The sequence below is a fragment of the Hoplias malabaricus genome, chromosome 1 (genome assembly GCF_029633855.1).
Source record: "Hoplias malabaricus isolate fHopMal1 chromosome 1, fHopMal1.hap1, whole genome shotgun sequence".
In the NCBI taxonomy this organism is placed as follows: Eukaryota; Metazoa; Chordata; class Actinopteri; order Characiformes; family Erythrinidae; genus Hoplias; species Hoplias malabaricus.
In genome coordinates this window covers 5,367,078-5,510,511 of record NC_089800.1, presented here as the reverse complement: position 1 = coordinate 5,510,511, position 143,434 = coordinate 5,367,078, and the positions used below count along the sequence as shown (strand labels likewise).

General features: G+C 44.3%; 8 protein-coding genes across 12 annotated transcripts in view; 5 read left to right on the top strand and 3 right to left on the bottom strand.

The window, feature by feature from the left end:
- Nucleotides 1-35,295, top strand: part of thsd7ab (thrombospondin, type I, domain containing 7Ab) — a 144,626-nt gene extending 109,331 nt beyond the window's left edge. The window contains exons 15-28 of the mRNA XM_066676647.1: nt 4,514-4,692; nt 5,862-5,995; nt 6,682-6,835; nt 15,401-15,542; nt 17,624-17,739; nt 18,591-18,708; nt 25,582-25,727; nt 25,999-26,173; nt 26,393-26,566; nt 26,952-27,032; nt 27,493-27,575; nt 28,223-28,436; nt 29,943-30,030; nt 33,601-35,295. Of these exons, the coding sequence (XP_066532744.1) occupies nt 4,514-4,692; nt 5,862-5,995; nt 6,682-6,835; nt 15,401-15,542; nt 17,624-17,739; nt 18,591-18,708; nt 25,582-25,727; nt 25,999-26,173; nt 26,393-26,566; nt 26,952-27,032; nt 27,493-27,575; nt 28,223-28,436; nt 29,943-30,030; nt 33,601-33,691 (1,895 nt within the window). The 3' untranslated portion in view covers nt 33,692-35,295. The remainder of the gene's footprint in view (nt 1-4,513; nt 4,693-5,861; nt 5,996-6,681; nt 6,836-15,400; nt 15,543-17,623; nt 17,740-18,590; nt 18,709-25,581; nt 25,728-25,998; nt 26,174-26,392; nt 26,567-26,951; nt 27,033-27,492; nt 27,576-28,222; nt 28,437-29,942; nt 30,031-33,600) is intronic.
- A 4,279-nt stretch (nt 35,296-39,574) lies between these two features.
- On the top strand, nt 39,575-46,299 carry LOC136707563 (neurexophilin-1). The gene is made up of 2 exons (XM_066681711.1): nt 39,575-39,628; nt 45,020-46,299. The coding sequence occupies exons 1-2, from the start codon at nt 39,575-39,577 to the stop codon at nt 45,713-45,715; spliced, it is 750 nt and encodes a 249-aa protein (XP_066537808.1). The 3' UTR covers nt 45,716-46,299.
- Nucleotides 46,300-53,334: 7,035 nt separating this feature from the next.
- LOC136710559 (sterile alpha motif domain-containing protein 3-like) lies at nt 53,335-59,706 on the top strand. Of its 4 annotated transcripts, none has more exons than XM_066686197.1 (9): nt 53,335-53,379; nt 56,303-56,432; nt 56,593-56,775; nt 56,900-56,987; nt 57,084-57,251; nt 57,349-57,564; nt 57,650-57,815; nt 58,298-58,377; nt 58,441-58,614. In XM_066686197.1, exons 1-9 carry the CDS (start codon nt 53,376-53,378, stop codon nt 58,510-58,512), a joined length of 1,107 nt encoding a protein of 368 aa, XP_066542294.1. In that variant the 5' UTR covers nt 53,335-53,375; the 3' UTR covers nt 58,513-58,614. The 4 variants fall into 4 exon arrangements, with proteins under 4 accessions (XP_066542294.1, XP_066542303.1, XP_066542277.1 ...); XM_066686206.1 differs by having other exon boundaries at nt 53,338-53,379; nt 58,467-58,609; XM_066686180.1 differs by having other exon boundaries at nt 53,343-53,379; nt 58,463-59,706.
- Nucleotides 59,707-61,874: 2,168 nt separating this feature from the next.
- Nucleotides 61,875-75,385, top strand: ica1 (islet cell autoantigen 1). The gene is made up of 13 exons (XM_066644946.1): nt 61,875-62,006; nt 63,156-63,185; nt 64,236-64,407; nt 65,777-65,849; nt 65,993-66,116; nt 67,412-67,610; nt 68,669-68,794; nt 69,290-69,388; nt 69,483-69,586; nt 69,679-69,728; nt 70,957-71,208; nt 72,845-72,934; nt 73,364-75,385. Exons 2-13 carry the CDS (start codon nt 63,169-63,171, stop codon nt 73,483-73,485), a joined length of 1,428 nt encoding a protein of 475 aa, XP_066501043.1. The 5' UTR covers nt 61,875-62,006; nt 63,156-63,168; the 3' UTR covers nt 73,486-75,385.
- A 389-nt stretch (nt 75,386-75,774) lies between these two features.
- On the bottom strand, nt 75,775-99,802 carry LOC136666640 (glucocorticoid-induced transcript 1 protein). Its single transcript, XM_066644958.1, has 8 exons — nt 99,336-99,802; nt 88,174-88,349; nt 82,737-82,823; nt 81,153-81,245; nt 78,047-78,187; nt 77,380-77,569; nt 76,953-77,073; nt 75,775-76,622 (listed from the first exon to the last, which is right to left on the bottom strand). Exons 1-8 carry the CDS (start codon nt 99,604-99,606, stop codon nt 76,385-76,387), a joined length of 1,317 nt encoding a protein of 438 aa, XP_066501055.1. The 5' UTR covers nt 99,607-99,802; the 3' UTR covers nt 75,775-76,384.
- Nucleotides 99,803-99,998: 196 nt separating this feature from the next.
- On the bottom strand, nt 99,999-113,669 carry mios (missing oocyte, meiosis regulator, homolog (Drosophila)). Of its 2 annotated transcripts, XM_066645047.1 has the most exons (12): nt 113,571-113,669; nt 110,792-111,389; nt 110,049-110,673; nt 109,754-109,852; nt 108,691-108,945; nt 107,418-107,587; nt 105,782-105,847; nt 105,528-105,686; nt 104,966-105,118; nt 103,318-103,522; nt 102,686-102,815; nt 99,999-101,739 (listed from the first exon to the last, which is right to left on the bottom strand). In XM_066645047.1, exons 2-12 carry the CDS (start codon nt 111,278-111,280, stop codon nt 101,649-101,651), a joined length of 2,442 nt encoding a protein of 813 aa, XP_066501144.1. In that variant the 5' UTR covers nt 111,281-111,389; nt 113,571-113,669; the 3' UTR covers nt 99,999-101,648. The 2 variants fall into 2 exon arrangements, with proteins under 2 accessions (XP_066501144.1, XP_066501143.1); XM_066645046.1 differs by lacking the exon at nt 113,571-113,669 and having other exon boundaries at nt 110,792-112,038.
- Nucleotides 113,670-114,616: 947 nt separating this feature from the next.
- col28a1b (collagen, type XXVIII, alpha 1b) lies at nt 114,617-134,459 on the top strand. Its single transcript, XM_066686555.1, has 34 exons — nt 114,617-114,743; nt 116,749-117,314; nt 118,640-118,660; nt 118,785-118,844; nt 118,931-118,984; nt 120,056-120,100; nt 120,183-120,209; nt 121,095-121,139; nt 121,216-121,260; nt 122,124-122,177; nt 123,145-123,213; nt 123,754-123,822; nt 123,917-123,985; nt 124,403-124,471; nt 124,866-124,934; nt 125,024-125,092; nt 125,172-125,240; nt 125,331-125,402; nt 125,508-125,576; nt 125,703-125,774; nt 125,909-125,977; nt 126,630-126,698; nt 126,934-127,002; nt 127,179-127,247; nt 127,562-127,630; nt 129,126-129,194; nt 129,439-129,507; nt 129,590-129,670; nt 130,310-130,345; nt 130,441-130,477; nt 130,672-131,226; nt 131,709-131,875; nt 133,368-133,587; nt 134,189-134,459. The coding sequence occupies exons 1-34, from the start codon at nt 114,617-114,619 to the stop codon at nt 134,359-134,361; spliced, it is 3,492 nt and encodes a 1,163-aa protein (XP_066542652.1). The 3' UTR covers nt 134,362-134,459.
- A 2,835-nt stretch (nt 134,460-137,294) lies between these two features.
- c1galt1b (core 1 synthase, glycoprotein-N-acetylgalactosamine 3-beta-galactosyltransferase 1b) lies at nt 137,295-142,458 on the bottom strand. Its single transcript, XM_066643685.1, has 4 exons — nt 142,138-142,458; nt 139,737-140,094; nt 139,276-139,567; nt 137,295-137,558 (listed from the first exon to the last, which is right to left on the bottom strand). The coding sequence occupies exons 1-4, from the start codon at nt 142,355-142,357 to the stop codon at nt 137,427-137,429; spliced, it is 1,002 nt and encodes a 333-aa protein (XP_066499782.1). The 5' UTR covers nt 142,358-142,458; the 3' UTR covers nt 137,295-137,426.
- Between the last annotated feature and the right edge of the window lie 976 nt (nt 142,459-143,434).

Below are 143,434 nucleotides of genomic sequence, written 5' to 3'. Positions count from 1 at the left end.
GGCCAGGAGGATGAAAGAATGAGGTCAGTTCTGTGATGTGCCAGCCAGTGATGGACAGCAGGGGGGCGTGCTAGTAAAGACCAATGAAGTCAAAGCTGCCTTCTGTCTGGACATGGCTATAGGGGTCAGCAGCATCACAGCTCAGCAGGGGTCAGAGATTTGACAGTTTTGGGGTGGGGGGTGGAATATGTTTGTTCCGGGGGCTTGTATTCACTGCAGAAAGTTAATGCTTATAGGCAGTTGTTGAAATATAGGGCGATAAAACAGATGCACTGGTTACTCATTGTGTATTGTGCTGGTACAAGTGGATCAGACACAGCAGTGCTGCTGGAGTTTTTAAACATTATGTCCGCTCACTGTCCACTCTGTTAGACACCAGGGACCTTCTTTCTGCCTCTGTCACGTCTCGTAACCAGGTTGATCATATTAGCAGAGTAGAGTGCCAGGAATGCTGGGAAACACTTTCTTCTCGGCAGTCGTCGCTTACGGTAATTGCTTGTGTCTTTTTCCATTACAGCTATCATGCAGGGCTTCATAAAGATGTATGTCTTGCTACTGTGCTCTTACTGGCCAGGCAAATCATATCACAGAATGGCTATTGATGCTTCTGACCCCTGAATTACAGACTCTGCTGCTGCAGGAGAGTTATTTCTCCACACACTTGCATTGCTTTCATTCAGATAACCGTCAGGTCTGCTCCAGTGTTCAAAAGCTCAAAGCTTTGCCAAAGCTCTGTTGTTACTGCACCACAGTAAATTGATTATTCAAGCCTAGAAGTCAGTATATTTTCTAAAAAATGATGCTTTGTGTCTGTGAGTGTTGCTGTTATTAAAATAAAATGGCAGTAGAAAAAATAGAGTAGTCACAACTGGTCAACATGCTATGTTCAGCTTGCTCAATACCATTAGTCGGCTAGAGGGGTACAAACCTTGAGTTGTGGAGAGTTTGCATGAGTTGGAGTAGCATTTGCCGTTTGGATCTAATCATCCAACATCAGTAAATGACCTCACTAATGACACTTTTCCGGGCGGCACGGTGGCGCAGCAGGTAGTGTCGCAGTCACACAGCTCCAGGGACCTGGAGGTTGTGGGTTCGATTCCCGCTCCGGGTGACTGTCTGTGAGGAGTGTGGTGTGTTCTCCCTGTGTCTGTGTGGGTTTCCTCCAGGTGACTGTCTGTGAGGAGTGTGGTGTGTTCTCCCTGTGTCTGCGTGGGTTTCCTCCAGGTGACTGTCTGTGAGGAGTTGGTGTGTTCTCCCTGTGTCTGCGTGGGTTTCCTCTGGGTGACTGTCTGTGAGGAGTGTGGTGTGTTCTCCCTGTGTCTGCGTGGGTTTCCTCCAGGTGACTGTCTGTGAGGAGTGTGGTGTGTTATCTCTGTGTCTGTGTGGGTTTCCTCCAGGTGACTGTCTGTGAGGAGTTGGTGTTTTCTGCGTGGGTTTCCTCCAGGTGACTGTCTGTGAGGAGTGTGGTGTGTTCTCCCTGTGTCTGCGTGGGTTTCCTCCAGGTGACTGTCTGTGAGGAGTGTGGTGTGTTCTCCCTGTGTCTGCGTGGGTTTCCTCCAGGTGACTGTCTGTGAGGAGTGTGGTGTGTTATCTCTGTGTCTGCGTGGGTTTCCTCCAGGTGACTGTCTGTGAGGAGTTGGTGTTTTCTCCCTGTGTCTGCGTGGGTTTCCTCCAGGTGACTGTCTGTGAGGAGTGTGGTGTGTTCTCCCTGTGTCTGCGTGGGTTTCCTCCAGGTGACTGTCTGTGAGGAGTGTGGTGTGTTATCTCTGTGTCTGCGTGGGTTTCCTCCAGGTGACTGTCTGTGAGGAGTTGGTGTTTTCTCCCTGTGTCTGCGTGGGTTTCCTCCAGGTGACTGTCTGTGAGGAGTGTGGTGTGTTCTCCCTGTGTCTGCGTGGGTTTCCTCCAGGTGACTGTCTGTGAGGAGTTGGTGTGTTCTCTCTGTGTCTGCGTGGGTTTACTCTGGGTGCTCCGGTTTCCTCCCACAGTCCAAAAACACACATTGGTAGGTGGATTGGCGACTCAAAATTATCATACACCCTCCAGGGTGTATTCCCGCCTTGCGCCCAATGATTCCAGGTAGGCTCTGGACCCACCGCGACCCTGAACTGGATAAGCGCTTACAGATAATGAATGAATGCATGAATGAATGACACTTTTCCTCTGCATGGTGCCTACTCAACTATGCTAGGGTCAGCTCTACATGCTTTTTGGGACCTGGTCCCTGTTTGCGTTTCCATTACTACAGCCATATGATTCTGATGGCTGAATGCAGTCAAATCCTCATACATCGACACTTATATATGAACGTCCATCTCAATAGAAAAGCATGACATTAAATGGGACACACCGGAGCAGCTGCATATGAGCTGAAGGTCAGCCTACCACCAATGCCAAGAGTCAGCTAGAGGGGTTTAAAGCCTACTGTGCTGGCATGAGTTGAAATGAACCTTATCATCCATAAAAACGAAAGAGTACCTGACTTCAAAAAGTTGCATTCAGATCGTCACAGCAATGTTCCAAGGCATACGAGGCAGAGCTTTGCAGTCATTGCCAGGTAAAGTAGCAGACACCATAAGCAATTAGGTTTTCCTCCATTCTGCTCTGGTATTCCCTGCTGATGCGAGCATATGCCTTTGAAACCACGTACATATGTGTGAAATAGTAATGTGAACATTACGTAAACATATCTATTTTGAGTCCAGTTCCAGTTTCTCAGGTTTTTAGGCAAAGCCTGCAGCCTGAGCCAAGCGTGAAGATCCTGAGCTTGCAGCTTGCACTGAGTAATCAGGCTTAGACTCTCGCAGCATGCAGACCCATGCTCCGCCATCACACGCTGTGTAATAAGTTAGTGCTGGCGGAGGCTGTTTGAGGCTGTGACACTGGCTAAGCAGTATCCTGACCCAACACCTGGCCAAACCTCAGTCCAGACATCTTATATTTGGTAGTGGGTAAAGAACCTGACACACATATTCAAGCACAATTATTGTTAATTGGGTAAAATAATAAATCAAAGAGAAGTAAGGGTATGGCTGTTCTTACAGTGTAGTGGGTACACTAGTGGAGTTTGATCCCCAGCTCAGACAGGAACACACTGCTGCAATAACAGTGCTAAAAGTCCTTGGGCAAGACTTGTGACGTTGCATCAGTTAACCGTGAAAGTATAAGGTCAAAAACTACTAATAGTTACTAATCGATCGGCAGTGGAACTTGTGGAACTTTTCCACTGCATGGTACCTACACCACTTGACTCCACTCAGCTTTATTGCTTTTCCATTAGGCATATCTGGTACCTGGAACCAGTTCTTCTGCTGTGTTTGGTCCCAAACAACAAAAACAACATGTGAATACATGATTAATAAGCAACGCTGCTGTTGCTATGGTTTCCAAATCCCACTGTACCCATTAGAGATGTCTTCAGCTATATTTTGAGGGCGGATCTCTGGAAGTAGAAAACGAATCAGGTACTAAGTACCAAACAACAAGTCGAGTTGAGTAGTGTACGTACCATGGAGTGGAAAAGCACCGTTATACACAAATTATGATGTCAGTATTTAAGTACTGGCCCCTTGATATCTTACTGAGTCCTCGACCATCCGTACAGACTACATTGACCACTGCAGTGTGTGCAGTCCTCTTAGCATCAGCATCATCAACAGATCAAATGTCAGCCATCTTACCGTATTAACATATCTTTGCTTAAAGAGTGTCATTTAATGAGATGTTTTGCATGAGTGCTTCTCATGAGTGGACTACTTGCGGTGTATTATTTCATGTTTGTGCTCAGGCACAGTGATATGTACTAGCCTTGGGCTTTTTACTCATGCTAGCCTTGAGCTCAGACTTGCGTTTATGTATGTCATCTTGTTGGCTTACGGTGAATTCCACCATTTGCAGAATTCGAGAACTAGAAGCTGTGCTGTGAGCTATGACATAGTTGTGTCATTATTTAAATGAATGCTATACAGTCTTCTGGAGAGAGTCTTTGTTTTTCTGCAGAAAGCCTATATATGCTCTGAAGTCATGGGTTTACGAGGTTTGTGTTGATCCTAATTAGCATCAGGAAGCCCAGGCAAATGGAAGAAGCCCTTGATTCAAAAAAGCTAAGCTGTGCATATGGCTATGGTCACAATGCTCAATGCCAAGTGTTGGCTAGATGGGTATAAATCACTGCAGCCTTGGGCTGTGCAGCTGTGCAGCTGCAGTCTGTGTACTGATCAGTTTGAGTGCTGTTTGCCGCCCAGAACAAATGACCGAACATCGGTACCTGACCTCACTAATGCTCTCGTGGCTGACTGCCATCAAATCCTTTCAGCAAAGCTCCAATGCGTCATGTAAAGCATTCCAAGAAGGTCAGAGAATGTCACTGCTGCAGAAGTTGAGGACAAAGCCACATATTTGTACCCTTGATTTCAGAAGGAATGCTGGACAAGCTGGTGTTGGCGATATATGAACTCCCACATAGAGGCTTGGTCTAGCCCAAGGTCTCAAACATTCAGCCTTATGTCTGTTTCAGGGTACATCGAGGAGGCCTGCATCATCCCCTGCCCGTCCGACTGCAAGCTCAGTGAGTGGTCAAACTGGTCACGCTGCAGCAAGTCCTGTGGCAGTGGGGTGAAAGTGCGATCCAAATGGCTCCGGGAGAAACCCTACAATGGTGGGAGACCCTGCCCCAAACTGGACCACATCAATCAGGTAAGGGACATATTTTTAAGCAAACTTTTGCAGTGTCAAGATCATTATGATGCTTCACTGAGCTGTAAAAGGAAGAATTAGAGCCTCTGTCATTGCTACTCCAGGCTCAGCACTACAGAAACTTTACTATGTAACTTTTGGAAGAGTCCAAACACACACATTTGTAGGTGGATTGACTGAAGTCGTCCATAGAGTGACTGGGTAAGTGTGTGATGCCCTTTGATGGCCTGGCGCCTCATGGATTTTATGTTGTCTCTGGATCCACCACAACCCTGGGCAGGATGAAGCAGTTACAGAAGATAAATGATTGAACTAAGGAAGCATTTTGAGACACAACCTTATCTTTGCCATGTTATGGCCCCTTCAGACTCTCCAGAAAAACACAGTTGCAGTTCATTATCAGGACCGGCGTTACTTCTGGAGGTTGAAAAACTATCGTTTGAAGTAGTTATGGAAATAGTTAGGGAAGTGCCGACATGTCTGAGCCAGCCAAAAAGCAGTGAGTCAGCATTTCTTATCATCCCTATTTTTATTTCCTCCTCATCAGACCTGAGCTCCTCTGAACCGCCCACCAGCGCCACACTCATCCGCACACACCATTTCTCCTCGCGAAACCCAACACTCCCCCTTCTGTTTCTAAACAGATTATCACTGCTGGATCGAGGTCATGATGATTTGAATTTGAGATGTTTGTTTTTCCCCCCCCAGCTCTGTACCTTCTTAGACGGCTTCTAACTTACATTTTGAGTGGAGAAAAATAAATGTGTGGATCTGTTTATTGTAGCATCTAGGCTGTTAAATGATGCCATTTATTATAGTGTATCCTTGTTCATGCCTGTGTATGTGATTATGATAAGTTCTTGGAAAATGTTCTGGTCCATTTTCTCATGCCTTCTTTCTCCACTTCTCTTTAAACGCTGCTTGAATTCAGGCTCAGGTAAGTGCTCTCACTGATATTTACACTGCTAGAGAAATAATGCATGTGTGTGAAATGTTCAAAAGTTTAGACACTCCTTATAATGAGTGAGATCTGGTACTTTAATGTGCCTCCATTCAAACCATGTGTAATCTGCAGTAAAGTAGGGACAATTTATGGTCATATAGTGTAACTAGATAACTTTTTTAGCTGATCCATACATTGTGTGTGTGTTTGTTTATACCAACTGAAGGTGTACGAGGTGGTCCCCTGTGTGAGCGACTGCAGTCAGTATGTGTGGGTGGCTGAGCCCTGGAGCATGTGGAAGGTCAGCAATGTGGACCTGAAGGAAAACTGTGGTGAAGGAGTGCAGACCAGGAAAGTCAGGTGTGTAACTGTTTCCTTTTCAGCAAGAAAGGACACTTTATATTGCTCAATGACTATTCGCTAGGTGTAGGAACAAAAATAAACATTTACAATCATGCAAAAACCTTGTATGTCCATTATATATAATTTTTTACTTACTTAAGAGTTTTAAAATTTCTGGTTACTCTTTGCAGTGACCAAAGAATTGCCCATTGGAAAAGGCTCTCCAGCGATCAACTTTTGGATATTAAGATGTAGACTATTTTGTCTGCAAATGTTTTTATCAATTTCTAAAACTTATAGTTAAGCTGTATTTAATTGTTATTTATGTACGTTAGAGCAGGAATAAGTATCTATACAATACAGGGAAACTAAAAAGGGAGACTAGTGACCATCAGCATGGAAATCGATTGTGGATAGAGGAGACCCGCCATGGACACGTTCATGCTGCGCAGAGTGTAATAAATGTGATTAGAATTAATTAAAATAGTGTTTTTAGGCAAGCAAGGAGGTAAGACTGAAGTGCAGATGTGGTTTGTTAAAGCAGGCAAGCAGGAACCAAACACAAACAAAACATTGCGTTCTATCCACTTGGAGGCGCTGTGTTTGTTTCTGAGTACTTATTCAGAGCTTAAACCTCAGAATGAAAGACTAATTTGACCCTTCCCACTGGACAAGCCCTGTTAAGTCCTGTCCTCCTGATGCAGGTGTATGCTGAACACAGTAGACGGTCCAACCGATGCTGTGGAGGATTACCTGTGTGACCCAGAAGAGATGCCCGCTGGGACCCGGGAGAGTCGACTGCCCTGTCCAGAGGACTGCGTCCTTTCCGACTGGAGCCCCTGGACCCCTTGTGAGCTGGTGAGACCTTGACTCCACACACTGTCCATGAGGGGCAAAACAAGAAAAAATCTGTGATATGATTAGATCTCCTGCTTAAAGAATAATTATGTTTATATAATTAAATAGACCCAAAGTACCAATATCAATAAGCACTGACAAGGGTTATACTCTCAGTAAAGTCAGCGTAAGCATCAGTGCCCCCCCCCAGTCCACAGCAGTCTGGTGACATCACTCGCATGAACTCAGTGGGGTTATATTTAGCTCTGTCCAGCTGCAGCAGATCCAAGTTAATCACTCTGCAAATGACAGGTGGGTTTCTTTACCTTTTATGGCAGTGACAGTAGAGATGCGCTGTTTGACATTGGCTCTGATTAGTGAGTAAACTGTCCTCATGTGACATCACTTCACGTGATGTCATCATCTCCCAATCCTCTTAACGTCCATCAGAAATCCTGACTGTGTCGTGTCCTTCCGTACCTGCCAGATGGGGGTCTTCTAGAACAGGTAATGAGTATCTGAGCCAGTCTTAGGGCAGCTATGACTATTCATGTCCATGCTTTTGATCAAGTCCCCTTTTTAAAGAAGTCATATCAAGTGCTATTTAGGATTTGATGTACACTCATTGACAAAAAAATAATGCACCCAGACTGCTGCAAAATTCGGCATGCAGTTATGTCTCAGGCAGATATGTAATATGTGATTACAGGTGTGGTCTGGTTAGACAAGGTTATGTAAACATTCTTTCCCTGCCCTTTGAAATGACTCTCAGATACTGAGATACAGTACTTTTGGTAGTGTACCTCATGGTGAGAGATCGGTGACAGCTAGATGCCTCAATGATGCACTTCGTAGACATTTTGCCCAGTTGACAAACTTTGATAGTGGGCGCATCTCTGAACTGAGAGAAGCAGAATGGCCATTTAGATCAACTGCCCACCATCTAGGCCCTTCTGACTAGACTGTTAGGTGTTGTGGTGTCATAAACAAGAAGCACTGACTGCTATGGACCAAAACCGTATTGTCTTTAGCAATGAATCCAAGTTCTGTTTGGGATCTGACAACGGTTGGATTTGAGTATGTAGGCTTTGAGTTGGGCACTTCAATCCTGCCTTCCAACTGGCATTTGCAGTGGGATAATGGTCACCCACACACAGCTTGTGTTTCCCAGAAATGCCTCCACCAGATTTCAACATTTCCTTTGCCTGCCCAGTCGCCAGATTTATAGCCAATTGGGCGTTTATGGAACCATCTGAGACATCAGCTTCTTCAGCAACCTAGGAGGGTGCAGGATCTACAGTCCCAGCTGCAACATCTGCCACAGGATGCCAAAACGGAACCTCTCCTTCTCTTTAATCAACCTTTTTCTCATATTGTGTCCAGGATAGATGTAGCCCAACAGGGGACTAGAGCCTCCTTTCAACTGTGGTTTCCCCCATTAAACTAATATTGTAATTACTTACATATATCATCATTGCATTCACACATGTAAAGTTTAATTTGATTCAAACCACAATTTCTTGGAGCACTGTTATTCCACAGACCCATTCTGGGAGAGGCCGGGGCTTTATACAACTTCCAGCTGGTTCTTTACATGGGGCATACTGACCTTAGGCTCAGTCTATGGACGTTGCTACAAATTTTAGGAGCTTTTCTTCATCATTAGTTTTCTTAGTGGAATTAGTTCCCATTCCCTGAAAGAGAACCTGGAAGAAGCTGGAACTGCCAGGGAATAATAGGAAAGGTTCTCTTTTAGAAAGCTCACACTCCTGGTTCTTTCCCCCAGCCCTGAGATGTTGTTAATCACGCACTATTCACTTTAAAGACCTGATATTACGCTGCCCCTGCAATCTCACTGTGAGTGGAGTCTGGAGCCCACGCCCCATGTGTTATTCATGATACGAGTGAGAAATTATTCCAGCGGCGTTTCCCTCTGGACGTGGAGCTGGGGCCAGCGGCCGGGCAAAGGCAAACATTTGCATTACAGCAGCCCTGCTGCTTCGAGCCTTGCTCGCCCTCTCCACTCTCTCTCACACTCTGCTGCACTGTGTCATGCTCTCTCACCCTTTCTCCCGTCTCCATTTCCTCTCGCTACAACTCTCATACTATCTCTCTCCTCACTTCCTCTCTCTCTCTCTCTCTCTCTCATGCATGGTGTCATTCTTTCTTGCTAGCTGTCTTGTGCTCTCTCTCTCTCTGTACCGCTCTGACTCTCCTGTACTCTTCCATGGTCTCTCACCCTTTCTGTCCATTCCTCTCAGTAGCTCTCACATGTTCTCTCTCTCTCTCTCTCTCTCTCTCTCTCTCTCTCTCTGCGCATGCGTGGGCGTCTGAGTGAGCGGAGTGCGGTTTGTGAGAGCGACCGGATCTTTTTCGGTTTATTTACGGTTTCTAACTCTTTTTTCAATAGTTTTTTGTCTTTAGTGTGTTTGTTTGTTGTTTGGGCACAGAGGGGTGAGGGGATTAGGGGCAACGGGGTGAGGGGTTTTTCTCTAAGCCTCGGCCGGGTGTAGGGGGTGTAGGGGGGGTATGGGGTGGTTCGACATTGAAGAGCTTTCTCGCCGGCATGGCGTCAAAGTGCCGGTTGGAGTGGATTGCTCGGTGGAGGAGTGTAGTTTAGCGGCGGGGGCGGTGGTGGGAAATGGAGCTGTTCAGACGGCCTCTAGAATGAATGGGGCCGTCGTTTTGTTTTTGGATGAGTTTGAAAAGGTGAACACACTGGTAGAAAAGGGTATTGTTTTGAATGGTACACACACAGCGGTGTTTCCCCTCGTTAATCCGGCGAGGAAAGTTATCATTAGCAACGTCCCCCCGTTTGTTAAAGACGAGATGTTACTGCGCGAGCTTTCCAGACACGGACAGATTGTTTCTACGGTTTATAAAATCCCTTTGGGCTGTAAATCTCCACTGCTGCAGCATGTCATCTCGTTCAGGAGGAGGGTGTTTATGGTTTTAAAGAATAATGATGAGGATTTAAATTTGGCCATAAAGTTTAGGATTGATAACTATGATTATGTAGTTTATGCCACGACTGCTACTATGAAGTGTTTTGGATGTGGTTTAGAAGGACATTTGGTGAGATCTTGTCCGAATAAGGCCGCAGAGCCTCAGCCCGGACCGAGTCACGCCGAAACAGCTCCCGCCGGCGGAATCAGCCGGAGGCCTCGGCTGACGGAGAGGCGGGAAACGCGGCCGGGCTCGGGGCGAATGATGGAGAAGGACACAGTGGTCGTGAGGGTGAAGGGAATGGGGATCAGGTGCAGGCGGACAGTCAGGAGGTCACTGAGGAACAGGGGGATGTAGGAGCAGAGCAGGTGACTGAAATGGAGGTGGAGGAACAGGTGCTGAGTGAGGAGACAAAGGGGAAAGAGCCTGTGTTTAAGAGGCCGGCAAACAAGGCTAAGTCCAACAAACGCGCCAAAAAATCTAAACCAACTAAACCCCCAGCGTCTCCTTCTCAGTCACAGTCACCGTCTCCGTCTCAGTCACAGTCTCAGTCTCAGGCGACAGGCAGTGAGTCCGAGAATTCGGCCTCGGAATACGAGTGCGACTCCTCGGACTCCTCTCTCACCGAGAAGAAGGCGGGTAAAGCGGGGGTGTACAGCGTGGAGCAGGTGCGCAGGTTCCTCGATGACACCAAAGGTAAACGGAACGTCAAAGTTGAAGATTATTTTCCAAATCTGGAGCTGTTTATTACGTCTGTGAAGGGTTTTATGAGAAATGAAGGGGACGGGGGGATAGGGGAGCCCGAGATACATCGGCTCAAAAAATTACTGTTGAAAGTCCGCATGAAACTAGAACGCGATGATGACGCGAAGACCTGAGCTCTGTCTCGTGGCTCTCGCGCTGAGTTGTTTGATAGCCACTTTTCTTTTAGAGATGTGTGACGTAAAAATCTTGACACTGAATGTGAACGGGGCGAGGGACGTGAAGAAAAGAGCGGCGCTGTTTGAGCTGCTAAGGGTTAAACGGGTGGACGTTGCTATGGTACAGGAGACACACAGCGACAGGCGGAATGAGGCGGACTGGCACAGGGAGTGGGGGGGCACGGTGGTGATGGGACACGGGAGTTCCACCACTGCTGGAGTAGCTGTGCTCTTCTCGAAAGGTTTTTTACCGCAGTCGTATGTTTACGAGGAAGTGGTGGAGGGACGGCTTTTAAAAATCACAGCTAGTTTTGAGAAGGTTCACCTGGTTTTACTGTGTGTTTACGCGCCTGTGCTGCCGAGGGAGAGGTGTGCTTTTCTGGAGAAGCTTTCTGAGACATTAGAAAAGTGTGACACTGATCATTACCTGGTGGTAGGGGGTGATTTTAACTGCACTTCCTCGGTTTTAGACAGGAATCATATTGAACCTGATCCTGCGTCCAGACGTGTTTTAAATGATTTGATTGAGAAACATGATCTGAATGATGTGTGGAGAAATAAACATGGCACGGTTCGACAATACACATGGGCACACACTCGGGAGGGGTTTATTTCTCTGGCCAGATTAGACAGGTTTTATTGTTTTAAACACCAGTCACAGGTTTTTAAAAACTGCAGTATTTTACCTGTGGGGTTCACTGATCACTCTCTGGTGATCAGTAGTGTTTATATAAACTCTGTCAAGTCTAAAAGTGCGTACTGGCATTTTAACACGACCCTAGTGGATGATCTTCATTTTAAAATTTGTTTTAGTTTTTTTTGGGACACGTGGAGGTTGAACAGAGACAGGTTTGAGTCTCTGCAGCGGTGGTGGGACATCGGCAAAGTGCAGATCCAGCTGTTTTGTAAACAATACACTCTCAATGTCACCAACAGCATCAAACACTCTGTCACTGAGCTTGAGAAGGAGATAGTGTTTCTTCAGAATTTGGTGGAGTCCAGTGGGGAACAGGGTCACATCCAGACACTTCAAAATAAAAGAACGTCTTTGGCAGATCTGCTGGGGGTGAGAGCGCAGGGAGCATTGATCAGATCTCGTTTCCAACATATTTCTGAGATGGATGCCCCATCAAAGTTTTTCTTCAGTCTGGAGAAAAAGAACGGACAGAGCAGGTTCATTCACTGCCTCCGCTCCGCTGACGGCCGGGAGCTGACGGACCCAGCGGAGATCAGAAGGCGGGCTGTGGGCTTTTTTTCGGAGCTGTACTTTAGTGAGTATAGAGAGGACAGGTTAATCTCACAGCAGTTCTATGACGGACTACCGCAGGTATCACCCGAACAGAACGAGGAGCTAGAGCGGGTGATAACCATGCAGGAACTACAGAGAGCGTTACAGGGCATGGCAACAGGGAAGGCTCCGGGCATCGATGGCCTCCCGGTTGAGTTTTATAAGTCTTTCTGGGACGTGGTGGGGGGGGATTTGCTGGCTGTGCTCAATGACAGCCTGGTCGGAGGACGACTGCCGTTGAGCTGCAGGAGAGCGGTCCTCGCCCTGCTGCCCAAGAAAGGCGACCTCAGCGAGGTTAAAAACTGGAGGCCTGTGAGTTTGCTGTGCGTTGATTATAAAGTCCTCTCTAAATTCCTGGCGAATCGCCTAAAGGAGGTGATGGGGCAGGTCACACACACGGATCAGGCTTACTGCGTCCCTGGCAGATCGATCCATGATAACATCTCGCTTATTAGAGACATTTTGGAAGTGTCTGGGTCGGGGCCCCCTTTTGGGCTCCTCTCCTTAGATCAGGAAAAAGCCTTTGACAGAGTGGAGCATAAGTATTTGTGGAATACTTTTGATGCTTTTGGTTTCTCACCAGGGTTTATTTCCATGATAAAGGTGCTTTACGAGGACATTGAGAGTGTATTGAAGGTCAATGGTGGTTTGTGTGCCCCTTTCACCGTGCAGAGGGGAGTCAGACAGGGCTGTTCATTGTCGGGGATGCTGTACGCTCTGGCCATTGAACCAATGCTCCACTATGTGAGGAAAAACCTCAGTGGAGTTGTAATGGCTGAGAACATCCCACGGTTTTATTTAGCTGCGTATGCAGACGATGTGGTAGTAGGAGTCACTGGAGCCAGAGACGTTTCTGTTTTACACAACACTTTTAATGACTTTTCTCTGATCTCCTCTGCGAGAGTGAACTGGCGGAAGAGTGTGGGTTTGCTGGTGGGGGACTGGGACGGTGGAGAGCCAGCTTTGCCAGAGGGACTAAATTGGTCCAAGGGTGGTTTTAAATATTTGGGGGTGTTTTTAGGAAATCAAAATACTGAAAAGAAAAATTGGGAAGGATTGTTACAAAACGTACAGAACAGACTGAGTAAATGGAAATGGATTTTACCGAACATGTCTTTTAGGGGTAGAACACTCATAGTCAATAATTTAATAGCGTCGTCCCTCTGGCATCGTTTGGCCGTCCTGGAACCTCCACAGGGCGTTTTAAAGGGGATTCAAGCTTTTATTGTTGATTTTATTTGGGATAAACTCCACTGGGTCAAAAGAAGTGTCCTGTATTTATCTAGAGACGAGGGGGGTCAGGGTGTCATACACCTCGAGAGCAGAAGGGCAACTTTTAGGCTTCAGTTTTTACAAAAAGTTTTATACGGTCCTGCGCAGGCCCTGTGGAGGAACGTGGCGAAAGCCATTTTGCGCAAGGCTGGTGGACTGGGCCTGGAGGAGAGCGTCTTTTTAGTGCACCCTGATCAACTGTCTTTTTATGGACTCCCTCTCTTTTACAGCAGTGTTTTTAAAACATGGACTTTATACGAGGTGGAAAAACAGACACCAGCAAACTCTGTCTACTGGCTTCTGAAGGAACCAGTTCTCCACGGGGCTCGACTCTCCTTGACAGATGGGAGTAACCATGGACAGTCTGAGAGGATGAGGAGTGCAGGTCTGATCACAGTGAAGGACCTAATAACATCTGCTGGAGTGGACTGTGACAAACCTGATGCTCTGGCACAGAGACTGGGGATGAGGTCCTGCAGAGTCGCTCTGCAGATGCTCTGCAGGTTTCAACGGGCTCTCACCGAAGACGAAAAGAGACTGCTAAAGAACTGGGACTGTCTACAAACAGGTCAGGAAACAGAGGAGCCCTTCCCCTGTCTGTGGATCAGCCCCAGACTCCCGGCTCCTGACTCTGGGAGCCCCCTGCTGAACTCTGGGGGTTTGAGCGAACTGCGTTTTGACGGTCTTTCTGCGCGCGTGTTGTATAAAGGGTGTGTGAAAATATTAAATCAGACTGAACTGACCAGCCAGGTGGATACACCCTGGAGAGCTCATTTTCGCCTCGCCAGTGACGTGAAGCCTGCCTGGAGGGCACTCTATAAACCACCATTGACCAAGTCAGCTGGGGATCTGCAGTGGAGAATTTTACATGGTATTGTCGCTGTCAATGCGTTTGTGTCCATTTTAAACCCCACTGTGTCTTCGGAGTGTCCTTTTTGCTCTTTAAGAGAAACAGTGTTCCATTGTTTTACACAGTGTTTTAGACTGAACACCTTATTTAAGACTTTAACTTCACTTTTTCAAAATTTTGGTGAATGTTTTAATCTTCATGTTTTTATCTGTGGTGTTCAGTACTCTCAGAAGAGAAGGAAAAAGTGTCAGTTGTTGAACTTCATTGTGGGTCAAGCCAAAAATGCCATTTATTTTACCAGGAAGAAAAAACTGGACTCTGGGTTGAATAGTGATGTCTGTCTGATTTTTAAAGGGCTGGTGAAATCCAGAATCAAAGTGGATTTTTTGTTTTATAAAATGATGAAGAACTTGGACAGTTTTATGAATGTATGGGACTACGATGGGGCTCTGTGCACCACAGAGTGTGGTGTTTTATTTTTTTCTGACCTTTTAAAATAAGAACTGGATTTAATTCCTGATTTTTTCTTTTTGTAAAAAAAGTGATTAAAGTTTGTTTAAAAACTCAAACTCTCTCTCTCTTTCTCTCTCTGTGTACCACTCTGACTCTCCTGTACTCTTCCATGGTCTCTCACCCTTTCTGTCCGTTCCTCTCAGTAGCTCTCACATGTTTCTCTCTCTCTCTCTCTCTCTCTCTCTCTCCTTCCTGCACTTTGTCAAGCTCTCTTACCCTTTCTCCCTTCTCACTTTCCTCTCACTGCATTTCACATATTCTCTCTTGTACTCTCCTGCACTGGGTCAAGCTCTCTCCCGCCCTTTCTCTTATCACCCTTTTCTCTCCTGCTGCCTCTCTATCACTCTCTCTCCTGCTCTCCTGGACTGGGTCAAGCGCTCTCTCGCTCTGCCACTTTTCTCCCTTCCCTCTCACTGCCTATCTCGCACACTCTCTCCCTCATCCGGGTTATGACAAGTGGGACCTCGTTATTTTCAGGGCTGTAAATGGCTCCGTCGAGATCTACGGTCCACTGGGGTTGACCAAAACAGCGCCGTGTACAAATCACAGTGACCCGCTCTGATGCTCCTTCCCCGACAACACTCGGCTGGCTCTGGGAGGACAGGAAATAGAGCAGTTTATATTTTATTTCTTGGATTTGCCCACCCCCAGAAACTCTTATCATCAGCTGCTAAGCACATTTAAGTGATTGCCACAAGTGGGCATAAGCTGTGCTCTGTGTGGGCCTGCTAATGATGTCTGGATGTGTTTTTTTGCATGTGTGTGTGTGTGTGTGTGTGTGTGTGTGTGCTCTGAAGCCCTGTAGTGGACGAGGTGATCGGCAAAGGACGGCCTACGCCCTGAGGCTGCCTAAAGAGGGCAGAGAATGTCCCAAAAGTATGGAGACGGAGCCTTGCCTTCTCAACAGGAACTGCTACCACTACAGCTACAACATCACAGGTACAGTTAAAGTAACAGTGCTGAGGATTATCAATATCATACCAACCAGCCTTAAGGAGATTTCTGAGAACCCAACTGGCCTCGCTCTCCCTGGGTGGGTAGGATGTCCTTTGAGGTTGCAATGATATTCCAGGTGATTGCTAGGGAGCTGTTAGGTGATAGTATAGGACTCAAGCTTCAATTCAGAGGGGTCTTTGGAACAACCCATATTTACACTTGATGCCGGTCCTCAGTTGCTTACACTAGCCGTACGTTGCGTTGTATTACAAGGCACAGAGGGGCTGTGTCCCAATAAAATGAAGTCCACAAACACACAAATAGAAATACACACACACGTACACCAACATAAATCTCCTAGCTTTGAATTGTGGGTATATAACATAGACTTTCATCCATTTTGTGGGGACATACCATTAACTTTTCCAGAAGTACTACTCATATATATATACCTGGTTCATATGCTCCCAAAGCTATTATTATTCTGTAACTGTCACCCTCCTTCCTGTAGTGGAAAGACTCGTAGTGTTCCTGCGTTGCTTTTAATGAGTCTAAGTCTGACTTAATGCAGGAGTCATTAGGGATGAGTACCAAGTCATCCAATGGCCTGGACACATTCTGTACTAAACCTCTTTAAACATGGCTGCTCCCATGTGGGGGACCCACTCTTTGGAGCATTAACTAGTTTGTTCAGGGAGTACAAAGAAATGTGCCCCTTAAAGGATCAATATGTAATATTTTTACCTTAAAATTGCTACTCTGGTCTGAGCACAGCAGAAAGAGCCCTATGTAACGATTGGAGGAGGGTAGGAAACCACCACCGCTAAAAGCGCTTATCCAGGTCAGGGTCGCGGTGGGTCCGGAGTCTACCCGGAATCACTGGGCTCTGGGAGGGAACACCAGTCCTTTGCATGGAGACACACACTTGATTTCGGTACAGTGCTGTGAAAATGAATTACACTAGGGGAAGTAAAAGAAATATAGAAATAAATAAACGTACCTAGTGTTTCTTTAATCTCATGTGATTTGAGAATACATAATAAAAGTCAAATAATAATTAATCACTTTCACAAATATTGTTTGCTTGTTTTGGGGCTGAAAATAACCCTCTCTTTTTTTTTAAGTGGCTAGTAATTCTGTTTTTTTTATATCACATGCCGGCTCAAGACGTGAAAGCAAACGAGAAACACAACAGTTCTGCATTTCCCTCCCTGAGGATCAGTGTTCGCACTTCTTCTCTCCCATTCTCCCGTTGTTCTTGTCCCAGAAGCACGTGGTGGTTCTGAGCCTCACTGTACGAGCATTATGCCTGAGATCATTACTGGAAAAGCCTTTTACTGTTCTCCTCCTTCCCAGGAGACACTCAGCGCAGATCCACTGAATAATGGAAACCGCATTCCAGACTTTCTCTGAGTCGGTTTTACGGTCTACTGCCACTGATGGCATTCGGTAGTCAGTGCCCACCCCCTCATTTGGTCCAGTAATTGTGAATGGCTGAAGTGTCCAGTTTGACTTTAAAGGATCATTAAGTCGTTCTTGACACTGAAAGGTAGCAAGCAACATTTATGGAAGCGTTCTTTCTATTAAGTGCTACTCGCATGAGATGAAGTGACACACTGCTTTATAGTCCCTGAATGAACCTGTTTCTGCTCCATAGAGTGGGTCTCCCACATGGGGGCAGCCATGTTTTCAATTGAAACAGGTTTAGTGCAGAATGTCACATACTTTCAGGCCACTAGGAGTCAGTAGAACGACGATGGCATTTATGAATGTGGGGACGGAGGTTATCATTTTGTAACATTTTGTCCAATTTAAAAACACGTATCTCCCAAAATAGTAACATTACAGAAAAGGGAAAAAAAAATGCTTCTTATCGTTCAATAGAAGTCAATGTAAAAAGATTTTATTCCAAGTATTCCAAGTTTCTATTGGTCCATTGGGCACCAAGGACAGCTACTGTGTTCAAATAACACGTGATTTTAATTGGACATCGACAATTTCTATGTTGCAGTGCGTCCAGCAGGTTTAATGAGCGTGGCATTTGCTCTGTGTGTGTGTGTGTGTGTGTGTGTGTTCTCCCTCAGACTGGAGCACATGCCAGTTAAGTGCCAACGCTGTGTGTGGTGTCGGCCTGAAGACTCGCATGTTAGACTGTGTGAGAAGTGACGGCAAGTCTGTAGACCTCAGGTTCTGCGAGGAGGTTTGTGTGTATTTCATATGTGAACTTCATTTACACAATGAGCATGTTTAAAAAAGTTTTTACATATAACGGACAGCAAGGTGGCGCTGCAGGTTGCTCTGTGTCCGTGTGGGTTTCCTCCGGGTGCCTCCCACTTCCTCCCACAGGCCAAACATACATAATATAAGAACCACAGTAACTGTTAGACCATCAGAACTGTTCCTAAACACTAGATCTATCTCTTATAGGTCTCATCTTTGAGAGACTGAGAACTCAATAACTTGGGTCTGAAAGGATGGGAAAACATTGTAAATAGAGTATTTTTAGTGAAGAACTCCAGCAGCACTGCTGTGTCTGATCCACTCGTACCAGCACAACACACCTAAAACTAACACACCACCACCACCACGAACATACTTGCTCTGTAGGGGTCATTGACAAACAGGGTGAAATGGGGATAACAATGTATGCAGAGCTACAGGTGGACCAAAGTCTGAGAGAAAGGACAATGAGTGTAGATACCAGGAGGTGTTCTTAGTGTTATGGCCTTCAGCTGGCTGCCGATGGTGAACTGAGGGGGCTATTTTGGGAGGCTGTTAAAGTGCTGGGGTGGCATGGTCCGGGGACAGGGCTCTGGTGGAAGATCAGTGGAAGGCGTCACTTTAATTGGACCCCGTGGGTGACGGGAGAGACATTCGCAGCTTTTGGCTGCATTTTGGCCGTAACCGACTTTGCCGCGGCTCAGCGGTGTGACGAGGGTCCGTGAACGCTGGCTGGAGATCTGAGGCTGAGGGCCCAGTTTCTCAGGGAAAGGAGGCAAACTGACTCTTCCGGATGATGCTCTTTAGAAAGTGTGTTTGTGTGTTTTGCAGCTGGGGTTGGACAGGAGGTGGCAGATGAACGCGTCCTGCACGGTGGAGTGTCCGGTGAACTGCCAGCTCTCGGAGTGGTCGACGTGGACGGAGTGCTCTCAGACCTGCGGCCTGGAAGGTGAGGCCTCGGACACATCCGAAAGTTGTTTGTATGACTCCATCCCGGTTTTGGTGGTGGAGATGGACCTTACACTCATGTGCAGCTGCTCCAAAGAAGTGTCCCCAATAGTGTAAGGTGAACCTTCTGGGTGGAGAGGGACGGAGAACCACTGATATCTGATCTCCAGTGTGGATCTTCTAAGGCTGAGACTAGGGAGGCAAGGAGAGGACAGGAGCAAGTTAAAGACAAAGGCAGTGTTTTGGTACGAATGATCCACACTCCTCCCCATCTGTTGCATTTCTGAGGGGAGGAGGTGAAGATGTTTGTCCTGTCGCTGCCGAGATACGGCTGAACGACGCAAAACAAAAGCTGAGAGCCGTCAGGAAGAAGCGGGAGCAGAGGATAAGGGTGCGCCTTTTTAAGTGGGAGCACTAATCCTGTGTATATCTCTCTCTTTCTCCCTCTCTCTTTCTCTCTCTGACCGAGGGAAAGCCAGCATAATGAATACAAATGCAGTGAGAGAGAGAGAGAGGAGAGAGAATGACAGGCTGCTGGGAAGTCAAAAGACAGCGATGGAGATGAAGGGAGAGAAAGAGAGCGTCAGACAGATGAAAAAAAAGAGACTCTATTGTGCCGAGTGCAAACGTTGGCGGGACGTTCCTTATCTGAGTCTTCCTCGCCCGAGTTGGAGGCTGGAGAATGGGAGCGAGTAAAGTGTGTTTCCGGAGATACCAGAGTGTGTGTAGGCACTCATTGTGCATCTGGAGTTGCGGGAAACACATCTGCAACTTAAGTGTATTTAACATTATAAGCCGCAGGGCCACTTGCATGATTACAGCCTTTAATGTTTTATTTTATTAGGTGTACAATTGAAGCATTTTTGCGTAACAAAGAATTGTAATTCAAAATAAAAACATTCTTCTGCTCTTTTGTTATGTCACTGTAACTGTTGCATATTAATAAGAATGACAATTGTTTTATTAAAAATAAATAAACAAATAAAAATACCCCAGTAAACATTTAGCCATTGATTCAACGTTGAAATAACGTAATGACTGCCGTCTAATCAACGTTCTCTGAAGGTTGAAAATAAAAGTTGAAAAGACGTCCAAACACAGACAGTGAAAAGACGACTATTAGACGTATTTTGGACGTCCATTGACGTTATTAATTGGTCCCGAAATAAATTACTTGTATAAAACACGTTTTGGACGTCCACTGACGTTATCGACTGGTCACCACTTAACTAACTTATTAAGATGGATTTTGGACGTCCATTGACGTTTAAAATATGTCCCTGACGGACAGACTACTTTTAGACCTATTTTTAACATCCAGGGACGTCCCTTGTTTACTGGGATGTTGACCCTATTTTGACCCTAGCATCGACATTTTTAAATCGTCAAACCCAAAATTCACATGTACTTTTTGATACAATATTATCTCCAAGGACAGAACAAATCCATCGCAGTTAATTTTTCCTGATGGAGCTCATAATAAAAAAACGCAGCACCCAAAAAATTCTTCACTTGACATTTTCAAACTAATTTAATTTTAGGGTTTTTTTAATACAATGATAATTGTCATTTTTAATATTATGCAACAGTCACCAAAAACTGACAAACGAGTGGGAAATGTTTGAACTTAAAATGACAAACTTTTATTATTATTACCCAAAGTCAAACTTATTTCTCCCTCTAATATATCACATTATGACTTTTATTTTGTAAAGTGCTCTGTAAAAATCTATTTTTCCTGCATCAGATGTTAATCAGGTCACCAGGACTTGTGCAGTTTTCCTTGCAGTTGTTTCCATTTACAGAACTAATGTAGCTACACTATGTAAAATTAAGCTAAGTTGTACCCACTGTGAATACATAGTTTGTATTATCCCCATACAGCGCTGGGCAAAAGCATAAATAAAAATGGCACACACTGGAGCAGCTGCATATGAGCCTATGATCACCAAGCCCAACACTAAGTGTTGGCAAGAGGGCTATAAATTACACCCAGCACTGGGCTGTGGTGAAGCGTAACAGTGATAGAGTTTCAAGTGTGTTTGGGATGTGCTGGAGTCATCTGACATCGGCAAATAATCTCACTAATGCTCTCATAGCTGAACGCCAACAAATCCTCACGGATATGTTCCCATTAATATCAATGCATAAACTATCATTAACAACAAAGTAACACACCAAGAAGGAGTTGTGGGAATGGAATAAAAATGTGTGTGTGTGAATGTTATGATGATATAAAAGTTTTTACAATATTACAATACTACAGTGAAAAGATTTATTGGGGTAACTGTACAATTGAAGCGAGTCTCTAGTCCCCTGTTGGGACATATCTAACCTGGATATGATGAGATAAAGTTAATCATTGAGGCGTACAAATTCCATACGTCATCTTGCATTACAGGGCGGCATGGTGGCGCAGCAGGTAGTGTCACAGTCACACAGCTCCAGGGGCTTGCAGGTTGTGGGTTCGATGACTGTCTGTGAGGAGTTGGTGTGTTCTCCCTGTGTCTGCGTGGGTTTCCTCCGGTTGACTGTCTGTGAGGAGTTGGTGTGTTCTCCCTGTGTCTGCGTGGGTTTCCTCCGGTTGACTGTCTGTGAGGAGTTGGTGTGTTCTCCCTGTGTCTGTGTGGGTTTCCTCCGGGTGACTGTCTGTGAGGAGTGTGGTGTGTTCTCTCTGTGTCTGCGTGGGTTTCCTCCGGGTGACTGTCTGTGAGGAGTGTGGTGTTTTCTCTCTGTCTCTGCGTGGGTTTCCTCCGGGTGACTGTCTGTGAGGAGTGTGGTGTGTTCTCCCTGTGTCTGCGTGTGTTTCCTCCAGGTGACTGTCTGTGAGGAGTTGGTGTGTTCTCCCTGTGTCTGAGTGGGTTTCCTCCGGGTGACTGTCTGTGAGGAGTGTGGTGTGTTCTCCCTGTGTCTCAGTGGGTTTCCTCCGGGTGACTGTCTGTGAGGAGTGTGGTGTGTTCTCCCGGTGTCTATGTGGGTTTCCTCCGGGTGCTCAGGTTTCCTCCCACAGTCCAAAAACACACGTTGGTAGGTGGATTGGCGACTCAAAAGTGTCCGTAGGTGTGAGTGAATGTGTGAGTGTGTGTGTTGCCCTGTGAAGGACTGGCGCCCCCTCCAGGGTGTATTCCCGCCTTGCGCCCAATGATTCCAGGTAGGCTCTGGACCCACCGCTACCCTGAACTGGATAAGCGCTTACAGATAATGAATGAATGAATGAATGAATGAATGATTCTTGCATTACATTAGCCCACAGATGTTGCAGCTGGGCCTGTAGATCCTGCACACTCCTAGGTTGCAGGTGCTAGGGCTGACCGACTCATAAACAGTGGCTCCCTAAACCCCTAGATTTGTTACTAAATATGATATGGTTCCAGTCCTTAACAGCCCAGGTTTTTTGTTCATGACACTGTAGTTCCCAACACTTCCTAACAGCTACGTCAGAATGACCTACAAGACACAAGACATCCTCAAAACATTCGATGATGCGCCCAATGTTGCGCCGTCTCTTAAAGTCTGTCAACTGGGCAAATTGTCTTTGAGTACAACATAGAGGCATCTAGCGGTCAGCAACCTCTCTCCAAGACGTACGCATCTGAGAGCCTTTTTAACATGCTCTTGTGGCAAGACCCAGTGTCTAATCAGACCACACCTGTAGTTCCAGTTTTTCTGTCAGTGAGTGTAGGATGAGCAGGTGTCCACAAACCTTTGGTTGTGTGGTGTAGCTGAGTCTGTGGTGACTGTTCTCCTGCTACCTCCATTAGATCACTGCTTGAATGCAGTTTGTGGCAGTAATACAGTGTGTGTTGTCTGAAATTGAAACACTGCTGGTGCGTGTGTTGTGTAAATAAAAGGACGAGCGAGTTCATAAAGGACGTTGTAACCAATAAAGTTACCGAGATCTGAAATCAGCGGCACGCTCCTAGGCAGTAAACACGAGTCGTTTCTTTTTTGTTTTGCTTTGTGCAGCTCCTTTAATTATGCGCCAAGCTGTTACATATTCAGCTGAGAGAAATGCTGTCTCATCTCCCTTTCTCAGTACACCAGGCTTTTCAGCATCCCAGTTCCCCATCACACATACACACCCCTCATATACATCCACATAGCCACACTCTCACACACTCTTACAAAACCTGCATCCTGATGGGTGAAGATACAAAAATAGAGAGCTGCTCTCTCATAGCTGTTAGAGGCTTATTGTAATCTCCACTCGATCCTGAACTGTTCTATATTTCCAGTGGCACTGCCTAAGCTTGCACTTATATATTTACAGATTATTCCACAGCTTTAAAGGGGACTTCATATTTAAAATAAATGAATAGATACATTTTATAAATAAATCGATGAAAAAAATAATTTAGCATTTTTTAGCATTTAGCAATTAGCATTTCCCCTACCAACGCACACACTGCGAAATGAATACACAGTTTTTTGGGGATCCGCCTCACTCAAAACACAGGATAAAACGAGTTGTTCCAGCTCTGCTCTGCTTCTTACTTAGAGTGCAGAGACTTAAGAATTGTCCCGCCCCCTCGTCTGAGTCTGTCCAATCACAGCGCTGGACCTGCCTTTTCGTGAGAGCGCAAAGACAAAGTTAAACGCAGCAAAACAGACACAACGAGAGCCCTGAGTAGAAACAGAGACAACGAGAATGGAGAAGAAAGAGATTTACGAGAAAATGGCGCTCGGGGTCAGGGTGAACAGCGAGCAGCTCATTATCATTTAAAGGAACAGGGCTGTTTAGATAGAGGGAGAACGCTGTTGTCGGTGTTGATATATATTTTATTTAATGAGTTACAGTGCTGTGTGTAACTGTATAGAGCAGTAGTTCTCAAACTTTTTATGTACGCTCCTGGTTCTCTGTCGGTTCTAGGGTCATAAAGCAAAATCTTGCGTGAATTTTTGCTTGTTTTTGTTGCTTTTTATTTACGTGAAATTTGTATGCTTTTTAACGATCCAAAATAAATTACTAAAAGTTATAGAGAGAGGGCGGCACGGTGGCGCAGCAGGTAGGTGTCGCAGTCACACAGCTCCAGGGACCTGGAGGTTGAGGGTTCGATTCCCGCTCAGGGTGACTCTCTGTGAGGAGTTGGTGTGTTCTCCCTGTGTCTGCATGGGTTTCCTCCGGGTGACTGTCTGTGAGGAGTGTTGTGTGTTCTCCCTGTGTCTGCATGGGTTTCCTCCGGGTGCTCCGGTTTCCTCCCACAGTCCAAAAACACATGTTGGTAGGTGGATTGGCGACTCAAAAGTGTCTGTAGGTGTGAGTGAGTGAGTGAATGTGTGAGTGTGTGTGTTGCCCTGTGAAGGATTGGCGCCCCCTCCAGGGTGTATTCCCGTCTTGCGCCCAATGATTCCAGGTAGGCTCTGGATCCACCGCGACCCTGAACTGGATAAGGGTTACAGATAAAGAATGAATGAATGAAGTTATAGAGAGAATACAAATAACTATAGGCCTAAACTGAATGTTTTAAACGCAATTACACATTTACGAGAACATATAAAATTTATGGGCAATAAGGACACTGAAAGAAATAAAAAATGAGAATCAATTTAATATCAGTTATGTGCTTTAACAGGTCACAGGTGAAAACAGCGTGGCGCTGGGTGTGGGTCACGGCGACTCTCAGCGCTTGTAGCAGTAGGTGAAGGAGGTGATAAACCTTGCTTTAGGGCTGTAATGATGCGAAGTGTTTTCTTCTATTTTGTCTTCACGTGTAGAGAATTCTCGCTTCGTTTTTTTAGTTGCTTGTTTTTCTCGTTTCTGCTTTGCCATTTTTATAATAGCATCCAAAATGCTCACGTCTGTCTCTAGCCTTTGCTTACGTCCAGTAAACAACTGAAACTGGGCTTTCTTTACATGGGTTTCTCAAAAAAATGGGGGATCGCGTTCCCTCCCTGGGAAAAAATAGTGGAGGAACACTGCCCCCCCCACCCGCCGTTCCCTTACAGACGTAATCAACTACAGTGTATGTGTAGCACGTTGTTTTTTTCCGAATTATGAAAACTGTGAGACTTTATGTAATTTACAGATAAAAACTTTAGATTTTCAGCTATGAATAAATTCCTTAAATAAGTAGTCAATTTTTCTAGGTCAACTGGTGTACCACCTCTTGCTGCTTCACGTGCCACTAGCGGTAAGCGTACCACAGTTTGAGAACCACTGGTATAGAGAATACACAGATTAGGTTCAAAACACTGAAGCTTTCCTTCCCAATGTTTCAGTCTTCTGCTCTTCCAGGATTAACTCTTTCTATCACCGCCTCTGCCAACACTCCAACTACTCCTACAGGATCTCAGCTCCAGCCAGACACTGCAGAGAGTCTGAAGCAGCACAAGCTGCTGCTCCTGTTTCTCTGCGCTGAGCACGTTTACAGAGAAATGACCGTTCAGACATGACCAGATGGTCAAGCAAGATTTAGCTTCAGCTTTAACCCAAACCACAGAACATGATGTGTGTGGGGAGGCATATGTCTGAGTGTGAAGACATCCTTTTCATCTTTTGTTGATACGCAGTGCTGCCACACAGCTCCAGGATCCTGGGGACCTCAAATCACACTCTGTAAAGAGGGTGGTGTGTTCTCCCAGTGTCTGTGTGGGTTTCCTCCTCCCACAGTCCACACCATGGGGTGCTTTTCCACTGTATGGTACCTACTCTACTCAACTGTACTCAGCTCTATTCTACTGGAAGCTGTACTGTTCCACCTTAACCACCTACCCCCCAACACACACACACCCCAACCCAAAATGTAGCTGGTGTGGTAGGGACCATTCAGTGGAAAAGCACCAGTGTTGTTAGGTGCATTGACTGAAATTCTCCAGTGTGTGTGAGGGACTGGGTGAGTGTGTGATGCCCTGTGATTCGACTTTCCTGCTGCAGGGAGGATGACCCGCAGTCGCTCAGTGGTGCAGGCGTCTCGGGGCGATGGCCGGCCTTGTCCAGTTCAGATGGAGCAGTGGAAGCCCTGCCCCGTCCGGCCCTGCTACAGCTGGAACTACGGCCAATGGTCCGAGTGCAGAGTGGAGGTACCAACACACTCCTACATCACTCTTCTTCATGATTATTATTTATTTACTTGTTTGTTTTATGGCGCCCTCTCGCAATCATTTTTTATCTTATCTCATCTTCTAACTGATCTCTCACTCTCTCTTTTAAATAAAATTAAAACAAAAGGAGAATATTAAAAAATAGTTATGTGTTTGGAGCAAAAGCAGGGAAATCTACACTGATGTGATGTTCCCAGAATGTTCCTGGTTAAGATCTAAACACATGTGTGTAATTGTGTGTGTGTTTTAGGAGGTGGTGTGCGGTGAAGGCCGGCGCTTTCGGAACCTGTCCTGCTTCGTGTCCGACGGCTCCAGAGAGGTTCTGGGCAGCCTGGTGGATGAGGAGCTGTGTTCTGCACTGGAGCCGGCCGTGGACGGAGATAAGAACATCGTTCTGGAAGAGGCCTGTACTTTACCCTGTCCAGGTAACACCGGGTAGTTTCCTGTCCTTCTCCATAGTGCAGTTTCTGCAGTGCTGGGCCCGGAGTAGCAACAACAAAGGCTCTATTCTCCCTGTTACAGCTCAGTGGAGCATCGCAATGATTTTGAAGCTGTAATTCTAAGGTTCACATATTACCTAGTGTTGCTTTAAAGACTCGAGGAGGAACTACAGTCTCTAATGGTCCATCTCTGCCCTCTCCCAGGTGACTGCTATCTGATGGAGTGGTCGGACTGGAGCCCGTGTCAGAGTGTGTGTGTGAAGGGTCAGCGGCTGGACTTCAGCGCGGTGCAGGTCCGCTCTCGTGCCGTCGTGGCCCAGGAGCCGGAGAACATCGCCCAGTGTCCAGAACAGGAGTGGCAGTCCCGTCCCTGTCCAGGTCAGCACTCAAATACTGCGTTGTGATTGGTCAAAAGTGATCCATTTAGCTCCCAAGTGGTCTAAACATTATCCCTACCATCAGATCGCCATTCGGTCCCTGGTGCTGCCTCAATCACCCGAGGCTGGGAGTCTAAGAGTTATCTTCTGATTTTGAGTTTGAAAAGAAGCAGTGGTTGGGTTCTTCATGTCCTGAAGCATGGGCTTCTCTCTCACCCATTGTGTGTGACTGGGGGAGTCCTAACTAACAGGGGGATGAGTGATGCCCACAACAACTAGATACAGAGCTGGGGCTATTACCTCTGTCTGAGGGCTTATGTATGTGTTTTTATGGCAGTATGAAAGGGATTACATCACTAACTTGTCCTGGTTTGTTGTCTCTTCAGACGGCGAGTGTTTCGATTATAAGTGGGTGAGCACCCCTCGTCTGGTGTGGTGCGAGCGCTCGGATGGAATAAACGTCACAGGTAAAGGTCTGAGGAATCCAGGTCAATGAATAAAAGACGTATAATTCAAAAGTTTGGGCATACAATATTGCGAAAATTCAAGGGCCAATATTCTCCTTTGTTTAATTTCCACGAGTAAGTAAGACTCTTCTGAACTCGTCCCCTGCTCTTAACACAAGAATGATGGCCCAATAGTATTGCTCCAAAATTACTTGCAATTAAAGTGCATCAAAATAAACATCGTCTTTTCATTCTCTCTGGTAAATGTACCATTTTGTAGATTTGAATTTGTTTTTAACACAGTACATTCATTATTGAGTCTACGCCCACACATTTGCAGAAATATAATCCCTTCCACAGGTCTGTCTTAGACGTCGATTTTTCGTATTCGTGCACTTAAAAACAATCTCAAATGCCACAGTAGATTATTCCAGATCTGAAAATGGCCACTGTGTTACAGTAGCTTCCTCTGTGTTTGTAGGTGGCTGCCCCCCCACCAGTTTGCCCGGGACAGAGGGGTCATGTGACCCGCCGTGTGACAAGCCACGTTCGTTCTGCTCTGAGGTGAGGCCAGGATTGGGAAAAATAAGATGTGATACTTGGGAAAATGAACCTCCTCCAGCAGTGAAAACAAACAAACAAACACACACACAATTGTCGGGACATTACATAGGACATAGACGCCCTTTCATTTTGTACAGACTTAGCATTAACTTTTTTACGTGAGTACTGATAGCTTAATCACAAACCTAACTTTAAAACATTCACCTTAAAAGACAAGGAAGACAAGTCCCCACATGTTGTGTTTTATCAGGTTGAGGTCCCCACAATGTCATATATTCCTGGTATACACAGCACTTGTGGGGACCCGTTAGGTCCATGCTCATGGGGATTTCAGATGTGGCTGCTGAGGGAGAAGGCCACTTTCTCAGCCCCCATTTTTTCCTGCTGGTTCAAAGGCTTGAACCAGAGACCTTTCAGGCCCAAGCTGTTGAACCTTTAGGCGACAGCTGCCTCAGTTTTAGAACAACCCCAAAATACTTTGGAAATTAACTGCAACATACTGATGTGATTTTTCACTGGAAACTTTGACGACACCAAAAATCTGTTAAGACACCCGTCTCACAGTTCAAGTTGCTGTGCAGAGAACAGTCCCTGAGTGTTTCAGGCTGCTGCTCTCATCTCCTGTGTATCTCTGCTGCCCCCTGCAGGAGGGAGTGTGTATGTGTGAGGAGGGCTACACTGAAGTGGTCTCTCCAGAGGGTCTCCTGGAGCAGTGTGCTCAGATCCCCGTGCTGGAGATTCCCACAGCGGGGGACAGGAACGGCGATGTGAAGACCAGCCGTGCCGTTGATCCCACTGCCGCCACCACCCAGCAGCCCGGGCCTCCCAGTCGGACATGGTACCTGCAGCCGTTCGGACCTGGTAATGCAACTCTAAGAGGAAATTTAAGATTAAAGAGTTTATTTTCACCAACAGAAAAAAAAAACATGATTACTCTGAAAAATACTGGGGAAAGTGGGGTGTTGAAGGGCAGATCCTAACAGACAGAGCTACATTTTATGGACAAAAGCATTTGGACAGAGCAAATAATCATTGAATTTGTGCGTTTCATTTAGTCCCTTTGCCACAGATAATAATAATAATAATAATAATAATAAATTTTATTTGAAAGCGCCTTTCAAGTGACCCAAGGACACTGTACAATAGATAATAAAAATAAAGAATAAAAAATAAAATAAAATAAAAATTAAAATAAAAATAAAAAAAGTTAAAAAAAAAAGAAGAAAGTCAATAAAAGGTAAATGCACATACAAACATAAAATGACCATAGAGACATATACATAGTATCATCCATATGCTAGTTTAAAAAGATGAGTTTTTAGTCTGATTTTAAAAACATCTACAGATGAACAAGCTCGCAGTTCATCGGGAAGACTATTCCACAGCTTTGGACCCGCAACACAAAATGCTCTATTTCCAGAGGTGCTTAGCTTAAAATGTGGGACCTCAAGCAAATGGAGGCTTGAGGACCGAAGAGTACGCACTGGAGAGTATGGTTTCAGTAGACTAATGTTTAATAATGTAAAGATGTTTAAAAATAAGCTCCTAAATATTCAGTCCACGTTTTACAAATATTTATGAAATAAAGACATGGTGCTGTTGATACAACAAGTCAGTTTGTGAAACGTCTTCCCTCCTAGATATTTCACGATCAACTGTGAGTGTTATTGTTGAAAAGTGGAAGTGTTTAGGAACCACAGCAAATCAGCCACAAAATGGCACAGCAGGTAAAGTTACAGAGCAGGGGTCACCGAGCACTGAGGCGCCCAGAGGGGAAAAGTTGACAACACACTGCTGATTCAGTAACTGAGTTCCAAACCCGCTGTTATAGCTGCAAATTGGGAACCAACTCCAAATTAATGCATGTGAATTAATACGGAATAGGGGGTTGGATCTTCCCCTCTCTCGCCATCACTGCTCATGGTGCTAGCACAAGTGCTGTCAGCTGATGTGACAGATCTCTGCAGTTTGCATTCCCCTCCGATGTCATAAACTGTTCAATGGTGTTGCGTCAGTGGTGGTTTGAAAAGATGCGGTGGGCTGGCTTTATGTGTCTTGAAGAAAACATGTGTTGGCCCCCACCCTTTTAAAGCCAGTGGCACTGTAGGATCTGGGAGAGGCCCTGAAAGAGTGGAACCGGAGAAGACTAATTATTAGGGGGAAAAATGGTAATTTAATTTATTGTTAACTATTTTTATAAAAAAAAAAAAAAAACATATATTTTTAGTGTGGCTTACTGATGTGTAATATATAAAAGTATGTAAAGTCATTAAACATGTTTTGTCTGAAAAAAAAAATCTATTCCAGGGTCAGTCCTTTACAAGATCTAAAAAGAAAACACTTGTTAACAGTTTGCTTTGTCCTCAGATGGTAAACTGAAGACGTGGGTGTATGGCGTGGCTGCAGGAGTCTTTGTGCTTCTGGTCTTTATAGTGTCTATGATCTACCTAGCTTGGTAAGAGCTTGTCTATTTATGTTGTGTCCATCATCATCATCATCGTTATTATTATCATCACGGTCCTCTTCAGTTGCGGTGTAACTCTCTGACCTTGATTCGATTTGATTATAATTAAGAAGTGATTCAGAAACTCAGTGAGTCATAAACTCACTCAATTTATCACAATTCAATGCAGTTTTGATTCAGATTCAAGGGAATGATTCTTCAGACCTTCAGAACCTTACTGAACATCAGATTGTAAACAACACAATACAGATACTGACCTGGTTCTGTGTGTTTTAAAAGAGAGAAACACATAGAAACTCAGAAAGACGTTTTACTCAAAAACACTAGATAAATACTCGGAAAGGTGGGGTTTAACAGAGGTGACCCAAACAGACACGAAGTTATGTGACACAGCTTGTTTTCACAGTTTTAGCTGAGTTCTCTTCTTTCTCCCCTCTGGTTTTTGCAGTTTTTGCTCAGTTCTCTTTCCTCTCTGCTCTTATTTCTGCAGTTTTAGCCCAGTTCTCTTTCCTCTCTGCTCTTATTTCTTCAGTTTTAGCTCAGTTCTCTTTCCTCTCTGTACTTATTTCTGCAGTTTTAGCTCATTTCTCTTTCCTCTCTGCTCTTATTTCTTCAGTTTTAGCTCAGTTCTCTTTCCTCTCTGTACTTATTTCTGCAGTTTTAGCCCAGTTCTCTTTCCTCTCTGCTCTTATTTCTTCAGTTTTAGCTCAGTTCTCTTTCCTCTCTGTACTTATTTCTTCAGTTTTAGCCCAGTTCTCTTTCCTCTCTGCTCTTATTTCTTCAGTTTTAGCTCAGTTCTCTTTCCTCTCTGCTCTTATTTCTTCAGTTTTAGCTCATTTCTCTTTCCTCTCTGCTCTTATTTCTTCAGTTTTAGCTCATTTCTCTTTCCTCTCTGCTCTTATTTCTGCAGTTTTAGCTCATTTCTCTTTCCTCTCTGCTCTTATTTCTTCAGTTTTAGCTCAGTTCTCTTTCCTCTCTGCTCTTATTTCTGCAGTTTTAGCTCAGTTCTCTTTCCTCTCTGTACTTATTTCTTCAGTTTTAGCTCATTTCTCTTTCCTCTCTGCTCTTATTTCTTCAGTTTTAGCTCAGTTCTCTTTCCTCTCTGTACTTATTTCTGCAGTTTTAGCTCAGTTCTCTTTCCTTTCTGCTCTTATTTCTTCAGTTTTAGCTCAGTTCTCTTTCCTCTCTGTACTTATTTCTGCAGTTTTAGCTCATTTCTCTTTCCTCTCTGCTCTTATTTCTTCAGTTTTAGCTCAGTTCTCTTTCCTCTCTGCTCTTATTTCTGCAGTTTTAGCCCAGTTCTCTTTCCTCTCTGTACTTATTTCTGCAGTTTTAGCTCAGTTCTCTTTCCTCTCTGCTCTTATTTCTGCAGTTTTAGCTCAGTTCTCTTTCCTCTCTGCTCTTATTTCTGCAGTTTTAGCTCAGTTCTCTTTCCTCTCTGTACTTATTTCTGCAGTTTTAGCTCATTTCTCTTTCCTCTCTGCTCTTATTTCTTCAGTTTTAGCCCAGTTCTCTTTCCTCTCTGCTCTTATTTCTGCAGTTTTAGCCCAGTTCTCTTTCCTCTCTGTACTTATTTCTGCAGTTTTAGCTCAGTTCTCTTTCCTCTCTGCTCTTATTTCTTCAGTTTTAGCTCAGTTCTCTTTCTTCTCTGCTCTTATTTCTGCAGTTTTAGCTCAGTTCTCTTTCCTCTCTGCTCTTATTTCTTCAGTTTTAGCTCAGTTCTCTTTCCTCTCTGTACTTATTTCTGCAGTTTTAGCTCAGTTCTCTTTCCTCTCTGTACTTATTTCTGCAGTTTTAGCTCATTTCTCTTTCCTCTCTGCTCTTATTTCTTCAGTTTTAGCTCAGTTCTCTTTCCTCTCTGCTCTTATTTCTTCAGTTTTAGCTCAGTTCTCTTTCCTCTCTGTACTTATTTCTGCAGTTTTAGCTCATTTCTCTTTCCTCTCTGCTCTTATTTCTTCAGTTTTAGCTCAGTTCTCTTTCCTCTCTGCTCTTATTTCTTCAGTTTTAGCTCAGTTCTCTTTCCTCTCTGTACTTATTTCTGCAGTTTTAGCTCATTTCTCTTTCCTCTCTGCTCTTATTTCTTCAGTTTTAGCTCAGTTCTCTTTCCTCTCTGCTCTTATTTCTTCAGTTTTAGCTCAGTTCTCTTTCCTCTCTGCTCTTATTTCTTCAGTTTTAGCTCATTTCTCTTTCCTCTCTGCTCTTATTTCTTCAGTTTTAGCTCATTTCTCTTTCCTCTCTGCTCTTATTTCTGCAGTTTTAGCTCATTTCTCTTTCCTCTCTGCTCTTATTTCTTCAGTTTTAGCTCAGTTCTCTTTCCTCTCTGCTCTTATTTCTTCAGTTTTAGCTCATTTCTCTTTCCTCTCTGCTCTTATTTCTGCAGTTTTAGCTCATTTCTCTTTCCTCTCTGCTCTTATTTCTGCAGTTTTAGCTCAGTTCTCTTTCCTCTCTGCTCTTATTTCTGCAGTTGTAGTTTGGTTCTATTCTTCTCCACTTTTTTTGCAGTTTTAGCTCGCTCCTGTTATCTTAGCTTTATCTTGGTTCTCTTCCTCTTCCACATCGTTTTTTTTTTTTTTTACTTTTTTAGTTTATCAGTTTTAACTTTTGTCTTCAGTTGCTTTGCGTGGTTCTCTCAGTTCTCTTCACTTGTTGTTGCTTAATTTTCTCTTTTCATTGCTCTTGTCTTGTCTGTTTAACCCCACCTCTGCTCACATTAATGTGTGTCTGGTGCTATGATTGGAGATGAGTAGATTGGGAACACTACAATAACTGCATTGAGCCAGCATCAAAATTCCTTAAACTGAAATATACCTTGAATCAAAACTCATATTGAACATGAAAATGTATGTATGGCTACACCTCTGCTGACCTTTACCATCATCATCACCATCATCATCTTCATTTTTCTCAGTTCTCATCTTGTCTTTTCATTTTCCCACCCTCCCTCACCATCCTGTTGATTTGTACGTTCCCTCTCTTCCTCATCTTCCTTCTCCACCTACCCCCTGCCCTCCCTTGTGAGCAGCAGTTACTGCACTATGCGCCGCTCTCTGGAGACGCCTGACTCCGCCCACTGCTCTGCGGTGTGGATGGGGCCGGACGCCTACGAGCTGACCTACACCTGCCCCGAGTGCCAGCAGTCAGAGTCCAGTGCCAGTTAGTGGTCACTCCGCTGACCTGCTGATCATTTGAGCCCCTCGCCGAGCCCCTGTGCCTGAGCCTGAGTGCCTGCCGCTCTTCAGGCCGCTGCTGGAGCAGGTGACCCTTGCAGAGCCACAGAACAGGAGTAAAGGGTTAAAAAAAAAAAAAAAAAAGTTGACAACGTAAGTATGTTACAGAAGCAGAGAGAAAGAAAGAGACTCTTGTTGTGAGAGACTGCCCTCTAGTGTCCATGTTTATAACTGAATTCACTCATTATGTGGGTGTCTGGATGTACATACTCGACCTTACTCTTCATTCATTTTCACTTCTCCATTTTACTCATATCATATCACAGTTTAACCCCGTGCCAGTGTTTGATAATCGAGTTTATAACGAAGTCTTCTTGTGGTTCTTCTTTTTCAGCAAAAAGCCAAAGAAACCACAGCGACGACAAAACAATAACAACAGGCTGAAACCTCTGACCCTGGCCTACGACGGTGACGCTGACATGTAGCCACGTTGGGGCAGAATACACACACACACACACACACACACACACACTCATGTCCAGCCGAATCCCTATTATTTTTACACTCCCGTTTTCTCTAACAGCAGAGCCTTCACATCTCCCACGCAATGGGAGCATGCCTTTTTTTCTATTTTGTTTTTTAAGTATTACCACATTTTCCTCAAGGTTTTTCCATTTTCCTCTAAGTGGCTCCGCCCCCACTTCCTTCGGATGTTCCATGGAGTCCTTAGTCTTTTCCAAAGGACCCCAAACAAAAAAAAATATGTAAACAATTTAAAACAAAAAAGATTTAAGAACAATATCCGTGAGTGAACTTTATGTGATGGACTTCGGATGGAATCTTTTTTTTTTGTCGTGGTGTTGTTTTTCGGCGGACTCTAAGGCAGCAGCCTTTCTGTGGAAGGTGAAATCGTAGAGGAATCACAATCGCTCTCCTGGAAGTACTGCCTCTCCTCGTCTTTCGGTTCCAGGCTCTATTGCACTATATTAGTGCAGCATGATATGCACTTAAGTCAGGGTTTTGCCACTGACCTTCGGCCGGCTGTGGAAAAACAACAAGGACGACCTGAGGGAAGCCAAAAAAAAAAACAAATCAAGCGAAGACGTTTGACCGCAGACGTTGCGGGGACTTTCTTTCCAAGCCGAAGGTCACATTTTGCTCGACATGTTTATTTCTCTGTTCGTTCTCCGTCATTCGTGCGCTGTGTTTGGTCGGACGTGTCTGTTTTTTTGACGCATCACACAAATACTTGTGTATTTTTTTAAACTGCACTCTTAAAAAGAAAGGTTCTTAAAGGGTTCCTGCTTTAGAGATTCCAACTCATTGTGATGTTTCACTGAGCTGTAATAGAGAGAATAGAGCCTCTGTCATTGTTAGTCCAGGCTCAGCACTGTAGAAACAGTGCTATGTAACTTTAAAAGGATAGGTTGGAAAGGGTAGTGTTTTTTTTTTTTTTTTAATAATCCAGGAAAGTGGGTGGCACGGTGTCGCAGCAGGTAGGTGTCGCAGTCACACAGCTCCAGGGGCCTGGAGGTTGTGGGTTCGGTTCCCGCTCCGGATGACTGTCTGTGAGGTCTGTGTGGTGTGTTCTCCCTGTGTCTGCGTGGGTTTCCTCCGGGTGACTGTCTGTGAGGAGTGTGGTGTGTTCTCCCTGTGTCTGTGTGGGTTTCCTCCGGGTGACTGTCTGTGAGGTGTGTGGTGTGTTTTCCCTGTGTCTGCGTGGGTTTCCTCCGGGTGACTGTCTGTGAGGAGTGTAGTGTGTTCTCCCTGTGTCTGCGTGGGTTTCCTCCGGGTGCTCCGGTTTCCTCCCACAGTCCAAAAACACACGTTGGTAGGTGAATTGGCGACTCAAAAGTGTCCGTAGTTGTGAGTGTGTGAGTGAATGTGTGTGTGTTGTCCTGTGAAGGACTGGCGCCCCCTCCAGGGTGTATTCCCGCCTTGCGCCCAATGATTCCGGGTAGGCTCTGGACCCACCACGACCCTGAATTGGATAAAGGTTACAGATAATGAATGAATGAATGAATCCAGGAAAGTAAGCAAGGGAGGAAACTTTTCAAGATGGGTGGGGACCGTGGCGGCCATTTTGATGTCAGCCATTTTGATCCAACTTTAGTTTTTTCAATGGGAAGAGGCTCATGTGACACATCAAACTTATTGGGAATTTCACAAGAAAAACAACGTTGTAATAAGTTTGATGTGTCACATGAGCCTCTTCCCATTGAAAAAACTAAAGTTGGATCCAAAACGGCCGACTTCAAAATGGCCGCCATGGTCACCACCCATCTTGAAAAGTTTTCCCCCTCCCATATACTAATGTGCCACAAACAGGAAGTTAATATCACCAACCATTCCCATTTTATTAAGGTGTATCCATATAAACGGCCCACTCTGTATTAGACCTGTCTATTTCCTCCTCTGACCAATTTGGGTTTCTTGTTTTCTTTTCTTCCAAAACTTCGTGAGCTGGTATAAGAGAGGCGATAAATGGTATCACAGCGAGTGCATGTAAACAATGGTTCCATGGAAACAATAGAATTTTAACCCCTTAAATACTGTTAGTGCAGGAGATCCCTTAAAACATTTTTTCTTATGTAAGGGAGTCTTTTAAGGGATTCGTCCCTCAGCTAAGCATCATACTGAAGGGGAAAACTGCAACCGGCCCCTGTTCTTTTAGCTGTTTTCACTCAGTTCTCTTTCTTCTCCATTCTCGTTTTCTCAGTTTTTACTCAGTGCACTTAATTCTCCGGTACTTGTTTCACAGTGTGGGGGTTGGTGGGCTCCGGGTCCCCACGTTATGTGCCCTTTTAAGGCTGTAAATACTGAAAACCTCATGTCTTTGAAGAGTGTGGTTCTCCTGAAAGAAACTTTTGTTTTTAAGAGTGTGTGAGTTTCCATTTTGTGTATTTCTCAGACTCTTCATCGAGACGCACGCGTGAGGAGAAAAATATCTAACAAATAAAAGGTTGTGATGGGGTGATGAGATTTTTTATTTATTTATTTTTTGTGGAAGACACCCCACGTACTGTTCATGGATGGGAAACGTTGGTTTACTTCTTTATTTAGGTGATGTTTCTGCCTTATTTTGAACTGCAAATGTGGAAAACATAAAAATAAAGTTTATATTAATTATAACTCAGTTGATTATGATTAATAGAGTAATTGCATTTGCCAATTATATAAACACAATAGATGACGTGCAGATGAGCAGTGCTTGCTGTTATCTGGCCTCATTTACGTGAATATTTCAGTGTTTTTTTAAAGTACAACAAGGCATCCCAAAGTTTATAGATTTATTAAGAATATTATTGTCATATTTTGGGAGTTTGGTCATGAAAAAAGCGATGATGATTATTAGGAAAAGGCTCAAAATAACCTTTTTTTAAACTGAAATAGCAATCAGTAGTTTTTTATGTAAATGATACGCAGATTGCATCTAATTGCTGTTTTAAAAACATGAAATCAGACATGGTATAAAACGTAATAATCGCTAATCATCATTAAAGAGCCAATTCAATGAGAAAGTCATGTAAACAGCTAGGTGTATTAAATATGTAAATCATGGAGAAAATGTTCTGGTTTTATTTATTTATTTATTTATTTATTTATTTATTTGGTTTATCCCAGTTGTGGAAGCCGTGGAGTTCTGTTCGACGCATTTGCAGCTGGAAAAATGAATGTTTACTTTTCATTATTTTTCTGTATATTTACAGTTTTTTTGATATCTCATGAAAGTGTGTACATTTCTTTTTTTTATTGCACAAAACTGTTTGTTAAAAAAAAAATTAGTACTAAAGAAAAAAAAATACGGACGGTTTGCTGATCTGTTCACGATGTTTAAGTTCATGTTGTAAGTAAGAAAAATCAAGGTTTAGTGCTTTTTTTTTGTACAGGTTGTTTATGGATCTGAGGAGTTACAGAGAATAAACCCCGACATACTGGTGTGTTAGAGCTGCATACTGTGTCTTGGTTCCGAAACTGGGTGACTGTCTGTGAGGAGTGTGGTGTGTTCTCCCTGTGTCTGTGTGGGTTTCCTCCGGGTGACTGTCTGTGAAGAGTGTGGTGTGTTCTCTGTGTGTCTTTGTGGGTTTCCTCCGGGTGACTGTCTGTAAGGAGTGTGGTGTGTTCTCCCTGTGTCTGTGTGGGTTTCCTCCGGGTGACTGTCTGTGAAGAGTGTGGTGTGTTCTCTGTGTGTCTGTGTGGGTTTCCTCCGGGTGACTGTCTGTGAGGAGTGTGGTGTGTTCTCCCTGTGTCTGTGTGGGTTTCCTCCGAGTGACTGTCTTTGAAGAGTGTGGTGTGTTCTCCCTGTGTCTGCGTGGGTTTCCTCCGGGTGACTGTCTGTGAGGAGTGTGGTGTGTTCTCCCTGTGTCTGTGTGGGTTTCCTCCGGGTGACTGTCTGTGAAGAGTGTGGTGCGTTCTCCCTGTGTCTGCGTGGGTTTCCTCCGGGTGACTGTCTGTGAGGAGTGAGGTGTGTTCTCTCTGTGTCTGCGTGGGTTTCCTCCGGGTGACTGTCTGTGAAGAGTGTGGTGTGTTCTCTGTGTGTCTGTGTGGGTTTCCTCCGGGTGACTGTCTGTGAAGAGTGTGGTGCGTTCTCCCTGTGTCTGCGTGGGTTTCCTCCGGGTGACTGTCTGTGAGGAGTGAGGTGTGTTCTCTCTGTGTCTGCGTGGGTTTCCTCCGGGTGACTGTCTGTGAGGAGTGAGGTGTGTTCTCTCTGTGTCTGTGTGGGTTTCCTCCGGGTGACTGTCTGTGAAGAGTGTGGTGTGTTCTCTGTGTGTCTGTGTGGGTTTCCTCCGGGTGACTGTCTGTAAGGAGTGTGGTGTGTTCTCTCTGTGTCTGCGTGGGTTTCCTCCGGGTGACTGTCTGTGACGAGTGTGGTGTGTTCTCTCTGTGTCTGTGTGAGTTTCCTCCGGGTGACTGTCTGTGAGGAGTGTGGTGTGTTCTCACTGTGTCTGCGTGGGCTTCCTCCGGGTGACTGTCTGTGAAGATTGTGGTGTGTTCTCCCTGTGTCTGCGTGGGTTTCCTCCGGGTGACTGTCTGTGAGGAGTGAGGTGTGTTCTCTCTGTGTCTGTGTGGGTTTCCTCCGGGTGACTGTCTGTGAGGAGTGTGGTGTGTTCTCACTGTGTCTGCGTGGGCTTCCTCCGGGTGACTGTCTGTGAAGATTGTGGTGTGTTCTCCCTGTGTCTGCGTGGGTTTCCTCCGGGTGACTGTCTGTGAGGAGTGAGGTGTGTTCTCTCTGTGTCTGTGTGGGTTTCCTCCGGGTGACTGTCTGTGAGGAGTGTGGCGTGTTCTCCTTGTGTCTGCGTGGGTTTCCTCCGGGTGACTGTCTGTGAGGAGTGTGGCGTGTTCTCCTTGTGTCTGCGTGGGTTTCCTCCGGGTGCTCCAGTTCCCTCCCTTGGTCCAAAAACACATGTTGGTACATGGATCGGCGACTCGAAAATTTCCAAATGTTTGAGTGTGTGTTGCCCTGTGAAAGACTGCCGCCCCCTCCAGGATGTGTCCCCACTTTATGCCCAGTGATTCCAGGTAGGCTCCGAACTCACCACGACTCTGAACTGGATAAACGCTTAAGATAATGAATGAATAAATGAAAGATGAGTAAAATTGTATTTCAAATTATAAGTAAATCTTAACTCATAACTACTTTAATCATAACTCAAACTGTTAGTCCATTCAAATTTCTCAGCCATTAAATTGTTAGAAAGTATCTTGTCGCTGCCATGTTAAAGTTTTCTTAACTTTATTTTACATTTTACACTCATTGACAGTGAGTGGATATTTCATTGCGGTTAGAAATGCTCCAGCTGTACTTTTCAAAACATGCTCCAAAATAACGCTTTAGTCCTAATTCAGTTGTAGACCATTCATAAAGGCACCAGACAAGTGCGAATTCACACTGGACACTCCACACTCCACAGTGATGTGAGGTCATTCATTCAGCGCCAGGAAACTCAGAGGTGTCTGACAGCTGAACTGCAGGATTGAGCGCTCATTACTAAGCCTCGAGTTTCAAGGGTTAATGGTTAGGACCGGCGTGCACCTGCAAACACTTCTTTGCTCATTAATTAATGTTAATGAGCTTCATCTAATTAGCATGCCCTTGCTCATTAAAAGGCGCGACTTTACGCAGTCTCGTGCCGCCCCTTTAACACCACACTTCGTTTAATGACCGACTACTCTTCCAGTGGCTTGTGATTCCTCGCGCGCGCCCCTTTTCCTCTCTCACAAAGAGTGCGCGAGCTTCATATTAAGACGTGACACCACTGCATTACGTTCGGGATGAGCAGGCGCACGCGGGCGCCCGTTTGAAACTCCCGTTCGGCCCCGTTTGCTGTAGCGCGTGCGTGCCGGGAGAAGTTAGTGGGACCGTAAGGATGCACTCCATGCTCGGACTGGCGTGCCTCGCGCTCCTGCCCGCCGTCTATGGGGTAAGATCCCTCATTATTTTTAATGCACTTTTATTGGATTGTTTGGGATGTGGCAGCTCCACTGCGCTTTAACCTGAGAGAGTACACCTCAGGGGAGATCTACAGCACCCTGCAGAGAGCTGAGCTCCAAACACCTGCTCCAGGGGAAGCGAAGGAGTTCAGGGGCATTTGAGTGTTCGAGCTGGGTGTGTTGGATCTGAGCTCTCCGGGGTGAGGGGACCGAGCACGCAGCAGATCTAACCCTGCGGTTAAAAACTGGCAGCTGTGGTTGCCAGAATTTCACTTTAAAATATACGGTCATGTTTTTGGCCAATCATAAATTTTACATTTAAGAACTCCCAGTAAACATTTAGTCGTTGATTCAACGTTGAAATAACGTAATGACTTCCGTCTAATCAACGTTCTCTTAAGGTTGAAAATGAAAGTTGAAAAGACGTCCAAACACAGACATTGAAAAGACGACTATTAGACGTATGTTGGACGTCCATTGACGTTATTGATTGGTCCCGAAATAAATTACTTGTATAAAACGCGTTTTGGACGTCCACTGACGTTATCGATTGGTCACCACTTAACTAACTTATTAAGATGGATTTTGGACGTCCATTGACGTTATTAATATGTCATTGACGGACAGACTACTTTTAGACCTATTTTGAACGTCCAGGGACGTCCCTTGTTTATGGGCTGTTTTGTTTACAGTAGTTTTCTGTTAAAAAACAGATATACACCATATAAATGTCATAGTATTTACATAAAAAAAACATAGAAACATTGTTTTGCCATAAATTTAATAAGTTAATTGTGTGAAAAATGAGAGAATAGAGACCGAGGTATAGCTGTATTTAAATGTAGCCAAACCGCATCCTACATTCAGCCCTTAAAAGGTGATACTACCGCATCTGATCGCCACACTCCAGCACTAGGAACACAGGCCGATGGTGAACTTTCCTGACCAACACAGGTCTCATTATAACACACACACACACACACACACAATAATCCCCCCAATGTAACCCAAAATCAAAAAGTCTCAAAGACAGAGAAAAACAAAGTAACAAAGTAAAAAAATATATTTTTTACAGTAAAAAGATGTAAAAAATTGTATTTTGGCTGATAAACGTATTTACAGCCACTGTTTTCAGCCTTTTTAGAGTTTACGGTCTTTTACTGTCATATTACAGTTTTCCAGCATAAAATTCACAGACATTTTTTACAATGTAGCGTTTACACGACTTACATTTATAACAATAAATCAGTAACAGCAGATTCCCTGAGAAAATACATTATTGTCACAAACCGTGTAATGTGTTGTTTTCCCTAAAGGTTCATTACATTCTCTTCTCCAGAAGAAGAGGGGGATATCTGTGATATTTCATTGTAGAACTTCGTCAAATAAAAGAACAGAATAAAAGGCCCTGAGGTAAAATTATAATTGAATATGTTACAAATACGTTCCCTGATGTAAGGTATAGTATATGAACCTTTGAGAGAATCACCGCATTGATATTTTTTTTTCTGACGGTCTACTCCACACTGCATGATGCTGAATTTACTCTGCGCTGGTGTTGGGTTTTAAAAAAAAGAAGAAATCACAGAGAGTATGAATTTAACACTATATTTTAATACGTAGGCGGCACGGTGGTGCAGCAGGTTAGTGTCGCAGTCACACAGCTCCAGGGGCCTGGATGTTGTGGGTTCGTTTCCCGCTCCGGGTGACTGACTGTGAGGAGTGTGGTGTGTTCTCCCTGTGTCTGCGTGGGTTTCCTCCGGGTGACTGTCTGTGAGGAGTTGGTGTGTTCTCCCTGTGTCTGCGTGGGTTTCCTCCGGGTGACTGTCTGTGAGGAGTGTGGTGTGTTCTCCCTGTGTCTGCGTGGGTTTCCTCCGGGTGACTGTCTGTGAGGAGTTGGTGTGTTCTCCCTGTGTCTGCGTGGGTTTCCTCCGGGTGACTGTCTGTGAGGAGTGTGGTGTGTTCTCCCTGTGTCTGCGTGGGTTTCCTCCGGGTGCTCCGGTTTCCTCCCACAGTCCAAAAACACACGTTGGTAGGTGGATTGGTGACTCAAAAGTGTCCGTAGGTGTGAGTGAATGTGTGTGTGTGTTGCCCGTGAAGGACTGGTGCCCCCTCCAGGGTGTATTCCCGCCTTGCGCCCAATGATTCCAGGTAGGCTCTGGACCCACCGCAACCCTGAACTGGATAAGGGTTACAGACAATGAATGAATTTTAATACGTTTGGGATTACTGCTGTAAAATTTGAACTCTTATTTTGACAGCCTCAGGAGTTAATATAAAAAAACTACACTAGAATAGAGTTTTAAAAAATATTTAAAAAATAAATAAATAAAATGAAAAAATAATCTCCACAATCTCCAATACATTTTAAGAACATTTAATTAAAACCACAGTTACACACTTCACCTTCCGTGTCCCGAACTGCGCTGAGCTCATGGCATTTCACATGACAAAGCTGTAGTAGAGTGCAATGTACAGTTTGTACATTGTTAGGTCATCCATCGTTCTATGGGGCTGTGCATGGAGTCTACACACATTTGGACACAGTGTGTTGTGTGACACTCTGGAGCAGCTACACATGAGCCTAAGGGTCCCCATCCCTAGTGCAGAGCATCGAGCATCAAATGTTGTTCTAGACTGCTATTTAAATTGAGATCTTTAAGGGAAAGTCCACCAGTGATGAGACAGTATTTCACAGATGGGGGAAAATGCCGTGATCCACTGTAATAGAGATGTAATTATAATGAGTGCACACACACACACACACACACACACACACACTGAGCCTTGCATTAATATCCTCAGCTTTAACAATCAAAACAAGTGCTGTTCTGTATTTTTTCATCTTTAAATGTAGATGTTAAGTAATAAATAATGCTCTTCTGTAATACAGCTGTTAGCCTTAATGCCGGCAGCTGTGTGCACATTCTGTAGGCTCAGTATGAGAAGACAGTGTAATATGGTTATTGTGTTATTGTGTGTGGGTGATCGCGAGGGGTCAGCACCATGGACAATTCCGAGACTATTGCCAAAGGCTTGTGGTGTAGATGGTTGCTTGTCCAACATTTCCTCTGAGATGAAGGGGGTCCCCATTTGCCACAGTAAATGCTCCTACTCTCCAGGGAAGGCTGTTGGAAAGCAGAATGCTGTTTTTGCGTCCACAAACTTTTGGCCACTGTCCTTTTCTCAGACGGTTCTCAAGCCGTCCAGTCGGTTGGCCCCAGAGGGGTTTTCCGGAAACCGATGGTTGCTTCTTTTGGGGCAGTCTTGAAGATGATGTACTACACGTTTAATCTTTGGATTTCGGATGGAATGTCCGGATGGAGTAAGTGCAAGTGACTGGGTGAGTGTGTTAGTGACTGAGTGACTGTGGGAGTGACCGTCCACAGGTGTGAGTGTGTAAGTGACTAGGTGTGTGAGTGATTGGGTGAGTGACAGTCCACAGTTGTGAGTGTGTGAGTGACTGGGTGAGTGTGTGAGTGACTAGGTGAGTGAGTGACTGGGTGAGTGTGTGAGTGAGTGACTGGGTGAGTGTGTGAGTGAGTGACTGGGTGAGTGTGTGAGTGATTGGGTGAGTGAGTGACAGTCCACAGGTGTGACTGGGTGAGTGTGTGAGTGACTGGGTGAGTGTGTGAGTGACTAGGTGAGTGACAGTCCAGAGGTGTGAGTGTGTGAGTGACTGGGTGAGTGTGTGAGTGACTGGGTGAGTGTGTGATGCCCTGTGATGGACTGGTGTCCTGTCCAGGGTAGGTCCCTCTCTTGTCCAGACCCTGATCATAATGCAGCTGTTACAGGAAATGAATGAAAGAATGACAAAATGGATGAATGAATGAATACATATTCATTTGCTTTGATTAGTCTTTTTGTTTTGTTCTTTTATTTTTCTCTATCGATTAATAAATATATATTATTCAACACAGTTTAATTTTCATGCTTCAGAAGATGACTTTGGGCTTTAACCGTCCGAGTTTCTGTCAAAGAAACGGTTCTGGAGTCCATTTTAACCACCAAAGATTTGAATAGTGAGTAAAAGTGACACACTTGTGCGAATATGAACTCTCTCTTCAAAGCCAGAGAGAGAGAGAGAGTGTGAGAGAGAGAGAGATGAAGGTGTTTCCGCCCAGAGGTAATCACCAGCGCACAATGAAAGTAATTTTTCATCCGTGCTTATGGGGCTCCGATTCTAAATGAGTGTGAATAGGACGGAGGATCGAATGTGAAAGGGATTCATGAGCTATGAACTAATGGTCACACCCTTCATCCCCTGGAACTAAGTCAATAATGAAGCTATAGCCACGATTTACCGTTCAAAAGGCCTCCTGAGAAGAATTTAATTAAGGACGCTTCCATTAGACGCCGGGTTCCCGTCCGCTAAGTCGTCCTCCTCGTGTTTTTTGACTATAACATCATTATAACATAATTAAACACACAGCCGGCTTTGAAATCCATGACTATAATCTGCTTAAGTCGCTCCATGGTCCAGCGAAAGACTAGACTTGGACAGGTATCATCGTCTCAGGGCGTTCTTAAATGTGGGATATGGCATTTCTACCACCAGGAAGTGGCGAAAATACCTTGAGTGTAGAAATAATCCATACAGTCCACTTGGTGTTGTGATTCATATGTCGCTAATCATTAGTTATAGTCATTACTCAGATGATACTTTACTAATTAGTGATGCACATACGTCTGGTTACCTTAAATATCACTGAGGTTCTGAGACGCACCGGAGTACAGCAGCTTCATCAGATAAACTCTCTGCATTGTCCTCCGTTCTTTTAAACACTGACCTTGCACTGACTTTCCACGTTGCAGCTGAAGAGCTTTTCTGCCAGTGACATGTTGTAATATTTGGAAGTATTGATCTGTGGATGAATTTATAAGTCGTCTCGCTCTCACAAGACAGATGTGCTGTCAGTCCTTCTCAGCCCGGTCCGAGTCTGAGTCAATGTCCCGTCTCAGCTCTGGACGTCCTGCTAGAACGGCCACTTAGACACCGGCAAGAAAGCACTCCTCCGTTTAACCTCCCTGGACTGCACAGGGTGGATAGAAATCAGAAGAAAATAGGGTTGACGTGGTCATGTGTACAATAACAGTCTTAAAAATAAGGTGCACCATTATTGCCGTGTTACAAACATGGTAGAATCCTTATTACCTTGTTGTTTTCAAGTTAGTATCCTTATTAGTGTTATAAACAGGTTAGGATGCTTATTACAATGTTACAAACATTGTAGCATTCTTATGACCTTGTTATTGGCATGTTATCATTTTTATTACCATGTTAGTAACATGATAACTTTCTAATTACCTTTGCTTTATGAGGTTATTATTGTGTATTACACGTATTATCATAATTTAACTTTAGACATTGTTTTTAACAGACTATCCTTGGTGAAGGATGCCCACCAGAGACCCTTGAACTTCATCAAAGACCAAGGGAAGGGTTTGCCCTGAAGAAGGTCAGTGTTGACCAGGCCGGTTTGAAGAATTCGAAGACTTTTAACCTCAGAACTGGTCAGCACCATGGACAGCAACTCCACGATGCAACCGTCCATCCACTGGGTCAACGAGCTCAGAGGCGGCCCCCGATAAAAACAGGGAAGCTGAGGAAAATGTTTGGCTGGGGCGACTTCCACTGTAACGTAAGAACCACGTTCCTAGACCTCCTGATCAAGGGCAAGATCGTAGATCACGGAAACGGGACCTTCAGCGTCCACTTCCTTTGCAACGCAACAGGTCTAGGGAATGTTTCTGTTGGACTAGCCCCTCCCACAAAGGTAGTAGAGTTCGGTTTAACGCAGGAAACCGCTGGGGAATCGGTGGAGTCCAAGTTGTTCAACTGCAGGATTGAGTCGGAGAAGGTGGAGCAGAGCAGCAGGAGCACCTGGTGCAGGAACAACCCGTCTAAGAGCTGCAATCTGCAGCAAACCCAGAGCCATGTCTCCTGGCTCTGCGCCAAGCCCTTCAAGGTCATCTGCGTCTACGTCTCCTTCTACAGTCTGGACTACAAGCTGCAGCAGAAAGTCTGTCCGGACTACAACTACCACAGTGACACTCCTTACGCTCCTTCTGGGTGATGCCACACTATGCCACATGTACACACTATAACATTATAACCCTAACCCTAGCAAATCTGGGCCTTAAATCCAGGTATCAGGCGGGGATTTTACAATGGCCAATTGGTATGACACTATACACAGCCTGTCAGTTGCAACTAGTGTCATACCAGCCATCTATTTTAAAATCAGGGCCTGGAACTTTGATCAAAGTTCCAGATTTGATGTCCTCTGCACTATACACATGACTCCCCAGTTTTATTTGTTGACATTTCTACTTGTTCGTTAGCCAGAACTCCACCAATCATGCCATCAACCCAGGAGGGTGAGGAGAACATGTTACCTTCAAGACATGAAGCCAGCCACTGCATCTTTTCAAACCATCACCCACAATGCCACTGGACAGCTCAACGCGCTTGCAGGAGAACACTAATTCTCAGATCTGTTGTGCCAGCTAACAAGCATCCATTTTGCCTACCATTACACTGACTGATTGTTGAGGAGTGTTGAGGGAGGGCCAACTAATCCACCCAGGGAGCACGGCCTATACACAGCAGACCCGTTATCGCATTTAAAAAGCATGAAATGAACTGCACATGAGCTAAAGCCCCTCTGCAGGAGTCTTAAGACAATGGAGGACTGTTGGATCATCCCAGCCAACACACCCTTATAGGGGGCCCATATAGGTTACCCTCCAGGGTCAGTGATGGGGCCAGGATGAGTTTAGCATCAGGTCCATCTGGGCAGCTCACCTGGAAAAACAAGTTAACACAACCCTGGGTCCGTGTTAGACCCACATTTAGAGTTGTCTGACACAGCCAACCTACTTGGGACACAACAATAGCCTATTTACCTACCCACCCAGAGGCAGTGTCTATCTAGAACCCAACTAGAGCATGTTCTAACCACAGGGGCCCCACTGAGGTGCGCTGGCTGGGATTTGTACAGTATTTGGAGCAGTACGGCTGTGCACACAGTTCTATATGTTATGTGTAAATTAATTTTTATATTATTATTATTATTATTGCTCTGAGTACTGCAGGACCCAACTGCCAATCACCGATCGCATCACCCGAATATTAATGAACTCATTTGCCGTGATATCTGACACTGGTTTGATGGGGATTTTCCTGAATCTGGAGGAAATTAATGAAGGTAATTTCATTTTTCACACTTGTCTCATGACGCACTGTTGAGAGCAATTAAAAACTGACAGGATGAAAATGATCAGTCAAACTGAGATTAAAACAGGTGGAGGATTCATAACTCATTAAATTGAACGTGTACGGTGTTAGTCGTGACCCTCTGATGGTAGACAATTCAATATTGGGTGGTAAAGAATGCTCAGAAAAATTGCTCCACAAATGGTTCTGATTGGATTAATGTCTTCATGTTTTGCGTGTTAATAATTTAGACCAGAGGTATTCAAATATTTTCTTCTGGAGACCCCCACTGCAATGATTTAAGAACTTGAGCCAAACGCCTCTAAAAAAAAACACACGTGTAGATATTCAGAAAGTGTAGCTTATGTCTAAAAAAATCAGCTCAAATCATTCCATTTGTCCAGGACTTTTATTTTGTATTATCAAGTGTTTAAAAAAAGAATTAATAATATAAAAAGCAGCAATTTTACTTTTTTCTGTTTGTTTTTTTTCCTCGTCCAGGGGGAAACTCCATGATACTGTATTTCTCCCCTGAACCTCATTCGTTCATTGTCTGTAAGCGCTTATCCAATACAGCGTCACGGTCGGTCCAGAGCCTACCTGGCATCATTGGGCGCAAGGCAGGAACACATACAGGAGGGGTCGACAGTCCTTCACAGGGCGACACACTCTCACACGCAGACACAGAGAGAACACACCACACTCCTCACAGACAGTCACCCGGAGGAAACCCACACAGACACAGAGAGAACACACCACACTCCTCACAGACAGTCACCCGGAGGAAACCCACACAGACACAAAGAGAACACACCACACTCCTCACAGACAGTCACCCGGAGGAAACCCACGCAGACACAGGGAGAACACACCACACTCCTCACAGACAGTCACCCGGAGGAAACCCACGCAGACACAGGGAGAACACACCACACTCCTCACAGACAGTCACCCGGAGGAAACCCACGCAGACACAGGGAGAACACACCACACTCCTCACAGACAGTCACCCGGAGGAAACCCACGCAGACACAGGGAGAACACGCCACACTCCTCACAGACAGTCACCCGGAGGAAACCCACGCAGACACAGGGAGAACACACCACACTCCTCACAGACAGTCACCCGGAGGAAACCCACGCAGACACAGGGAGAACACACCACACTCCTCACAGACAGTCACCCGGAGGAAACCCACACAGACACAGAGAGAACACACCACACTCCTCACAGACAGTCACCCGGAGGAAACCCACACAGACACAGAGAGAACACACCACACTCCTCACAGACAGTCACCCGGAGGAAACCCACGCAGACACAGAGAGAACACACCACACTCCTCACAGACAGTCACCCGGAGGAAACCCACGCAGACACAGGGAGAACACACCACACTCCTCACAGACCGTCACCCGGAGGAAACCCACGTGGACACAGGGAGAACACACCACACTCCTCACAGACAGTCACCCAGAGAAAATCCACGCAGACACAGGGAGAACACACCACACTCCTCACAGACAGTCACCCGGAGGAAACCCACACAGACACAGGGAGAACACACCACACTCCTCACAGACAGTCACCCGGAGGAAACCCACACAGACACAGAGAGAACACACCACACTCCTCACAGACAGTCACCCGGAGCATGACTCAAACCCACAACCTTCAGGTCCCTGGAGCTGTGTGACTGTGACACCTACCTGCTGCACCACCGTGCCACACTTATATAAATCAGTGTTATTAAACTAGTAAAAGGTACAGAAATACCAGAGTGTGAAAATTAAACCTTTATATGAGTCGTTTAAACATTTATATTTTCCAATCTCACCTCTCACCTGCACCACACAGATTGAATACTTTGGCTGGAGGTGAGTGTCTAACAAAGATCATTTGAATTTTTTCACTTACATATAATTTTCAAAATTTAATTCACAACTGAATTTGGATTCATTATAGTTTTGTAAAAATAGAAACAGTTGTCAAATTAAATTGATCAACAAAATAATAAATACATACTGATTAGGCTTTAAGTCATGTGGTTTCACCTAATTCATAAAAGTCTGGTGATATTTAAATACAATCCAGTAATTACATTTTTCACTGAGAACCTGAAAGTCCACCTTAAATTTAAATCTACCTTCAGTATACCACTGGTGGATTGTGCCTTGAGATATTCTCAGTTCCTGTAAACAATGTTACCTGTGCTGTTCCAGCCGATTCACTTAACAGTAAAGTAGTTAGATTAGCTAACAATTAAAAGGCCTTCAGTTCAGCTCCTGAAGGCCTTACCAGTGGGAAAGCTCTGGTCTGGTTTTATTTATATAGGATTTTACAGGAGAAAATCCTGATCATTTAATTTTATAACCAAAATGTAACAGTGAAGTAAGAAATACAACGTTTTAGCAGAAATTATTAGCCACATCCACCCCCCCACACACACAAACACACTCATAATGCTGGTAATACCAATGTATATTAGACTGCACTGCAGTACTGGTGTGTGTTATACACTGTTTTATTGAATGTGTTGTATCTCTGTTGTATGTTTTCTCAGTCCACTGCTGTAAATAAGAATATTTCATTAGAACGTGCTTTTAATGACTTGCCTGGATAAGATCAAAGTTCAATAAATAAAATAAAAGTCATGTCCAAAGCTGATTGAAGCTCGTTAATCGGACTAACAATGAGATTAATCCAACCATCAATCCATTCATCCATCCATCCAGTTAACACCTCCCTGGTGTATGGGGTATTGTATATTGTTTATATTGGGAATCCTGGGTTAAAATCAGAGCGCTCATTTTCAGGTCTTTTATGTGATGCTCTGCTGCCATCTAGAGATGGGAAGAGGATGATGTCGACTTCTTTTTCAGCTGCTAACGATAGTTTAATCTTAATGTAAATGTAACAAGGTCTTTGTTTTTTGTTAAAATTCGACTAAAAAAAAATTTCGAATTTTTTTGTGTGTATGTGTGTGTTTTGGATCATTCCTACAATTTGGTGCCTTTTGTGTCCCTATTCCTTATCACAGTATTTATTATGGAAATATTTAAACAATGTAAATTATTTTGTAAATCCTACTGATTTAAATAGCACTTTTCAAATATTAGCATAATGCAGTCTGCTACAAAAATAATATTATACATTTTGCACTGTTGTTATTTATCGAACACTAGGTGTTTTCCCATGTCCCTGGTGTTGTGCATTCTGTTTTTGTGATGGATGTGTAATATAGGGGTGGCACGGTTTTGCAGCAGGTTAGTGTCACTGTCACACAGCTCCAGGGACCTGGAGGTTGTGGGTTCGATTCCCGCTCTCTGTGACTGTCTGTGAGGAGTGTGGTTTGTTCTCTCTGTGTCTGCGTGGGTTTCCTCTGGGTGACTGTCTGTGAGGAGTGTGGTGTGTTCTCTGTGTCTGCGTGGGTTTCCTCTGGGTGACTGTCTGTGAGGTGCGTGGTGTGTTCTCTGTGTCTGCGTGGGTTTCCTCTGGGTGACTGTCTGTGAGGTGCGTGGTGTGTTCTCTGTGTCTGCGTGGGTTTCCTCTGGGTGACTGTCTGTGAGGAGTGTGGTGTGTTCTCTGTGTCTGCGTGGGTTTCCTCTGGGTGACTGTCTGTGAGGTGCGTGGTGTGTTCTCTCTGTGTCTGCGTTGGTTTCCTCCGGGGGACTGTCTGTGAGGTGTGTGGTGTGTTCTCTCTGTGTCTGCGTGGGTTTCCTCCGGGTGACTGTCTGTGAGGTGTGTGGTGTGTTCTCTCTGTGTCTGCGTGGGTTTCCTCCTGGTGACTGTCTGTGAGGAGTGTGGTGTGTTCTCTCTGTGTCTGCGTGGGTTTCCTCTGGGTTCTCCGGTTTCCTCCCACAGTCCAAAAACACACGTTGGTAGGTGGATTAGCAACTCAAAAAAGTGTCCGTAGGTGTGAGTGAGTGTGTGTGTGTTGCCCTATGAAGGACTGGCGCCCCCTCCAGGGTGTATTCCCGCCTTGCGCCCAATGATTCCAGGTAGGCTCTGGACCCACCGCAACCCTGAACTGTATAAGCGCTTACAGATAATGAATGTGTAATATAAGGAGGATTATAGCCTGCATGTAGGAGGGAGAGGGCAGTGAAAGTGCACTTCAGCTACATGTTCACTTTACAGCTTCCATGGTTTGATTTATTTGTCCATAACAGACCTATTAGAGGTCCTTAATAAAGCATCACAGCACGCTTATCAAACACAGCGCAGACTGCTTAGGGGTTAGCGGCTGTGCAGATGGACAGTATTAAAGACCTTTAATGTCATGCACACCCGTTACACTATTAAACACTCACAGAAATGTTCCAAAATCTAGTGTAAAATTGGCCATGAATTGTGATTGGCTGAACTTAAGTTTACTGCAAGTTAAGCATTCGCTGTGGACCATGTTTATATTGAGTCTGTGAGGGGTGTTGTGTTCTCACCGTGTCTGAATGGGTTTCCACCTACACTCTTAAAATAAAGGGTTCTTCATGGGTTCTTTGCTACAGGCAATGGTTCTATATAGAACCATGAATACTCAAAGAACTCTCTAAATACCTAAATGGTTCTTTGCAGCTCAGGAAAGGGTTCTTTGTTTGTGTTATTGTGTAATTATGCTACAGTATGCTGGCATTGGGGGTCAAGTATATGTTTTTATGTGTTGTCCTGAATTTATTTTACTTCTTTATGCATGTTGTCCAAAATGTATTGGTTCTTACTGCTATGGGCTCATTAAAGCTGCAATAATAATAATAACAATAATAAGTAATTATTATTTATGCAGCTGTAATGAGTCTGTAACAAAACGAACCAATACATTCTAGACAATATATAAATTATTGTTGTTGTTGTTGTTTTTATTCATTATTATTATTTTTATTATTATTATTATGCTTATTATTGTTGTCTTTTTTATTTACATTTTGGAACAATTTCTACAGTTAATTTTGGCAGCTGATTTTGATTTAGCTTAAGGCTTTTGACTAAAATGTGAATTAATCAATTAACATTAATACCAAATAGCCTAATTTTAGCGATGTAATTTTGAAAGTTTTACTATATTTTAATAATAACCTTAATAAACAAAAGCTTAAAATGATATTACATTTAAAAACGTTAACATCTAAAAATAAGGAAATATGGAAAAAATTGCCATTTTTCTTCAAATACATTTTTCATTTATTTAACATTTACAATTAAAGTTTAAGGTGCTCTGCATATAGAGACTGAGTCGACTCTAAGAGATGGAACTCTATGAATCGTTGGCCTAGAATTTATACGAGCGACTCTCAGAAGTTGGAAGAATCGATTCTTTGGGAGTCAACTCCTCTTCAAATGTTTTATTTCCTTGCGATTTTCTGTTTTCAAAATCAGAAATAATGGGTCATTTATCATTCAATTTTTGGTTAGTGTTTATTCGTTGAGGAAAATGGCAAAACATGGTTGTCTGGTTTTCGTTGTGAAAAAAAAATAAAATTGCTTTTCTAGTTATCTTGATTAAATACTTCGCAAGCTTCACAAAATAGTTCTTTATTTTCCATCTGTGCCAGCTGCAGCTTTGTCAGACTGAACAGTAAGTTATAACACTGAACGTCTTAGATATGCTGGTCTAGACATGAGTCTCTCTCTCGGTGCGAAGTTCAGTTCGCTGCGGGACCAGTTTGTCGTTGTCTCTGGGCGCGGGAATGCGCATGTTCAGCGCGGCTGCCGGTGAACAAACGCCGCAGCTCGAGCGCGCTACCCTTCACACTTTTCTGAGGTAAGTCCACAGTCTGTAAACACAAAGTAATTTATCGCCAGGCTTAGAACCCGCGGCTACATTTAGCTGGAAAACTTTCGTGTTAGACTGACTAGGTGCGATGCCAGACAATGTAATAATAGCTAACGATTTATTTAATTTTTAGTTCGACATTGGAAGACTGTTAGCTTAATGCTAACTCGCTAGCGGTCGTTATTTTAGCCGTTGTTAATATTCAGATGTAGTTTAGCTAGCTAGATTTTTGCAGTTGGAGTTGTTTGTAAACTTTGACAAGAATAATAGTAATAATGTAGCTAGCGACAACTATCTGAATGAATATTTCATATGGAGCTGCCGAAATGTCATTTAACACTGAATATTTTATTTGCTAGAAAGAATGGTTTAAAAGGAATGCTTACTTAGGCAAGTTTATATTTTCCTTGGTGAGGATGTTGTGTTTATAATGTGCAACTTTGATAAAAAAAAACTAAAAGTATGATTTTACTTGCTATAATATCAAGTGCATCAAGCCACATTAACTTTCACTGGAAAGGTTTTTTATAGCATGTTATAGCTAGTGTTCTACCTCTGAACATGACCAAAAATCAAGATTTGAGTGATTTTGATGAAAGACAAATTGGAAATTACAGTAATGTTATGCCTGTGTGTATGTGTGTTTTTTTTTGTTTATAGACAATGAGTGACTATACATCTTGGACACCTACGGAAGTATGCCAGTGGCTAGAGAGAAACAGTTTGGGTGAATTCTCTGATGTTTTCATGGGTGAGATCCACCAAACAAGATCCTAAAGGACTGTCCTGCTCCATGTACTATTGCCCCAACTGCTCTGTTAAGAAACATTCATTATCAAAATATTTGAGGCATTTGCAGTATTTTCATGAAAGTGAACCTAACTTCTCTGTCAAATGTGGACTTGACAATGGATGTCCTAATGTTTACAAGAAAATAAGTTCTTTTAAGGTTCATATTTTCCGTAAACATAACTCAATCAAAGAGAACTTGGACAAAGAGTGCAAGCTGCCGTATGTTAATGAAGACGAAGGTGGTGACGAAGACAGTGATTATGATGAAATTGTCCATACAGAATTGCTCTCTGAAAAGTTAAGCCATTTTACAGAAAATGTTCAGAAACACTTTGGCCTGTTTTGTTTAAAGCTACAGGAAAAACACATTGTTTCTAAGACTGTTACTCATAGTATTTCACAGGAGGTAAAAAGTTTAATTGAGCTGTTCAATGAACAGTATCGAGCTCTGCTAAAGACTTGCCTTCAAGATGCACATACAGAGCTTAATAGCCTATCAGATCTTAAAGCACTAATTGAAGACAATCTATTTGGAAAGTGCTTTGAGCATGTAACTTCAGACTATCAGTTTGAACGGTACTGCATAAAAGAATTTGGATTGGTTCAACCTGTTGAGTATATACTTGGAACTGACCAGAGAGGGAAAAAAGACACTTTTCAGTACATACCTATTTTGGAAGTTCTTTGTCATATTTTAAAGAGGAAGGAAGTGTTCTTGTTTGTACAAAAGGAGAGAGTTTCTGATGGCGATACATTAACAGATTTCACTGATGGGTCTTTTTCTAAGAAGAAGCATGTGCTTCTTTGTTGCAGTAAGTCAGATAAATTGTTAAAATTGCAGTTGTACACAGATGAGTTTGAAATTTTGAATAGCCTTGGCTCCAAAAAATTGATTCACAAGATAGCCTGTTTCTATTTTGTTGTTGGAAATCTACCACTAAGGTTCCGTTCACAACTTCAGAACATACATGTTTCTGTTTTAGTTCGAAACAAGTTATTACAAAAGTATGGTTATGAGCCTATTCTTCAGCCGCTCATCCGTGATCTCATAGAGCTACAAAACAAAGGAATATCAGTCAGTGTTGATGGCCAAACTCATGTCCTGAAAGGAGCACTTTTTTCAATTTCAGCTGACAACCTATCTGCCCATTCCCTAGCTGGTTTCAGTGCATGTTTTAGTCATGGCTTCATTTGTCGATTCTGTATGTGCCATCATGACAACATGTGTGATTCAACTGATGAGTCATCCTGCTCCCTTCGGACCCCTGATGACCACAGAGGCCATTTAGGAGTACAAAATTCAAAATCTCTCTATGGTGTTGCTGAGCATTGTCCATTTGAAAAAATTCCTCATTTTGAGGTGACCGAATCTTTTCCACCAGATCTTATGCATGATGTATTAGAGGGTGTAATTCCACATGTTACAAGGTTAGTCTTAAAGAATCTGAACAGTGATAAACTTATCACAATTCAGCAGTTGAATGAACGACTCCAGGAGTTCCCTTTTGGACAAAATGATGTTACACACAAGCCGGTGTTGTTGAGACAGACAATCCTGCAGGGAAGTGGAATTCAAGGAAAAGCTGTTGAAAAATTTGTATTGTTTCGTCTTCTACCCTTCCTAATTGGAGACTTTGTTCCTAAACGGAATTCATACTGGGATCTCTATCTGTTATTGCGATCAGTGTGTGACATCCTTCTTGCACCTGTCATTAAAACAAGTTGGCTAAGTCCTCTGACAGCTTTAATAACAGAATTTCTGACAAGTTTTCAAAGATTGTTTCCAGATGATTTCATACCAAAGATCCATTACTTGGTTCACTACCCACGCTTGATAGAGAATTTTGGACCTCTAAGGGCACACTGGTGTCTTAGGTATGAGTCAAAGCACCTCTATTTCAAACGACTTTCATCTGTGGTTAGCAACTACCAGAATATTGCAAAAACTCTTGCAAAGCGCTACCAAATGAGACAGTGTTGGGAGTCCCAAGGTAGTACCAGTTGGAATTCAGAAGCAGTCCCTCACAGTGTAACAGAAATACCTTTGCGAGTGCTCCCTTCTCAACTGAGGGAAATTTTTGTAAGTGATACTGCAAGTTTCGCAGACTCTGTTTGGAAAACAAAACACTTGGAACATGACAGAGTCCAGTACAAAGTTGGAGATTACTACATTCTTGATCTTTTACATGCTGAGGAGATTCCAGTTTTTTTTTAACTGATTCACATAATTAAGTTCCATGGTGAGTGGAAACTGTGTGGGAGGATTTACCAAAGTTCCCACTATTCAGAACATTTACATGCCTATGGTGTGAAGTCTACTACCCATTGGATGGTTCTGTACCCTGGTGAAGAAGTAGACTATCATCCGCTTGACTGCTACACAGATGGGAAAGGCGAACTTTACATCACCCTGCTTCATCGTCCTGTGAGAGAAAACTTAATCCTAATTACAAAATGATGCACTGAAATTTACAATGTCAAAGTGAATAGCGTTATTTATCCTTGCATACATGGCCAAGTTAACTAGCCAGAACATGTGGAGATGTAGGACTAGCATAGTTAATTAGTAATTCACTTTTACCAGAATATATGCCAAATCACTGTTGAATTTGTTTTTAAAAATTTACATGATTAAATGTTTAAGTACAGAATATTATGATTTTTATGTATTTTTACATATGTCAAACTTTGTGTTAAGTATGCCTCAAATTGCGTAGTTAATAACAAAATGAAAGATTTTTACACACAATTAACAAATTAACAATCTTTTACTTAGGTGACATTATTTGTATTCTGTGTTACACTTTTCCACAGTAAACTGTGAAATACATGTTTTTTTGTTTTTTTTTTTCTTGAAAAAATTTGTTCTTATTTTCCCTTAGAGCATGAGATTGATGGAGCAACTTTAGGGGTTTTCACAGAGCGAATGGCAGAGAGACTGATACCCATAATAAAGAAGCAGGTCATGTTTATTTCTCTTCTGGATAAATTGAAAGCAGGTGAATCCCACAAGTAAGTACTTATGAAAAGTACCTCTCAGATGTACTGTACATTGTAAAGTGGCAACATACATTTGTCCATTCTAAATATAATTCAGTTCTCATTGTTTGCTTACAAGTCGGCAACCTCAGAAAAACAGAATAATTATCATTTTGTCTCATTTGCATCATAGATCTTTGATTGAGTATACACACGGATGTGGCTCAAAAACACAGGGTTCATCTCATTTTGCCTTCCCCCCATTGTTGTTGGCTGCGCTGGAATGGAGAGACCCTGAACTCAAAAGCTCAAAGAAGTCAAAAATAAGGACTCTTCTATTGCAGGCTCTATTTGACCAGCTGTCTAGTAAAACACTGTAAGTGTATTCTGGTACTTGTCTTTATCCATACAAAAGGAGTATTTGTTAGTATTTTCATTCATGTCAGATCAAACATTAAAAATGCTGTAATATTTTAATTATTCGCTTAATCTTATCCAAGGTACCCTTCACACAACCAGTATGTTCAGTTGTTGTCTTCACTCATAACTGTATACCCATGCCTGAGAGAGAACTTTGGATCAGGTTTTGTAAGTAGTTAATATTTTCAAAATGTATTTACTCACTTATGTTTTCAGTGTAAATTGATTTATGAGATCCATGTGTTTGCCATGTTTTTCTGTTAGGATGCTCTGCACGAGTCCTTAAAGAACAAGTTCAAAAAGGAGAGATGCCCGCTGATCAGCGATGATGAAGTTCTCAGGATGAGAACAAAGTTTGCAATTCCAGGTTCTGGCAGAAAGCGTACATCTGAGGTTGTCCAATTACAATTTAAAGCAGGGAGAAGACTTGCTGTACGTACAAAAGAACGTTCACTTTGTACATGGCTATATTCACATGTCACTTATTGTCTCTTGTGTAAGTTCAAGTTGGTTGTGTGAATTCATATAGGTTAATGGTGCTGTTGCAACTGAAGTGTGTATGGAGGAGAGAAACATAACCGAAATTGTCAAGACAATGGCTGAGGAGGTAAAGAAGGTCCGACCAAATATGCTGTTTCTACAAGAGCAGATGACAAAGACAAGAGGATACAGAAGAACATATATCTCCTCCCATTCTACAAGAGAGATTTTAATGGAATTCCCTTGCCTTAAGTTGCCTGAAATTGTATGTTTTATGTATTTGTTAGTCTTGCAATTAACACGTTTTTTTACATGGTAACATTAACAACTTGGATATTGAACACCAACAGCTGCTTTTGGAAATGAAAGATCTCCAACACATTGACATAGACAAGCAAGTCACTACAGTGCTGAGCAAAATGGCCCCCATGATTTTACTGCGAGCATCTCGCACTGCAGTGATTAAGAGATGTCTGGAGACCATTGAGGACTGCCAAGAAGGTCCTGTAAAAAAAGGTGAGAACATCCGAACTTCCTTGTTTAAATAGTACAACCGTTCATTCGTTCATTCATTCATTCATTGTCTCTAACCGCTTATCCAGTTCAGGCCTACTCTGAATCATTGGGCGCAAGGCTAGTGCCATGATGGTGGCAAAAACATTATACCATTACTTGCAATATTTATGTGATTTTGCCAAATATTCCCATTGATTAACCAGTAGATCATGACAACTATTGAAATTACATATTATGCCATCAAACATGTAGTAAGTCATGTAGCTACAGTGGGATCTGCAAACGTTAGGTTTTTTTTATGCTCACTTGAAAAAGATGCATGGGAAAACTGAAGCTAAAAGACCAATGAGGAATTTAAAGTCTATTTGGAGAAATTTTGCCCTTCCCTTCCAAAACTTTGTGCAATGAGTTCAAGCTTTTGTGTCTTGAAAATGACTTGGGAGTGGCACTCCTTGATTTAAAATATTTTTAATTGATTATAGGTCTGCAGTTAGAGGCAGCCATCCTGTGCCTTCCGTCTCTGTTCAGTGAGGATTCCTCACTTCTCTTCACAGCTGAGGAAGTAAGCTTCTTTTAAAAAGTCAAATGTAACATTTGGATATGTTTATTTATTTAATGTGACCAGGTCATTTTCTGTTTCTGTCTAGTCAGACACATTAGATATCGTCACACCACAGATTATTTTAAGTGGCTGTAAGGAGGGAGTTCCCTTGCAGTACAGTTTGGTGAAAGTCACCATGGACAAGGAGATCATGGTGGACGACTGCACAGATGTCTCGCTTGCCCTTGGTGTACTCTTCGGCACTTACTTTGTGTTTGGGGTGGAGTACCCTAAAGGACTTAAAAAAACTCTTACATTCCTTGAAGCATTTGTATTTAAAATGAAGGAGGAAAGATTCCTTCCAATTACGCTGAAGCGAGTATTCAATTCTCTCTGTGAGTAGACTTTACATTTGTTTTTCAGATATTTACTTGAGCTTCTCACAGTTGAACATGTTTATTGAATGTGAAATAAGATTCAATATTTTGCAAACTTTAGTATATCATCCAGTGTAGTTCAGGTTTTTTCTGCATTTCTGTGTCATATGTAATGTAAGTCCTGCAGTTTTTCCCCCCACAGATATTATTAGGATTGTATGAACAAATCACAAGTTTCAGTGTTTAGTAAGTTTGGGTGCTTTAATTGTAAATTTAAAATTTTAAGTCATTCTTGTAAGTATTTGAATTTAAAATATATAAAGAATGTATATATTCCTGTTATACTTCAACGGTCTTCAATGTACTCACTGACCACTTCATTAGGTACTTCTACATTATATCACGTTGTAGTTATACAGTTACAGACAATGGTCCATCTGTTTCTCTGCATACTTTATCTCCCATTCACCTTGTTTGTCCATGGTCAGGACTCACATATTACCCCCACAGGGTAGGCATGATTTGGGTGGTGGATCATTCTCAGCGCTGCAGTGACAATGATGTGGTGGTGGTGTTTTAGTGTGTGTTGCACTGGTACAAGGATGCTTTTGGTTGGTGGACCATTCGCAGTCCAGCAGTGACACTGAGGGCTTTGAAATCTCCAGCAGCACCGCTGTGTCTTGTGACATCATCACCATGTCACTGCAGTGCTGAGATTGAAATTTTTCAGAGAAAAAGACGGACTACAGTCTGTGATTATAGAACTACAAAGTGCTCCTCTATAGTAAATAGAGCTGATAAAATGGAAAATGAGTCTCGATACATGCTAGATGTACATAATGATATGGCCGGTGTGTGAATGTGTGTGTATACATGTTGGAGGAGTCTTTGCTTCAGCATGACAATACATTTTAGTATTGTGAATTGACAAATGCCATTTTGATGTATTGAATGAAATTAAATTGTTTATTATGAATTAACTCAATAAATAACAATATTTACTAGTATATGGTCTCCCGTTATTTCATGAAGTGATCTATGCAGTAAAATATTAAGTTTGTACATTTTAAAGAATTTGCAATTAAATTAAAAAAAGTCATGGAAACATGGTTCTTTATAGTATAATTAACGGTTCTATATAGAACCCTTGAAAAGAACCCTTTTCATAGGGTTCTATATAGAACCCTATGAAAAGGGTTCTATATAGCACCAAAAAGGGTTCCACTATTATTACAAGCCAAAGAACCCTTTTTTGGTACTATACAGAACCCTTTTTGCTAAGAGTTTAGTCCAAAGAACTCAGCTGGTGAAACAGTCTAAAGACAAAATAATGCAACATACATTTCATAAAACAGCTCATCTTTATATAAAACAAAGACCTTTACTAATCATCAGTGATTACTGCTAATTACTACTAAATACTACTGATTCAATGAGCACATGTTTATAAAAGAAACACACACATTTAAAATTTCCCTTCACACTGAAGATATCTCACGCCAAAGCAGAGATCTGATGATTTCACTTTCAGTATATTCAAGTGAAAATATATATGGGTTTTGGACAGTGGAAATGTACAACTCTAATGACAAATATGACATTATGGGGACATCAGATGCATGAAAAATGTTTTTTCTTAGCATAAAAATAACGTTATCCCAAAGAGTAACCAGTCTTTGACTATCCTATCTGAAATATATTTAAAATAGACTGAATATGAGGTGATTGGTCATCGTCCCACTTCCAATATATTTGACTCATACCAAATATTAACAAATTCGAATGCTGTGGGATCCCAATTCCAATATATAGTAGTTATACCAAATATATTGCAAGTGGGATAGTGGTCAAAGTTTGAGTACTTTTTGGGAAAACATCATTTTTGTGCCAAAATAACAAACAAATTTCACTGTCTAAAACCCACATTTTTTGACTGGAATATATTGGAAGTGGGATGCTGAGATCTCAGCTTTGGAACAACACAGGAGGATTTCACAAGCGCGCCTGCCTACATCTGAGTCTCCCTTACGCAGGGTATGAGTTTGGAGAGGATTGGAGAAAGTAAAAAATTTCACCCAAAAATTTTCCAAGGGGTAGTACCCCTTTGTGTGTTTTTTTTTTTAGCAAAAATTATGACTTTCTCCAATCTTTTCTGTACTCACACCCTGAGCAGAGGAGACTCAGACTTAGACAGAGCTGCTCTTACTTTTGTCATGGAAATGATTAACTAATAAAAAATGAGACTGAAAGTGGTCTTTGAGTAACCTTTATTGTGAGCAGCTAAAAGCATGCACTAACCCTCTACTCTGCTCTGAGACAGAGAACAAAACACTTTCTTAGCTGAGCCACCTATCAATGAGAAAAAGACGACAGTTTCATACAGAAACAAAGTTCTAAGAACCAGCTACGCCTCGTGCTCATTAAAAAAGAAAAACGTCCTTGATACCTTGGATACTCCCATTAAATTTCTTTTCTGCTAAAGTCCCCACAATGTGATATAATACTGACACATGTAGAAGTGAGTGAGACTAAATGTGTGAATGTGTGTCGCCCTATGAAGGACTGGCGCCCCCTCCAGGCTGAGTTCCTGCCTTGCAGGATTCCGGGTCAGTTCCAGACCCACCGTGACCCTGGATAAGCGGTTTAAGACAATGAATGAATGAACGAATGAATGAATATTGTGCCATCTTAATGAAACAACTCATAGTTTGGCAAAGTACTAAAGTAAACCAGAATTTGTATGGTATTGTTTTGTATATTAGCCCTTTACAGCTCTAAGAATGAAGCAGAAAATAAAAAAAGGATTTTAAAACCTTCCCTGCTGGTAATGTTTTTAATATTTTCATTGTGGGACTTAATACTGCGATTTTAAACAAAATACAATCTTATTTTTCACTGGTAAAAGGAAATACTAATACAACATTGGCCACAGTTGACTGCCAAAATGGCGGCTACAACAAAAAAGAGACACATTCCATGTTTTTAAATGCCACGTTGTTTTGTACAGGTCCTTTTTTAAATGGGCGAAAAAGCCGTAATAGTGAATTTAATGCGCTCCATTTATGAAAAACATATCAATAAACAACAGGAAACTTGACCAGCAGCATACACTCGACCTAAGTGGCACAGTACAGCTTTGACGTCAGCGACGCGTTGTGCGCAAGCGCAGTTGGGAGCCGCCGCTGCTAGTGAGTGAGTGAGTCTGAAGCTGAGGGAGAAATAGAGAGAAAGAACAAGATGGATTAAAGTGTTCGTTTTTTAACCGTCACTACGGTAAGACGCAATTACAGCTCATTTACAAACACAACATGTCCGCCCTGGTCTTTAAATACAGACGGGGACGCGTTATTTACAGCTGTGTTTGTGTTCGTGCGGAGGGATATGAATGTGGAGGATGCGTGTTAAAGTAGAGACAGACAAACCTTGGCTTTAAGCTCAGTCGAGCCTGGTTTTCTCACTAGTCGGAGTCATTTCAGCTTCAATGTTGTTTGTCCTCCTCCATCCTGAACTGTTCCGGGGAAGTTAGGTTTGGTTTAACTGATAAAAACAGGCCTCAAGGGTCTGAGCATATTATTGCGTTGTGTTCAGTTCTATTCAGCTTTACGTTATGAATCCAAATATTTATGGAAACCAGTTGCTTTAATGTGCCCCCGTTCGCTTTAACATTTCACACTGCTTTTATAATCTCCATAGAAAACCACGAAAGGGATTAGGTCCTCCTAGAGCACCTGCATGTGAGCCTGGCTCAATGCCAACTTCAGCTAGAGGGGTATAGAGCGGTATAGAGCTCCTCCAAACAGTCTTCTCTAGATATTCTACAGCCATGGTCATTTTTTTCAGCTCCAGTTATCCTATAGAGTCACTTTGTTGTTCTGTAATTACAGTCTGTACACCATCTGTTGTCCTGCATACCCCCCCCCCCCCACCTTACCCCACCCCACAGGACCATTACAGGGAAGGTATGTTTTGGCTGATGGATCTTTCTCAGCACTGGTAGTGGTGTGCTAGTACGAATGGATCAGACACAGCAGTGCTCTACGAGTTTTAAACCCTGTGTCCACTCGCTGTCCACTCTGTGAGACACTCCTCCCTCGTTGGTCCACCTTGTAGATGTAAAGTCAGAGACAGCAGCCCATCTGTCGCTGCACAGTGTGTGTCGGTCGTCCTCTAGTCCTTCATCAGTGGACTGACCTTGTTGAGCAGTGACACTAAAGGGTTTAAAAACTCCAGCAGCACTGCTGTGTCTGATCCACTCACACCAGCACAACACACACTAACACACCACCACCACATCAGTGTCACTGGAGCGCTGAGAATGATCTACTGTTGTATACTGTTACTAATAATTGATCATTGATGTTTATTTGATTGAATAGTTGTTTGGTTTGTTTATGTCTTCTTCCTGTGCTTTCTCTGTTTCAGCTCATTAGAAAAAATGGATGGGGGAAATTAGTAAGTGGCCATAATCAGACATCACATTGATGCTGTGCTATCATTCTCTGCACATACTGTGGGTTGACTGTCTGTGAGGAGTGTGGTGTGTTCTCCCTGTGTCTGCGTGGGTTTCCTCCGGGTGACTGTCTGTGAGGAGTGTGGTGTGTTCTCCCTGTGTCTGCGTGGGTTTCCTCCGGGTGACTGTCTGTGAGGAGTGTGGTGTGTTCTCCCTGTGTCTGCGTGGGTTTCCTCCGGGTGACTGTCTGTGAGGAGTGTGGTGTGTTCTCCCGGTGTCTGTGTGGGTTTCCTCTGGGTGACTGTCTGTGAGGAGTGTGGTGTGTTCTCCCTGTGTCTGCATGGGTTTCCTCCGGGTGACTGTCTGTGAGGAGTGTGGTGTGTTCTCCCTGTGTCGGCGTGGGTTTCCTCCGGGTGACTGTCTGTGAGGAGTGTGGTGTGTTCTCCCTGTGTCGGCGTGGGTTTCCTCCGGGTGACTGTCTGTGAGGAGTGTGGTGTGTTCTCCCTGTGTCTGCGTGGGTTTCCTCCGGGTGACTGTCTGTGAGGAGTTTGGTGTGTTCTCCCTGTGTTTGCGTGGGTTTCCTCCGGGTGACTGTCTGTGAGGAGTGTGGTGTGTTCTCCCTGTGTCTGCGTGGGTTTCCTCCAGGTGCTCCGGTTTCCTCCCACAGTCCAAAAACACACGTTGGTAGGTGGATTGGCGACTCCAAAGTGTCCGTAGGTGTGAGTGAATGTATGAGTATGTGTGTCGCCCTGTGAAGGACTGGCGCCTCCTCCAGGGTGTATTCCTGCCTTGCGCCCAATGATTCCAGGTAGGCTCTGGACCCACCGCGACCCTGAACTGGATAAGGATTACAGATAATGAATGAATGAAGCAAACAGTTGTACCCCATACTTACAATAGGGACCTTACAATTTGATTGTGTAAAGTGTACATTCATACCTTCCCATAGCTCAGTGTTTTAATATTAAATGTTTAAACACACACACGCTCTTCCTGAACCACATATAAGCAACCTGTTATGTCTGTTCCTATGTGTGTTCCTGTTCTGGCAGTGGCTTTCCCCGTGACTATTTCGATCGTCTCGTCCCGAGCCAGGACTCCTCCGTTGTGAACAAGTTCCAGCAGAAATACTGGAAAACCAAACAGACGCTGATCAAAGTCACAGGGAAGAAAGAAGACGAACACGTTGTGGCTTCAGACGCTGATCTCGATGCCAAACTGGAGGTCAGAGTTCAAGCGCTCACTTTCAGATTGATCAGCTACAGGACAATAGCTAGACTTTTAAAGCAGTGTGTCCCAAAAAAATAGTCCTTAATGCTTCTAAATCATCTACAAATAATATTAATCTAATTGTTTCCGATGCTATTACTGGCCACGTATTTGGCGAACAATTGACCTCTTTAGATTTGAAGAACCTCTTGGAACTGTCCCACAAAGGGGTGCAATTCAGTGCTTTACATAAAAGACACTGTGTCCTTGTTTGTGATTTAGAGTTGATTTAATACTGAGAAGTGTTAAAAATTATCAAATCGGTATCTGAACACTGGTAATACATCATAATGTTTTATTGTATGTATTATATTACATAATACATAATTATATCATATATATATCACAGACTTTTGGGTCTTTGGTTTTATTTCATTTTTCCCAGTGTATAACCCCAGTGTCAGCTGCTCTATTAGGAGAATGAATAGGGATCATGTTAGTGTGTTATGACCAGTGTTTACTCACCTGTTTGAAACTCAAACACTGTGGAGACGGGTGGCATTATCTTTTTGTTGTTTTGACATTTATGACACTAATCAGTGGTAAAACTAATGTAATGCTAAAGCTGCTAAAATGTGGCAAAAGAAATGAGATTAAAATAACACACCATTTAAAACCGATCCTATAATATTATACGGTATAACAGTAATGACTTAAACACTGATTGGCTGAGCCGAATGACCATTCCCTTGGGCTTTTCAGAACAAGGTATCGGGACATGTTTTGTGTAAATACCTTATTGTGATGCATTTGAAGGTAATGAATTATTTAAAGCAACATTAGGTGGTAGGGCGGCACGGTGACGCAGCAGGTTAGTGTCGCAGTCACACAGCTCCAGGGACCTGGAGGTTGTGGGTTCGATTCCTGCTCCGGGTGACTGTCTGTGAGGAGTGTGGTGTGTTCTCTCTGTGTCTGCGTGGGTTTCCTCCGGGTGCTCCGGTATCCTCTCACAGTCCAAAAATACATGTTCGTAGGTGGATTGGCGACTCCAAAGTGTCCGTAGGTGTGAGTGTGTGAGTGAATGTGTGTGTTGCCCACATTGGGTAAGCGCTTACAGATAATGAATGAATGAATGAATGAATGAACATTAGGTAGTGTTTTTTTTTACCTTCAATTACAGCTGCAAAATCATTGTGACACTCTGTCATTCCTACTCTGGTCTCAGCACAGCGGAAACTGCACTATGTAACTTTTGGAGGAGGGTAGGGATATACTGGAGTCTTATACTGGAGGAAATGGCTCAGTAGAGTTTCTGAGAACAAATCAAACTCTACTCAGATTACGGACTTAGATGATTGACTTCCATATGGTCCATATCCTGCAGGTGTTCCACTCTGTGCAGAGGACGTGCATGGAACTTCTGAAAGTCATCGAACAGTATCAGAGAAGAATCTGTGGTACACCGTTACTCTTTAACCTCAATACAACCTGCATGTTTCTGAAATCATGGCTATTATAACAATGTATTTCATGTGCTGTAGGTAATGGTTACTGCTTGAAAAGTTGTTAACTGGATATAATCCACTGTGTTTTCCCTCAGTGTTGTCTCAGGAGGAGAATGAGTTGGGCCGCTTCCTGCGCTCTCAGGGCTCTCAGGATAAAAGCAGAGCGGGAAAGATCATGCAGGCCACAGGGAAGGCCCTTTGCTTCTCCTCTCAGCAACGGTCAGTCCAATAAACCCACTCATTCTGAAATATGATAACCTTCAAACAAATCACAATAACGAAGATAGCAAGCGGTCAGCTTTAATAAACGTGTTCATGCAAACGTAGTCTCTGTTATTTATCATTTCTAATAAATAATTTCTCATTTAGCGGCACGGGGGCGCAGCAGGTAGTGTCGCAGTCACACAGCTCCAGGGACCTGGTAGTTGTGGGTTCGATTCCCGCTCCGGGTGACTGTCTGTGAGGGGTGTGGTGTGTTCTCCCTGTGTCTGCGTGGGTTTCCTCCGGGTGACTGTCTGTGAGGGGTGTGGTGTGTTCTCCCTGTGTCTGCGTGGGTTTCCTCCGGGTGACTGTCTGTGAGGAGTGTGGTGTGTTCTCCCTGTGTCTGCGAGGGTTTCCTCCGGGTGACTGTCTGTGAGGAGTGTGGTGTGTTCTCCCTGTGTCTGCGTGGGTTTCCTCCGGGTGATTGTCTGTGAGGAGTGTGGTGTGTTCTCTCTGTGTCTGTGTGGGTTTCCTCCGGGTGACTGTCTGTGAGGATTGTGGTGTGTTCTCCCTGTGTCTGCGTGGGTTTCCTCCGGGTGATTGTCTGTGAGGAGTGTGGTGTGTTCTCTCTGTGTCTGCGTGGGTTTCCTCCGGGTGACTGTCTGTGAGGAGTGTGGTGTGTTCTCCCTGTGTCTGCGTGGGTTTCCTCCAGGTGACTGTCTGTGAGGAGTGTGGTGTGTTCTCCCTGTGTCTGCGTGGGTTTCCTCCGGGTGACTGTCTGTGAGGAGTGTGGTGTGTTCTCCCTGTGTCTGCGTGGGTTTCCTCCGGGTGACTGTCTGTGAGGAGTGTGGTGTGTTCTCCCTGTGTCTGCGTGGGTTTCCTCCGGGTGCTCCGGTTTCCTCCCACAGTCCAAAAACACACATTGGTAGGTGGATTGGCGACTCAAAAGTGTCCGTAGGTGTGAGTGTGTGAGTGAATGTGTGAGTGTGTTTTGCCCTGTGAAGGACTGGCGCCCCTTCCAGGGTGTATTCCTGCCTTGCACCCAATGATTCCAGGTAGGCTCTAGACCCACCGCGACCCTGAATTGGATAAGGGTTACAGATAATAAATGAATTTCTCATTTATTTATTTTCTCACTTTATGGGGCAAAAATGTTTAGAGGTTCGACAGGACATCCATCCAAATGTTCAGTGTTCAAATTGGGTATGACAAATTATCACTCAAATCAGAACTGGTCAGTAATTTGCACCCAGGAAAACGTTCTGTTCCAGCCTTGTTTCTTCTGAAATGACCAGACTCCTTCTCCTCCGTAGGCTGGCTCTGCGTGTGCCTCTGTGCCGCCTGTACCAGGAGGTAGAGACCTTTCGTTACAGGGCAATCTCGGACACGTGGCTGACCGTTAACAGGATGGAGCAGTCCAGGACAGAGTACCGCGGGGCACTGCTCTGGATGAAGGACGTGTCCCAGGAACTGGACCCTGACACTCACAAACAGATGGAGAAGTTCCGCAAGGTCAGATTCACTTTTATATGTGGGGTTAACCCTTTAAGGTCAATGCTTAAATGGACCCCTATTTTAATAAATGGGGTTTCTTAGTGCTCTTCTTGTATTCAGCCAACATGAGAAGCACACAACAGACTGTACTTCTTTTTTTACCTATATTTATTTAACTTAATTTCACATTTCAATGACATTTTATGGTTGTGGATCATATGTACCTATTAAAGTGCAGCCAACAATAAAGATAGCATCTAGCTTGTTTTATACAGTGAGTTAAACACGTTCACTATCTTTTCTAGGGGTCAGATTTTAAAAGATTGAATTTATTGCCAATTATTGCAGCAGGTTGTGTAGCAGTCACACAGCTCCAGGGACCTGGAGGTTGTGGGTTCGAGTCCCGCTCCAGGTGACTGTCTGTGAGGAGTGTGGTGTGTTCTCTCTGTGTCTGCGTGGGTTTCTTCCGGGTGACTGTCTGTGAGGAGTGTGGTGTGTTCTCTCTGTGTATGCGTGGGTTTCCTCCGGGTGACTGTCTGTGAGGAGTGTGGTGTGTTCTCCCTGTGTCTGTGTGGGTTTCCTCCGGGTGACTGTCTGTGAGGAGTGTGGTGTGTTCTCCCTGTGTCTGCGTGGGTTTCCTCCTGGTGACTGTGAAAGAACAGGTGTGTTCTCCCCGCGTCCGTGTGCTCCGGTTTCCTCCCACGGTCCAAATCATATGTTGGTAGGCGGATTGGCGACTCAAAAGTGTGTGTGTACCCTGTGAAGGACTGGCGCCCCCTCCAGGGTGTATTCCTGCCTTGCGCCCAATGATTCCAGGTAGGAGCCGGACCCACCGCGACCCTGAACTGGATAAGGGTTACAGACAATGAATGAATGAATGAGTTTTAATTCAGCACAGCGTTGGTGCCAGTTTTGGAGTTTTTTGCTTGTTCATAGCTTGAATGTGAAATCTGTTATTAGCCTTACTTTTACTGTGTTAATTGTAATACAGAGCTTTTTTCCCCTCATTTGTAAGATCTCATTCCTGCTCTGATGTCGGATCTGTTCTGAACACTCAGCCACTCTGTCTCTCGCAGGTTCAGGCTCAGGTGCGTCTCACGAAGACGAGCTTTGACAAGCTGAAAAACGACGTGTGTCAGAAGGTGGATTTGCTCGGAGCTAGTCGTTGTAACCTGCTCTCTCACGTCCTCACAAACTACCAGGTACGTCCCTCTGACACCACACAACTCTCATGTTATCGCCGTGATCTAACAGCGCTACTTTAAAAGCTCTTTTTGTCAAGACCGTCTATAAAAGGCCTGCATAACACGGGGATAGACATTGAATATTGAAGATGTAAAACCTCTGCTTGAGTGTTTATCAACGGCTCATGTCAGACCCTAGAATAGCCCCACCTTCTCGTCTAAGTCTCTCCAATCATGGCGCAAAGACAAGGTTAATCGAGTTGCTGAGAAATAAGAACACTGAGTAAAAACAGAAGAACAAAAGGAGAGAAAGGAGAATGCTGCTGTTGTGTTTGTTCCTTGGGGTGTTTTGACAAAAACAGGACACAGGTGTTTTATTAAGAGCCTGAAAGGTGTTCCCTTGTGGAAAAGAAAACGCTGAGAATATGTCCCCTTTAAAGTCAACTGAATGGAAAATGTACTTTTTTTCTTCTTCTTCTCCCTCTCTCTCCCCCGGTTCTGTCCGCTCTTCAGACCACGCTGTTGCATTTCTGGGAGAAGACGTCTCACACCATGGCGGCTATCCACGAGAGCTTTAAAGGCTGCCAGCCGTGTGATCTCTCAGCTCTTAAGGTCAGAGGGGGAGCACTGCTGGTCTCTTTACATTCAAAATGGTATAAAATGAGGGTGGTTTGCGTTCACCCCTTGGCTGTGTGTTTTTCCCCAGATGCTGCAGAATAAAGGGTCTGACCAGGGAGGAAAGAGAAGGGGAAAGAAAAAAAACAAGGCAAAAGCAGAGGAAGAAGAAGCAAGTCCGGCCACAGAAGACACGTAAACGCCGTCCTCTCTCTGTTTCCTGTTAAACATCTGTGTGATATTGTCCTTAACGCACTAACGAGTCCCTCATTCTTTGTGTTCTCCAGACTGGTGTCATTGGACGACGAGGATCTAAATAAGGACACGGGTCACTCCGGTACAGTTACAGTGCTTATCTAGACATTTCAGCTGCAAAAACAGATGGCTTTGGCTTTACTGTGGTTGTGACAGCTCCAGGGTCTCGAGTCCTGGTTTAATCCCTGCCTCAGGTCACTGTCTGTGAGGAGTGTGGTGTGTTCTCCCTGTGTCTGCGTGGGTTTCCTCCGGGTGACTGTCTGTGAGGAGTGTGGTGTGTTCTCTCTGTGTCTGCGTGGGTTTCCTCCGGGTGACTGTCTGTGAGGAGTGTGGTGTGTTCTCCCTGTGTCTGTGTGGGTTTCCTCCGGGTGACTGTCTGTGAGGAGTGTGGTGTGTTCTCTCTGTGTCTGCGTGGGTTTCCTCCGGGTGACTGTCTGTGAGGAGTGTGGTGTGTTCTCTCTGTGTCTGCGTGGGTTTCCTCCGGGTGACTGTCTGTGAGGAGTGTGGTGTGTTCTCCCTGTGTCTGTGTGGGTTTCCTCCGGGTGACTGTCTGTGGGGAGTGTGGTGTGTTCTCCCTGTGTCTGTGTGGGTTTCCTCCGGGTGACTGTCTGTGAGGAGTGTCGTGTGTTCTCCCTGTGTCTGCGTGGGTTTCCTCCGGGTGACTGTCTGTGGGGAGTGTGGTGTGTTCTCCCTGTGTCTGTGTGGATTCCCTCAGGGTGACTGTCTGTGAGGAGTGTGGTGTGTTCTCCCTGTGTCTGCATGGGTTTCCTCCGGGTGACTGTCTGTGAGGAGTGTGGTGTGTTCTCCCTGTGTCTGCATGGGTTTCCTCCGGGTGACTGTCTGTGGGGAGTGTGGTGTGTTCTCTCTGTTTCTGTGTGGATTCCCTCAGGGTGACTGTCTGTGAGGAGTGTGGTGTGTTCTCCCTGTGTCTGTGTGGATTCCCTCAGGGTGACTGTCTGTGAGGAGTGTGGTGTGTTCTCCCTGTGTCTGCATGGGTTTCCTCCGGGTGACTGTCTGTGAGGAGTGTGGTGTGTTCTCCCTGTGTCTGCATGGGTTTCCTCCGGGTGACTGTCTGTGGGGAGTGTGGTGTGTTCTCCATGTCTCTGAGGGGTTTCTATAGACACATGTTGGACAGTGGATTGGCTGTGTGCCATTGTCCACAGGTATGAGAGTGAGTGAATGGGTGAGCGTGTGAAACTATCCACAGGTGTGTAGGAGGGGTGGGGAGAGAGAAAATGAATGGGTGTGTGGGTATGTTTCTGATGAAGCGATGAGTGTTGTTAAACTTGTGTGTGTTTGTCATGGTCCAGAGGGGGATCTCTGTGGAAGTGCCCAGGAGAAGGATGACCTGAGTCTGCTGAGTGAGATCCTGGGCTCCAGCGCTATGGAGGAGGGAGATTTCTCTCGTGAGTGGAGGGAAGTGTTCGGAGAGGACGAGTGCGTGGACAGCAGTGGTGTGTCGGGGCTTACGGACGTCCAGCAGGAGGAGGACAAGAGTTCATTCTTCCTACCGTCACGGTTACTGGACCAGAACATCCTCAACCTGCAGTCTGCAGTCTCAGGTGCAGAGAGAGAGGTTTAGTCAAATACAGCCATACCAAATACACACACACACACACACTTTATGGCTGCTCCACCTCTTTGGTGGATGGTGATGGTGGATGACAGTTCCACTGCTCCTCACCCAGTCCTTGAAGGCTTTAAAATTGAGGGCTTCCGATCCAGATCCACATTCCAGGCTGGGTTTTTAAAATGGCCCCCTGGCATGACACTATAGCTTCAACTGCTAATGCAGGACTGGAAAATCCCGGCCTGGATCCAAGATCCGGATTTAATCTGCTTCAGAACTTTTGGGATTTAGGCTACGTTCACATTACCAGGCTGAAGTGACTCAAATCAGATTTGTATTTTGAGGACAGTGAGGACATGTCAAATCAAATTGAGTCACCTTCACATGTCCTAGATCAGCTACATATCCGATTCGTTGTTATACATGAATGTGAACAGCCACCTTCTTGTACATACAGTAATCCCTCACTACTTTGCGGTTCATCTTTCGCGGATTCGCTATTTCACTGGTTTTTTCAAGGGGCTTATGGCCGCTATGTCGCCTAAAAATATCATTTTCTTATGGTGTGTAAATTAAAAGTATTTTTCTATTATTATTTACATGTATTAGACTGGGCCTGTAGGTGACACAATATATCATTTACAAGTATTTCTTACGTACAGTACACGTGTTGTTCACGTCCACATCCGAGTGAAATTTACTGACGCTAAATCACAGCTTAGGAATGACTCTATTAAAGAAACTGATAGGATATCACACGTAGTTCCAGCTGAAAAACATTACAGAACGACTGTTTAATGCAAAGGGCGGCACAGTGGTGCAGCAGGTAGTGTCACAGTCACACAGCTCCAGGGGCCTGGTGGTTGTGGGTTCGATTCCCGCTCCGGGTGACTGTCTATGAGGACTGTGGTGTGTTCTCTCTGTGTCTGTGTGGGTTTCCTCCGGGTGACTGTCTGTGAGGAGTGTGGTGTGTTCTCCCTGTGTCTGTGTGGGTTTCCTCCAGGTGACTGTCTGTGAGGAGTGTGGTGTATTCTCCGTGTCTGCGTGGGTTTCCTCCGGGTGACTGTCTGTGAGGAGTGTGGTGTGTTCTCCCTGTGTCTGCGTGGGTTTCCTCCGTGTGACTGTCTGTGAGGAGTGTGGTGTGTTCTCCCTGTGTCTGTGTGGGTTTCCTCCGGGTGACTGTCTGTGAGCAGTGTGGTGTGTTCTCTCTGTGTCTGCGTGGGTTTCCTCTGGGTGCTCCGGTTTCCTCCCAGTCCAAAAACACACGTTGGTAGGTGGATTGGCGAGGGATGGGCTACTAACGTATCTGCATTTCCCAAAACAAAAAAAATGTCGTCTCGCAAATATGAGGTCTTACGTGTACACATTTAAACCACCGAGACAGCCAAATGTGTTCTGAGCAAAACAAATCGGAATTGATGACCAAGGCTTGTAGTGTGAACGTAGAGTTTTGGGATCCGCTTGGGATTGTTTTCCAGGACCCGATGCAGACTCTAAATCCCAAGAGGTCCAGCCTCTAGAGTCAGAGGGCAGACTCTAAAGTGCAGTTATGCTTGTATTAAATCATGATGATATTTTATTTAAGGTAAATTATGTACCAAGACATTGCAACTTCTCTGTTGTTTCAGGCTGGACAATGACCAACGCCCAGAGTGCCACAGGAGTAACCGACCAGTCCACTGCAGCCAATCAGATCCCTTCCAGACCCACAACAAGAGGTACATACCGCCATACAGTGCATTACACCCGACTCTAGTCCCCCAGCGCATCGACCGAGCCCTGCTTAAGTCCAGGAACAAACCCGCTGATATTTGTCTTTTCTAACTTTATTTCTTCGCAACACATTAGCAACCACCTGGGATGTCATATGAACATTTTAGACACCTGGGATACCATAGTAACACGACAGCATAACAACTATGGCATAGCAACTCCTTAGCAACCTTTTCAAACATTACAGTGTATACTTTGAATAGCATAGCAAAAACTTTAGCAATACCTACAATAATACATAGTGCAGTTTCTGCAGTGCTAAGCCCAGAGTAGCAATGACCGAGGCCCTGTTCGCCTTATTTACAGTGAGGCATCACAATGTTTTTGAAGCTGTGTTTCCGGAATGTTTATATCTTGTGTCTTACTAAATGCAGACACCACTGAAAGCGCCAAGGATCGCTTGGCCTGGTTCAACCTCTTCGCTGACCTGGACCCTCTGACCAACCCGGATGCAGTGGGCAGGACGGACAAGGAGCAGGAGCTTCTTACAGCGTAAACATCACAAACAAGCTCCATGTGTAAAAGTCTCAGCCCCCCTGGACAAGGCTAAACATACCATGTGGTCACCAGCGATTTATCCTCCCTTCGCTGTTTTAACAGCATCTACTCTTCCAGGAAGACTTTACAGTAGCTATAGGAACACTTCTGTGGGGATTTGATGGCATTCGGCCGCATGAAGTTTAGTAGGTTTTGGATGGAGTTCTCCAGCTCTAGAGAAAGCAGAGCAGGAGAAATATGAAATGTGCCCTAAATTTGCACAGGCCACAATTTATATTCGTTCTGTGCTGTGCACCACTTACTTACTCTCAGTCTGCACAAAATGCCATTCGACCAGGGGTGCTCAGACTTGTGGGAGCCACTCTATCTATCTGCTTGCTACAGTTAAACAAAGCCCGGATAAGACTTCTCTGGATGCTTCTATTGCATAGATATTTTCTCACACCGTAACAGCCGTCTTTAAACATGGTCTGGTTTTTCAGATCCCGAGCCAAAGTAAGTAGAGTCCATTGCCTTCAACGGGAACTGCCAGCTGTGGTTTTATATCTGTGCCAATATTTAAAGGAGCAAACAGTCATTATTATCGCCAAATGGTAGCAAAGAATCTTCACGAAGAACCAGTTTAAATGAAGCTGTTTAATTAGAGGGGTTTGGAAAGGCCACTAGGTATCAGTCTTACTTAATTCACTGGAGACGAGGACTCACTGCTCCTTTAACTTGTGTATTTAATGCTACTTCTCTGCAACACAGCTCCAGGCCCCTGTCTGTAAGGAGTGTGGCCTGTTCTTGCAGTGTGTGTGTGGGTTTCCTCCCACAGTCCATACAGTGGTAGGTGGATTGGCTGTGAAATCTAGCACCCAGTGATTTGAGGTAGGCTCCAAACCAACCGCAACTCTGAAAGGAAACTGTGGAACAGGGCAGATGTGTAATACTTCGGTGGTAAGTAAGAGCTCATCATTATCTTTAGATGTGGAATATTTTCAATATCACTCTTAAATTTAATTAAATATTGCTGCAAAACATTAGCCTTAAAGCTGATGACAGGTTGGAACTCGTGTTCAAGGCCTACCTTTGGAGGCTTGCCTTAGCTGTTGATGAGCTGGTCGGGGGTCAGTGTGCTTAGTGTTTGTGGGAATTGAAGTCCAGCTCAAAACACAGAGCTGTGGTCAGTTTGACTTTTTTTAAATGGAATCATTTCTCTTTATTTATTTGTGGCGTGTGGGGTTGTGTTTATAGAGGAGTGTTATCCCAATTCCTGTTTAGTCACAGTATCACGGTAGACACACTGTGTGGCCAAAAGCGTTTGGACACCTGCGCATATCAAACTTCTTTGGAAATGGAGGCAGTGAGTAGGTAGGTTCTACTCTTCCGGGAAGGCTTTTATAATAGGTGTTGGAGCGTTGCTGTGCTGTGCTCTTGGCACCGCCCATGGTGACTCTGCTGCGCGCTACAAGAGCGAAGGTGTCTAAACGTTTGGACGTACTGTGGTCGAAATAAGTAACACACGACTCGTCCTCGCCATAAACACCAAGTGCAATAAGGTTGTTGGGTCTCATGGCACTTTATAGAACAGCGGGGCTAAAGATTCTATTTAGCTAAAATAAATCCTAGTTTAATATTCTAGATCCATCTAAACTCCTCAGATACAGCTTAGGAACAGACCGTGTCTTTATTAGTAAAAGCTAGCTTTGTCCTGTACTTTTGCTTTTTTGTACCATGCAGATGTAACTCTATCACTCAAATATATAAATGTGTCCATATCAAAAGCATGAATATAGAAATTAAAGATTGAAGTATGCACATCTGAGTCGGACTTTTCCGTTAAGCCCTGAGTCCCACCGTGTACTTTACAGATCTAAAGTGGAAATACGTTAAGATTTGTTTGTTAAAACCCAAAGTTACTGAATATGGTGCGATATGAACCCACTGAAGCTTCGTCAAAAAAAATAACTGTTTTTCATATGTATTTCTCCGTAGGATGAGTGTTTTTTTGATGAGTATCCAATAGACATTTCCATCCCTGAGCTCTGATCAAGTTCTCTTTAGCACAGAACACGTTAGAAAATATGCTGCAGGTTTTTGCAATGACATGCTTTCACCAGGGAGCTCGCCAATTCCCCAAACTGCAACAGCGCAGCTTTAATGAAGCCTTAGCACCTGTCGGAATGTATGCGTTTAAAAATGATACTCATTAATAAACACTGTCCTCAAAGGTCATTTCCATTTACTTTTTTTAAAACGTAATATTTATCAAACAGCTTTGATTTATTTCATCGTACACTATTCCAAATAACTGGCGGCTAACATTGATAAATTCATAAGAAATGGTCTGACCTTTAACATTCAAAGGGAGGTCCACCCATTTTTCTACCTTTCTGTAGATGTACAGTAAGCTATTCCGAGTGATTCGATGTGAAATACTCCATTCTAGAGTCCGAACGGAACGGTTAACGTGATGCCTACAACAGACCCTTTCACGTCAAAACCCCCTCAGTTCAGTTTTATTTATAGGGTGCTTTTATTATTATATTTGTTTTTTTGTGGAAGGTTACCAACAAATTTATCCACCCATGTTCACATACCTTCTAGACAGTTTGAGACTGACAAGGTCAGTCCAACACGATCATACTTTACATATGGAGGACCTTGTGCATTTGACTTGTAACTCACTCACTCACATTTAGCAGGTTGAAGACTCTCCAGTAGGAGGGCTCTTCGCACACCCAATAACTTCCTGTGCGTCTCAAGACACTCGGCGTAAGTCCAGGCACAAACGTAAGTAGAGGACAATAAAGTCAAGTAAAGTAGTGATCCCAGCCCTTTTTAAACTTGACCATATACTGCTTTATAACCGTTGAGAAAATTCAATCCATCCTCTGACGTCTGCCTGGTGTCGGTCAGCAGTGAAGTGCCCTGTATGGACCGCAGCTGTATGGAGGTGGTCGTTCTCGGACCCCAGCTTGTTTAAACTGACTCAAGGGCTGCAAACTTTGGGAACCTGGACCACAGTCTGAGGGAAAGAACGAGGAGTCCTGCTGTCTGACGGGACAGAACGGTCCTGAACCGGTCGGGACGAAGCTCACTTTGTTTCTGTCTGGACAGGAGAAGACAGGGAAACCTTTGGACCTATAGGGGCTGGAGAGAGACACAATAATAAGAACACCTGCCTGAGAAACACACAGAAGGGAAATCACTCGCTCCAACTGGCCACTATATTAGAAACCCTTGTGAATCCACAGTACACTTGGAGACAGTAAAGTGCAGCTGGTCTGTTGATGCCTATTCTAAAGTCTACGATGTAGCTCAGTACCCTCCTGATTTCAGTTCCCTGTAATAGTGCACTATATAGTGAGTAATGTCATGAATAATGAGCAGTGAGGCAACAGAAGGGCTACACTCTATTTTTACAAATATACAAATAGTACTCTATGAATATAGATATAAAAACGAAACAATTCCACTCACAAAGTCTCCTCAAACACCTTGATTTTCTCGCAGCCCTCAGGGGGAACACGTTTAAAGATGAAGCTGTTGTTGGGTGTGGGGGAGCTGGCCAGTGGGGGCGGTGGGGAGCTGCTTTCATTCACTGTAAAGGAAGCGAAACACACATGGTGCTGATAAGTTCATCCACTCACTCTCACACCTGTGGACAGTTTCACCCAGTCGACCGACCTAACAACGTGTGGTGTGTCCAAACACATTCCTCAAAGAGAATAATTTCTAAAACTAGTACTGTATCTTTAAATGGCTGCAGCATATTTAAAATGTACTGTACATCACTGTTACACACTTGTATAACTTCCATTTTGAGACCTGCTGCTGGAACTCAAACACACACGTAGCTTTAAGCACAGCGTGGCTGATTAACCATGTTTAAGAACAGAGACTGTACCATAATCGAGGCCTTCACCAAAATCCGTCATGCTGCCGAAGGGGTCCAGGGCCTGGGGGAGGTCAGCCGCAGAGGGGAAGAGATGTGGACTGTGGTGACCATTTGAAAAGAGGTGGGTGTCCATGCTGTGTATGTGGTGGTCACTGCTCTGATGAGGAGGAACTGGAGCACAGCGCCCGTCCTGTAATTCCTATAACATCAGGAAAACACAACGTGGTACCAACGGTCTTTTAAACCTTATTCCTTGAATTAGTAAGAAATAACATGTTTTCTGACTATCAATAAACAATAAATGCTTAGCCAATAGTGATAGAACTGACTAAAACTAGCGGACAACATAGGAACTGCAGGTTTTAAATAAAATGAGTTTATTCTTTAATAATGCAGGTTTATCCCGCGGGCCGTATGTTTGACACCTGATATAGAGGCTTTCACAAACCCAAGGACACTAAAAAAATAAATCAGGGTTTGCACAATTGAAAATATATAGCCGTTTGTCAACACATTTTCTGGCCTAGATTGTACACTAAGCAACAGTGCATTAAGCAAATTTTGAATAACAAAAATGCTGAAAAATATGCTCATTAAAATAAAAAGGAGGGAATTAAATACATAATCCGTGACTGTGCAGAGTATTGCAAGTGGAAAAAAGTATGTTTGTCTATACCCTTTCTTGCTGTTTCCCCCAGTTATCACCGACAAACACACTCTCTAGCTCATGGTTGATGCTGTCGGTGTAGCTGCTCACTCTACACACAGCTGGCTTGGAGATGGATATGCTGCTCAAGGATGGAGGAGGTAGTTTTGCCTATAACACACACACACACACACACCTTCAGTACAACAGTGTTTTGAAATTTAAACCAGTGCAGCTAAACTGTACACACACCCCCCCCACACACACGACCCCACACACACACACAAACACACACACACGACCCCACACACACACACACGACCGCGACCCCACACGCGACCCCACACACACACACGCGACCCCACACACACACACACGACCCCACACACACACACACACACGACCCCACACACACACACACACGACCCCACACACACACGACCCCACACACACACACGACCCCACACACACACACACACGACCCCACACACACACGACCCCACACACACACACACGCGACCCCACACACACACACACGCGACCCCACACACACACACACACACACACACACACACGACCCCACACACACACGACCCCACACACACACACACACACGACCCCACACACACACACGACCCCACACACACACACACACGACCCCACACACACACACACGAACGACCCCACACACACACACACGAACGACCCCACACACACACACACGAACGACCCCCCCCACACACACACACACGACCCCACGCACACACACACGACCCCACGCACACACACACGACCCCACGCACACACACACGACCCCACGCACACACACACGACCCCACGCACACACACACGACCCCACACACACACACACACGACCCCACACACACACACACACGACCCCACACACACACACGACCCCACACACACACGACCCCACACACACACGACCCCACACACACACGACCCCACACACACACACACACACACACACACACACACGCGACCCCACACACACACACGCGACCCCACACACACACACACGCGACCCCACACACACACACACACACACGACCCCACACACACACACACGCACACACACACGCACACACACACACACACGACCCCACGCACACACACACGACCCCACGCACACACACACGACCCCACGCACACGACCCCACACACACACACACACACGACCCCACACACACACACACACGACCCCACACACACACACACACACGACCCCACACACACACACGACCCCACACACACACACGACCCCACACACACACACGCGACCCCACACACACACACGCGACCCCACACACACACACACGCGACCCCCCACACACACACACGCGACCCCCCCCACACACACGCGACCCCACACACACACACACGCGACCCCCCACACACACACGCGACCCCCCCCACACACACGCGACCCCACACACACACACGCGACCCCACACACACACACACACACACGCGACCCCACACACACACACACACACGACCCCACACACACACACACACACGACCCCACACACACACACACACACGACCCCACACACACACACACACACGACCCCACACACACACACACACACGACCCCACACACACACACACACGACCCCACACACACACACACACACACCCACGACCCCACACACACACACACACGACCCCACACACACACACCCACGACCCCACACACACGACCCCACACACACACACACGACCCCACACACACACACACGACCCCACACACACACACACGACCCCACACACACACACACACACGACCCCACACACACACACACACGACCCCACACACACACACACACACACACCCACGACCCCACACACACACACACACGACCCCACACACACACACACGAACGACCCCCCCCACACACACACGACCCCACACACACACACGCGACCCCACACACATACACACACACGACCCCACACACACACGACCCCACACACACACACACACACACGACCCCACACACACACACACACGACCCCACACACACACACACACACGACCCCACACACACACACACACGACCCCACACACACACACGACCCCACACACACACACACGAACGACCCCCCCCCCCACACACACACACACACACGACCCCACACACACACACACGACCCCACGCACACACACACACACACACACACGACCCCACACACACACACACGAACGACCCCCCCCACGCACACACACACGACCCCACACACGCACACACACGACCCCACACACGCACACACACACGACCCCACGCACACACACACGACCCCACGCACACACACACGACCCCACGCACACACACGACCCCACACACACACACACACGACCCCACACACACACACACACACGACCCCACACACACACGCGACCCCCCACACACACACGCGACCCCACACACACACACACACGACCCCACACACACACACACACACACACGACCCCACACGCACACACACACGACCCCACGCACACACACACGACCCCACGCACACACACACGACCCCACGCACACACACACGACCCCACGCACACACACGACCCCACGCACACACGACCCCACGCACACACGACCCCACGCACACACGACCCCACACACACACACGACCCCACACACACACACACGACCCCACACACACACACACACGACCCCACACACACACACGACCCCACACACACACACGACCCCACACACACACACGACCCCACACACACACACGACCCCACACACACACACGACCACACACACACACGACCCCACACACACGACCCCACACACACACACGAACGACCCCACACACACACACACGAACGACCCCACACACACACACACACGACCCCACACACACACACACACGACCCCACACACACACGACCCCACACACACACACACACGACCCCCCACACACACACACACACGACCCCACACACACACACGACCCCACACACACACACACGAACGACCCCACACACACACACACGAACGACCCCACACACACACACGACCCCCCCCACACACACACACACGACCCCACACACACACACACACACACACGACCACAACACTACACACAACCACACACCTGAACTTGGTTAAAGGAGGAAACTGACTCCTGTTCTTTGGTATGGTGAATTCCCAACACACTCCTCCGGAGCTGTGCACGCAGTTTGGCGATCTGCAAATAAATAAATAATTAAAAAAACATATCCATTCCGACACCTGGAAGCGATTAAAATGGACACCGTCGAGCCCAGAAATACAGACTCAAACAGCCAGAATGTGTCGGCCCACTGAACTGGAGCAGCCTCTCGGGGAAGGGATCGTGTTCTGAAATGTGTTGTTTGTTGTTGTGAATGAAACGAAGAGGATAAAGAGTGATTAGGAAGTATTTGCTGTCAGTGAATACAATTAGGACAAGCTTCAACATTTAAAGTCCACCACACCCAGACAATCCTCATTAACATGGTGTAAAACTGTCAATCTGTTCCAGGCAGCTCCTTTTTTATAAACACATTGTGGTATTTCTTATGGAAAATACCATCATTATATGAAAGAAGAAAACCTGTAGCAGCTGAAGCTACAGTAAATGACAAGTAATGGAAACCTATGCAGTGCATCGTGCAAACTTCCTGCCTAAATCAGCTCAAATGTCAGAGGGAGTGCACTGAACTTTAAGTGTTGTCTAATTCTAAACAGACTAAAGGTTTAAAATCTGTGTATTAATGGGTATTAAGTTATTTTAATACATTAAAAGTCATAAAGAATTACATATAACACATGAAAGGAAAGGGCGACCCTGACCTGTTTGCCAAATAGTGAACCCACATCCATCTACAGTCAAACCTAAACCTTGCCAAATACTGACCTCACAATACCCACTTCTTCTCCTTAACCCCGTCAGCCCCAGAACACATTAGTTAATACTTTTAACATTAACCATATCTGTTACAAATGATTATTAATGACTTTTAAGGTGTTTACAACCTAATTAACAACTGTTTTCAAATATTGTATAAGTGTGGGTTTGTTTTAAAGTGTTAAAGTCAGGAGAACTGTGCAAGAAGGGGTTTCTGACAGGACATAGGGGATATATCCGTTGGCTGAAAACAGCCCTGATATCACTGCATTAATCAACTCATCTCATTTAGGGTCATGGCACCAGCAAGAACTCAAACTCCCAATCTTCATACCACAGAAATGTAAAGCAGAATCACAGGCTCAACTGGTACCGGTAGAACATCTTCCTATTAGTTTGGACCTTGTTTCTAATCGAGTGGCACAAAGTATGTGGAGAAAGTCATAGAGGAATGTACTCACAGTTATATTTCTGTCAGTGTAATAGCGTTTGAACTTCCCTTGTGCACTCAGTTTAATTCTGAAGGAACATGATTGTACTGAGGGCGTGAGTGGAACACAACAGGAAATGATATAAACAGTTTTTAAACAGTATTTTAAAGAGTCTTATAGTGTCTCAGATACTGCAAAGCTGTCAGGAGGAGGACGTAATGTGGACAGAATGGAGAGCTGCTGATTGGAGATATTTATATGTCAGTGTTTGTGGTCACTGATCAAAATCTTTGTTAAATATGAGTGGTGTGTGGTTAAGTTGGGTTCCTACACCAAACAGCCACTTTAGAAAGTCTCTGTGTGTGTGTCGTTAAGTTACCTCTCCACGGTGATCTGCACTAGACCACGACGCTGAGCGCTTGTGTATATTCAGCCCTTCCAAATCATCCGTCCAGAAACCAGGGGTCTGTAACACACATTAGAAACACACACACACACAGTTTTGCGTTTATACAGGTGTTATAAGCCCCCCAAAAGATCCCCATGATTTCGGTGGTGGTTCATTCTCTGGTGTGTGTTGTGCTGGTGCGAGTGGATCAGACACAGCAGTGGCTGCTGGAGTTTTAAACCCTGCACTGTCACTGCTGGACTGAGCCCACTACCCAAATAATCCCTGCTCTGTGGTGGTCCTCCAGAGGTCCTGACCACTGAAGAACAGTAAAAAGAACTACAAAGTGCACATACGTACAGTCACTGGAACGTTCCATGTACCACATATATACATACAACCATACTGACACAGGTCTACACCTCAGTGTATCACTAACTGATGGAGAAGCAGCCGTTCTGAAGCGAATGAGCTCTTATTTCCTCTTCCTTTCACTGGTGACACTAGAGTCTTGTTCCAACCTGAACGTCCAGCTTGTTTCTGTGTGTGTGTTTACACATTCTACACCAGCTGTTGTGTCTGACAGTAAAAAAGCTGTAGTTGGGAAAGATAAAAATCAGAAACCAGAGAGTTTAGCCCAGAGCTAATCAAGTCCAGGCACCAAACAAAACAATGAGATATGTTCAGGTAGAGAGTTAGAGAGGTAATGCTCTTCACAGAGATCTTTGAAAATTATGCTTCATTCAAAACAACAGTCCAAGCTGAACCTCCATTCAGAAACATGGCAAACTTCTCAGATGCATTCAGGTCCTGACAACTGTTCCTCCACTCAATACACACCTATAGCTACAACACTCCTTATAACTTCAGGAGGAGCGGATAGCTGCGCTGCTATTGGTGGAATTGGAGGGCATATGTAAATTGTAACACAACAAATATTAATTAATCATCTTTATTTATGGACTGATGGTCTGATGAATGTAAATGACCTCATGCATAAATGTGATGTCACAACCATGATAAATTTCGCAATCACGATTGTATATTTTACCATGATTACGATTAATGAACGATTATTTTGTGTTTGTATGTTTGACCCTCGTAGTTAACGAGTGACGAGGCTTGTGCTGTAAATCTGCTCCAGTGTTAAAGCTGGGATATTTTTTTCTAATGTCGTTGGGAGCTTGTTCCTCTCTTGTTTTTTGAGCACTGTTTATATTTGGTGTGTGATTGTGCTTTGGCTGAAGCAGTTTTTTACTCAGTGTTTACATTTGACTTTTGGTTCAGTGTCATATTGATTACAGTCAAAACACAGCACGTCCAAACCACGGACGTTATTCTTTGGTGCTTGCTGCTCGAGTCGCTTGGCCGGCCTCTGCGTTTAGTTTGCTTTCATGAGGCAGATAGGGGCAGAGTCATGTGACTACAGCTTGGTAGCATGGTTTTAAAGGGACAGTACATGAACATACAGTGGGGATATAACAGAATTTTTTTTTAAGTTACAAATAATTGGCATTCACTCACAACTACGTGCACTTTTTGAATCACCAATTCACCTACCAACGTGTGTTTTTGGACCGTGGGAGGAAACCGGAGCACCCGGAGGAAACCCACGCAGACACAGGGAGAACACACCACACTCCTCACAGATAGTCACCCGGAGGAAACCCACGCAGACACAGGGAGAACACACCACACTCCTCACAGACAGTCACCCGGAGGAAACCAACGCAGACACAGGGAGAACACACCACACTCCTCACAGACAGTCAGCCGGAGGAAACCCACGCAGACACAGGGAGAACACACCACACTCCTCACAGTCAGTCACCCTGAGGAAACCCACGCAGACACGGGGAGAACACTCCTCACAGACAGTCAGCCGGAGGAAACCCACGCAGACACAGGGAGAACACACCACACTCCTCACAGACAGTCACCCGGAGGAAACCCACGCAGACACAGGGAGAACACACCACACTCCTCACAGACAGTCACCCGGAGGAAACCCACGCAGACACAGGGAGAACACACCACACTCCTCACAGACAGTCACCCGGAGGAAACCCACGCAGTCACAGGGGGAACACACCACACTCCTCACAGACAGTCACCCGGAGGAAACCCACGCAGACACAGGGAGAACACACCACACTCCTCACAGACAGTCACCCGGAGGAAACCCACGCAGACACAGGGAGAACACACCACACTCCTCACAGACAGTGACCCGGAGGAAACCCACGCAGACAGAGAGAGAACACACCACACTCCTCACAGACAGTCACCCGGAGGAAACCCATGCAGACACAGAGAGAACACACCACACTCCTCACAGACAGTCAGCCGGAGGAAACCCACGCAGACACAGGGAGAACACACCACACTCCTCACAGTCAGTCACCCTGAGGAAACCCACGCAGACACGGGGAAAACACTCCTCACAGACAGTCAGCCGGAGGAAACCCACGCAGACACAGGGAGAACACACCACACTCCTCACAGACAGTCACCCGGAGGAAACCCACGCAGACACAGGGAGAACACACCACACTCCTCACAGACAGTCACCCGGAGGAAACCCACGCAGTCACAGGGGGAACACACCACACTCCTCACAGACAGTCACCCGGAGGAAACCCACACAGACACAGGGGGAACACACCACACTCCTCACAGACAGTCACCCGGAGGAAACCCACACAGACACAGGGGGAACACACCACACTCCTCACAGACAGTCACCCGGAGGAAACCCACGCAGACACAGGGAGAACACACCACACTCCTCACAGACAGTCACCCGGAGCGGGACTCGAACCCACAACCTCCAGGTCCCTGGAGCTGGGTGACTGCACACCACCTGCTGCGCAGCCATGCTGCTACATATATGGTTCTGTTCCCTACACGAGCGCACACACCACTCATCAATAAGAGCCCTTGGACTAACACTACACTACCTGTTTATATTTATATTCATGGTGTTTGGCTTGAAATCATCTTAAAGAGGTAATGTCAAATTAGCCAAGCCTCTCTTTCCCATCGTATGGGCCCTTTAATTTTTTAAGAGCAGATGTACAGAGACAAAACAATGCTCTCCGTCTAAATACTGTATTTTCTATGAAGGCGATCGTTAAAAATCTCTCACTCCCTTGATCTGCGGAGTCTTTCTAGGGCCACGACACGCAGCAGATGGAGGGAAGAATGATGCAGACATTCCTCCTGCACTGAGAGCTCGTGGCCTCTGTGGCCCAGAAGCCTGCATTAGCATATGTATAGCTCCCGCTGCGGCTAGCTTAGCGCTGCGCGAAAAAAGGCGGCCTGGAGGGCCAGGTGGCAAGGCTGTGGGTGCACCCGCTCGCCTGACTTAGTGTAAACACACACCCACCCGCTCGCCCACACTCTCTCACACACACACACACACTGGTGTATGAAAGACAGGTGCAAACGACTGCACCTCCACAGAGCTGCACTCATCAGTCAACTTTCTATGCCTGCAGCCGGTGACGAAACGTCTGGCTTTTGTTCTCCATTTTCTTTAGGAGGAGAACTGGGGTTTCAGCATAATTAAAGCAGCCAGCAGCCAGACAGGACTTTATATACAGTGAGATGTAGAAAATCCAACAGTAAATTTGTTCTGTTCAGGACAGATGGCTATTTGTGCCACAGAAAACAGGCCTACGCTGGCAAACTCCAGTCTAAATGAATAAGTTTGAGGGTGATTTGCATTGTTGTCACCTGCTCTAAAACTATCTAAAGAACTTTTTCCCACTGCCACCAACAGCCTGTAAATATTTTCAAACATGGGGTTTTTCCTTCCTTCAGACCCTTTAGCAGCCTAAATCAGTCCTGAGACACGGCATATGGAGAACATAACAGACATAAATGCATAAATTATGTAACATACATTTAAATAAACTAAAAACGTATATTTGACTAATATTCATTTGTTATTTCATTTATTTTCTGTAACCCAAATCCAGTTCAGTGGGTCGGGAGCCTACCTGGAATCACTGAAAGCAAAGCAGGAACACACCCTGGAGGGGGCGCCAGTCCTTCACAAAGCGACACACACTCACACATTCCCTCATACATATGGATACTTCTGAGTCACCAACTCACCTACCATCGTGTGTTTTTGGACCGTGGGAGGAAACCCACGCAGACACAGGGAGAACACATCACACTCCTCAGACAGTCACCCGGAGGAAACCCACGCAGACACAGGGAGAACACACCACACTCCTCACAGACAGTCACCCGGAGGAAACCCACGCAGACACAGAGAGAACACACCACACTCCTTACAGACAGTCACCCGGAGGAAACCCATGCGGACACAGGGAGAACACACCACACTCCTCACAGACAGTCACCCGGAGAAAACCCTCGCGGACACAGAGAACACACCACACTCCTCACAGACAGTCACCCGGAGGAAACCCACGCGGACACAGGGAGAACACACCACACTCCTCACAGACAGTCACCTGGAGGAAACCCACGCGGACACAGGGAGAACACACCACACTCCTCACAGACAGTCACCCGGAGGAAACCCACGCAGACACAGGGAGAACACACCACACTCCTCAGACAGTCACCCGGAGGAAACCCACGCAGACACAGGGAGAACACACCACACTCCTCACAGACAGTCACCCGGAGGAAACCCACGCAGACACAGAGAGAACACACCACACTCCTTACAGACAGTCACCCGGAGGAAACCCATGCGGACACAGGGAGAACACACCACACTCCTCACAGACAGTCACCCGGAGAAAACCCTCGCCGACACAGAGAACACACCACACTCCTCACAGACAGTCACCCGGAGGAAACCCACGCGGACACAGGGAGAACACACCACACTCCTCACAGACAGTCACCTGGAGGAAACCCACGCGGACACAGGGAGAACACACCACACTCCTCACAGACAGTCACCCGGAGGAAACCCACGCGGACACAGGGAAAACACACCACACTCCTCACAGACAGTCACCCGGAGGAAACCCACGCGGACACAGGGAAAACACACCACACTCCTCACAGACAGTCACCCGGAGTGGGACTCGAACCCACAACTTCTAGGTCCCTAGAGCTGTGTGACTGCGACACTATCTGCTGCGCAACCGGGCCGCCCCCCTTTAAAAAGTGGGCGGTCCGAACCACATGGCAAAGCAGGGTTGGTCAGCTTGTTAAATCAGTAAACAGCCCAGCAGCGCTTGTGTACATCCTTTTTCATCCTCCACAAAGGCAATGCAAAGCAAGTACACTGGTAATAAGAGCTCCCACCACTGCAGGGTAGCGTTCTCCTCCCAGTGTGTTGAGCTGTAGAGAACTGTGCGATTCTGTTGAGTTGGACAGAGTGTCTCATTAACGCAGCAGTCTGCAAAAAGGTCATCAGTGCGTGTGGTCTCACCTGTGTGGCTTTGTCGGTCATGCAGGTGAGCTGTGGCTGACGGATCTCTCGTGGCCACTGACCACACAAGTACTGGCCTGTGACAAGGTCCATCGAAGAGCTCGGAGGTGGTGGTGGTGGAGCTGGTGATTGTGGTGGAGGTAGTGGTCCTAATGAGGGTGGTTTTGGCTTCTCCACTGTTCAACACAAAAAATACACAACAACACAAACACATTAAAAGATGCAAAATTCTGTTTATTTTGTTGACAGCAGTTGGACCCCCTGGTGATGTTTTGTTAAATTATTTAAGATTTAAGAACTTGGAGAACCTCAAACATCTATGGGGGGTTATTTTTTATTAATTTGCGGAGTAATGATATTGAAATATAAATCAATAAAATACAGCATAGAATATAATAATGCACCTGCATTTTGCACAAACAAAATTTTTGTAAAAATTTCATTCAGTTTTTACTTAAACCAATATTTGGATATATTTTAAATGTCAATTTTGACTAGGGCTTTTGCAAAAGTAATACCCCGACGTGTAAATATACATAATATAAGTGAAAGTAATCAAGAAGAAGAAGAAAAGAAGAAGCAGAAGGTAGAATAGAAGAAAAAAAGAGTAAAACATACTGAACGTTTTCAATATCAGAAGAAATCAGCAGCAATATTCATATTCTAACGATGACATATCACCCATTTAGGGCTGGACAATAATTCAGTATCAATTTATATCACAATATAAAATGTTTCAATAACAATGATGATTTTTATACATATTTTCATTCATTATCTGTAAGCGCTTATCCAGTTCAGGGTCGCGGTGGGTCCAGAGCCTACCTGGAATCATTGGGCGCAAGGCGGGAATACACCCTGGAGGGGGCGCCAGTCCTTCACAGGGCAACACACACATTCACTCACACACTCACACCTACGGACACTTTTGAGTCGCCAATCCACCTACCAACGTGTGTTTTTGGACTGTGGGAGGAAACCGGAGCACCCGGAGGAAACCCACGCAGACACAGGGAGAACACACCACACTCCTCACAGACAGTCACCCGGAGGAAACCCACGCAGACACAGGGAGAACACACCACACTCCTCACAGACAGTCACCCGGAGGAAACCCACGCAGACACAGAGAACACACCACACTCCTCACAGACAGTCACCCGAAGGAAACCCACACGGACACGGGGAGAACACACTACACTCCTCACAGACAGTCACCAGGAGCGGGAATCGAACCCACAACCTCCAGGTCCCTGGAGCTGTGTGACTGCGACACTAACCTGCTGTGCCACCGTGTCGCCCTACATATTTTCAATATACATTATTTACAGCCTCTGTCACTGACTGGCGGTCATTAGAGGGCGCTGTCGTCAGTTCAGTACTCAATTTAAAATTTACATATAAAAATATTAATTTGGACAAAGACAATCGTTTATGTTTGATTGTGATGTCATTGCGATGGAAGTTTTCAGTGGATTTTACACTGTTCATATCGTTATCGGAATTATATCGTATCGACCGCAATTAAATTGTGCCCACAATGTCCAGCCCTACGTCCACCCATCAGCTTCTGCATAATACACAATGTGAACCAAAACCGTCAACAGAGCCCAGGTCACCTTAGCTGCTGTGTTGATCTCTGGCAGGGTGAAATCAGGTAAGTTAAGGGTGTTTACAGCAGGGTCTGAGCTGCGCTCATGAACCCAGAGGAAATGAAGCAAAGTGAAACTGCATTCAGAAGACTTTTAACACTCATTCAAAACCCACACACCAGGCCTTACAGCGCCTACAGCCGAAACTGAGCTGAAAGCACACTGCTTCTCTCACACATCCACCTCGCACACACACACACACACACACACACACACACACACACACACACACAGCATCTCCAGGCACCGCACACAATAACACAATAACCCAGTGGGTGGTGCACCAGCATGAAAATAATCATCAATAACCAGCACTTCACAGGTTTCTCCTTCATCACCACGACATCCTCAGTGTCTGAAGCACACTTCTCGTGGTCTGAACCGGGGCGACAAAGCTAATGTAGCTAACAGGCAATGGAAGCTCATGCACGTTAATTAGCATGGTGCAAAGTGCAGGCCTTCATCGTCGCATGCTGCCTTCAAACCACATGGGGTCATTAACCCTTCCAGGCCGACAGGAAAACACGCTTATTTCATAGCAGATGTTTTTCTCGACTCTTTGCCAGTAATCTTGGGATTCCTCAGTGCTGTGTTTTCGCTCTCTCTCTAGACATACTCTATCACACTTCAGCTTTAATCGCTCATTAGCGAGCCCCATCAATAACAACCACGTCCCGATCTGAACCGCACTGTGTACATTCACCCGAGACAAACACGGTTCAGTTCAACCTGCTGAGCCTGAGATTTTACTGGTGTCAACGAAGATGTGCAGTGAGCAGAGGTTTCTGAGGTGTGTGACATGCTGACATCCATAAAAGTGAACACACATGTGGACCAAACAGACCATTAGTTCTATACAGAACCTCTGGATTATTTATATGGTTCTATGCATGGTAAAGTTCTTCAGATTGATGTACAATATCCAGCTTGGAACAACAGTAGAACACATTATGTTGCTATAGACCTAATTGACGACATTGAGATATATTCAGCCCTACTTTCATTAACACAGACCACAATTCGACCTTGTATCTGGATTGTGATTAAAGCTGGACAATAAGGCTAATAATTTACATCACAATACGTTTCTCCATTTCGGTTAATACGATACCGAAACGTCCGATATCGATATGAACAATAAAAAGGTCACAGAAAAACTGCAAGCAATATGACATCACCATCAAACAACAACCTCTTGGCTTTGTCAATATTCATTCATTCATTCATTATCTGTAACCCTTATCCAATTCAGGGTCACGGTGGGTCCAGAGCCGACCTGGAATCATTGGGCGCAAGGCGGGAATACACCCTGGAGGGGGCGCCAGTCCTTCACAGGGCAACACAGACACACAGATGCACATTCACTCACACCTACAGACACTTTTGAGTCGCCAATCCACCTGCAACGTGTGTTTTTGGACTGTGGGAGGAAATCGGAGCACCCGGAGCAAACCCACACGGACACAGGGAGAACACACCAACTCCTCACAGACAGTCACCCGGAGGAAACCCACGAAAACACAGGGAGAACACACCACACTCCTCACAGACAGTCACCCAGAGGAAACCCACGCAGACACAGGGAGAACACACCACACTCCTCACAGACAGTCACCCAGAGGAAACCCACGCAGACACAGGGAGAACACACCACACTCCTCAAACGGATGACAGCACCCTCTAATGACCGTCAGTCACAATAACGTATATTGAAAATATGTATAAAAATCATCGTTATTGAAACATTTGATATTGTGATATATACCGAGTTATTGTCCAGCCCTAGCTGTAACCTGATGAGATTTTTAACCACATGCATTTCCACTTGGTAATTAAAAGGCATCTGAGTGAAATGTATTTACTTTATGGCACACACTATTCAAATCCTCTCATACTCAGCAGCCAATTCTCCTTGTTTTTCCAGTTCTGTTCTAAATTTGGTCGCTGCTTCTTCTCAAGAATCTAAATTTACATGGCTTACCCCAGCGTTTACAAGACGAGGGCAGGATGAAATGAAGTGGGTCACTCCAGAGCAGCTGAAGATGAACTTGAACTCAAACTCAAGCATGGGTTATAAGGGTTTAAAATTCCTGCAGTGTGGGGCACATGACCTCACCACTTCACTAATGATTAAGGTTCATGATGAGTACTCTTACTGGAGTGACAATTTTCTAATTTGGATTTTGGCTATGCTAGTCCAGCTCTGGTGGCTAATACCTTAGCTGTAGCCTTGCAGCTCCAGTGCAAATCTAAAGAAGCGACGCCTGGATGCATTCAGGCCGACGGACTACATTCGGGACAAGAGTGAAATGGTGTAAATCTGAAAGTCTGACAAATTATTTCTTCAACGGCGCAGTTTAGAGGATGTAGGTAGGTCTGAAAGAACACCAGGGCCTCTCTGCATTGTAGACACCTTTCAGAACGAGTCGCTCTGAGGTCCGCTGCATTCACTTGCAGATTGTCCTGCGGGCAGCTGCAGGGCCTTTGTGCTGCAGAACTGTTTCAAATGCAAATCTCCAGCAGCGTCTGACACTCGACACCCAGCAGACAGGAGAAAACTGGCTGAGTTAAAACTCCATCTGCCTCAGGTGGATTAGTCACCAGAGGTGGAACATCATATTACTGCACGGAGTGTGGATATTTGTAAACTAGAACATGTTTTTCCACAAAATTTAATTCTAATGCTTTAAAAAGTAGACTAGTAATGTGTTAAAGGAACACTACGTAACATTTTCACCTTTAAAATACATATTCAAGGTCATTTTAATGCTTCTCTGACTTGTAATAGAGAGAACGTTCTGATTGTTGCTAGTCTAGCCTCAATACTGCAGAAACTGCACTATGTAACTTTTGGAGGAGGGCAAGAAACCAACTTCTCCAATGATTTTAGAAGAGTGCTGTAACATTATTTACACGAGGGGAGTTCCAGGAGCCAAAAACCCAAATCTTAGTGTTCCTTTAATGTAGTTTATGTCATGTTTCTTGTTTGTTCTTAGCAGATTTTCTGTGGCTGCTAATGCTAACGTAGAGCAGCTATCTCCAGCTAATAGCCGCTAATACTGCTGCTAATGTTGACAGAGGTAACACCGGTGCTAACTGCTGCTAATGCTAACTGAGTAAGCCCTTCTTCAGCTAACAGCAGCAAATTCTAACTGAGGGAGCCCGTCTCCAGCTAACAGCCGCTAATACTGCTGCTAATGTTGACAGAGGTAGCACCGGTGCTAATTGCTGCTAATGCTAACTGAGGGAGCCCTTCTTCAGCTAAAAGCAGCAAATTCTAACTGAGGGAGCCCGTCTCCAGCTAACAGCTGCTAATGTTGACAGAGGTAGCACCGGTGCTAATTGCTGCTAATGCTAACTGAGGGAGCCCTTCTTCAGCTAAAAGCAGCAAATTCTAACTGAGGGAGCCCATCTCCAGCTAACAGCTGCTAATACTGCTGCTAATGTTGACAGAGGTAGCACCGGTGCTAATTGCTGCTAATGCTAACTGAGGGAGCCCTTCTTCAGCTAAAAGCAGTAAATTCTAACTGAGGGAGCCCATCTCCAGCTAACAGCTGCTAATACTGCTGCTAATGTTGACAGAGGTAGCACCGGAGCTAATTGCTGCTAATGCTAACTGAGGGAGCCCTTCTTCAGCTAAAAGCAGCAAATTCTAACTGAGGGAGCCCGTCTCCAGCTAACAGCTGCTAATACTGCTGCTAATGTTGACAGAGGTAGCACCGGTGCTAATTGCTGCTAATGCTAACTGAGGGAGCCCTTCTTCAGCTAAAAGCAGCAAATTCTAACTGAGGGAGCCCATCTCCAGCTAACAGCTGCTAATACTGCTGCTAATGTTGACAGAGGTAGCACCGGTGCTAATTGCTGCTAATGCTAACTGAGGGAGCCCTTCTTCAGCTAAAAGCAGCAAATTCTAACTGAGGGAGCCCGTCTCCAGCTAACAGCTGCTAATACTGCTGCTAATGTTGACAGAGGTAGCACCGGTGCTAATTGCTGCTAATGCTAACTGAGGGAGACCTTCTTCAGCTAAAAGCAGTAAATTCTAACTGAGGGAGCCCATCTCCAGCTAACAGCTGCTAATACTGCTGCTAATGTTGACAGAGGTAGCACCGGTGCTAATTGCTGCTAATGCTAACTGAGGGAACCCTTCTTCAGCTAAAAGCAGCAAATTCTAACTGAGGGAGCCCGTCTCCAGCTAACAGCTGCTAATACTGCAGCTAACGTTAATCGAGGGAGCTCTTCTGAAGTTAGTACACCACTAATTATGCTGGTATTTTAAGTGACTGTTGATTCTGGGAGCCCGTTTAAACCCTGTGTAACGGTGCCGCTCAACTCTCACCACTGCTGTCTGCGTTCGATACTTTCTGTATTGCTGTGTCCTTATTTGTCTTTTTCTGTTCTTTGGCCTATCTTCATTGTAAACAGACATTGGGTATAGGAAAGGTGTGATATAAATTATACTTATTATTATTAGGCCTGTCCCAATAATTATATTATCAATGTATCTTGCAATATATGGACATTTCCTCCATAATTTGTGCTGACCTCAGTGTTGCCCAATGTGTTTACATGTCTTGTCATGAACATACCCAGTATTATAGCTGCTCACTCTGTTCTGTTCTCTGGTTTTCTCTGGTCTCAGTTCTGGGGCCAAAATGTGGATTTAATTTATGTTTATTTAGGATATTTAAACTTATTTTTAATTCCAATTCCAATGTCTGAATATACTTAATAACTCATTTATTTGCTAAATTCACTGCTCTTCCTCTCTCTTTCTATCTTCAGAGCCTGGTTCAAATCCTTTTCTCTGAATATATTAATTCTTTTTGATATATATCCCCTCAGGGAGAACACACCACACTCCTCACAGACAGTCACCTGGAGGAAACCCACGCAGACACAGGGAGAACACACCAAACTCCTCACAGACAGTCACCCGGAGGAAACCCACGCAGACACAGGGAGAACACACCAACTCCTCACAGACAGTCACCTGGAGGAAACACACACGGACACAGGGAGAACACACCAAACTCCTCACAGACAGTCACCCTGAGGAAACCCACGCAGACACAGGGAGAACACACCAAACTCCTCACAGACAGTCACCCTGAGGAAACCCACGCAGACACAGGGAGAACACACCACACTCCTCACAGACAATCACCCGGAGAAAACCCATGCAGACACAGAGAGAACACACCACACTCCTCACAGACAGTCACCCGGAGGAAACCCACGCAGACACAGGGAGAACACACCAACTCCTCACAGACAGTCACCTGGAGGAAACACACACGGACACAGGGAGAACACACCAAACAGTCATTCTTAATAACTCATTTATTTGCTAAATTCACTGCTCTTCCTCTCTTTTTATTTTCAGAGCCTGGTTCAAATCCTTTTCTCTGAATATATTAATTCTTTTGATATATAACCCCTTCAGTTTTAACGTGTCCTTGGGTATGTGAAACATATTATTATTATTATATTATTACACCAGTGCCACAAAATGGTCTTAAAATGAAAACAATATTGTTTATAGTAATCATATCTTGGGCAAAAAATAACCCAAAAAGCTATTGTGGCATGCCTGCTCAGCCAATCAAATTCAAGACTTTTATATTTTGAAATCTTGATATATAATGTACGCATTTTTGCTAATAAACTCTAGGTGCTCCCTCTGATTCATTACCTTGAGTTGTGTCCTCCTCTTTCACAGAGTCCCTTTTAAACGTCCACATTCAGTCCAAAAGGCTGCATTCTTGTGCATCTATCTAACCTTTACACAACCGTTCCACCAACGCGTCTCATATTCCAATCTGTGTCCAAATTCCTGAACCTGCACACCGGCGCCAGAGAAGCCCTGGTGAGTGGGTGGCCCTCGAGTGAGTGAATAAGACACAGAAAGAGAGACAGAGAGAGCTGATTTCCATAACCGACGGATACTATCTCAGGCAGTCAACAAGTCAAATTTTACATGGCCGTTAATATAAAAGCCCATCTTTTCACCAAGTCATGCAAACTTCACCATCTGATCAACACGATAATCAAAGTACACCCAGCACATCCTGCAGGGACACGACTCCCCACTTTCCCAAGACGCTCAGAGCTGATTTACGACTAGTTGGACTAGTCGCTCTGCCAAAAGTTCAGGAAAAATTAGATGTTTACACTGCTGCTCAACGCATACTCACAAATCTCACAGCCCACCACAGGGAGAGAGAGATTTAAACTTTTCTTATAAGCGATAAACAGCCCCAATTCATTTTTACCACCACTTTCCAACCTCTTGATGCTCTAGAATAAACCGACTGGTTGGTCACTCTGTAAAATATTATATGTAAATGAGCTCTGATCTGATTGGCTGCCCTACATATACTGCCTCATTCATATTAACTTCAGTATTTACGGGTGGAACAAAATAGTTCTGTGTTAAATAGGCTTATTCTTGGGGATTTTCACACACTCACCCACTCAAATTCTCACCTGTGGACAGTTTTGCACAGCCAGTCCATCTACCAACGTGGGTTTCTGGACCGGAGCATCTGGAGGAAACCCACACAGACACAGGGAGAACACACCACACTCCTCGCGGACAGTCACCCGGAGGAAACCCACGCAGACACAGAGAGAACACACCACACTCCTCACAGACAGTCACCCGGAGGAAACCCACACAGACACAGGGAGAACACACCACACTCCTCACAGACAGTCACCCGGAGGAAACCCACGCAGACACAGGGACAACACACCATACTCCTCACAGACAGTCACCCGGAGGACACCCAAGCAGACACAGGGAGAACACACCACACTCCTCACAGACAGTCACCCGGAGGAAACTCATGCAGGCACAGAGAGAACCCCTAACACACAGAGACCCAGAGTCCCTGAAGCAATAATATCTTTAGTGCTACGGCGCCGTCCTATGTTGGTATTCTACTGAGCTTTAATAATAAATAATATTGCTAAAAATTTCTGTCACATGCAGCATTCTGAAGTTGGTCAATATTCTTAACGTATTGCAGAAACAGCTGCTATTTCTCTACTTCATCCAGTGAGAATTTCTCTAGAAAGGAGAAGCTTGCAGTGCATTCGGTAGAAATGTGCGTTCATGCATTAAAAACAACCACAGGTTTTTATTTGTTGGGTCCTGATTGTTCCTGAAACCAGCAATGAAACAGAACCTGTCAGGTTTGTGGGCGGATAAAAGTTTAAAACGTCATGTTACTCAATCCTGTAACTGAATATAGTGCACTCTGAGGCAAAATGAGACAGAGACCTCACTCCAGCTGTTCTACACAAAACATAAGCATAGCTTAGTAATAACAATCATTTTAAGATATAACCACAGGTGGGGAGCGACTACTTGAGCTCCGCGATTTCTACTTATATTAGTGATGTTAATCAAGAGTTTGTCCCTCTTTCCTGCTGGTAATCATCTAGACGGATTTACACTAGATGTAGGAACAGGTGAGAATTTGATGGCATTCAGCCTGGAGCGCATTAAGGAGATCAGGTGCTGGTGTTGGAACGTTAGAAATGAAGTGTCCATTTGATTTCATTCATCTCCACCCACCCCTTCACTGCTCGACCTGGATTTTGATGGGATTGGTACCTTAGGTTGATGATGAAAGAAATCCTGTATGTCTGAATCTGCTTGTATGAGACTTTATAAGTCTTTATAATGATGCGGTTTCAAACTGACTGATAACCATCAGGATACGACGCTAACTGATAACACTCATATGTGTTCTAGCTTATAATACACCATTTTCCCTGGAGAGGGTCTTTAAAAGGTTTAATTTCAGAGCGTGTTGTTTCAGCACCTGTACTTCCTGTCACATTGTGTTTTAGAACAAAATGACGGCACTACATCTAGACTCTTGATGCTCTAGAATAAACCGATTGGTTGGTCACTCTGTAAAATATTATATGTAAATGAGCTCTGATCTGATTGGCTGCCCTACATATACTGCCTCATTCATATTAACTTCAGTATTTACGGGTGGAACAAAATAGTTCTGTGTTAAATAGGCTTATTCTTGGGGATTTTCACACACTCACCCACTCAGATTCTCACCTGTGGACAGTTTTGCACAGCCAGTCCATCTACCAACGTGGGTTTCTGGACCGGAGCATCTGGAGGAAACCCACACAGACACAGGGAGAACACACCCCACTCCTCACAGACAGTCACCCGGAGGAAACCCACGCAGACACAGGGAGAACACACCCCACTCCTCACAGACAGTCACCCGGAGGAAACCCACGCAGACACAGGGAGAACACACCCCACTCCTCACAGACAGTCACCCGGAGGAAACCCACGCAGACACAGGGAGAACACACCCCACTCCTCACAGACAGTCACCCGGAGGAAACCCACGCAGACACAGGGAGAACACACCACACTCCTCACAGACAGTCACCCGGAGGAAACCCACGCAGACACAGGGAGAACACACCACACTCCTCACAGACAGTCACCCGGAGGAAACCCACGCAGACACAGGGAGAACACACCACACTCCTCACAGACAGTCACCCGGAGGAAACCCACGCAGACACAGGGAGAACACACCACACTCCTCACAGACAGTCACCCGGAGGAAACCCACGCAGAAACAGGGAGAACACACCACACTCCTCACAGACAGTCACCCGGAGGAAACCCACGCAGACACAGGGACAACACACCACACTCCTCACAGACAGTCACCCGGAGGAAACCCACGCAGACACAGAGAGAACACACCATGACGCTAACTGATAACACTCATATGTGTTCTAGCTTATAATACTCCATTTTCCCTTCAGAGGGTCTTTAAAATGTTTAATTTCAGAGTGTCATGTTTCAGCACCTGTACTTCCTGTCACACTGTGTTTTAGAACAAAATGACGGCACTACAAAAGAGTAAATAAATCACGGCAAGTGGTATCACCTTACTTTTTTTTTTAAATAGAGTTAACTACATCTAACATTAAGTGTATTAGAAGTTTGCTCAGAAGTTTGTTTTAAATCAGTTAACTCTAATGAATGGGTCTTCATACGATGGCAGATGACTTGGCTGAATAATTTCAGCCATTTTGACTATATTTAAGATGAGTTCTCTTATCTTTTTCAATTGGCATCTCTTTAGAGGAAGACAGAATTTTGTTTTGTCTAAAAAAAGAATGTAAACCTGGGTCCAAGGCGGGGTATTCCACAGGATTTCTCAATTTAGCCAGATAACTCAAACCTCTTGTCATTTGTGTCCAGTAGGAAAAGACCTGAGGGGACAGTCCTACTGGACAGCCTTCAACTCTGGGACTACTTTTTCCGGCTATCTGCGTTGTGGAATAAAAACAGAAGCTAAAACAAGAAAATGAAATTAAACCCTGTAGAAGAAATTAGGGATTAATGTGAAAGACTAAAACCTCAGTAGATTAAAACGTAGCTAAAATACATTTAACACTGTGAGTAAAATATATTGAATATAAAAATACAGTAGGTGAAGTGCTTACCTTCTCCAGCGGAGGAAACTCGGCGGCGCTGGGGAGCCTCAGTGTCCGAGAAGAGTGTCTTCTCCTCGGGGACACTTGAACAAAGCCCCGCGGTGCTTTTCCCTCTCCCAGCTGCTCTGGCGCCAGAGTTGGAGGAAAACGAGGACGGAGACGGCGGTGAAGCACGCTTCTGGTCGCTCAAAACCAAGCCAAGTCTGTAGGGAAAGTCTGAATTGTCCTCAACAGCTTTCAAAACACTGCTACCTCCGACACTGACTAGAGAGAGCTGCATTTCGGTTTAAGGGGTTCAGCTTTGGGATTTTAGAGGCCTTATCTGTTAAAGACAGGTCGTAAAATTTAAACTCTGAGCTTTAAGAAGCTCTACGGGCTGTAAACTTTTCCCTCAGACTTACTTTGCGTGCCTAAGCCTCGGTTTAAATGCGTATCTCAACATTTATACTGTACGACTGCAGCTCACCTCACGGATACCCCTCCACTCCGGGACACACAATATAACGATACAACAACGTGTGGGCGGGACTATGCAAATACTCGGCAGCTCATTGGCCCACAGGAAGAACAGGGTTGAAATGCGCGTTCTGATTGGTCAGAAGTTTAGTAGTTCCACTCATGAAGAGTAGGAATAGAAAAGCATACATGGAAATTAGCCCAATGCTAAGCATCACCTAAAAAGAGTCCCTTAAAAAGTCCCCTATAAGTGGGCTGTAGAGCAGCTACTTATAACTCTAACCTTAGAGATTAGTTAGAATTTTGTTTATAATCTAAAACGACTCCTAGGCCATCAGCTTCAGTGAGGTTTATGTGACTGAATATAATAAAGTACTCACTGAATAATTCAAACACCTAATATTCACCTTCCAGAAGATAGGGAACTGCACAATAATTTCAAACAAACATGGTTAGACTGTTGTAAGGGTGGTGTATTCTATGTGCAGCACTGCTTTTCTCCACAAATTGCTTAAGAAGTAAACATCACATCTCACATTCATCATTTTACTCAAGAGGACAAGTAGAGGATAAATATTTTGCATATATGCTAAAAAAAATGGCACTTCAAAACATTCCTTTTGTTATAAATTGAAAACTCCCTGGTAATTAAATTAAGCTACCTCAAAATAAACATGATTCTTCACCAGAAAACTCAAGGCTCTGACTTGTTAGAGCTGCATCACAAACTGTGTTCTGAAGAAACTACACAAAATATTCCGCAGCACCCTCATCAAAAACAAACATGCGAAACGTACTATAGAAACATGCTGCAACAGCTGTTTAACACTGTTATAATATATTTATATTTACAACATTTTGCAGATTCTCATCTCCTGGGTGACTTATAATTATAATCCTGCTACAGATGTAGCATGCTAATATGCTACTATGCTATTATAGTGTTAGGAGTCTGGCCCATGGACACATTCTGGTTTAATATGGAGTGATTATCCAAGTGGGAAACTGAACCCTTGTCTGCCATGTTGGAGTCAGGGATGTTACTCATTACACTACAATTGTCTCCCTCTATCTCCTATAAAATTACTATGAAATTAATAAGAGGTGTGTGTATATAAAGATAAATAATTTGACACTAAAGTGAATAATACGTGAATAAAGATGAACATTTTTAGAAATATTTCCAGTCAAATCACATCAGTCCTCCCATGTAGGGAATGAAACATATTAAGAATCTGGTTAAATTATTAGTACAGTATCAGAATTTTAAATAAACAAATAATCTTTTGCACATCAACACCAGATGGTAATTTTGTGAATTTTATATAGACTTTTCTTTCCATGTATTATAATTTTATTCTTTAAAAACATTGACTTCCTCTCAAAAATATTTCTACTTTAAATCAACAATACTGACAATTTAATTCTCAAAATGTAATATTTAGTTTTTAAATAGCGCCTGATTTCTCTTTCAAATATTTGTGGAATCAAAAATGTACGTTTTATTTTTAACATAAAATATTTCCTATGTTTTGTGTGTGTTCCTAAATGACATTGTTACGATTCTGTTTCGGTTTGTCATTAAATTTGAGGTAATAAAGTTGTTTAATACAAATGCGAAGCACATTGCTGACTTCATCCCGCATTGCTGTTTTCACATCAGATTCGTTAGCAGAGTCTCGTTTCAGTTCTTCACACGATTTCTGTTTCATGGTCTGGAGGACCTGAGGAGGTAGACGTTCTGCGGCCGAGCAGCTGACCGTTTCACAGGACGCCACGATGTCTTCCATGTCTTTGCAGGGTCTGGCCACTGCCACGGGTTCCTATCCTCAGGAGAACGGTAGTGGAGCAAAGGCGGATTTACTGCTATACGTTGTCCGATGGCTGCAGGTTGCCGGTGGTGTCCAGCTGCATGCATTTACAGGTGCAGGCCGAGACAGGACACTCGCTGTGGTCTCTGTGTGAGGGGCAGTAAATATATATTAGAATACAAAGATTAGGAGAATCATTTACCTGTACGTTATTTGCTCTTATCCAAAGGAAGTTCAAACGTAAGCATGCTACATGAGGTAGGAAAATGGAGGTGTTTTGTATGCAGTGTCAATGTGTTGTCCTCCTGCTCTAGAGTTCTTCTTCTGACTGTCACCCTCTGCCTGCTCATTTGGGTCTAGGACCCAGATTGGCGTTTTCTGCATCGGCTCTGACGGACTACAAATGTGCCTGGATGTAGTTAACGATGCTCCGTCAAGCATCAAAACAGTTCAAACCATTCAAACATTTGCTGCAACGGACTCGTGGAGGCACGTCAACCAATAGAAACAAGGATGGGCGGCACAGACCAATGACAGATGAAAATCCAAAAATCTGAAGGCTAAGCGCGGCAGTGTACTTTTTCCCAGTTCTGGATTAAACCAGATTAACAAAATATAAAGGTTCACTTGGTCGTGCAGCAGCCTGGCAAGGTGTGTGTGTGTGTGTGTATTCTGGTTTGTCAGGTTTCGTCTGGTTTTCAACTATCCATATTTCCTTCCAATTGTAAAATGTCTCGTCTCCCATTGGCTTTCGATTTTCAAACTTTGCCCCTGCTGCAGCCACATGGAGATGTGGATTTCAAGATGGACGAGTGCTGCATGCGTATGCACCTGCCGCTTTGTCTAGACGACACAGTGTGTATGGGGCTGGTGCTGCATTCATCTGCCTATCTTCATAATTATTTATGAAGCACCTGGGTCAACAAAGTGTTCTGAACTGCTGCAGTGCTGGCAATGACCATACTTGCGTTTTAATTTCAATAAACGTACAGAGCTTAGTTTACAACTTTTTAAAAAGTGTTTAATCAGAACGATTTATTAAAATGACTTGGCGCACCCACCATAAATACCAAGCAACACTCTCACACTCACCTGAACCAGCTAAGCATGTGGCCAGCATGACCACCATGGCGACAGTTGTGGCACCAGGTGAACCAGTTTTTGAATTGGGCGAGTTTTTTATCTCGTGGCAGGTCGACTTTCTCATCAGACTTCCCCGGGCCTGGAAATAGCAAAAAAAACCACATTTCTTATAGACAAAGGGATCTGTCATAACACAATTCATCACTTTGTCCTTTGAGGTTTATCTGAAAATGGAATGCGGTGGAACCACAAAATACCTTGTAAGTCCATGAATAATATGTATGCTCCGGAAAGTACGCCCCTCGTGTTTAAAACAGGATTAGTACCAATTATCTTCAACATAAAAGGGCCATAGGTGTCGGTAACAGAATGGAATCTATTTTATCATCACAGATTTCGATCTGTAAATATACACGTATGGCTATAAACTCTTTAAATGCTTAAAGGAACACTAGGTTAGCCTTGATGGCAATGACAGAGGCCCTATTCTCACTACTACAGCTCAGTGGAGCATTAAAATGGTGTTCCATTAACATGCTATGTTATCTCTACACTTTTATTCATCCTCAGTCATGTCCCCTTTCTATGGTTTGCTCAGTAGTTAAAAGCCCATAGAACAGCTATAGTTTTTAAAGAGTTACCTGAGCAGTTGGACACTGGAGTTCCCATGTTCATCAGACAGAGGGCACAGCGAGGTAGTGGTTTCCGGCAGCCCGGGCAGCTGGTGACTTTTGACTTTGTGGGAGAGCCGCTGACCCCGTACTGGCTGAATCCTCGGCCTTGATGGGGCATGGCGGAGCAGCTGAAGGATATGGACTTTCCGCAGAAGTTACAGCTCACAAACACCTAGAGGAAGGGGAAATATGATGAGATTATGCATTTATTTTGTTCAAAATATCAAGCTCATGTCAATTTCTGCCACACTTTCCAACAGTACTCAAATCACTCTGTTTTTATTAATACTAACTTCTCTACAGGGTGGGTCATTTATATGGATACACCTTAATAAAATGGGAATGGTTGGTGATATTAACTTCCTGTTTGTGGCTCATTAGTATATGGGAGGGGGGAAACTTTTCAAGATGGGTGGTGACCGTGGCGGCCATTTTGGATCCAACTTTTGTTTTTTCAATGGGAAGAGGGTCATCAAACTTATTGGGAATTTCACAAAAAAAACAATGGTGTTTTAACGTAACTTTATTCTTTCCTGAGTTATTTACAAGTTTCTGACCACTTATAAAATGTGTTCAAAGTGCTGCCCATTGTGTTGGATTGTCAATGCAACCCTCTTCTCCCACTCTTCACACACTGATAGCAACACCGCAGGAGAAATGCTAGCACAGGCTTCCAGTATCCGTAGTTTCAGGTGCTGCACGTCTCATATCTTCACAGCATAGACAATTGCCTTCAGATGACCCCAAAGATAAAAGTCTAAGGGGGTCAGACCGGGAGACCTTGGAAACCATTCAACTGGCCCACGACGATCAATCCACTTTCATGGTAACTGTTCATCTAGGAATGCTCGGACCTGACACCCATAATGTGGTGGTGCACCATCTTGCTGGAAAAACTAAGGGAACGTGCCAGCTTCAGTGCATAAAGAGGAAAACACATCATCATGTAGCAATTTCACATATCCAGTGGCCTTGAGGTTTCCATTGATGAAGAATGGCCCCACTATCTCTGTACCCCATATACCACACCATACCATCAAGATGTGCAGCACCTGAAACTACGGATACTGGAAGCCTGTGCTAGTATTTCCCCTGTGGTGTTGCTATCAGTGTGTGAAGAGTGGGAGAAGAGGGTTACATTGACACTCCAACACAATGGGCAGCACTTTGAACACATTTTATAAGTGGCCAGAAACTTGTAAATAACTCATGAAAGAATAAAGTTACATTAAAACCAAGCACACCATTGTGTTTCTGTAATTCCCAATAAGTTTGATGTGTCACATGACCCTCTTCCCATTGAAAAAACAAAAGTTGGATCCAACATGTCCAACTTCAAAATGGCCGCCATGGTCACCACCCATCTTGAAAAGTTTCCCCCCTCCCATATACTAATGTGCCACAAACGGAAGTTAATATCACCAACCATTCCCATTTAATTAAGGTGTATCCATATAAATGGCCCACCCTGTACATCAGAACTCCATAAACATGTCTTTCTCGGTGCAAGACTTCCCAGCTAGTCAGACAACCCAAGCCAGAAGTCAAGTCAGCCAAATTAATAAACAAAAAAAGCAGCCTAAAGAAGTCATGAAAAAGTAGCCAGACCCCTGACCTGAGCAAGAGGTTTGGAACTGGGGTCTAGTTTACTCCTGTGTATGTCAAATTCAGCTCGTTTGTGCCAGAATCTCCAGGCATCCAGGAGATTACGATAGTTCTCAATCCAGCACTGCACTCGTGGATCCTTCACCACCTCCGGCGTAGAGCCCTGAACACAAATAATCCACCATCCCTTCAATTTCAGATGTGAGGCATCCGAGGGACATTCACATTTACAGCAGCACAGATGTATGTGGTAATACAGAGTTTAAACTAAAGTTCTGCTTCTTGTTTCTCAGTGCTTTCCTGCCAAATAATGTGCCGTATCTGCACTCTGTTATATTAACTGACATCAGTCGAAAATTAATGGATTAAAGAGTTAAACTCCAAAACGAAAGTGCAGGCTCTATCATGCCCTCTAGAGGTTATTCAATTACAATGTTCCTTATTACGAGACTGTATAATGTTAGAATGCCAAGGCACTGGATCTGTTACAATAAAGAATCACAATCACCATTAAAATATTTTAAAAGACTAAAGACGGCAACATAATTTTCTGTGTGAAAATGATAGCATACCCTGAGCATGCAGAAACTGGCTGTCTGCACATCTCCTGTGTGATCTACATAACTCTCCATTAGATCTACTCCATCCTTGGTCAGTCCAGTCAGGAGAATGCCCTCCAGATTCCCTGCTTCCTTCATCTCATTGGTCAGCTTATCTATGTAGCGAGGCAGCTATACAAAAAAATAAATATATTTTATTTTTAATTAATGTTGTAGTTTACTAATAATAAAGGTCATTCCGAAAGGTAAGTAAAGAAATCTTTTACCTGATTGTCATTTAGAAACATACAGGCGAAGGCCACTCTGTCTCTGACAGCCACACGACCCTCGTACTGTTAAGAGATAAGAGTTTGGCTTAGAGCAGAACTTTCAAGGGATGCTACAACTGTAGTTGTAGCAGAAGTGTATTCTCTTTATAACAGTACTGGACACCCCATATTTTTTCACATTTTTATTGGGCTTACTAGCCTCTCTAAAACAGAACTAAATAAATAGAAGCCCAGGGGGTGTCTTTCACAAACCAAGACTTCCCAGTAGGGATGCACCGATTTGACCTTTTTTGGGCAGATACCGATAACCGATAATTAGCACCTTGGAGTAGCCGATATATATCGGAATATTAGTAACTGATAATTTAGGATTAAAGCAAAACAACTTTTTTAGCGTGGGTTGTCATAGGACAAGCCTTTTCTTCAGTATTTGAACATTTCTGTACTTTTGTACTTTTCTGTAATTTTATCTTTTAAGTTTATTAGTTTATTTATATTTTTTTAATCAAAGATTTACTGCTGGTTCCACATGAATGGTTTCTAGAGGGGCGTTAATTAGTGCAGCACAGGGTTTGTTTTGGAGCGCGAGGGAGAAAGAGTTTGTTGTCGTTTTTCATCAATAAATTCAGACGCTGAATGACTCTATATCTATTTTCATGTGTTTTATATAAGAAGGGCTCCTGTACTTTGGTGTTTGAGAGTATCTTTCTATCGTTTAACCTGCTGTGTGTGTGTGTGTGTTTACACCGCTATCTGTGTGCGCGTGTACTGACCGTCGCTGATATTTTAAATTACTTTTCACCACAGAGAACTTTAAACCCAGAAACTGTTCTCTGCAGAAACTGGGAAAAAAAAACATCCACGTGGCAGAGATAGTTGTGTATTTACAGTTGAGTCAGGGTGTGTCCACGAGAGCAATAAAGGCACCAAGTTATCGGTTGTAATATCGGCTAAAATATCCAATATCTGACCGATAACAATAAATAAAAAAAAATCTACATATCGGCAAATAATATCAGCCACCGATTTATCGTGCGTCACTTTTTCCCAGTTAACTCCTCGCCTTGGGCTTTAATTAGCCATTATTCATTCATTCATTATCTGTAACCGCTTATCCAGTTCAGGGTCACGGTGGGTCCAGAGCCTACCTGGAATCACTGGGCGCAAGGCGGGAATACACCCTGGAGGGGGCGCCAGTCCTTCACAGGGCAACACAGACACACACATTCACTCACACCTACGGACACTTTTGAGTCGCCAATCCACCTACCAACGTGTGTTTTTGGACTGTGGGAGGAAACCGGAGCACCCAGAGGAAACCCACGCAGACACAGGGAGAACACAACACACTCCTCACAGACAGTCACCCGGAGGAAACCCACACAGACACAGGGAGAACACACCACACTCCTCACAGACCGTCACCCGGAGGAAACCCACACGGACACGAGGAGAACACACCAACTCCTCACAGACAGTCATCCGGAGCGGGAATCGAACCCACAACCTCCAGGCCCCTGGAGCTGTGTGACTGTGACACTACCTGCTGCGCCACCGTGCCACCCTAATTAGCCATTATATCCGACCAATTCCACTTTATGAAATACGCAGCACAAACATCTCGTTCATGTACCAGCACTGCGTCGTAGGACCCTGGTTCGCTGGTGAGGAAAGCAAACATCACACATAGGTAGGGCTTCTTCAGCTGCAGCCTTAAAGTGCTGCACATCTCCCTCCAGAGTGACGTCTTCTCGTCTGTGTAACCAGAAAGAGCCATGGCCACTACGTTCAGGTTCAGGTCACCTGGGCAAAATCAGAGAAAACAACATATATAGACCACACAGGAGACGGCACATCTGAAGGAATAATGTAGACATTGTGTACAGCTTTGTTGTCGTGTATGAAAACCGTGCTCTAAATTCAGTTATAAAATAAACATCTTTTTGGCATGTACGCATCAGCCGCAGGACTGCTGACAAAAGCCAGCTTGGAGGTACTATTTCAGTCCTGTTTCTTCTTCACGCGGTCCCTCTAATAATATTCTCCAGGTCACAACTAGATGAAAAAGCATTGGAGCACACATTGCCCAACCCAGCTTGAGAAGATCTGGACCACTGCAGAGTGAGACTCCAAATAACACACAGCCAACCACATTGTGACCACCTACTTGTTTCTATAAACACTGTCCGATATCTCAGCTCCACTGACCATACATTACAGTCCAGCAGCCCCTCTTCACCCTGTTTTTCTACGTTTAGGAGCCCCAGAGAGCAACCACAGAGCAGATATGATCTGGATGGTGGATCATACTCTGTGCTGCAGTGACACTGACGTGGTGGTGGTGTGTTAGCGTGTGTTGCGCTGGTATGAGTGGATCAGACACAGCAGTAGCTGCTGGAGTTTTTAAAGCCCTCAGTGTCACTGCTGGCCTGAGAACAGTCCACCGACCAAATACATCCAGCCGACAGCATCCTGTGTTCACGGACAAGAGGAAGACCAACACACACTGTGCACCGACAAATGAGCTACTGTCTCTGACTTTACAATGAACCAACAAAGTAGGTGTGTCTAAAAGAGTGAGTGGACAGTGAGTGGACACAGTGTTTAAAAGCTCCAACAGCACTGCTGTGTCTGATCCACTTTCACCAACACAACACACACTAACACACCACCACCACACACCTGCTCTGTGGGGGCTCTGCTCATTCAAGAACAGGATGAAAGAGTGCTAACAAAGTATGCAGAGAAACAGCTGGGCTACAGTCTGTAACTACAGAACTACAAAGTGCTCCTGTGTGGTCAGTGAAGCTGAGAGAATGGACAGTGCATGTACAACCAGGAGCTGGTGTATATTTCTATAGGGTATACCTAATAATGCCATATTCAGGTGTTGAACGACCCAGTACCTGTCTCTGCCAATGCTCCTTTGTGGAGGATCTGGATGGCTCTTCGGATGTCCAAGTTAAAGACGGCAACCGAGGCTGCTCTCTCCCACTCTCCCTCCTGCTCCAGAGACTTCAGAAACGGCTCCACGTCAACGTCCGGCCCACGGCTGATCCAGCCACACAGCCGCAGGGCCAAGCTGCGCTCCTCACTGTGGTACTGCGCTACATCTGTGGGCCTGTCCGAACCCTTCCAGCACCGCCGAGACTCTGTAGTACCTGGACACAGGATGAGGAGAGACTGAGATTTCAACAAAACACGGCATAGAAGAACGGCCTGGTCTCGGCATGCCTGTCACAATCATAGAGCTTTATACAAATAAAAATAATGGCAATTAAAGCTGAACAAAAAAGGTCCCTCTGCCTACTTTCGCCCTCAATTAACAACTGCAGCGTGGCACTGTGTGTTTGCATCACTCTGCAACAGCTCCGAAACACTAGGGCCGAACCTCAAATATCTTCCTCCACCCTATGCAGTGCACAAGGGAGGTCATACAGTAACGGTTTTTCCATTTAAAAAGTGCACTGTATATCAGAAACCAACTTGTCTAACATTTAGTGCACTCTCAGAATGTAGTAGTTTTAGTTTAATAATCTGTAAAGTGCACTCTACAGGGAGCAGGCTGCTATTTGTGACAGAGAACATTTCACATGCAGTGCCAGAAAGAAACAAATATAACCCTGGGACTTTTTTCTTGCATTGCTCCGCACTCCTCATAGCTGTATTTATTTTTAGAGGCAGACAAATATGTTATTTTCTCCTCCGCTTCACGCAGCCAATACACTCACATACAAATCATTGTCTAATTCGCTTTCTGGCTTCACCCAGCATCTTTTTATTAGAAATCCGTCTCTCTCAGATAATTTGGTTTAATGGTGGCTGCAGGATGCAAAGAGTATTTCAAGAAATATATCAATCAACCTCCTCAATTCCCATGTAGATAATACACAACCAAAGGTGTTATCGTTTGACCTGTGAAGTCATCTGCGCTGCTTGCTGCTTCTGAATATTGTGCAAACTACTCACCAGAGGAGGATTTAATGATGTTCTTGATGCCTGAGTAGATCAGAGACGGCTTGCTTCCCTGCTGCCTCTGCTCCAAGTCTTCAGTGTACTGCTGCATGAGTGAATCTCACATAGGAAACTAACTCACAATCAGCATCAGGACGTAAGAGGGATTGTGGAAATCATTATTACGTCTTGCTCAATGAATACACAGAGAATATGTTTCCACCACATATCAATGGACTGAAATAGCCCAAAACAATAATAACCTGTTCCAGTATCAGTAGCTGCCCATTACAGACTTTCTAAAGGATATAGTGCAATGTGTACCAGAGGGACCTGAGCTGGGGGTCGTTCCCCCCAGCCAGCATGTGGTTCCTCCAGAGCTGGACGGTGTCGTGACCATATCGCGACTGAGCACGCTCCCTCATCTTAGTGGCGATGTCCTTTTCGGCCGCTCCAGCTTCCCCGTTCTCCTCTGTACACTCGTACAAGTGTCTCCCGCAGGCCCACATCAGGGAGGTGGTGGAGCTCCAGGCCAGAGAGATGCGCTCAAACACGGTGAAGTCGTTCATGGCTCGATTCGGGGACACCACCACCATGCGGTTCTGAGTGGACGGGTGCCAGGCGAAGCTGCTGATGATGCTCTCGCTGCAGGGCTGTACCCCTCGCTCGATGATAATGGGCTCGGTCTCGTCGCCGATGGGCGTGGGGGCGTGCTGCATGTCGTACAGGCGTATGACGTTGGAGTCTCGCGTCAGAGTGGCCAGCAGCCCCATCCGCGTCGGGCACCATGCCACCTTGGTCAGCGGCTTGGGCTGCTCGGTCAGTGTGAAGACAGGCTTCTCAAATCTGCGCAAGTCCCAAATCGCCACCTGGCCTTCGAAGAATGATGCCACGCGGTCTTGGAAGTACGGGTCCACTGTTACTCCCTGAATGGCCTGTGTGTGGGGATGTCAAACATTTATATTTAAATAAGTTATGCATTGATATCGGTCCAGAATTTTCATATTCCCGTGAACGCATGACTGCTGATATCATCACTTTCAAGCTTCATACCTTGGTGTTGACGAAGGTCTTCTGGCTGGTGTTGCGCAGGTCAAAAATGGCCAGGTTGCGGTGCATGCCGGCCAACAGCAGCTTCTGGTGGTCTCGGGGCAGCCAGCAGAGAGACAGACAGGCATCGTTTTGTCCCAGTTCATACAGTGGCTTAGTAACCACCATACCGGAGTCAGCATCTCCGGACAGACGGAGCTTCTCGGCCGGTACAGCCTCGGGAGAATACTTACTGCTGATGTCCCAGATGAGGACAGAGAAGTCGGCCCGGTGCTTGTCCAACCCGGCCGCCAGCCAGTTACTGTCCACAGGGTTCCACGCCAAAGTGTTGCACTGCCGAGCGTGTTTGGGCACAAATTCCTTCCCAACCAGCTCCTTGAATTTGGAGTTGTGGCTCTGTCCGAGGCTGGTGAGCACCACTCTGCCATTGGCCTGACCGACGGCCAGCAAACACTCCGGCTCGTGCTTTGGGTACCAGGCCACACATTTCATGTAAGGAGTATCAGAATTAATGGCCAGCAAAGTGGCTGCGGTCTCCTCGGACAGCGGCAGGGCTCCGGCTTTGGCTTCTGAGGTGCCAACAGCTCCGATTCGGTACAAACTAAGTTCGGAATCACAGATCACATAGCGGTCCGCATGATGTGGAGACCACAGGATATCAGGCTTAGAACCGCTCATCATTACAACTATGGTTTAGTGCAAAGGTCTATCTGCAAGGCTTTTATAGAAATAACTGTAATATTAACATATTAGACAAAAAAATTGTTAATAACGAATAACGTAATAATCATCTTTAAGTATCGTGATACTGTGTTTCTGCCATATCGCCCACCCCTGGAAATACAGTTAGTAACATATCAAAACAACAGTTCACTAGTGTGCGCTAGAAATCCAAATATAGCGTTAAATACTTTATTGCATACAGTTAAAGAATAATTTTAGGTGAGGCGTGTAAATTCGTAGTTTCTGCCGCTGTCTGTTCGGTTCCATTCACTCTAACGTTAAAGTCACTGACAGGGAGGGGGGAGTTGTTTGGGTCGTTAGCCGCCGGATAGCTCTGTAAGCTAAAACATGGCGGTTAAACGTCCATTCAAACGATCCAAATTCGCCAGAAGTGCCTCGTGTTTCCACATCAGGAGAAACCTAAGCTCAACGCGCGGTTTATTAACGTCTACGGCAGCGTTTAAGAGGTTTAAGTGCAATAAACTTGCTCTCCTCAACCCACACTCAGCAGTCTAACTCCGTGTTTACGCTGCGCGCTCCCGCTACCGAGGACCTGTACGCGCATTTTAAAATAAAAGTCCCACCGCACCCTTAAAATAATTGTAACATACATTTGTAATCAAAAAAAAATAAAAAAAAAAATACCAAGCTTAAGATATAAATGTCAAATGGGACTGGTATAATTAGCTATTTATTTAAATCTTACATTCTAAATTAATGATACATTTATTGGTAAATTTAGTTTAAAATCAAATCTAATTTTAAAAAAATCGTCGCACAATTACATTTATAAAAAAAAAAAAAATTTAATTAGTTTTTTTTCAAATAAATTATGTCACGTTCTGTAAATGTTTCACACCATCGACAGGGCACTGGTTCATCACAAACCTATGGACACTTTTTGACACTGTGGTGTTTGGACAATGAAAGGATACCCAGGCAGACACGGGGAGAACACACCAATCTCTTCAGCGACCCGAGGCAGATTTCAAGCCCACAACCCCAGGACCCTGTGACTGTGTGTCAGCAACACTACCAGATGAAACATTGTGCCACACTGAATAAGATGAATGTTAAATAAATAAATAAACATACGTAACATAATATACGATAAAATACAACGTAATATATATATATATATATAGATTTTTTTACTGTGTAAAATGTTGTCGATATACCGCCCTCTAGAGGCTGTGAGATGGAATCGCACCCCCATCGTAAACTCAGATGCAGATCTGTGCTGTAGTGACAGAGCTTCCACCTTCTTTAAATATGTCATGCTGGAGTAAGACAAAACGGTTAAAGGATAAATACGTTTTTCTTTTTCAGATATTAATTCCAGAAAAGTTACAGACATTCCAGAAAAGGACTGCATTATTACCCAGTAAACATTTAGCCGTTGATTCAACGTTGAAATAATGTAATGACTGCCGTCTAATCAACGTTCTCTTAAGGTTGAAAATGAAAGTTGAAAAGACGTCCAAACACAGACATTGATAAGACGACTATTAGACGTATTTGATTGGTCACCACTTGATAACTAACTTATTAAGATGGATTTTGGACGTCCATTGACGTTTAAAAGATGTCCTTGACGGACAGACTACTTTTAGACCTATTTGGAACGTCCAGGGACATCCCTTGTTTACTGGGTATCCTCCAAATAATCTCCAAGCAATCCTCACCACAACAGCTACACAACACTCCCCTCCCACAGCCCCCTGTCAGTGACTCACTGCAGTTTTAAACAGACTGGCCTCCTCAAGAGTCCAGGCAGGGAGCCCACTTTCTGGTCTTACTCCTTCTCTCTCTTTCTAGGTTTGATGTCCACACACCTCTGTTCTCTCTCTCCCTCTCTCTCTCTCTCTCTCTCTCTCTCTCTCTCTACCTCTGTTCTCTCTCTCTCTCTCTCTCTCTCTCTCTCTATATATATATATATATATATATATACCTCTGTTCTCTCTCTCTCTCTCTCTCTCTCTCTCTCTCTCTCTCTCTCTCTCTCTCTCTCTCTCTCTCTCTCTCTCTCTCAACACTATGCCCACTACACTACACCTACCATGATTTGGTTTATCTTGGCCCTCCATCAGACAGGACGCTGCCCACAGGACGCTGTTGGTCTGACATTTTAGTTTTAATTTGGTGAACAATTCTGAACCGAGTTCAAAGCGTTTACAATACTATAATCTAATATTAAATACGTCTATTGTCTAAACAGCTGGGTACATGAACTGAAATATAGCCGTTATCATGAACAACCAGCCAATCATATCAAAGGTGGGTGGGGCTTGGTGGAAAACAGGTGGAAAAAACAGCACAGAGAGAGAGAGAGACAGAGAGAGACAGAGAGAGAGAGAGAGGTGAACAGTGCAGCACTGAGCTGGAGGAGGACTGATAGTGGGAGCATGTGCCAGAATTAATGGGACACTATTAACGTGTGCTTGATTGATCTGAAAGGTAAGAACCGATAAGTTTATTGATCCTGGATTAGTAAATCCTAACTTGTTGATGCATGCCCTTTATTCATGTGTAAACAATGTTGCACTTATCCACAGTGTGATTTTACTATGAAGAGAATACCAGAGCAAAACTGGAATTATTGATGAAATTATTATGGAATATTTGGACCAATAGGAAATGATAATTGGGCTCTGCCTGTTCCTGTAGCTACAATCCTTTGACGGTTGTGGTCATCAATGTCCATTTGCGTGAGATCACTTTAACATTATATTTATAAAGGTTTTACTGGTTTAAATACTAGACATGCAAAAGTTTGGACACACCCACAATTTATATTTAAATATATACATTTATTTATGTATTTTTGTCCATTTCATTAACAGTATTTATGGTAAATGTGTCCCCTCTATAAGACAATGCACTGATTTTGACTTAAAACCTCAGCCCAGCCTGGCGTGTGGTGACGAAACCCAGCTGTAGATCATTACATCCAGCTGTTTAGACTTTCCTTTTGTTTTAAAGTTGCATTAAGAACTATTTCTATGTATTTTTAACATCGTTTCCAATCGGGGCTGTGTTCCAGATGTGTGTGACCAGGGAGCTGAGGTCAGTTCACGTCCACTCCTAATCTCCCCGAGTCCAGACATGAAAGCAAACTTGTCCAGGGTGGTGCTCCTGTGCTGGACACTGTTAATCCTTTCACTCGCAGCCGGGGGCCAGAGGAGAAGAAAGAATGACAACAAAAACAACCTCACCGCACCAAACGGGAAGGGTGAATCAGTTTCATAATTCATACTCTGTTATATTTTGTATTGTATTGAAACACCTGTCATTGTAGTGTGGGAGGTGTCATGGCTAAATTGGAGCAGCCTGGTGGACAATCTTCATTAACTGCACATTGCACCAGTAACACCATGTACATCCAATGGTTCAAACATTGTGTCCTGAAGGCGGTGCCGTGTATCAGGACGACAATGCACCAACACACACAGCAAGACTGGTGAAAGACTGGTTTGATGAACATGAAAGTGAAGTTGAACATCTCCCATGGCCTGCACAGTCACCAGATCTAAATATTATTGAGCCACTTTGGGGTGTTTTGGAGGAGCGAGTCAGGAAACTCAGTCAGGTTTTCCTCCACCAGCATCACGTAGAGACCTGGCCACTATCCTGCAAGAAGAATGGCTTCAAATCCCTCTGACCACTGTGCAGGACTTGTGTATGTCATTCCCGAGACGAACAGACGCTGTATCGGCCGCAAAAGGAGGCCCTACACCATACTAATAAATAACTGTGGTCTAAAACCAGGTGTTTCAGTTTTATTGTCCAGGGCGGAACGGTGGTGCAGCAGGTTAGTGCCACAGTCACAGCTCCAGGGACCTGGAGGTTGTGGGTTCGAGTCCCGCTCCGGGTGACTGTCTGTGAGGAGTGTGGTGTGTTCTCCCTGTGTCTGTGTGGGTTTCCTCCGGGTGACTGTCTGTGTGCTGTGTTCTCCCTGTGTCTGTGTGGGTTTCCTCCGGGTGATCCTCTGTGAGGATTGTGGTGTGTTCTCTCTCTGTCTGTGTGGGTTTCCTCTGGGTGACTGTCTGTGAGGAGTCTGGTGTGTTCTGTCTGTGTGGGTTTCCTCCCACGCTCCAAAAACACACTTTGGTAGGTGGATTGGTGACTCAAAAGTGTCCGTATGTGTGAATGTGTGTCGCCCTGTGAAGGACTGGCGCCCCTTCCGGACCCACCGTGACCCTGAACTGGATAAGGGTTACAGATAATGGATGAATGAATGAATAATGATGCCCAAGTGTAAGTTCTCTCCATTCCTCTCTGCCCCCTTCATTAGAGAGTGAGCCCCTGCCCCCTCCTCATCCAGGAAGGGTTAATAAGTCCATGTTCTCTGTGATACAGAAGTTTACAGACTTGCTTTCTAAGAGTTTCTGACGTGTGCATCTGTTAAACACATCACAGCCTACGCATGTTCTTACAGCTGCTGTTTTCTTCAACAAATATTTAACTCTGTTTGGCCAAAGTAGAGCAATGGGAAAGACCTAAAAACATCACTTCTACAGCGCTAACCACCGTTTGTTTCGGGTTAAAGTGGACATAAAGAGGTGGTACTATATTGCTGCCAAAAAACTCCATTGGTTCTGGTGCCTTGGGTTTGAATCCTGCCTCGGGTCACTGTCTGTGAGGAGTTTGGTGTGTTTTCCCTGTGTCTGTGTGGGTTTCCTGCAGGTGCTGTGGTTTCCCCCTACATACAAATGACTGTGTGAGAGTCGGCCACAGATCCAAGGAGCGTTTGAACCTCTTCAAAAGACCACGGCGTAATTTTACGAGCTGCCGTCGTGAGTCGGATAAAAACAAACGTGATCTCTGCTGCAGTTGGAGATTTTACAGATGGAGAGTTGGTGCTGGTCGTCTGCGTTGCGTGGCGTAGAGTGACGACTCTCTCTGGACAATCAGCGCTCTGCAAGGTTTACACGCCACGGTTTAGTCCCTACTCCCTGCTCTGGACCAGGAGGGAACGTATACTAAAAAAGAACCCAGTTCCAGGGACCAGGTTTGCCTAATGGAAAAGTTGAGTAGAGCTGAGTAGAGTGGTGTAGGTAACATGCAGTGGAAAAGCACCAAACGCTAACAACCAAGCAACACCTGCCATCACATTCTGACACAGGCGCATGACACAGGCCACTCAGGAGAAGTCAGAAGACAGTACTGTTGTCCACTACACTTACCAAACACCAGCAATTCTTTCATGTTGTTAACTCTTCTCTTTCCATCCCCAGTGCTGGTGTGTCCACTGGAGCTCGCCTTCATCCTGGACAGTTCGGAGAGTGCTGCCAGCTTCCGCTTTCAGCTGCAGAAGGACTTTGTGCGCTCCTTGAGCCGGAAGCTCATGAAGATGCAGGTGTCCGGCTGGCATCTGCAGACCCGGCTGGCTGCGCTCCAGTACAGCAGCTCCGTGTCCATCGTCCAGAGCTTCTCAGACTGGCAGAACCTGGACGTCTTCCTGAGCCACATCGAGGTTGTGGCCTACATCGGTCAGGGCACGTACACGTCCTACGCCTTGGGGAACGCCACCGAGCTCTTCGTGAAGGAGACCCAGGAGGACAATGTCAGGGTGGTCCTCCTGATGACTGACGGCGCCGACCACCCCCGGAGCCCTGACATCCTTGCAGCTGCCGCAGAGGCCAAGAGCCACGACATCAAACTCTTCACTATCGGCCTGTCGGACTTGTCCCGGGGCGGACACAACAGCGCCAACCTCAGGGCAGTGGCCTCCTCCCCAGCACAGCAGTTTGTTCACAGTCTCACTGACCCAGACTTGGAGGAGAGACTCCTGCAGGAACTAGTGAGTAACTGTATTGAGTTCTGGTTCCAGTTCCAGTCCTGCACTTACACACAAACAGCTGTTGGGAGAAGTTCCCATGGCCATTTTTTTTTGTGCCTGGCTTAATCCACACATTTGTCTCTTGTAAAGTTGTTTAAGCTGAACATGGAGGTGTTTTATTGTCTGAGCTGTGAGCAGTGAGCTGCGCGCTGCAGTTTTCTCAGTTAAAGCTAGTGTCTGAGCTCCATTGCCCAAGAGATTCAAGAGATTCGAATTCAAATGTCATAAAATCTCTGAAAATCTCTAAAATCCCACCCCAAAAAAAACAAGGTAATATTAGCATGTTAGCTTGATGTGTATATTAGCATGTTAGCTTGATGTTTATATTAGCATGTTAGCTTGATGTATATATTAGCATGTTAGCTTGATGTATCACTTACAGAATGTGAATAAATAAACATCTATTCAGCATATGGATGATACGTAATATATTCCGTATATTTAAGTCTTCAGCAGATGGGCAGTCTTAGAGTTTCCATGTAAACAAAAATGCCCACTGGACACTCAAGGCTAATTCTGGCCTATGGTCCCACAGTGGGGTGGATTGTTCTGTTTTCTTGATTCTGAATAGAAGAAGAATCCCACCCTGAGGCATAAGACAGACTGGACATTCTGGCGTCCAGCCCAGGACTGTTACACTCTGTGGACTAAAAGCTGCACATGGCCAGTCGACTCTATATAACTACAGAGCCCATATCATTATTTTAATTTATATATTAATAATATTCCAATGATTTTTTTATTCAACGTCTAAAGCATATAGGAGCACTTTCTAGCTCTTCTGTTACAGAGTGTTGATCATCTGTTCCTCTGCATACTTTTGTGGTTTATTTCTAAAGATTTGTGTTTGGTATAAGACAAGTGTCTTATTCCATTAGTAGCGTGGCGTAAGTCACTTTAAGAAATAATACAGATCAAATTTTACATTTTAAAAGGAATAAAGGAATAATTTTGTTTATTCAGTAAATAACATGGATGTTTTTGATCTTTTCAAGAAATAATGCATTAAATGTGATATTTAAGATATTTGGAGAATTGTTTTTTTTTAAAGAAATCATAGGATGGGATATTTGGTCTCTTTCAAGAAACATTGCAAAAAACAAAAGGAAATAAAAATTCATGAAAAAAGTCTTTAAACATACAATATAACACTTTGCCTTGTTTTTTGCATCTGTAATAAATATGGTGCTCAGTTGTGGACCCAGATGTTTAGATGTAAGACATAGACCAGCTCCCTAAATGTACTAACTATCTTATTACAAATTTGTCTTTCTTTTTTTCTTCAGAAAACCATTGCAAATAACGAGGTAAATATCGCAGTATACTCATGCAACACAATTTATGAAAAACCTTTGCATAAAATTGCAGGAAAAAAGCAAAATTTCATAACTGCTTTATGGTTCATAACTGCTTTATGGTTTCATGTTTCAGTGTCCGAGGCTCCAGACATGTTTGTGTGAGAAAGGAGACAGAGGACCTCCTGGAAGCCCAGTGAGTGAAAGGACGCTAGTCGTGTAGTTCGACCAGAAAAATGATCAGCTTTTCATTTAACAAACACTTTGTTGTGTTTGCTGCAGGGTAAACAAGGAGAATCGGGTTACGAAGGACTCCCTGGGCCTAAAGGTGCAAGGGTAAGCATGAAAAAATGACATAACACGATAACGGACTACTGGATGACTACTGACGTGCAGACTGACCAATTAAATGTTTACAGAGAAGGTTATCGACCAATAACGGTAGCTCTACAGTCAGATCGTCCAATCAGTACATTTTAGGCTACTTCACCACGCCCCCTTCTCACTCAAGCGAACCAATCGGAGTAGGGGAGGGCGGGACTAGTTTGTGAACGAAACTTCTCGAAGTTCTCTGTAAACTCTAGAAAAACAAAATCCCGGACGTTTGTGAAATTCCGCCCGGACATTTTTTAAGTCTAAAAAAGAGGACATGTCCGGGTAAAAGAGGACGTCTGGTCACCCTAGTTTTACTCCATTTATATCAGTATTTGTTAATATCTGTAGCTGCAAAATACCATTTAATTGCAGCCTCTTCATGCCCCCATTACCACTGCAAAGTCATGCAGTGTCACCCAAACCTGACTGCTAGCGTAGTCACGCTGTAGACTGATAAATAAAACCACGGGGCATTAACTCAACACTTACCATGTCCCTTTACCTATGGAGAAAAGAATACAATTATTTATTCTTTTTTTCACTATAAAACGGACACCATGGACACGTTTCACACTCATTTAAACTGAGTTAAAGTATCTACACGTCCAGTTACAATGCTAACCACATGTCTGTTGATGTAGTAATCCATTCTCTCCCCAGTAACAAAAAATTGAACAGAAAAACTTTCCTAAAAAAAAAGAAATTGAGAAAAAAAAGAAGAGTTACTACAGTTAAACGGTTGAAATGAGATATTTGCTAAGCATTACTGTTAGCTATCAATTTTCCTTATTAATAATATGCTAGCTAAAAAAACCTTTAGAACAAAAGTCCCACTTTAGAATATTTGTAATATTTCAAAGCTCCTCATCATCTTCAGAGGGGTTTCCCAGTCTTCAAACTGGAGAATCCTACCCTAGAAACAAAGGCAGCCTATGTAGGAAGTGAATTAGGAAGAAGGAAGTTTCATTTTGAATATTGAGCATAAAGATGTAAATCTTGAAATTAAACTAATGTATTTGTTTGTATCTTCAGGGAGAAAGTGGGAGTCCTGGACGTACAGGAATGCAAGGACCTGAGGTAAATCACAGATCCATGTTTTTTTAGATTAAATTGTTTTTTGTTTTTAAACATGACTTTGATTATGTATTTTCACCCTCAGGGACGGACAGGCTTTAAGGGTGATAAGGTAAGTGTTATTTCTCAATAAGTAAACAGTGTAGATCTCATCTTAAAAGACGACTCTGTAAATTAAATTTAATTTGCCTTAGAAGAAATATGCTGATTCTTGTATGGTAATTTGGCACAGGCGCCCCCTGTTGGGGAAACATTAAACTGCTACGTGTATGCTTTGCATAGAACATTTTCTTGGAAAGTACTTTTTCCTATGGTTAGAGCGGATGCTGTTTAGTGCAAAGTTTGTTCAAATTTTATGATCAAGAATTTAACTAATACAACTACCAACATGCTTTGCTAAAGAAGCTAATCATAAACTCTTTATTGTAATCTAACTGCCACAAGTACTGTTCAGTTATCTAGATTTATCGTTTATCACAAAATACAAGAATACTATTGGCTTATTCACACGTTTAGATGGCAGCAGTGAGGAATGATTGTTATTTGATATTCTTAGGGCAGCATCAAGTAGCATGTTAGCTTATGATGCTAACCAATGAGCTTGAAGCTACAGTTGACTGCTCTCAGTTGAATCTGAAAATGGAAACAAAATATAACAACTTATTTTTTGTCTAATCAAAACTTTGTATCAAATCAAGACACTGCTACAATTTTACTGGGCTGAGATCTAGGAGACTTCAGTGTTTAAGAGCAACAGCGTTTGTATCTTGAGGTTGTTGGACAGTGTTTCAAATCTACTTTTACCATGACTGCACTGGACTTCTTTCAATATGGTCCCAGGACATTTTGTGTCCAGGAACGGAATTTATTTATTTTTTCCTGGACAAACAGGCATAACTCAGGGATTCCAGAAAATCTTGAACATGTTGACACCATAATTTCTCATCAAAATAAAGTCCGAAATGTTTATCCAGATAACACTTGAGTTGTGTTGTAGGGTGAGAGAGGAGAGTGTGGAACTCCTGGAGACAAAGGAGATAAGGTATGTGCCTCTATACTGCGTCAAAGGCTATAATATGGTACTTTAGATTACTGAGGCATGATTCTGTCTTTTACAGGGACTTCAGGGACCTCCTGGACCACGAGGCACCAGAGGAGAACAGGTACAGTATCCTCTAAAACACTGTTGCATCATTATCGCTCAGTTCTAGCCTTGGTTGAGATGTGTGTGGTTATATAGTGTTGTATCAGAGGCTAGATTTGTTTGTATTCAATAATTATTACATTTATTTTTCTGGACAACTCTAAATAATGTTGCAGTCATTAGGTGGTTTTAGGTCATAGCTAATAAACCACCAATAGTTAATTAAACATGGAAATCACACACCTTCTCCATGCTGCACTTATGGAATGTGAGTGGAGGATCACTCTTAATCCCCTGCCAATGAACATATTAAAGCAGGGAATCCAGGCTTGCAGGATATTATTTTTTTTTCCGAGGCAGACTTTGTGCACTAGGATTAATGTGGGGACAGTGGACTGTAGACTGGTCAGGTTTTTGACTCTGGAGAGATGGGCTTCTGAGGCCTTAGTACAGTGGTCTCTTTTGGTGGATTGAGAAACACTGTGTTCTGTATGCTAAATATCATCTATACAGTTTTATATTTAATATATAATGAATATATCTGATTCAACAGCAACACACTACCTCCCCCGTGTTTCAAAGTTGGCACTATGTATTCACATCAAACATTTTTGACTACCAAATTTCTGAAGTTAAATCTGGTGTTAAGCTAGAAACATTTGCACATCAAATTTTTGGTTACTGGTAGTGTGGCTCTTCCAATTCTTCTTAATTACTGCTGCAGCAGTGTAGTTTACCAAGGCTCCTGGACCACACTCTATCTTTGTGAAGATTTACAGTTAGGTTTCACAGCTTTTGAGACTATTCCTTAGCACGGGGATCCTCTATGGAATAAACTGGGCACTAAAGTATCTATAAATATTATTTTTTGTGTTTTTACAGGGTCTCCCAGGGCCAACAGGGGATCAAGGACCAGAGGGCCAGGCAGGTCCCAAAGTAAGAGCAGTTTGCGCTATTCCTCTTGGTACTGAAACATCTTTGAAGGGTGTTTGTCGCCCAGAAAGAAACAGACATTGACACAGTATAGCTTTAATGACACTAACGGTCTGATCTTGCCAAGCTGCTGGCTGTGGAAAGACAGGGCAAGGACGTTCGCACGTTATGTGTGGGCAAGATGAAATCAACAAAGAATGCTTTGAGAATCCGATAACTATACCAGTGAGAATAATGTGTGGGAAGAAAGACAGCCTTATCTCCACTAAATGTCAAATACTGTATCCAGATGCACTTCACCAAAACAGCAACAACAAATAATTACAGTTTGCCAAAGGCAGGGGGATTCCTGTCTGTCGCTTTCAAGGGGCTGAATACTAGACCACTGACAAAAATAGCTACAAAGCTCTCACAAGTGTAGCATATTTGGCAGTTGGGCAGTAACAGCTTAGCAATGTGCGTGGCCAGCGTCCAGAGGAGCTACAACTGTCAAAACGTCAGTTTTTAAAATGGTTAATGATGTATTATATCGCTATTACATTTGTAGTATTTATGAAAAAGTTACATTACTGTAAAAATATATTATATATATTTTCATTACAGTTGTATTACCTCTTTTTTTAAATAGAAATTCATATGTAAATATAACTACGCACCTGAAAAATACAAATTTAAATGTATTTTATTTGTGTCATTAATATAATGAAATCTTTAGTTTTCTATTGGAAACAAGATGGAGGACATTTTTACCAAACCAAACAATTATGCTGAGATTACTCAATAAACTTCACACAACAATGTATTAAATACAACATTTCCAATTATTAGGAAGAGAAGTGTTTCTAATAAAGTGGCCAGTTAGCATGCAGTTGCTTGCTTGCATATTTTGCAATAGTCAGTGTAACTTTAGTAATGCATTTCAAAATGATTTTTTTTTTTAGATAATTATCATGTTATTTTATGTCTGTAGGGAGATCGTGGATCCACCGGTGCACCTGGACCCAGAGGGGATATAGGCATTGGATTCCCTGGACCTAAGGTCAGCCAACCCCTGCACTCAGAGATTTAATTAACTTCTGTAAACATCTGTTAGCATGTACTAGCCACAAAACAGGAAGGCTTTCCAGGCTACATACTACTGTCACCAACCAGAGACCACCGTTCATTTTTCAGGCGATATATCTCTTAATATTAGATTATAAGACATTCCCCTTGCATAAGTGCTTCACATTTGAAAGAACCCACAGCCATTTTCTACTATGAGAATATAAAACAATGCTATGGGTCTGAAAGGATGTGAGGCTAATAACTAGCCCTGCTTGAAATAACAAAATAAATAAGTGACATTATTGCATGGTAAATCTGATTTTGAATAAGCCCAACGATAACACACTTAAGTTTACCCATTCTTATAGTTTTGTTTCCTAGAACCACGTGTTCAAGCAAAGGAACATTTAGGGGGCTTTTATTCTGAAGCTTGTAACTACAAAACAAATAAGTGAACCAAGGTATTACTTACCAGACGTTTGTTTTGTCGTTTCATTTTCAACATTGGAGAAACTTTATGTAATGACTTTAGGGGGACAAAGGAAACCAGGGACGACCAGGTCCAGTGGGTGCAATGGGAATTGGAGAACCAGGCCAACCTGTAAGGAGACAACGCTCAGTGACTGTGTTAAAATATACCAGTTTAATGTGTATATTTCTGCATATTAATAACTGTAATTTAAAAAAAAATCAAGGGACCCCCAGGACCTCCAGGACGTCAGGGAATCCTTGGCCCGCCAGGGGAGGGATTGCCTGGACCGAAGGTAAGAAAATTCACCCTTTGCACTGATCTTGTAATACAGTGGAGTATGTGTTTCCTACATTGTTAAACGTGACCAAGAACCACCCACTCTGACAAGGTGAGGCGGTTACAGTGAGATGCAAAATGACAAATTGTAAACTGTGGGATGTATAGAGACAGGCAATTTTCAAATCAATGCTAAAGCAAAAACACACCTTCAGGAAACAAAATATCTGTCATTGATACATGGCTGCATTTTATTAATACTGAAAATGAATGGTCATGTTTTGCATTGATTTTCAAGTGTTGAATCCAATTGCAGTGTAGGACTTACAATGTAACCTTTTTATACATAGCTAACGTTTTAACTTACCAACGTATTTCTCCTGAAATTCTACACTTATACTTTTATGTGGTAAATTAAATCTGAATTTCTCAGGGAGATCGAGGCTATAATGGTTCCACAGGAGCTCGAGGAACTCCAGGTTTCGGCTACAAGGGTGAAAAGGTAAAACATAATAAATGTCAGGTTGCTAAAATGCTTCAAGATGGCTGGGACTGTTGCTACATGACCCAGCTATATCCATCTGTACAGATAAGAGTATGTTACAAAAATCAGAAACTGTGATGTAGAAATTAATTTGAGGTTACTAAACAAATATACTCATTCTGAGGCAAGTTTGTTATTGTTTAGACAAAAGACAACAACTAGCATTAGCATTATGCTAATGTATACGCTTCTATTACTTGCTAGCTATATTAGCCTTGATGCTAATTGGTAGTAATAGGAACGCCACTGAAAACTACAGTTCAGTGAAACAGTAAAGAGTAAAAAAACAAATATCATTGGACTTAATGGTGTATTCATATGTTTATGTAATATAATATTTATCTATGTCCAGGGTAACGCAGGGCCTCCAGGGTCTCCAGGTTCAGTGGGGGCTCCTGGATTGGGAATACAAGGGGAAAAGGTTTGTAAATACTGTGTACTGTTAAATATCAATTGTTATGGACATATATATCAAAATATTTTTCTGCTATCTGCTATTGTCATCTGTAGGGAAACCAGGGGCCTGTGGGACCACCTGGTCCCAGAGGACTTCCAGGGTTAGGAATCATTGGCGAGAAGGTATGACAAATGTGTGAAATTAATTATTCAATCAGTGTCATCAATAAAAAGACAACAAGAAAGATCTGTTTGTCCTCAGGGAGTTCAAGGCTTTCCTGGAGAACGAGGATTACCTGGAGAGAAAGGTGTTGGAGACGCAGGACCCAAGGTGAGATCTGGGATTTTTCACAAATTGTAATGGAAAGTCATTTGTAAACATCACTCTGTGTGGTGCGGTAATCATAAACAACACTTTTAGGGTGATCCAGGATTTAAGGGTCCACCAGGTGAGCCAGGTGCTCCAGGAGAAGATGGACCAATAGGACCAAAGGTTGGAAAGTTGGAAAACGTGATGAATTTTAAACCAATTACATTAATTTAAGAAGGTTGTTCTGCACCAGCTCAACAGACTCTCCTATTGTCCTGGTGTGTTTAGGGTGAAATAGGCTTTCCTGGACTGAAAGGTCAAGATGGACCACCTGGTAAAGGTCTTCCTGGAGATAAGGTACATGTGAGGTTAATTTGTGCCTCAACTACACCATTATATATTAATACACTAAATCATTATAATACTGTAATATACTCATATGTAATAATCTTAATTATAAATATGATGAGTTTCTTATTGTAGGGGGACAAAGGAGAGAGAGGAGCAAGAGGACCACCAGGACTCATGGGAACAATTGGCCCAGCTGGACCCAAGGTAACACAAATCAAACCAAAAACACAGTATTTCAGTGGAATAAGCTCATTTTGATATGAGCTAGTGAGATGATAGTGAGAAAATGCTGCCTGAAAATTTCTCAGACATCTAACACTTGTTTCTGTTGAAACCAGGGGAACCCGGGGGGGTTTGGACCTCCTGGGATGATTGGTCCACCAGGAAGAGGTATACCTGGTGCTAAGGTAAATGGGTTCATATGAGATATGGCTTTGGGTCCAATATTTTAAAAACTAGCTAGAATTTGCAGCTAGGTTCAGAGTAGTGTTTTCCTTGTGTGCTGTTTCTCCCTTAGCCGTGGCAGTTTGCCAGTCACATGACTGAGCTCACAGGTGCATCCTATTGCATTTGAATATTTACACTGTGTGCTCATAGTCTCTTGTTGGCATCCATTGTGCGTGTTTTAGTGATTGTTGCTGTCATCCTCAGTATTTGTGTCTTTGTTCTCGTTGTTTTTTCCTTGTGTATGTTAAAACATTTATCCACCCGAGCACCTGCTTCCACGTCACTATCTCTACCCCATCGCAGCTCGGGGAGTTCAGCTAACAGCCAATAGGGTGGAATCGGAAGCCAAAACTTGCAATGGCGTTTGTTTTTGTTTTTTTGACACTGAGAAGAATCTGCTTACTTGGACTCACTCATATTCCCACACCTGCTACAGAATTCCCAATCTGATCCAGAACCTTCCTAAGCTACTCATATTGAGGAATGACAATAGGGGAACACTTGACTTGAACCCTGTGTGGGACGCCATAAGAAAAATGGTCCTTGTAATTGATGTAGTACAAGTCTTAGTTATTGTTCCTTACCTGGCTTCCCATGTGTATATTTTCACAGGGGGATCCTGGACAACCTGGACCACTAGGACCTGTTGGGGAAACCGGAATAGGGATACCTGGACCAAAGGTGATCTCTACTGCTGAGGATAGTATTCCTTTATCCACAATCTTGTGAAGCCAATGGTCGAGTACAGATTGTTATTGGAGAGTAATTGTATTATTTACATGTTTTGTCCCAAAAATCAGGCTGAGAATTTTTTGTTTAACTGAACAGAAGAAAGTGAACTGCATCTATTCAGTGTTTAGTATTTAAGATAGGAACTTTTTGTCCATTCGTAGCTGAATCTCTGCTTGTTCTTAAGGGAGAAAGAGGGCTGCCTGGATCTATGGGACTACCTGGACTGAAGGGAGATGGCTACCCTGGACCACCCGTAAGTACATTTTATTTACTGTCAGCTACACCACTGAGGTCCTTCAGCTTGTCTGTGTTTTTATTTAACTGTATCACAGTCTCCATCTGCATCTATCACTCCACCGAGAGTGTCGTTGATCTCTTGCTGTATCAGTCATCCTTTCATTATGTTGCTGTCCCCCATACGATCACTAGGGACCCCCAGGTGTCCCAGGACTCATGGGAGAGATTGGGCCAGAGGGTAAAGGCTTACCTGGACCAAAGGTAGGAATCAGATATTATGATATGAATTCGTCATGTTTGATTAAAGCCACGCTATGTAAGATTAGGGCTAAGCTTCTGGGCTCCCCCTACAGTAATTGAGTACTTTTACTCACTTTTACAGCACTGTCCTGAAATCAAGAGTCAGGAGGGGGGTTGGTGCGATGGGTCCCCAGTCCCCCTGCAAAAATATAAAATAAATAATATATAAAATAATAATAAAAATACAGCATTTCTGAACACAATGTATGAGCATGTGTTCACAAACATTTGGCCAAATATCATATATAATTTATTAAGAACCTTTTCTTTCTCAGGGAGATCGAGGACTTCCAGGAGCCCCTGGGGTAGTCGGACCACCAGGCATCGGACAATTAGGCCCAAAGGTCAGTTATTTCACCTTTAATCAAGATGAGAAACAGAGGGTCCGAATAAACACATTGTTTGTTCATTACATTAGCACTGATGTTTATGAAATTAAAGGAGCAATCTGTAAGATTTAGTATTCTTAAGCTTGGTCTCCCCCTTCAGGTGCAGGGTGTCATTTATTGTTATGTTTTTACATAGTGTAGGTTCTGCTGTGCTGAGCCCAGATGAGCAATGACAGAGGCTGTATTCTCCCTATTAAAGCTCAGTGATTTTAAGTTTAAATTACTACCTAATGTTCCTTTAATAAATATTTATGACTTCGATTTTAAGAAATGATTCGTTACTTGAACTGGGAATTTTACTGATGTCACTGATCACTATGAGACAGATAATAGTGTCAGTCATCTTTTTTCAGTGGTGTGTTTTGGGTCTGTGTCTATTGTTAACCTGTAGGTGGCTCTAGCGCAACATCTAAGAGGAGGTTATGGATTCATGCTGCAGTTCAGAACTCAATTCTCAGGCTCATTAAAGCCGATACCAGATGCTTCACTGAACCTTAGACTTGCCCACACAGCATATACGGCCCTTCTGCACACAAACAGGAGCTGACCCATTTACAGATTTTTGGACACTCCTGTTCGTTCCCATTTGCAGATTTGAAGTGAAGTTAACATATCCTCTACAGGGAGAAAAATGATGTGCTACTTTTCAATATGCAAATCAGTGCATGTAGAGTCGAAAACTGGGCAGCCCAAATATTTCTCAAATTTTTCTTCAAAAAAAACAGATTGTGAATTAAGGGCGGCACGGTGGTGCAGCAGGTTAGTGTCGCAGTCACACAGCTCCAGGGACCTGGAGGTTGTGGGTTCGAGTCCAGCTCCAGGTGACTGTCTGTGAGGAGTGTGGTGTGTTCTCCCTGTGTCTGCATGGGTTTCCTCCGGGTGACTGTCTGTGAGGAGTGTGGTGTGTTCTCCCTGTGTCTGCGTGGGTTTCCTCCGGGTGACTGTCTGTGAGGAGTGTGGTGTGTTCTCCCTGTGTCTGCGTGGGTTTCCTCCGGGTGACTGTCTGTGAGGAGTGTGGTGTGTTCTCCCTGTGTCTGCGTTGGTTTCCTCCGGGTGACTGTCTGTGAGGAGTGTGGTGTGTTCTCCCTGTGTCTGCGTTGGTTTCCTCCGGGTGACTGTCTGTGAGGAGTGTGGTGTGTTCTCCCTGTGTCTGCGTGGGTTTCCTCCGGGTGACTGTCTGTGAGGAGTGTGGTGTGTTCTCCCTGTGTCTGTGTGGGTTTCATCCGGGTGCTCCGTTTTTCTCCCACGGACCAAAAACACACGTTTGTAGGTGGATTTGCAACTCAAACATGTCCGTAGGTGTGAATGTGTGTCACCCTGTGAAGGATTGGTGCCCCCTCCAGGGTTTGTTCCCGCCTTGTGCCCAATGTTTCCAGGTAGGCTCTGGAGGTACCCAAACTTTGGCACACCAGTGTATGGAGAAATAATAATTGCACGGCTTCTTTTGCAGGGTTCTACTGGACAGACTGGTCCACCAGGTCCCCCCGGGTCCCCAGGAGAGGGCATCCAAGGCCCAAAGGTAAGAGGAGTTAAAGGGGGTATGACAGTACTGATTTTTTATCATCTTTATTTTTCCATAAAATGCAATTCTCATGAGATAATGACTCAAACTGCTTTATGGTCCCGGTCCGAACCAGTTTATGTTCAATAGAGATGGTCTCCCAGATGGGGATGGTCATTTATAAAATGGGTTCAGTCCAGAATACAATTCAATACAGGCTTTGTTTGCTCAAATGTTCCTTTCATCTGAACATTTTGTTTAGGGAAATCCTGGATATCAAGGAATACCAGGACCACGAGGTCTCCCCGGGGAGGGGATTCCTGGCCAAAAGGTCAGCATTGTCCATTGTTGGTTCATATCTTAATCTTTTAAAGAACCCAGCACTAGCTTTTTACCTCACCACTGTTTTAAAGGGGGACCGTGGCTTCACAGGAGAGAGGGGACGCAAGGGAGACAAAGGAGGACTGGGGGATCCAGGACAAACTGGACCTTGGGTAAACAGCATATGAAAACACATGACTTATTGTGAATTATCTGTATTAATGCTTGATGTTTTAGCCATTTACCTCAAGGCTCGTTTGTACTTCATAGGACTATAATAATGTAGCTAACAATCAATGAACTGTAGACCCCGACCCACTGGACTGAGTGGGTGCACATACGCTTGTAAAACCTTGTGGCTATTTATGGCAGTATTTGAAGAAGACGTCAAGAATTGATACTTTGATACCCTTGGATACCCATGAAGCTGGAGTGGCATGCAGCCATCCATAGGGCATTTGGACAGTTAGAACAGGGTAAGATGCCTTGCTCAAGGGCACTTCAGCTCTGGATGTCAAGGGAGAAGAAAGTGCAAGTCATCTGGAGATATCCCTTGGGGGATAATTGGATAATTATAATTAGAAGCTTGTAACGACCTCAACTGCCTGTAAATCAAGCCTACACACTATTATCAGTGATACAAAATCATTAAAAAACCATCAAAAGGAACCATCAAATGCTAAAACAATTATGTTAATTATTAATTAATTGCATGTAGTTATGTAAATACATGAATGGTTTGAACTGTAACAGTAACTGTACAATTTAAGGATTAAAATTCAGTTTAATTTAGCTTTTCTTATCCTCTGCAGGGTAGACCGGGGCAAAAGGGAGAGCCAGGTATAACTGTAAGTGCTGTCAATAGGTCATTTTACCTGAAGTTTGATCAAACTGTTGACAAAGATATTCTTGGCCTTCTTAACATTCGTCTTGTACCTTGCAGAGGGAGGAGGTTATCAAATTAATCAAATCCATTTGTGGTGAGTAAAATGACATTCTGCTTATTCAAAATGCTCATAGAAATGCGCTAAATGCTTGTTATAGTGCAGTGTTCCTGCCTGAACAGGGCACTGAACCCTGGTCAACTGTGTTTAGGAGACTACACTATCCCAACTGCCACTGTACAGGTGAAATGAATAGATTTACCTTACGTGTGGCTGTCTGTTGTATTCAGGTTGTGGGATAACCTGCAGGGTAAGACCCCTGGAGCTGGTGTTTGTGATTGACAGTTCAGAGAGTGTAGGTCCCGACAACTTTGACATCATCAAAGACTTTGTGAACGGCCTGATCGACCGTGTGTCGGTCAGTCCCAACATGACGCACGTCGGCCTGGTGCTCTACAGCCACGTAACCATGGTCATCAGAAGCCTACAGCAGGCGTCCATTCGGGACGAGGTTAAAGCTTCGGTCCAGAGGATGGCCTACATGGGCGAGGGGACATACACAGGGAGCGCCATCCACCAGGCCAATCAGCTCTTCCGTTCAGCCCGTCCTGGGGTCAGGAAAGTGTCGGTGGTGATAACGGACGGCCAGGTAGACAAGAGGGATGTGGTCAGACTGGAGGATGCCGTACAGGATGCCCACTCGGATGGCATTGAGATATTTGTCATCGGCGTAGTCAATCAGACCGACACGTTCTACGGTGATTTCAAGAAGGAGCTGGAGTCCATAGCCTCAGATCCGGATGAAGAGCATATGTATCTGATCAGCGACTTCAGGACACTTCCCGGTATGTTAGAATTATGGTAGCTTCATTACATCAATCTCTATGGCTGCATTACTGAGAGTGTATCCCATGGACACGGAACTGGAATTAATGCTAGGGTTTATGCTAGTATTTTAGTAGAAGCCATTTTGCCATGTAACGGCAGACAGACCCAAAAAGGGACTTGAACCCCTCCCCTTTGAGCAATAGACTGCAAATAAACCCTTGTGGTCTGCCAGGGTTTTATTCCAAAAGGAATTATAGACCACCTTCAGGCCTGGACAGGGTCAAGATTCCAAGAGGTAGACATTAAACGTCTCCGATGTTGGGGCTGTAGCATAAAATGATGCACAATTTAAAATGCTGTGTAGTCCAGGACTAGGCTTAACCCATATCTGGCGAACCACCCCATTATCCACTGTTTTGAGATACTTCCTGTGTTTTTGTATATGAAGATACCAGTGAGGATACAGGCTACGTATTTAATGTATTCTCTTTGTGTTCAGCCCTGGAAAAAAAGCTGTTATTCAGATTGTGCGACAGCACAGACGACACTTCCTTTAGAGAGTCGTACAACATTGTCCCTGGTGCCTCCGGAACCTATTCTTTTGAAGAGGAATTCTGGAGGCGAAGTGAATCCTTTAATGGGGACCACAGTAGGACACACACAGAGGTGAGTCTCGGTAAAGCAGTTGTAAATTATCTTACAGAATTTGAGTCTTAACTCTGAAAAACTTTTAATAACCTGGGGTTTCAAACAATTCATAAAATTCACCATAATCCAATTAATTTTGTACTTCTTTGTAAGAACCTACATTTGTCTTTTTTGCCCAAATATGGCCCTAAATCCAAAAAGACTGCATAATAATCAGCAATAATTAAATGTACAACCTGCTAGTAGCTGAAAATATCAATGGAAGCTGCAATTCAAATAGAGGAACTACAAGTTAACACACACATGTGGAGCCAAATGAGCAGCCCAGCTGGGTCTAAGCCAGATTTGTCCATAACTTGTTGGCCCTATATATGAATGCTGTTCACAGTCAGCGTTGTGATGAAGCTGGGTTAGAGCCCATATGGGCAGCCCACCTGGAAACACATCTGTCAATATTAAGACATATATACACTGCTAAAGTGGGGCCATAGTGGATTATGTACTGGACTTCTCACATTTAGCCAACATAAGCAGCACACTTGGGTTACATTAATAACACATGTACAAAACCCTGCGGAGCCCATGCCCTTCTGAACTCCACCAAGTTGTATAGGCTGGGTACATTCTGTGCAATCACAAACTCAAATAGTAAGATATGAAGGGCCTTTGAAGGCTCAAAATAGGTAAACACAGTGTAAAACATTTTTTTAAAGCTAATAATTTATAGTATTACATTTTTAATAACGTATCATTGGACCATTAAAAACAACACAAACTGCACAAAAACATTAATCTTTGTTCTGTGTAGGCGCTTGATTAAGATAAACAATCATGTAGATTGGTTTCCTTGTACCGTGTTAAAGAACCAAACATATTTTCATATAAAATACTTAAGGCTGAAGTTTTTGATCAGTTGCTAAATGTCTGAGTGTTTTTTTTTTCTTCTAAGTACATAAAAACATGTCCAGTTTATGTACTAACATTATGCTAACATTTACCTTAGGTGTATTTTACCACTGTGCAAATACATTTAACCTGTTAGAATAAGAAAGACCAGGTTCTTATGATCAGTTTTAGAAATGGTGGCTAATAGTGACTGAAAGCTAATAGCCAGCAGTTTAAAAGATTAGCATATGGCTAATTAGTGAGTACTCCCTTTTAATTATAAACATGCTTATTAGCTTTTGACTGAAATCTGACCAGTTACTTTGCTGTAGTGCTGAATAAGAATAAAAATTCCTGGAAGGGGCATTTTGAACTGCTTCTGTCATATTTTATGTGAGCTAAGAGACGCTAATGCTAACTGCTATAATTTTGAGTACTTTGGGGAAGTAGGTGGATATTTTAATTTCAGTCACTCTGGTCTGTTCAGTTTCAGAGGAACTACTTCCCGGATCCAAACTTTTTATTAATAAAATCTTGCCCACAACTATTTTTATTTCTAACTGAAATTCCTATGCCTTGTAAAGCCACCTTTAGTTTAACTGAGTTTTATCTTGATGTAAATCAGTCCTGGACACATGGAGAACCAGAGCAGATCCCCTCGCCTCGGCCCAAACTGGAGGACATAGATGGCACCAGAACGCCGTTCTTAAATGGAGACTCTCTGAACAGTCTGGAAGATCTGTGGCGCTTCACAATCCCTCCTGATACAGAAAACCCCCCAATTCCAATCCAGAAGACCACCACTCAAGCCCCTGTAATACTGTTTCAGGATGATTTTACTCAAGGTAATTGATAAAGAGCTCAGTTTATTACATATACTTCATCTGAATGTTCTAGCATTAAAGAAACACCAGATTTGCCATTTTTGCTCTTGGGCTCCCCCTACCTTTGCAGAGTGTAATTCAGTCTTACAGCACTGTCCTGAAATCAAGGTGGGAGGGGTATGGTTTCCTAAACACCTCTAAAAGTTACATAGTGCAGCTTCTGTAGTGCTGAGCAATGATAGAGGCTCTATTCTCCCTATTACAGGTCAGATCATTACTATAATTCTGAAGCTGTAATTTTAAGGTAAAACTACTACATAGAGTTCCTTTAAAGGAGTGAAAGGAGATTTTTGATCCATAATTATCATAATTATTAAAGTGATTAGATGAAACAAATAATCAAACTGACGTTGTCCTTGATTGAACCAGATTATGCTCCATAGAGAGGGTCCCCCAGATAGAGGAGGCCATGTTTAATGCAGTGTTTAATACAGAATCTCTAGGTCAATTGGTGGTAAAATCTTAATAAATAAGTATATGAAGATACTCTTTACTATATTTGATAAAAGTATCTATGATGTCGACTCTGTAGTAACGTGTTACTCATGTCTTGTCATTTCAGACGTGGGCTGTTTTCACCCACTGGACCCTGGTCCATGTCGTGATTACGTGGTGAAGTGGTATTACGATCCCAAGGCCAATGCCTGCGCCCAGTTCTGGTTCGGTGGTTGCCGTGGCAACGGAAACCGGTTTGAATCCCTGAGAAGCTGCCAGAAAGCCTGTGTTATGAGTTAAACCCCATCAGTGAGAGTCACTGAGCTGTAGCGAATGAAAAGGCCAGGTTATAGGGTATAATCTGGAAATTATTTAAAGGAGCAATAAGCCATTTTTAACAGCGAAAGCAGAAGGTGGTTATTTATCTTATACAATATTTGTTATGAAATGGGACAAGATTTAAAAACAGAAAGCACTTTATGCTCTATAGAGTAAGTCCCACCTATGGAGGCAGTCTTTGTTAAAAAAGCTACATAACCCTCTGATACATCCAGGCCACTAGGTGTCATTAATGATGTGTAATAGAATCAGCCAACAAAAAGACTGATTGCTCCTTTAAAGCACTCAAGTATATTTCTTTATTTGTCTATACCTCTCTCCACATTAAAATATTTCATAATAAATAATAATTGTAATAATAAAAACAATACACAATAATAATAATAATAATAATAATAATAATAATAATACTTAGGCTTAGTAGAAGTATCTTTTACCTATTTTATATTTTTTATTTACATAAAAACTCAGTTTAACAGTCTTGTTTACAATCAAAACTTGGACAGCACCAAAATCATTGCAGTAGTGTGCTGTCTTGTCCCCAACAAACACTAGCCTGCTCTTACAGGGGATTCATTTTTGAGACACAGCAGTTTTAACATGAATTAGTCCGTTCTGTATTTGTTCACAGTGGTGGTAAAATGGAAGGAGATGTCAAAAGCATTTAACGGCTCTTAAATCTAAATTGTAAGAGCAATGTTTTCCATGAATTTGTTACCTGAAGCAGTACATGCAGGATGCTATAAGGCAAATGGTTTTTGAAAAACAGGGAGAACACACCACACTCCTCACAGACAGTCACCCGGAGGAAACCCACGCAGACACAGGGAGAACACACCACACTCCTCACAGACAATCACTCGGAGGAAACCCACACAGACACAGGGAGAACACACCACACTCCTCACAGACAGTCACCCGGAGGATACCCACGCAGACACAGGGAGAACACACCACACTCCTCACAGACAGTCACCCGGAGGAAACCCATGCAGACGAGAAGGCCTCTGTAGGTCCTCTGTGGACTTCTCTGCAATTCTCACATCAAACCATTCTGAATGACATCTGAGTAATTATAACATTTCTAAAAATGGGCGGACTTTCCCTTCAGTGCCCTTTAAAATAGACCAGACTGATACTAACTTTAAAGGACTCTGAATTTATGGAGGTACGTCCATTTTAAAACACATGATTTACATAATGACACAGGCAGCTTTAGCCATCTGTCCGGCCCCCGTCCCCAGAGACGTCTCTTGTTTGGAACATATGTTTCATCTGCTGATCTTTGGTGCTACTTCCTTCCCCTTTCCAAACCACTGAGTCACATGATACAGTGATTCAGATTTGAGTTCATCCTGTGGCTGGGGCCTAAGCGAACGAGTTTCCTCCAAATGGTCTGTAATTCCTTATAGTGTGGGTTTATTAATATTAAGTGAATTCAATTACTCAGTACCTACAATCAAACAGGTATTTGGGGGATGTAGTTACTGGATTGAGAGAGGGTAAGAGCTCAAAGTTACTTCATATATAGTTAGCAACAGCCAGCTGTTGTGAAATATGGCTCAGACACTTCTCAACCAATCAGGTGTGAGATACCCAAAAGCTTCCTAACACAAGGATGATTCTTAAATGGTAGACTTAGCATCGCACTGAAGACTACACACTCGAGTACCTGAGTTTCTAGGTCCAGCTCCCCCCAAAAACGAACTTTACACCCTAGTCATAATGCTGATACGTGAGACATGGCAGCTACTCGCAGAGAAGTCTTCCCCACACTTTGAGCTATTAAGAAAATGGCATGAAACCACTGCCTTCACTTCCCAGAAGAGTAAGCGGCGTTGAGCCCCAGAGGTCAGATCTTTGAGTGAGTACAAGTGGACGCTGTGACAATCAGTGATCACCCATAAGTCCCACTTAAAGATGCGGCGCCGTGGCCTCGTCCACTTCTAAATCACTCCAAGTGTTCTTACGTGAAAAAAAAATAGTTCTGAGCATATCTTCAAGTGATGTCATTAGTATGCACACTTGCCATGGTGCTGATTTGCTATAAATAAGCTTCTCCTCATTCTGTTTCTTGGAATAAGCTACTTCCCTGAAGATCAAGAACACACTTCTTGTAGTTTCTGACATAAACATATTTTCTTCGTAACATGTAACGACTTGAAAGTGTCATTCAGACAAAATAAAGTTGTCAATGTTTAATAAAGAAGATTCCTTTCTTGTCCTCCACTGAGTATCCAGATGTGCTGTATTCATTCGTAGGTTTTCCCTGTGTTCTGGATGTTGTATTGCCTCCTGTTTCTTGGAAATCCGCAGGCGACATTTTCCACCCTTCCACAGTTCAGCTTTAGTCAATTCTACAATTACAGACTGTAGCCCATTGTCCTTTCACCCTGCACTTCAGGGGTCCGGAGCCCCACAGGACCACCGCATTTGGGTGTGCTGGTGGTGTGTTACTCTATGTTGTGCTGGTGTAGAGTGGATCGGACACAGCAGTTGCTCTAATTTTAAAGCCCTCAGTGTCACCGCTGGAATGAGAATAGTCCACCGACCAAAAAAACACCCAGACGACAGCGTCCTGTGTCACTGATGAAGGACTAGAGGACGACCGACACACACTGTGCAGCGATAAATGAGCATCTTTACATTTACAAGGTGGACCAATGAAGTAGGTGGGTCTAACAGAGGGATTAAAAACTCCAGCAGCAGCTGCTGTGTCTGATCCACGTGTACCAGCACAACACACCACCTGAGAGTGATTCACCACACGGGTAGTGGGGGTCCTGACCATTGAAGAGCAATATAAAATTGAGGTAAAAGACAACAGCTCCTACGTGGACCTGATAAAACGGACAATGAGTAGGCTCTGGACCCACTGCGGTTCTGACCAGGATAGAGCAGTTAACGAAGATTGAAATGGATGAAGCATTGTACTCCAATGAATGTCCAAAGGTGGTGGTTTGTCCCTCGCAGGCATTGCCTAAGATGAGGTGCTCAGCCGCTTGAGGAAAACCTGAGGTTTGATGTTAGGAATGGACTTCAAATCTGAATTTGTATCCAAATGGCCATAAGTGATAAGTGTAATATTCCAGCTCATACATCTGCACCGGTTTGATGTAATGAAAACTTATGGCATAATCTGAACAGCAGTCCGGACCCTGAGAACAGAGAGATGCAGCATCAGCAGTCGGCGAGGTTGTAATTCTGCGCAGAATTTAATGTGTTACTTTATTATTCTTTCTGCCAAATATTTTATACATAAACAAAAGTGTGACAAATCTGCCCCTACTCTGATGGTTTACTTTTAGAATTGGCTCATACTTTCAACATAAGGACTAACATGCAAAAAAAAAATAAAAAAATAAAAATCTTTTGGTAACTGGATATAACAAACTATTTCCTGATTCTTTAAAGTTTATTTTTACCCATTTCCTGTTCTGTCTTTGAAGTTTAGCTATGTACGACAGCGTCTATGTTCTTGTCCAAGATGTTACTGAACCTAATACCAAAAGAACAAAAATGATTACGTGTGGCCAGTTCAGGGTCACGGTGGGTTAGGGTTAGAGCCCACCTGGAATCACTGGCTGCAAGGCAAGAACACACCCTGGAGGGGGCACCAGTCCTTCACAGGGCAACACACACTCACATTCTGTCACACCTACGGACACATTTTGAGTCACCAATCCACCTACTAACGTGTGTTTTTGGAGCATGGGAGGAAATCGGAGCACCCGGAGGAAACCCACGCAGACACAGGGAGAACACACCACACTCCTCACAGACAGTCACCCGGAGGAAACCCACGCGGACACAGGGAAAACACACCACACTCCTCACAGACAGTCACCCGGAGGAAACCCACGCGGACACAGGGAAAACACACCACACTCCTCACAGACAGTCACCCGGAGGAAACCCACGCGGACACAGGGAGAACACACCACACTCCTCACAGACAGTCACCCGGAGGAAACCCACGCGGACACAGGGAGAACACACCACACTCCTCACAGACAGTCACCCGGAGGAAACCCATGCAGACACAGGAAGAACATAGCAAACTCCTCACAGACAGTCACCCGGAGGAAACCCACGCTGACACAGAGAGAACACACCACACTCCTCACAGACAGTCACCCGGAGGAAACCCATGCTGACACAGGGAAAACACACCACACTCCTCACAGACAGTCACCCGGAGGAAACCCACACGGACACAGGGAAAACACACCACACTCCTCACAGACAGTCACCCGGAGGAAACCCACGCGGACACAGGGAGAACACACCACACTCCTCACAGACAGTCACCCGGAGGAAACCCACGCAGACACAGGGAGAACACACCACACTCCTCACAGACAGTCACCCGGAGGAAACCCAAGCAGACACAGGAAGAACATAGCAAACTCCTCACAGACAGTCACCCGGAGGAAACCCACGCTGACACAGAGAGAACACACCACACTCCTCACAGACAGTCACCCGGAGGAAACCCATGCTGACACAGGGAAAACACACCACACTCCTCACAGACAGTCACCCGGACGAAACCCACAAGGACACAGGGAAAACACACCACACTCCTCACAGACAGTCACCCGGAGGAAACCCACGCGGACACAGGGAGAACACACCACACTCCTCACAGACAGTCACCCGGAGGAAACCCACGCAGACACAGAGAGAACACACCAAACTCCTCACAGTCACCCGGAGCGGGACTTGAACCCACAACCTCTAGGTCCCTGGAGCTGTGTGACTGCGACAGTCACCTGGTAATTTAATCCTCCCTCGTCAGTAATTTCACTCTGAAACCAGTAACCGTTTCATGTCTACGTTGAGTGTGTCATTATAAACAGTTCGGACCCTTACCCGTTTGGTGGGATAGTAACTGTAGCCCCAGAACTGCTTTCCGTTGACTGGAGGTTGGAGGTGCACCTCTGGACTAAAGGGATTAAAGTGTTCCCTCTGGTTCTCATCTCTCGAATCCCCTGCTTTGACCTCCATTGTCTCCATACACTGACCCAAAGCCTTGTCCTCCTCCGCGCTAACGTGTGTGCACTGACCCGACCTGAAGCCCTGGACGAACCTCCGGAGAGCCTCTCTGCTCAGGACATACCCAGCTCCTCCGCTCATGTAGCCTTGCTTGACGAAAACCCTGAACCTGTTGTGGAGACGAGATTTTTTTTGTAAATTTTGCCACTAATGAAAGTTCACTGGGCCTCAACACACTTGGAGGAGAATGCTAACAGCCCAGTCCAGTTATGTGTGTGGACAGACGGCCTAAGGCTTCTTATTGGTAAAGGGTTGTATTGTCTTTACAGGGTCCAAACCTGTGGCCAAAGTACACAGGCTCCTCTGTGTTGTGCCTGGAGAGCAGCCGCCTCAGGTTCTCCACCACAACAAACGTGTCGTCGTCTGCCTTTAGGAACCAGTCGGAGCTGTGGAGGTGATGAGTGTGGATGTACTGGAAAGCTTTGATAGTCTTCCAGTAGAGCTGATCCCTGCCGTCGGACACGTTCAAGCCCACCGTGGGGAAGTCGCTGGTCTCCGAGCTCATGTAGAGAACCGTGTTGCAGTGTTTGGCCCAGGTGGCATTAATATGCTGGGCTTTGGTCTTCAGGTTCTGAGGTCTGGTCATCACCCAACACAACACACGCACCTTGGAGCTCAAAAGCTTTGCCACCTCATCTACAAAGTCAACAGAGGTTATATTATGTTAATATTAGCCTTGTTATCTGTGTATTTACGCTGCACCCATTGCTGGTGCCTTGGCTATGAAACAACTGAAGTCAGAGCTCCATACAACGTTAATGATTACAGGGCTGAATACAATCAAATCACAGCTATACTAGTTAAATATTCACATTTAGTAATGTTCTTTGTAACCCGGAGGCTATTGGCCTAGGTCACACTGAGTTAGAATTGTTTTAATGATCAGATGAATTGTTAAAATAAAAATACTATATATTTACCACTATATTAATATTCATAAAAAACAGTAATATTACTGTTTAAGAATTCTATAGCACTTTCTAATAATAGAGAGCAAAAATACAACTCATTCATTCATTCATTCATTCATTCATTATCTCTAACCGCTTATCCAGTTCAGGGTCACGGTGGGTCCAGAGCCTACCTGGAATCATTGGGCGCACTGGAGGGGGCGCCGGTCCTTCACAGGGCAACACATTCACTCACACGCATTCACTCACACACTCACACCTACGGACACTTTTGAGTCGCCAATCCACCTACCAACGTGTGTTTTTGGACTGTGGGAGGAAACCGGAGCACCCAGAGGAAACCCACGCAGACACAGGGAGAACACTCCACACTCCTCACAGACAGTCACCCGGAGGAAACCCACGCGGACACAGAGAGAACTCAACACACTCCTCACAGACAGTCACCCGGAGGAAACCCACGCGGACACAGAGAGAACTCAACACACTCCTCACAGACAGTCACCCGGAGGAAACCCACGCAGACACAGAGAGAACACACCACACTCCTCACAGACAGTCACCCGGAGGAAACCCATGCAGACACAGAGAGAACACACCACACTCCTCACAGACAGTCACCCGGAGGAAACCCACGCAGACACAGGGAGAACACACCACAGTCCTCACAGACAGTCACCCGGAGGAAACCCATGCAGACACAGAGAGAACACACCACACTCCTCACAGACAGTCACCCGGAGGAAACCCACGCAGACACAGAGAGAACACACCACACTCCTCACAGACAGTCACCCGGAGGAAACCCACGCAGACACAGAGAGAACACACCACACTCCTCACAGACAGTCACCCGGAGGAAACCCATGCAGACACAGAGAGAACACACCACACTCCTCACAGACAGTCACCCGGAGGAAACCCACGCAGACACAGAGAGAACACACCACACTCCTCACAGACAGTCACCCGGAGGAAACCCATGCAGACACAGAGAGAACACACCACACTCCTCACAGACAGTCACCCGGAGGAAACCCACGCAGACACAGAGAGAACACACCACACTCCTCACAGACAGTCACCCGGAGGAAACCCATGCAGACACAGAGAGAACACACCACACTCCTCACAGACAGTCACCCGGAGGAAACCCACGCAGACACAGGGAGAACACACCACAGTCCTCACAGACAGTCACCCGGAGGAAACCCATGCAGACACAGAGAGAACACACCACACTCCTCACAGACAGTCACCCGGAGGAAACCCACGCAGACACAGAGAGAACACACCACACTCCTCACAGACAGTCACCCGGAGGAAACCCACGCAGACACAGAGAGAACACACCACACTCCTCACAGACAGTCACCCGGAGGAAACCCATGCAGACACAGAGAGAACACACCACACTCCTCACAGACAGTCACCCGGAGGAAACCCACAAGGACACAGGGAAAACACACCACACTCCTCACAGACAGTCACCCGGAGGAAACCCACGCGGACACAGGGAGAACACACCACACTATAAATGTTATAATTCTACGTAACATGGTATACTTGTATATTACTACATAAGTACACTTTAGATATTAGAAATATAATATTACTAAACAAATATCAATATACAATTAACACATTCAGTATTTGAGTAGTATATAAGTACAACATTTGTGGTACATATTAAACATTTTTTAAAATGTAACGTAGTACTACAAAACTAACAATATCACGGTATCACGGTAGAACTGCAAACACACACCTGTTCTCCAGACAGAGACATTGTACTGAGTGGGGAAGACAAGCTTATCTTTGCTGAACATATGTAGAGTTCCACTTATTTTCAGCTCGGACGTCAGGAACAGGTGAACCAGGCCAAAACCTAGGAGGGTTCCGGAAATGAAGGGTTTCGGCAGCATCCTGATGCAATCTTTTAAAAGTGTTATAGAAATAAGCAATAAGCACTGGGTTAAAATGGTCATAGCATTAAAAACATCTCCACTGTCTGACAGGTGTGAAAGAAACAGCAGCTCCAGGATCGAAAGCTTCTCCTGACCCGGAAGAAAGAGGAAAGGACAGTGAGATTAACAGATGTTCCCATTTATTCATAGTTTTTAAGCAAACCTGAATCCACCAGGATCCCACCAGGATCAACTCTGTTTGCTTTTGTGGAGCAGGAAGAATGCAGGAAGTTTCTGACAGCCACGCCTTGGTTTGAAAGTTGTCACAAAGCACAGGTGTTCTCCATCAGTGGAGATGGTTTGAGGATAACGCAGCTTTATTTCATTATTTTACCCTTTGTTTTATATATTTTTTCAAGATGTTTCAGACAATATTTAATTAATCATCGCCATCTAAAGATTACGTATCTTCATTTTTGTAGATGCTTAGTTTACTACATAATTTAAACACAGCAGCTGTCCTTCACACTGTGACATGCTCCAAAATTACTTCAATTGAAAGTGATGGTTTTTTCCTTCTCTAAACTATTTTAGAGCTGCATGCTTTCCCTTCGGACAGCGATGATATACAACTAAATAGTGCATAAACTATAAGCAATGAAGTTTGGTCATCCCTGGTCAAATCACAAGATTTTCTGGATCAGAAGTTCCACAAAGTCTCACTAATAAATGTATATTTATTATATTTTAATTGAAAATAAAGAAATAAATCCATCCATCCATTATCTGTAACCGCTTATCCAATTTAGGGTCGCGGGGGGTCCAGAGCCTACCTGGAATCATTGGGCGCAAGGTGGGAATACACCCTGGAGGGGGCACCAGTCCTTCACAGGGCAACACACACACACACACACACACCTATGAACACTTTTGAGTCTCTAATCCACCTACCAACGTGTGTTTTTGGACTGTGGGAGGAAACCGGAGCACCTGGAGGAAACCCACACAGACACAGGAAGAACACACCACACTTCTCACAGACAGTCACCCGGAGGAAACCCACGCAGACACAGGGAGAACACACCACACTCCTCACAGACAGTCACCCGGAGGAAACCCACGCAGACACAGGGAGAACACACCACACTCCTCACAGAC

Coding starts and splice junctions, on each gene's coding strand:
- LOC136707563 (XM_066681711.1), top strand. CDS start 39,575: ATGCACTCCATGCTCGGACTGGCGTGCCTCGCGCTCCTGCCCGCCGTC. Junction 39,629..45,019: donor TCCTGCCCGCCGTCTATGGG/GTAAGATCCCTC, acceptor TGTTTTTAACAG/ACTATCCTTGGTGAAGGATG.
- LOC136710559 (XM_066686180.1), top strand. Junction 56,776..56,899: donor CAGCTGTCTAGTAAAACACT/GTAAGTGTATTC, acceptor ATCTTATCCAAG/GTACCCTTCACACAACCAGT. Junction 58,378..58,462: donor TTCTCTTCACAGCTGAGGAA/GTAAGCTTCTTT, acceptor GTTTCTGTCTAG/TCAGACACATTAGATATCGT.
- ica1 (XM_066644946.1), top strand. Junction 65,850..65,992: donor GTATCAGAGAAGAATCTGTG/GTACACCGTTAC, acceptor GTTTTCCCTCAG/TGTTGTCTCAGGAGGAGAAT. Junction 67,611..68,668: donor AGATGGAGAAGTTCCGCAAG/GTCAGATTCACT, acceptor TGTCTCTCGCAG/GTTCAGGCTCAGGTGCGTCT.
- LOC136666640 (XM_066644958.1), bottom strand. CDS start 99,606: ATGCAGCTCTCTCTAGTCAGTGTCGGAGGTAGCAGTGTTTTGAAAGCT. Junction 82,824..88,173: donor TGACCGACAAAGCCACACAG/GTGAGACCACAC, acceptor TGTGTGTTACAG/ACCCCTGGTTTCTGGACGGA. Junction 81,246..82,736: donor GTGCAGATCACCGTGGAGAG/GTAACTTAACGA, acceptor ATTTATTTGCAG/ATCGCCAAACTGCGTGCACA.
- mios (XM_066645046.1), bottom strand. CDS start 111,469: ATGATGAGCGGTTCTAAGCCTGATATCCTGTGGTCTCCACATCATGCG. Junction 109,853..110,048: donor CCTCTGGTACACATTGCACT/ATATCCTTTAGA, acceptor TGTGAGATTCAC/TCATGCAGCAGTACACTGAA. Junction 105,687..105,781: donor TGTTTCTAAATGACAATCAG/GTAAAAGATTTC, acceptor TTTTTTGTATAG/CTGCCTCGCTACATAGATAA.
- col28a1b (XM_066686555.1), top strand. CDS start 114,617: ATGAAAGCAAACTTGTCCAGGGTGGTGCTCCTGTGCTGGACACTGTTA. Junction 120,210..121,094: donor CAGGCTTTAAGGGTGATAAG/GTAAGTGTTATT, acceptor GTTGTGTTGTAG/GGTGAGAGAGGAGAGTGTGG. Junction 123,823..123,916: donor TTGGAGAACCAGGCCAACCT/GTAAGGAGACAA, acceptor AAAAAAATCAAG/GGACCCCCAGGACCTCCAGG.
- c1galt1b (XM_066643685.1), bottom strand. CDS start 142,357: ATGACCATTTTAACCCAGTGCTTATTGCTTATTTCTATAACACTTTTA. Junction 139,568..139,736: donor CCTGTGTACTTTGGCCACAG/GTTTGGACCCTG, acceptor TCTCCACAACAG/GTTCAGGGTTTTCGTCAAGC. Junction 137,559..139,275: donor GTTACTATCCCACCAAACGG/GTAAGGGTCCGA, acceptor CTCTGTTCTCAG/GGTCCGGACTGCTGTTCAGA.